The 140,639-nt window shown below is 39.9% G+C and overlaps 16 protein-coding genes and 2 pseudogenes across 23 annotated transcripts; 10 read left to right on the top strand and 8 right to left on the bottom strand.

Moving 5' to 3' along the window:
- The first annotated feature begins 2,240 nt into the window (after nucleotides 1–2,240).
- On the top strand, nucleotides 2,241–3,593 carry LOC140927650 (ephrin type-A receptor 4a-like). Its single transcript, XM_073377328.1, has one exon. The coding sequence runs from the start codon at nucleotides 2,241–2,243 to the stop codon at nucleotides 3,591–3,593; it is 1,353 nt and encodes a 450-aa protein (XP_073233429.1).
- A 1,062-nt stretch (nucleotides 3,594–4,655) lies between these two features.
- On the top strand, nucleotides 4,656–5,472 carry LOC140936863 (histone H3-like). The gene has a single exon (XM_073386372.1). It carries the CDS (start codon nucleotides 4,728–4,730, stop codon nucleotides 5,136–5,138), a length of 411 nt encoding a protein of 136 aa, XP_073242473.1. The 5' UTR covers nucleotides 4,656–4,727; the 3' UTR covers nucleotides 5,139–5,472.
- A 1,967-nt stretch (nucleotides 5,473–7,439) lies between these two features.
- LOC140936847 (protein chibby homolog 1-like) lies at nucleotides 7,440–10,883 on the top strand. 2 transcript variants are annotated; one of them, XM_073386362.1, is made up of 3 exons: nucleotides 7,440–7,642; nucleotides 9,605–9,720; nucleotides 10,325–10,883. In XM_073386362.1, the coding sequence occupies exons 1-3, from the start codon at nucleotides 7,456–7,458 to the stop codon at nucleotides 10,412–10,414; spliced, it is 393 nt and encodes a 130-aa protein (XP_073242463.1). In that variant the 5' UTR covers nucleotides 7,440–7,455; the 3' UTR covers nucleotides 10,415–10,883. The 2 variants fall into 2 exon arrangements, with proteins under 2 accessions (XP_073242463.1, XP_073242455.1); XM_073386354.1 differs by having other exon boundaries at nucleotides 9,599–9,720.
- Nucleotides 10,884–24,961: 14,078 nt separating this feature from the next.
- On the bottom strand, nucleotides 24,962–25,693 carry LOC140947835 (histone H1.0-B-like). The gene has a single exon (XM_073397041.1). It carries the CDS (start codon nucleotides 25,629–25,631, stop codon nucleotides 25,062–25,064), a length of 570 nt encoding a protein of 189 aa, XP_073253142.1. The 5' UTR covers nucleotides 25,632–25,693; the 3' UTR covers nucleotides 24,962–25,061.
- A 1,834-nt stretch (nucleotides 25,694–27,527) lies between these two features.
- On the bottom strand, nucleotides 27,528–28,082 carry LOC140947847 (histone H3). The gene has a single exon (XM_073397050.1). The coding sequence runs from the start codon at nucleotides 28,017–28,019 to the stop codon at nucleotides 27,609–27,611; it is 411 nt and encodes a 136-aa protein (XP_073253151.1). The 5' UTR covers nucleotides 28,020–28,082; the 3' UTR covers nucleotides 27,528–27,608.
- Nucleotides 28,083–28,522: 440 nt separating this feature from the next.
- LOC140927639 (histone H4) lies at nucleotides 28,523–28,834 on the top strand. Its single transcript, XM_073377318.1, has one exon. The coding sequence runs from the start codon at nucleotides 28,523–28,525 to the stop codon at nucleotides 28,832–28,834; it is 312 nt and encodes a 103-aa protein (XP_073233419.1).
- A 744-nt stretch (nucleotides 28,835–29,578) lies between these two features.
- Nucleotides 29,579–29,994, bottom strand: LOC140936841 (histone H2A-like). The gene has a single exon (XM_073386344.1). It carries the CDS (start codon nucleotides 29,978–29,980, stop codon nucleotides 29,600–29,602), a length of 381 nt encoding a protein of 126 aa, XP_073242445.1. The 5' UTR covers nucleotides 29,981–29,994; the 3' UTR covers nucleotides 29,579–29,599.
- A 282-nt stretch (nucleotides 29,995–30,276) lies between these two features.
- On the top strand, nucleotides 30,277–31,045 carry LOC140947816 (histone H2B, gonadal-like). Its single transcript, XM_073397020.1, has one exon. It carries the CDS (start codon nucleotides 30,282–30,284, stop codon nucleotides 30,651–30,653), a length of 372 nt encoding a protein of 123 aa, XP_073253121.1. The 5' UTR covers nucleotides 30,277–30,281; the 3' UTR covers nucleotides 30,654–31,045.
- A 6,033-nt stretch (nucleotides 31,046–37,078) lies between these two features.
- Nucleotides 37,079–38,803, top strand: LOC140936831 (uncharacterized; annotated as a pseudogene).
- Nucleotides 38,804–42,114: 3,311 nt separating this feature from the next.
- On the bottom strand, nucleotides 42,115–43,925 carry LOC140936821 (uncharacterized). Its single transcript, XM_073386323.1, has one exon. The coding sequence runs from the start codon at nucleotides 43,853–43,855 to the stop codon at nucleotides 42,380–42,382; it is 1,476 nt and encodes a 491-aa protein (XP_073242424.1). The 5' UTR covers nucleotides 43,856–43,925; the 3' UTR covers nucleotides 42,115–42,379.
- A 2,330-nt stretch (nucleotides 43,926–46,255) lies between these two features.
- LOC140927629 (uncharacterized) lies at nucleotides 46,256–47,901 on the bottom strand (annotated as a pseudogene).
- A 7,398-nt stretch (nucleotides 47,902–55,299) lies between these two features.
- On the bottom strand, nucleotides 55,300–56,006 carry LOC140947797 (histone H1.0-B-like). Its single transcript, XM_073396997.1, has one exon. The coding sequence runs from the start codon at nucleotides 55,980–55,982 to the stop codon at nucleotides 55,413–55,415; it is 570 nt and encodes a 189-aa protein (XP_073253098.1). The 5' UTR covers nucleotides 55,983–56,006; the 3' UTR covers nucleotides 55,300–55,412.
- Nucleotides 56,007–58,944: 2,938 nt separating this feature from the next.
- LOC140936810 (histone H3) lies at nucleotides 58,945–59,356 on the bottom strand. Its single transcript, XM_073386314.1, has one exon. It carries the CDS (start codon nucleotides 59,353–59,355, stop codon nucleotides 58,945–58,947), a length of 411 nt encoding a protein of 136 aa, XP_073242415.1. The 5' UTR covers nucleotide 59,356.
- A 508-nt stretch (nucleotides 59,357–59,864) lies between these two features.
- LOC140927618 (histone H4) lies at nucleotides 59,865–60,176 on the top strand. The gene has a single exon (XM_073377299.1). It carries the CDS (start codon nucleotides 59,865–59,867, stop codon nucleotides 60,174–60,176), a length of 312 nt encoding a protein of 103 aa, XP_073233400.1.
- Nucleotides 60,177–60,927: 751 nt separating this feature from the next.
- On the bottom strand, nucleotides 60,928–61,343 carry LOC140947808 (histone H2A-like). The gene has a single exon (XM_073397008.1). It carries the CDS (start codon nucleotides 61,327–61,329, stop codon nucleotides 60,949–60,951), a length of 381 nt encoding a protein of 126 aa, XP_073253109.1. The 5' UTR covers nucleotides 61,330–61,343; the 3' UTR covers nucleotides 60,928–60,948.
- A 182-nt stretch (nucleotides 61,344–61,525) lies between these two features.
- On the top strand, nucleotides 61,526–62,013 carry LOC140947827 (histone H2B, gonadal-like). The gene has a single exon (XM_073397031.1). The coding sequence runs from the start codon at nucleotides 61,642–61,644 to the stop codon at nucleotides 62,011–62,013; it is 372 nt and encodes a 123-aa protein (XP_073253132.1). The 5' UTR covers nucleotides 61,526–61,641.
- A 3,461-nt stretch (nucleotides 62,014–65,474) lies between these two features.
- Nucleotides 65,475–69,859, top strand: LOC140936799 (translocon-associated protein subunit gamma-like). Its single transcript, XM_073386302.1, has 5 exons — nucleotides 65,475–65,638; nucleotides 65,742–65,868; nucleotides 67,620–67,712; nucleotides 69,023–69,154; nucleotides 69,702–69,859. The coding sequence occupies exons 1-5, from the start codon at nucleotides 65,512–65,514 to the stop codon at nucleotides 69,769–69,771; spliced, it is 549 nt and encodes a 182-aa protein (XP_073242403.1). The 5' UTR covers nucleotides 65,475–65,511; the 3' UTR covers nucleotides 69,772–69,859.
- Nucleotides 69,860–71,882: 2,023 nt separating this feature from the next.
- LOC140947753 (chromodomain-helicase-DNA-binding protein 4-like) lies at nucleotides 71,883–133,955 on the top strand. 7 transcript variants are annotated; one of them, XM_073396963.1, is made up of 47 exons: nucleotides 71,884–72,057; nucleotides 74,761–74,867; nucleotides 76,299–76,409; nucleotides 76,931–77,245; nucleotides 77,649–77,823; nucleotides 78,691–78,957; nucleotides 80,461–80,489; nucleotides 81,955–82,098; nucleotides 83,239–83,415; nucleotides 84,160–84,226; nucleotides 85,212–85,258; nucleotides 85,426–85,503; nucleotides 87,597–87,811; nucleotides 91,125–91,229; nucleotides 92,009–92,047; nucleotides 92,532–92,613; nucleotides 94,141–94,206; nucleotides 95,070–95,261; nucleotides 96,675–96,811; nucleotides 97,165–97,228; nucleotides 105,227–105,364; nucleotides 105,918–106,039; nucleotides 106,530–106,703; nucleotides 107,511–107,649; nucleotides 108,244–108,375; nucleotides 112,394–112,511; nucleotides 113,165–113,289; nucleotides 113,532–113,570; nucleotides 114,341–114,394; nucleotides 115,154–115,304; nucleotides 116,187–116,320; nucleotides 117,578–117,628; nucleotides 117,958–118,074; nucleotides 118,827–118,869; nucleotides 120,085–120,177; nucleotides 120,978–121,060; nucleotides 121,406–121,500; nucleotides 121,879–121,920; nucleotides 122,441–122,585; nucleotides 123,097–123,331; nucleotides 124,876–125,010; nucleotides 126,934–127,801; nucleotides 129,289–129,362; nucleotides 129,972–130,015; nucleotides 130,665–130,765; nucleotides 130,861–130,955; nucleotides 132,642–133,955. In XM_073396963.1, the coding sequence occupies exons 1-47, from the start codon at nucleotides 72,000–72,002 to the stop codon at nucleotides 133,595–133,597; spliced, it is 6,978 nt and encodes a 2,325-aa protein (XP_073253064.1). In that variant the 5' UTR covers nucleotides 71,884–71,999; the 3' UTR covers nucleotides 133,598–133,955. The 7 variants fall into 7 exon arrangements, with proteins under 7 accessions (XP_073253087.1, XP_073253064.1, XP_073253056.1 ...); XM_073396955.1 differs by having other exon boundaries at nucleotides 126,931–127,801; XM_073396945.1 differs by having other exon boundaries at nucleotides 74,758–74,867.
- The last annotated feature ends 6,684 nt before the right edge of the window (nucleotides 133,956–140,639 follow it).

The raw sequence follows: 140,639 nt of genomic DNA, 5'->3' as shown, positions 1-140,639 counted from the left end.
TAGTCTGCTGTCAGTCTGCTAAGAGGGTCTTTTCTCGCGCAGGCAGTTAAATTATTAGCCGCTTTACTACCTAGAGAAACTATCCATCTCGCATCCTAAAGAGTTTCCTTTTTTTTTTTTTTTTTTCAAAAAAACCCGTCATCGTTTACCTGGGAAGGGGGGTGGGGTACAAGGTTTTAGCCAGAAGGGTGTCCAGCCGTCCTATGGACGCCCATTTTTGGAAGAAACACAAGGAAAATTCACCTAATCTCTTATGCGTTTTGGAAAAACATGCCTTCTGGACGGCCAGTTTTCAATGTCTGGCTAAAAGCCTGGTGGGGTACTTGGGTCGACTGGCCTCACAGTATCCCCACTCCATTATAGCCTATTCTGTGGCCAATTATAGACCTCATATTAGTCCCTTTAGGTTACCAAAGGCTTGTTCGATTGACCGTATTTCGGAACAAGAATATTATAGGAATAAGGTCAAGAAATCCCTTGTTTTGGCATTCATTGCACTGGCAATATCTAGAAATCTGCTTCATATAAAATATTTCAATATATGTAGGGTTTGAATCAAGGTATTTGAAGAAGAAATTTGTAACAAAACTTTCGTGCATTTAGATTCTTCTCTCTGTGTAAATACGACAGAGCTTGGGTGCCCTGTGCGGTGTGCTCACGGGCTCTAGTTCTGACCTTGCTGGTCTAATAATGTAAGTTGCAATGTTACTGATCGCCTTTCACAGCTCTTAGAAAGGCCGCTTTGGGAGATTGAAACACTATTACAGGGTTCGCACAGGTCGTGGAAAAGCTGAAAAGTCATGGAATTTAAGCATTTCATTTTCCAGGCCTGGAATGTCATGAAATTTTATAGTCTGTCCTTGAAAGTCATAGCACATTGCCAGAAATTAGGGACAAGATGGCGGTTGCGCGTGCGCACCAAGGCCACAATGACTGCGAATTCGTATAAGAAAATGTATGGAGAAAAGGAAACTTTTTCAAATATATCAATTATGAGCTCACTGGTGTTCGGTGCACGACTCGAAACATGTTAAGTGCTGTGCAACCTTCGCATCTGGGTTAAAAATAGCTAAGTAGAAGTAGGTTTACTTACTTCCCGAAGTGGCCACTTTTAGATCTCGTTGTACGCTCCATTTCTCCATACATTGTCTTAAAATCTTGCCGAAGTCATGCGAAATACTCGTCGATTAGAGGATAAACCCTTCACTGAGGGTGGGTAGAAAACGAAGACCTAAGACCTAAGACCCAAAAACGAAGACCCCCTCAAAATCACTTATAAATATCTAGAAACGGGTATCTCGACCTTAGATGTGTAAGAAACAACAATATCTTCAATTATACAAAATTTCGACCAGGGTCTTCGTTTTCTACACAATCCCCCCGGTGTGTAGAAAACGAAGACCCCCCTCAAAATCACTCGGAAACGGCTGGAAACTGTTTTTAACGAGTTCTAGACACTAAAGGAGTATAAGAAACAACACGGCTCCTTACGATTTCCAATTACACAAAATTTCGACCAGGGTCTTCGTTTTCTACACAATCCCCCCGGTGTGTAGAAAACGAAGACCCCCCTCAAAATCACTCGGAAACGGAGGGAAACTGCTTTTAATTAACGACTTCTAGACACTAAAGGAGTATAAGAAACAACAAGATTTTCAGTTATACAAAATTTTGACCAGGATCTTTGACCGGGGTCTTCGATTTGTTTTCTACATAACCCCTATAGAGCGACATTTTTTTTTCTGTGATGCGACACTTCCGATTTATGTCACGTCACTTGGGTAATCCTTGAATAAACAAAGCAATTAATTGAATTTACGTAGTGCGAACAGGACCTTTTTAGAAGGAAAAATTTATCAGATCTTATTATGTGACAATGTTTTCTGTCCCGAACGCACGGGAGACAACGATTTGTTTGTCACAACATTTTATTTCGTTTTTGACCAGTCGCCTTATTAATTTCTTTCCAAACATTGCCCGCTTTAAATTAAGCCAAAAGGATGACGAATACAGTTTCTGTGCCCGTCAATCACTCTTACGTGCATCTCACGAGGAAACATAGCCTTTCTCAACTGAGTTCAAAAGGTCACATCTGCGGACAATAATTGGTGTATTTCGATCCATGTTGACTAGGTCGCCGCGGCTGTAAAAGATATCTTGTTTCTGTTACCGCATTGCCTGTAGACTCGGCGAGATTTCGCTGTTCCTTTTTATGTATTACATGGTATTATGTCCTGATTATGGCGTTTGCGTTGCCGTTACTAAAGCCCAAAGCCATCGATGTCTCTGACTTACCGCTGTTTGATTTTCAAAAGTTTTTTAACAAAGAGGAAATCGGGAAAGGCGGTTTTGGCGCTGTTTTTACAGCAGATTATTACCCACATGGTGGCGGGAATTCGCCGGAGAAAGTTGTCGTAAACAAGGCGCTTGGTGAGGACCTCGAAGACAAGAAAAATTTTGTGAAGGAAGCGAGGATTCTCCGAGATTTGCAGCATCCAAATATTGTCAACTTTAAGGGAATCTGCACGACACCAGTAGCCCTGATCCTGGAATATGCTTACTTCGACTTTATGCCCTTTGGAATGAACTCAAAGGTGAGCTCCCTATCTGGCTTTCTTGCCACACTCAACGATTATGATTGTGCAGGCTTTGACGACCCACGTATTTTTTTGGGTATATGCAAAGACATTGCAACTGGTCTGCAATACCTTCACCATAAAAATGTTGCACACCGGGATTTAAAGCCGGCAAATGTTTTAGTCAGCAACCAACATTATTGCCAACTGTCAAAGGAAGAAATCGGAAAAGTGTGGATCGAGTGCCCCATGGTATGTAAATTGGCAGACTTCGGTGAAAGTCGGTCGAGTGAGGTGCAGACAAAGTCGATTCTAAATTCTCAGACTCTCCGTGTAAACCGTGGCACCCCTGTATATCAGGCCCCGGAGTTTCTGGTTGGCAAGACACGTTTGTCAGTCGCCACTATTGAAGATATGAAAAGGGCAGATGTATGGGCACTGGGAATGAGCCTATTTGTTTTACTCAATCCTTCTGTGAAGTACCCATATCACAAGGAAATCGAGCGCGCCATGGATAAAGGGAAAACGTGTCTTCAACGTCTAGAGGCCATCTTGGCCGATAAAAAGCTTCCTATCGAGCCCCTCAAGTACCAGCACAAACACGCCACTGACTGGTATAATATACATCGAATTTACATGGAATGTATTCAGTTCAGTCCAGAAAACAGGCCAAAGATCGATCAAGTGGTCCAGATGATCAACCAAGTACCTTCTGAGTCCTCCATGGATATCCATTTAAAAGTTAGCCAAGCGTCATCATTGGAGGCTTTTGACTGTAATGTGGCCAAAGTTGCAGCAAATGATGTCAACTTTCCCAAATTACCCCACCCTGATAATGATGGCAGCAACGCTTGCGCTTTCCTTAGTGTTCAAATTGCAGATAAAATACACTGTCTGCACCAGGACCAAAAAGGAAGAAACAGTGGGGTGTGGCAATGCATTTGCGATGTAGCAGAACGGGTAATTACGGAATCCCCTCGTCTTATTAACCCACACAGGAAGGTGGAAGAATTCTAAGATGCACAATCAGCCTACAAGCTCATAAAGAACATTGGCGTTCCAATTGACGAGTACGAGTTTTCAGAAGAGTTTGTCACAGGAGATTATGTCTTTTCTTGGAAAGGAAGAGAGAACCTGATGCGCGCTCTTTCCTCTAAGCCGTCCGAGGGTAATTTCAGTGTTAGGCTGTACACCTGCCACACAGTTATTTTTACTATTGGCTTCATTAATGAATGCTTCTTCATTGTAGACACTCATCCGATTCCTGAAGTTATTGGTGGTAAAGGGAAGGGTATGCTGAAGGTATTTCCATATGAGACGGACAGGAAAGCAGTATGCGAGGGAATGTGTCAATGGATATGGCAACGTCTTGTTTTGAGTGGCGCAAAAAACGATTCCTTACAGTCACTTGCATTTATGACTAAACTTTCAAGGTATACTATTTGTAATGTATCTTCTACCCTGGTTGAAGAGGTTTTTTCTTGAAAAATTTGTTCTCCAATAAGGCCTAAGTTTAGGGAGGGGCAGGGCGTGATGTGTGAAAAAAAAAATACTTAAACTCTATTGACTATATTTCGTATAAGTACCAGTAGGAAAGGACGATGTTCATTAGGTCCACACTTCAAACGATTGCCCGTTTTACAAAGCACGGGTAGGCCTAAAGAAAAAAAAATCTTAAGTCCTTTTTCAGTCATTGCCCCCCTTAAGACCTTTCTATTTAGCCGTTCCTTTTACATTTTTCTTATGTTATTATGATGTGGTTTTATATATCATATAAACGCCAATGAAATACCAAGTGAGCTTTTGCGCGAAAACTTGATATCTTCACATGTGAAAAAGACATATCCTCACATGTGAACATATCACCGTTCGTATGGCTTCATAATTAACCGCACCTTTCAGACCATAAATCTATTTAAGTGAAATGGTTTGGTATTTAACTGGTGTTTATATAATAAATAGAACATTACATGGTCCCTTAAGTGGCATGCCGGATCGAAGTGCAAGCCCAGATCAATTACATTTTTAGAGGCAGTCTCGGTTATCCAATGAAATCGCATAGTTTGTAACCAATCAGGAAATAGTGCGGTAAGAATAAAATATTAGGGATTACTGTCGAAAAATTATTCGTTGACTTTTGAGTTAGCAGAAATGGCACGTACAAAGCAAACTGCCCGTAAATCAACTGGTGGAAAAGCTCCACGAAAACAGCTCGCCACAAAGGCAGCTCGTAAGAGCGCGCCTGCCACTGGAGGAGTTAAGAAACCTCATCGTTACAGGCCTGGTACAGTGGCTCTTCGTGAAATCCGTCGTTACCAGAAATCCACCGAGCTGCTAATCCGCAAGCTGCCCTTCCAGCGTCTTGTGCGAGAAATCGCTCAAGACTTCAAGACCGATCTGCGTTTCCAGAGCTCTGCTGTGATGGCTCTTCAAGAAGCAAGCGAGGCTTATCTCGTTGGTCTGTTTGAAGACACCAACTTGTGCGCCATCCACGCCAAGCGTGTCATCATCATGCCCAAGGACATTCAGTTGGCCCGCCGAATCCGAGGAGAGCGTGCATAAGTGCATTGCTTCCATTACAAAACAAACGGCTCTTTTAGGAGCCACCACATCACTAGAAGCAATAACCAACAGAAATATATTTTGTGTCCTTCCATATTTCAACGCTAACCTTTAGGCACAAAAGCTATCTCGCGAATCGAGCATTGCTTCCATTATAAAACAAACAACTCTTTTAGGAACCACTGGTCACATCACTACTGAAAAGCAATAACCAACAGCAGTATATTTTGTGTCCTTCCATATTTCAACGCTAGCCTTAAGGCACAAAAGCTCGCGAATCGAAAATCCTCGGTTCCTTTACTTATGACAAGCCAGATCAGTTTAACTGCAGAATACCGTGCCACTTCGAAGCTGTATCCTTGAACGAGCTGGATACGCAGTTATCCCTTTTATGCGCTTTTCTACCTTCAGTGGCTTTAAGAACGACAATAGTCATAATGTATGCTTTTTATGCTGTCTTACTTTATTTTATTTTTTTTTATCAAAGCGGATACGTAGTGTCTGAGTATCCGCGTATCCACCTATTTTTAGGGGTTACTTTAAAGTGGCAGGGTATTCTGGCGTTAAGCCTTGCTTTCAATCGTTGCCCTTTTCCGTGAAAAATTAAAGCACTCTGTTAGTTAAAAGTTTAAAGAAACTTCTAGGAGGATACTAGCAGTAAAATTTCTTACTGAGATTGATGAAAAGGGATTAAAGGTCATCACTTAAAATGCATTCTTTGCATCCTGCGCAGTGGGCGCTTGGATGTAGTGGGCGCAACAAAGAACCTGCGGGCGGGCGAGCGAGCGAGGGGAGAGGGAGCTTGTTGCTGTTGTGTGTTGTTGTTTTTTGAATTCTTTTACATGGGGTACCCTGGCTCCAGAGGTCCGTTCTCGAAAAACCTAATCTGAAATAAACCGTGCTTTCACCCGGTTTGGTAAGGCTCCCGAGACGGTTATTTTTTTCTCTGGGCCCTTCGCGCCTCCCCGGGCATTAGTATCGATAGAAAAATATATATATCCTCTGGAACCCAGGGTATACATGGGGCGACTGGTATACGAAAGGGTAGGAATTTCACTATTTGAAGGAAATAAAAAGGTAGGGAGATTTTAGTCTGTAAAGACTGTAAAAGGACTTAACCAGGTTGAATGGAAGTCGATCTGCTGCAAATGCAGTAGGTCACGTAATCTTCTGTTAGCTGGTAACTGCTGCTACTAAGACTTTTTATCGGCTGCGGGAGGGATTCATTCTTATCGTCTTTACAAATGGGATTTTTATACTTTTTATAATGTTTAATGTTTGCATAGTTAGTATTTGTGTTTTTTTCCGTAAGGGCACACTTAATTTGGAGCCTCGCTCTGTTGTGTGTCCCGCACCTTCGTCCTTCGTTTTTGTGTCTTGTTCAAATGTATTTTTTTTCCCTAGTCTTTTTTACTATTGTAATCATGGTGAAAGCGATTAAATAAATAAATAAATAAATAAATAAATAACTAAATAACTAAAGAATTTTATGGCTGTGAACGGGTGAAAAAATGCAAGAGATGGTAATTCCGAAACCCTAAATTTATCAAATTTCCACGGGGAACTGGCCCCTAAACCTCCAGTTTTGAGGGCCTCAGTCGGTGCTCTAGTTTTTCTTTTTTGTGCGTACACCTTCAAAATCTAACGCTGCTTCCCTACTAAAGGGTAAGGGGTTGGACCTCGGTGCGGAGCCTTCCGGTATAAAACTTTGTTAAGTACCCCTCTGGGATTTTGAAGGCAGTTTGATATCATGATATGAAAACAGGCAGCCAAAGGAGAACCTAAAAACGAAACTATTCCTCAGTTTTTGGAAGTTCAACTTGATTTGTTGGACTACTTCCTCACAAATTAGAGCTCCTGAGAATGAAAATGTCAATGACACTATTTAAAAAGAAAAAATTGGGGAATCCCTGCGATTTCTCCGGACAGACTACACTAAACCGTCACATATCGAAGATGGAGTACTGGATATAAAATCGTCACCCAGCCTTCTGGACCTCAAGGGGTGCCTCGCCCTCCAACACCCTGCTCAGATTCACGCGCAAGGCGCGCGAGAGTACGCAAGAGGACAAGGACGATTCAATTAATTTAAAGGTTCATGCTGTAAAAGCTATCATAAATTGTGATTGGTGCACAGTCAGACACGTTTTGAGGGCTATGGTGTTTCGTGAATGGAAGTTAACGGGTTTAGGGACTCAGAAAAAAGTGCTCCTTTCCCATGTTTTAAAAAGGAATAGAGGTGTCCTGAAAGGGCATGATAGCTAAGCATTCTGGGATATACAATAATACTGTGCGAACCTAACAACAGTTCACAACAATGCCATTTTTCAAAAGAAGCAACAAACCTCCTAAACGAAGACTTGATGCAGGCAATACAACTTTAAGCAAATCAAATTTAAGCTTAGCTGGTACTGGAGAGTTGGCAGAATCGGTCGATAATGCTCTGGTGAAACTAAAACTGGGCAGGCACGAGTTGCTATTTCAAGATGGCGAGTGGATTGCAGGTGAGACCAAGAGCTTATAACCTTTTAAACAGTTTGTATCAAAGGTAATTGAGTAATTTGTATTTTTAATGGGAGAAAGCTTTTAAGAAACTTTCAAGTACAATTTCCTTGAATTATTTAAGTGGTTATAATCACAACTGATTAGAAAGGACGTGGAGTTAAATGGATGAAGCAACGTGAGGTTTTTCAAATATTGTGCATTGTCAACAATAGTGTTATAGCTTGAACATGCTTCTTATGTAGTTAAACATTAATGCACTCATCGGCCATCAAGGGGGCATTTCCACAATGATGTTTACAAATCCTGCCACCCTAAGAAATGTACTTCTCCACATGACACAGGGGGCAGAAGGATTATTTGTGACATTGATTGCAGTTAAATGCTACAGTTGATAGTGCTTATCACCTTTGTTTACTGTAGAAGCTAATGTGCACTTGACCAATCAAACCATCATGCGATCCTCTTGCAACACGGGTTAAATATTATACAATTCTCTGGAAAACTGCCAAATGTAAATGACTGCAGACTAATAACAGCAAATAAGATATAATAAGGACACAAGATATGAAGGTAATTTAGGCTAATTTTCAATCTGCCACAAACCTGGTGCAGCTAATCAAATCAAACCGAACCAAAAATCAAACAAATCTGATTGGTTCAAGGTAAAGTGTTCGATTTGTAGGAACATTTGATTGTGTTTGGAGTTTGATTATGCTCAATCACGGAAGCCAGTGAAAGTCAAAAGTGTAGCCAGCCCATAGATCTGTAGGCCCGGGTCTACAAATTTTTGGTTTGACTACTCTACTGCTTGTTATAAATTATGCATTGTTGGGATGAGCTAAAAAGCTTAAGACCTCAAAGTGTTAGTAAGGTCAGTGTGTACTAGTCATGCGTGCATTTTTCAGGATATGTGTAAATGAAAATCCGCCAGGCCCACAACAAGTTGAAAAGCTGGCTATGCCCCTGAAGGTCAATCTAACGACTGGCGTGCGATTGGGTTTAATTACTGAACATTTGATTGACTATGGCGGGTATAAATCATCAGTAAAATGGTGCCTCTCTTCCCCTAGGATCCTACATTTAAGTGCAATAAGTGAATCAGTCGAATGTTCTGAACCAAAAATTTGCAGCAAGTGTCAACAAATCCTGTGCCATTCCCACATATTTTCCTGTGGTTGAGGTCCCAGGATGGCCGCTGATGCATAGTGTAGACCAGTAGAGAGATGTGTGTTATCTGCGTTATGGTTAGACCACACCAAGTATATGGTGTAGTTAATTTTTAATCTCAGGTAATTTTTATTTTTCTTTTGTTTCAACTTCATTAGCATACATTACCATACCCAAAACCAAACGAAAAACAAAAATTACCTGGGATAAAAAATTAACTACAACATATATATTTACAGTACAAGGACTTCTTTCAGTCCTCTTTCCTCTCAGTTATGATCCATCAAGTATTAGAGACCTTCAAGCTTCTAAAATAAGGCCGACTCGGAGAATAAGATTTTCTCAATACTACATAATGCACATGTGTGAACCAGCGTCATTTTGGTGGGAAAACATGTGAGCCATTATTATTTCACTAAGGGTCTTGGGAAAATGTTGTAGTTACAGAAACAAGTTATCAAATGCTAAAAGTCTTGTCATTTTGCGAGCAGGAGAGGGCTTAACCTCCTTCAAGAAAGATAACCATGTTAAACTGTTCGGGTGAAAAATAGGAAAATGATGCTTCCAGGGAGTGTCTATTATTTTAGAATACAGTACACCTTGATTCAAAGGTCTCTTATATCACAGTGCTAGGGCATTTGATTAAGCTGCTGGTGGCTCCAAGGTTATTTTATTCGTACATTTTCAAGAAAGAAACAAAACTGAAAGAAGTTCTACTCATGCTCCAAGTTTAATTAACAAATTGAGAACATTGTTTTTACAATACAGGTTGTTCTTCTTTTTTGCAGAAGTAGGGTCTCAAAATAATTCTAACAATGGTGCTGAATATACACGATTGCAAAAACAAAACCAGCAGCTCAGAGAGGAAAACAACTTTCTGAAATACAAAATTGAAGTTTTGTTAGACATGGTGAGTCAAAGTTCCATTATTATTATACAGTCAAACCTTCATGTATGGCAACCTCCTATAAGCATCGACCACCTACCACAAGGGACCTCTTATTTCAAATACGCGGTAACTACTGTTGTAACCTCTCGCAAATGACCACCTCTTGTAAGCAACAGCGGCCACCTTTAGTGATAGATAGTTTTAGAATTTCCGTTCTTTTGCAAGCTGCAACAAGTAGAAAGTGAATTAAAAATTTGTGGGAATAATGCTGAATGTTTGACTTCATAAGCTTTTAGCTAAAAATATGGTGTATAAAAAACTTATTTAAGTCTTACTCGCATGACATCAGAAAATGCTCAGCTACGTGTTCTGGGACGAACATAATTCATTTCATTTAGTGCCGTGAGGTGGGCGATTGAACATGAATAATTTACAATGCATAACTCTTGCTGTTTGTTGTTGTTGTTGTTGTTGTTGTTGTTGTTGTTGTTGTTGTTTGGGCTAAATTATTTCACTGGAAACATGATTAACTATTCTCTGCTGTCTCCAATACTTTTTACATGATGGCAAGACCTGTTATTTGTCAATGTGAGCCTTAACTGAATTTTTTCTCCCTCTTTTTTAGATGGCTGCTAGCACTGCAGACTGTAATGTCATGGAAAAAGAACTTGACACCTTGCAAAGTCAGAAACAGGGTCACAGAGTGGCAAGATAAAACCTGTTACTCTGATTCAGACATGTTAAAGTTTCAAATTATTTAAAAACAACTAATAATAATTATTTACTATTTAATAGCCCACTAGGAACAAATAGACCAAAAGTTACAATCATTATTAATTCCCAATAAGGATATTAGTTGTAGTTGTTTTATGACTAACAATGTAAAAAAAATGCATTTTGTATGAACTTCAAAATTATTGTAGTTTAATTACCGTAAAATTCCGAAAATAAGCCCCTCCATGTATAAGCCCCCCAAACCAGTAATGCAAAACACCCTTCATTAAATCGCCCCTCCAAAAATAAACCCCCCAGGGGCTTGTACTTGGAAAATTGCCTTCAAATAGAAAGTAAAACAAAGCAAAAATGGTAAATTTACTTCCAACTATCATAGTATAATGCTAGCCCAATCGATTTTGAAACGCAAATTTTCCCCCGTAGATAAGCCCCTCTGAATATAAGCCCCTCTAAAATAAGCCCCTCAAAAAGGGCCTTTGAAAAATATAAGCCCTGGGGCTTATCTTGGGAATTTTACGGTACTTTATATGAGTGTACAAAGTCAACATGTATATAATCAAAGAACCTTTTCAACAACTATTGTAAATTTTCTTGTGCAACAAAAAATTATAACAACAAGGGCCAGGTTGTTCAAAGCAGGGTTAAGATAACCCAGGGTTAGTGCAAAATTTGAATTCAGATATCAAAGCTTAAAAGCAAAATCAGTTTTATTCTTGGTGTCTATAGTTTAATGATTGGATGGCCTAAAAAGAATAGAGAAAACAATTCGGGAAATTGCTTTTGAACAAATAAAAAAAGAAACCCGGGTTAAAATTTAACCCTGGGTTAGCGCTAATCAGCCTTCAAACAAATGGGCCAAGTAGTTTAGGACTGAACAAGCATCGGTTGCATTTTGAGTTCATTAAAATGTGGACATGTATTCAAAGTGTTAAGTTCCCTGTTAGCTACCAGGCATCCACCCTTTAAACAACTGAGGCCAGTTGTTCACACTGTTGTTCTTTATCCAGTGTGCATGGCTATTCAGTGGTCATCATCTCCTCTTAGCTTCTTACAGAGTGCATTTTTTCTCAGGAAGTGTATCTAGGAGATGGTTGTTACTACAGTTTGCAGAAAATGTGAATAATACTCCTGCATGCTTGTGTGGTTAATGCTTAGGAGATAGCTGGTTACCGGAACATGACAAGTGTCGCAGACAGAAACAATGGTAATACACACAGGCTATTCTTTATGAAGTGGATATTAGAATTATAGAATGGCCTATACCCTGAGATCCCACTCGAAAGAGGTACCTTTTCAGTGGCAAATCTAGACCTTCAGATAAGGGGGAGGGGGGAGAGGCCTGGTCATCCAGACCCTGAGATAAGGGGAGGTGGGGGGGTGGCCGGTCTCAAAAAAATTTTATTTCGGTCCTTTGGGCCTCAGTTTCGTCTAAAAATAAGGGAGGCCCCTCCCCTGGATCCACTACTGCTTTTTTCAGGCTTCTGGTACAGAAAGGGTAAGGATTTCACAAGGTTAACTAAGTGTATAAAGATACATATAAAATGGTAAGGAAATTTCTCATTGCTGTCTGTGAACGGCTAACAGATGCATCTTATGACTGTGAAAAAGACAGGAAAACTTCCTGATTTAGTGTTTTCATTCATTTAATAGTCAAGAAAGGTTCAGTGTTGTTAACTTGGTGTGTGAAAGGGGTTTCATTTGTTAAAAGATACACGAAAGAGATACCTTTTCTGTGAAGAATATATAAAAAGGGTTCGGGGTGGAGTCTCCCCATACAAAAACTTTGTTGAGTGCCCCCACCCCCTGGGTGCCCGATTTGTCACAAGGAATCGAATCACTGGCAATCTCTGCAACGTAGGGCACAGGTAATAAAGCTGGGGCTACTTCACAAAGCTATAGTCAACACTTGGCAACTCATTCATTCCTTGTCATAGTTTATTTCTAAATCAGCTATTACAGATCACACAGGACTGACAAATATTTAAAAAACCACACACACATCATTTAATCCTGCTTCTTTTCACAGGTCTGTAAGGCAGACAGTCCTGAAAAAGGAAAAATAGTATAAATGAAAACCGAAGGCTTCGAAATGCTAAAACAGCCACATCTTAAATTTACACCGCTCTCTGTTTCCCAAGTGCAAAATTAATGGTGGCTGGGAATAATATAGGTAGATGTGTAATTTTAAACAGAAAGTGAAAAAGACTGTGCCAAATGACCGTATTCCTGAATATAGAGACTATTGGGAACGAGTTTGGTCTACTTGCCAGTAATTCCCATTAACAGCCCCGTTCAATAGATCATCTGTTTTTCCACTTATTTTGATGACTTTGAATTTGGTTTGGTTATCCATCTCGCATCCTAAAGAGTTTCCTTTTTTTTTTTTTTTTTCAAAAAAACCCGTCATCGTTTACCTGGGAATGGGGGTGGGGTACTTGGGTCGACTGGCCTCACGGTATCCCCACTCCATTATAGCCTATTCTGTGGCCAATTATAGACCTCGTCATAGTAGTCCCTTTAGGTTACCAAGGGCTTGTTCGATTGACCGTATTTCGGAACAAGAATATTATAAGAATAAGGTCAAGAAATCACTTGTTTTGGCATTCATTGCACTGGCAATATCTAGAAATCTGCTTCATATAAAATATTTCAATATATGTAGGGTTTGAATCAAGGTATTTGAAGAAGAAATTTGTAACAAAACTTTCGTGCATTTAGATTCTTCTCTCTGTGTAAATACGACAGACCTTGGTTGCCCTGTGCGGTGTGCTCACGGGCTCTAGTTCTGACTTTGCTGGTCTAATAATGTAAGTTGCAATGTTACTGATCGCCTTTCACAGCTCTTAGAAAGGCCGCTTTGGGAGATTGAAACACTATTACAGGGTTCGCACAGGTCGTGGAAAAGCTGGAAAGTCATGGAATTTAAGCATTTCATTTTCCAGGCCTGGAATGTCATGAAATTTTATAGTCTGTCCTTGAAAGTCATAGCAAATTAAAGTTTTGTTTGATAGATTAGTTACTGCCGATGACAAGGCAAAGACAATGTAAGATATAGAGAGAAGTGATTGAACAGCGCACACGGCACGTATTTTGAAGGACACCAGAGTTGGTGTCGTTGAACTGTTCAAAATTAAGGTCCAAAAATATCCGAAAACAAGGAAAGTCCTAAGAAGTTTTGAACGTGACACCTAAACCTAAGGTCTTGGAAAACTTAAAAAGGTCATGAAAAAAGTCATAGAAAGTCATGGAATTTAAAGAGCTCAAAAGGACACGACCCTTTGTAAAAAAAAGTGAAGTTAAATACATTTTGGTTTTTTTCCCCCTATGGTATCTCCAACGTTAATGCTGAAAAAACACCGTCAATTTTTTCGCCAAATTAGAAAAATCATAACGCATATTTACCTTTCACACTTTTCAGAACCTCCAGTTCATAAGTTTTCTTCAGTTTACGTACTGGTCACAGTCACAACCGAGAACACATTCATTGTCATCGCCATCGCAATTATCCAAGCAGTTTTGGTCGCATGGATCCCGAATCTCCAACTCGTGGGTTCTCTTCCTCATCTCACAGCCACAATTATGATTACATTCATTTTCATCGCCTTCACAATTATCCAAGCAGTTTTGGTCACATGGATCCCGAATCTCCAACTCCTTGTTCCTCTTCCTTTTGACACAGCCGCATTCTTGTTCGCATTCCTCGACATCGTGTGTGCAAGTTGATTTGCATTCTTGGTTGCAATCCGGATCCTGTATCTCCAGCTCGTCACTTTTACTTAGAGGAAAATCCTGCTTTAAAGGACGCCTCTCAATCATGTCTATAACGAAGAGATTGCAGAATAAATAAATAATTAAATGCAAACGGGACCATAGTAGTAATCAGAGTAATCAGTATGAAATTTATATATTCCGTCCGTTTCAGAGACACCGCAATTAAAACTATTCAACATGACAATAACTGAATTCAACACCAGTTTAGTAGGTTTATTCGTGTCAGCCATCAGAGATGACTCAGGGGCGTAGCTAGGGGGGTCGTGGGGTGCTTGTGACCCCCCCTTGGAAGGCCTTCTTTTGAGCAAACAACCTACAATATTCAGGTGGCGAAAACGCCATGACAATATCTTGGCCGTAAAAGCCATTGTTGAAAAGCTCACTTTTTTAAAATTTGTTTTTTTGTAAACTATTTTCATCAACGGCTCTTGTCTTTAGTTAATATGGGCCTTCATGCCGCGATAATACGACTAAGCCCGGTGATACACGAGGGAGAGCAGCGGGTGAGTAGCCTCTGTGACCCCCTCTTTGAAAAATCCTGGCTACGCCCCTGTGACTGAAGAACGAACCCAGCCGTGGAAATAACCCACAAACCACCTTTTTGTGGATTTCAAGGCTTTCACGATGGATCATTAGAAACAAATGGGTCAACTGCAAGTCCTTCAAAACAAAGCCGCTAAGGTTCTGCTTAATTTACCACCAAGAAGTTCTTAAACCGAGGCACTAGCTTTAAAGACCCTCTCAAACAGACATGCACTTCCATCGCTGTGTTATGATGCAAAAATATCTGTCACGGGAAATTGACTTTAAATTTGACATCAGGCGCAATAGTAACTTTCATTCTTATCAAACTCGCCGAAGTAATGATTTACGCCTTCCTCGTGTGCGCACACGAAGGCAAACTTTCAGTTTTCAAGCCTCCAAGGACTGGAACAATCAAGACAATGACATGTCAAATCGTTGTCCTTTTTTAAGGCAAAACCAAGCGCCAAAACTTAAAACTTTGTAAATAATGCCTAATCAAATTTTTAAACTATTTTAAATTAGTTTTATAATCAATTTTTTATATAGTTTCTTAGTTTTTAATTTTTTAAGTAGGTGATTTAGCACTTATTTTTTTCTGTCATTTACTTTTTGCAGGGCCCAACTGAAAACAGCTAAGGCGAGTGGGCTCCCTGGATAAAAATTATTGTTATTATTATTAATGTCATTACTATTATTATTATTATTATTATAAATAATTTGAAGCAAACGTAACCTGTGACAAAGCCCTCCATTTTATGGCGAGTAAGGCGAGCCGCAAGAGGAGGCCAAGCAATCGCCTTCTCGCGTCCCCTAAGCACGACTTTTCACGACTCTTCCTAGTGAAGAGCTCACTGCAGGCAAACGGGGAATAATGAGACTAAGAGGTAATCTTAAGTGCGTTGTCAGGCCATGTGAATTGCACTAAAGTTTTAAAAAAAATTTAATTAGAGGTTTTCAAAACTGTTAGTAGTCATTGACAATGAATGGGCCTTCTTCTAGGACAAAAGATTGACTGCAACTTGCACGACCTCTGTCAACTAACCTCTGAGAACAAAACGTGATGTCACGGACGCAATGAACGTTGCAAGAATGAAAAGGTAAGCAGCAGTCTTCATGGCGGGCACAACCGGAATTGGGACAATGGAAACAAACTGTAAAAAAAATACAAATAAATATAAAAAGGTTTAAATAAAAAAATGTACCTAAAGTTTCATTGAGGAGAATGGCAGTTTTTTACCCTCAAGGAACTTCTTATATACGTGAAACTAAGCGACCTCCATCCTCGGAGAACCATGAGCAGAAAGAGGGAAAGTCTAGGCCCCGTTCTTTTTTTTCCCGCCCATTAAGACTTTCCGTTGTTCCCACTATCTGCCCCGAAGATGGGTGACTTCTCATAAGGCAGATTCAATGAACACAGACTGAACAGACTGCCCGGGGCGTCCTGTTGACAAACCATACTTTAAATCTAAGCTACTAAAGTCTGAACATTTTCTTTTTCATCCTGAACAATCCAACACCAACATACAACTGTCATGTTAAGTTCACGGCGGATCTTCTTCCCATATTCCCGCTCCTGATTCACGAGAATCCCCTCCCGAGCGGGTCCTGTAATCGCCATCCCCAAATTTTGGCTAAATTGGTTATCCCGAATACCGTTTTCCTTCCTAATCCCGTATCCGTGCCCAAACTTTGGCGATTCCTGCTTCCCTGGCCCGGGTGGTACTCAAATCCCGTATCCCGTTGTTGTTTCCCTAATCCCGTACTTCATATTTTTCATCTAGCTTGCGTAGCAAGCGTTTCTGTGCGGTTCAGGATCAAAGAACGAGGAACAAGAGTCAAAGACCGCGCGAAAAATGGGGTCTTTTTTGCTCCGGAACCAAACGGAAACGCTTGCTACGCAGGCTAATTTTGATCCTGCAAATACTCTTCCAGACCCTGTTCACCTGATTCAATCCTAGAAGTCAGAGAGTTGCATGTGATGCCCGGACGCCGGCTTATTCGGGGAAATATTCAGGCTCGGATTACAACGTATAGGCTCTTGCGATCCCTTAATCGTACAATTAGTTCTTTAGCGACTAAATAAGTTATAAATGACCAAGTCGCAGCTTCGTGAGAAAAAAATGGGACTTTACGATCCGACGACGCGACCGCAACGAGAAAGTCGAAAACAACAATAGTTTTAGTCGGCAAAACAACAACTTTGCTCGTGCTTCACTTTTTTTTGTACTTTTCTTTGCTGTTTCTGCACGACTACGACGTTAGATTGCCTAATTTTACATTTTAGGGAGGACGTAAACAAGCGACGACGAAATTATATTCTCTTTTTAAGCTTGAAAATGGTTCTTAGAACAGTTTGTAGAAATTCAACTCCGAGAGGGTTCGCCTACATTTGACAAACTAAGTGCGTTGGAGTAATCGCGATAAATACCAAACGAACGCAAATTCATTTTTGAAGCGACGTTTTCGCTGCCGTCGCCTCGTCCGATCGTTAAGTCCCTACTGACTGACTCCTGATCATTTCATTCAAAGCTTCAAAGAACAAAGATAAACTCTGAAAAAGTTTTAAGCTGAATAACCGGGCGTCTTAATCTTGCTTAAGCTTTGGTTTTGTTAAATTTTTATTTGTTGCCTTCTTTTATTTGGCTGTTATTTAAACCTTCCTTCAATGTTTTGAATGGATATTTTTATGTTTTATTCAGTCTGGTGCCAGTTTCCACTGTCTGAATTTGGCCGCTTACTTTTACGACACTGCCCCTTTAACAGAATCCTTCATTAAGAGAAAATTAATTCAGGACTGAGTCTACAAAGCCTCCTAAAACAAAAACGCTAATCCTTAGTTGAAAACCGCATTAGGGGATAACAGTTATATATTCATTTCTGGTCGGGTTTTAGCCGAGGAGTTAAAACACATAACCCATAGTAACTAAAAGTCCTATCTCGTTTTTCTGCGAAATATGTATTCATTTCAACTCACCTTTCCTATTTTACTTAACCGGTAAGGAGAGAGATGACAATGTTGTATTTACACGTTTAATTTTACTGTGCCCATGAAGAAGTTGCAGAAAGGTATTAAATGTTTTCAAATTCTGATGGAACGGTGCGTATTTAACAACAAAGGGTAGTTTCCAAAAGAAATAAATGCACGATAATTTTGCAGGAAGATAAAAAAATTCCAGTTCGGAATTGGCAAGGAAGAACTGAGTTGGAGTAATATGTATTTGTATTTTTCTAAACAAAAAGCCAACTTTACCAAACGATTTTAGACGACTTAGATACATAAATAGCATGTGTTGTTTCTCATTTTACTACAACAGATGGGAATGGTGATTAGTTAAAGAATGTCTGAGGGAGAAACTTTGTCCTTGTTTGCACTGCATGAAAACTGGTCGGACCATTTTGAAACTCGTCGGTAGACACGCCCGTTTGCCATATGACATGGAGCGGATTACAATTTTAGACGGTCTTAAATACAGTGTGAAACACTCAATAAAAGCGACGCAAGCATGCATGAATATAAGAAGCTTATGCGATAGTTAGGACGCCGAGACATAAAAATAAGCATAAACACAAGAATATCAAAACCTTGCGTTCTTCTTATACTTTTGCTTTTGCTTATGTCGTCACGGCCTTCCTCTCTAATGCATTTCAGAATTTGCTTTATTCTTATGCTTGTGCTTGTAGTGCTTGTGTCGATAATGAAGTCTATCAACGAAGCTAGCCTTTCATTGTCCTTCAGTTAGAAGTTCCTAGCAGAACCGTTTATTAATGATGGCTCCTGGCTCCAAGTATAAATTGTAACTGGACGGTCTTTGCTGAATGCACTCATATCTGTATGTTCGGGATACCCAGCGTAACTGTGATCATCTGTTGGCGACACCTAAAAAGCATTCCTACGTTCCAGAGGATCGATTATTCCCAAAAAAAGGGGTGAATAGCTAAAATATATTTAGTGTAATTGTCTCTATGCGATCAGTTCCCCTCAGTTTTTCAGCGTAAGAACCTCGGGAAAGAGTTGAGAAAGTTAGAAGGCTTACCTTCAATGAAGATCTCACGAGGATATAAACGATGTCAAACCGCCAACCTTGAAATTAATTAAGAGGATCTGTTTTCAGAGCTAAATTATTAAACATGAGTTCCATCGCTATTCATTTTCGAACAATTGGAAGATAAAGGCTTTAAGACTTTAAGACGTGTAATTGTGGCGACAGGTTTTGCCCTTCCAAGCGCAAATCGGGGAAATCAAGCGTTTAGGGAACGCGAGCGACTTCGGCGTATGAACAACATAGGAGAAAACAAACTCTGCGACTCGCTTGGCCTAGCAAGACTGGAACTCGTCACTGTTCCACGGTACGAGGATCTGCTACAACTGGCAAACAGGACAGCACTCAAACTTGGACTTCAACAGCTTAATCTTCAGCTCGTGGACATAAATCGTACATGTAAATCATATAAGCTTATAAATCAATGTAAATCGAAAAATAGGGATAACAGTCAGGCTCTATTTATACTATAGCAAAATTCAACTTACTACAACATCACAGAACAAACTAGAAAGAAGGGACAAAGAAGGCTGAATAAAATCAGATGAAAACTGAAAACAAACCTTGACAAATTCAGCTTTAAACTAAACGACTCAAAATTAATTTTAATTGTCAGTCTAGAAAATGAATTTCGGAAATTTACATAGAAAGCTGTGTAAAAGAATTCGAGTTTCCTTCATTGTTCCTTAGCTTAGGATTCCTCAAAATATCGAAACTGAAAACTACAAACGGCTGGTATTTGTACAGGAGAAAGGTCCAGTTGTTCAGTGACTAAGCTGCAATTTCCGAGGAAACATATGATATGCGTACACTGTTCCCATAATTACATACAAGAGTAAACACTCCTGGTTATAACGTTTACATGCACAGACTTAAATCAGAAAAACTTATTCAAAACAGTTGACTCCTATTTTATAATATTGTAGTGCACGTGCCAGTTAATAAATTTAAAACCCAATGAAATCCACATTTCTCCTCCACCCCCAACATAATAATCAAGCTAATGCGTTCACTGCGAAGCTAAACGAATCTTACTGACCAGTTAAAATCTTAGTGTTCAAGCTCTCCGGCCTTGTATGATAAAAATGAACTAATAGTGAACGTTGATATTCCAATAGGAAGGCAAACTTAAGGGAAAAAAACGGTCCATGCGACAAGGAGTGAAAAACATTTCGCCAAACTTTACCTCCCTTTTACATGCTCTATAAGTGTATGTTTTGTGCCTTTATTTCTCCATAACTTAAGCTGCAAAACCACGGTCTGCAAAGAAACCGCTTTCAGGCAAGAGCTTCTTGAGTTTGTCGTTTAGTTTCGTCTGTGGCGCAGGCTATCAGCAAATCTGGTAGAGACGCCGTGGACCGCGCTCTAGCGCTCTGAACCACTGTCCCACCCCTCGCTGTTTTTTTCTGCTCACACCTCTTTCCGCCGTCCCCAGGATATGAGAGCCTTGAACAGGTTGAGCTTAACAAGAGTATATAAGACTGAAAGTATAAAGGGTCTTGAAAGAAAAAAAATAAAATCAATGAACACTGGTGGGGGAATTTTTTTTGCTTAGCTCACCTATATTAGGGAATATTAAACCCATGGTATTGTTACTAACTTGTATTGCGAACATTAAAAAATTCTTTGGCAGAGAAACTTGCTTGGCCCAAAGACAGCTGCTTCAACATCGGTTTTTGACATTTTTGGCGTAAATCTGAAGAAAACAGGATGGTAAACCTGTGCAGTAGGCATCCTCGTTCCCGCGCTGTGGGAGCGGGAAATCCTACGCACTCTCTGTCGGTGATCCTGGAACGCTAGTGTTCTACTTGACGTTTTATATTAACATCCTTTTTTGGCTTTTTTTGCAGTATGGCTTAGAAACGAAGAAAAGCGTCAACGACAAAGAACTTCCTGAATGTTTTCTCGCAAGCGGCAAATTCACTTTGCGGCCTTCGTGCTTGATAAATATTTTATGGCGTGAAGAGTCAACTGGTTCGACATTTGATTGACCATGAGAACTAACATTAGATCAAGATACCGAATAAGATTATTATTTTTGGAGTTGGTGAGCGCTTTTCTCATGTACACCTTTGCTTATTCTCAGTGGCATAAAAGACAGCTTTCTAGACACTTAAGTTTGTGTACGTTTATGGTAAGCCAAGGTTATGTGAGCTTACTTTTTCAACACTAGTAGATCAGTAGACCGAGGGCTCGAAAAAAAAAATCTTGGATTTCAGCTTGTTCATTGGGAAAGTAGCTCTCAAATTTTACTTGTCCGGGGTGAGTTCTTACTTGTCTAAGTAAATGGGTTGGATTGTCTGGACTCTTGCCCAGTGATACGCTATAAAAGTTACTTGCCCCGAAAGAAAATCCACTTGTCCTGGATCACCGAAAGGGACTTGTTCGAGCCCCGAGAATACATCAGTTAGCCTGTAAAAGGAAAAGACATGGATATATAAAGATAGGAGGATCTTAAAACAAAAACAACGAAAAATTGCACACATTTACTGCATTTGTCCAGGAAACCATTACACACCCACCCCAGAAAAAGTTGGAGCACGGAGAGGAGACCTAGTGAGTGAGGGGGTATATATTGTGACAGACAGAAAAAAGGGGGGGGGGCGGGCATTGAAAGAGTAGGTACAGTTTTTGTCTTGTATTTTAATCATCAGATAATTATACTGCACAAACAAAGCTAACAATTTGCAAGAGTGGTTAAGGTGTGAATCTCAACATTCCCAAGTATTATACAGAGAATTCTTAAATCATTTCTCTAAAGGCCTATTTTAAGATTGCAGTTTGATCTTCAGGGCCCAGTTACTGAAAGGCCGATTAGCGCTAATCCGGGATTAAAATTTTGTATTTGCCTCTCGTGCATTGCTTAGAGTAACATTTTGTATTATTATCACTGTATCTCAGAGTAAAGGGTCAACAGTATTTTGTAAGTTTGAGTTTCATGTTCTTAGACAAGAAAACCGTGCTTAAAATTTGGCTTAATCCTGGCTGAAACTTAACCATCATTCGAGGAACCAGGCCATGACTGGTTACTGAAAGCCAGTGGAAAAAAAAATCAGAGAATAAGTAAAAACCCAGGACCATTTTTGATAAGCCCTTTTTTTCAGAAAACAGAAATACCACCACCACCACCACCTACACCACTTAGTATATAATAGATTAAAGGAACTGTTTCACAGTTTTTTTGCATAATTGCTTTAAAACATTGGGATCAAGGTAATGACCAAAAATAATAATTATTTAATAGTAATTAACCTAAATAGCATTTCTACATTTCTTCGTTAATGTAGTGACCAAGATGGAAGTGCGGTGGATTCGGCATTAATCCAACTGCTGAAAAACTCGGCCAATTTTGCTTTTCCTTCAATATAATTACTTGATATCTTTTCAGCTTTGTTTTATCTCAGTGATGACTGTCTACCCTTGTATCAGAAATAATATTTTCTAACTTTCTATAATTGTCTTGCAGTTTTCTAAATATGAAGAGAATGATCGAACAGCACAGAGGGTACAAGTCATGAGAAAAAATATACTGACCACTAAACTTTACCTTTGCACAGGATATCATGGTAAGTGCCAGCCATTTATTAATGTATCTAACACATTGACTTAGTTAGCGTCCCAACAGTTCTTCACTCAGCCCGGAATCAAACTTCTCCCTTCATCTCATGATCATAACTTTTTCTTAATTATCACCTAATATTGCTATAGTTGTGTGAAATTTTGATTCCTCGCTATCAAATAACCACTTCCCAGATTCTGAAACAAACAAAAAAATGGACAGATTATTCTTTTCACATTTCATACCAGCCTAAATTGTCTGCCCTGCTGGCTCAGGAATGATCATTTTAGACTCACGGCTGTCATAGTGACAGGGGCCGGGGATTTTCCCGGCTATTATGAATGTTACCCCTGCCTTAGCTTTTGTAGGAAAATACTGAAGAAAAATACAACCAAACAAAATCCATAGATGTTTGATTCCCCACCTACTTGTATTATTAGCCTAGCAAATTGAAATTTTAATGACAGTTCTGTAGACTGCTATAAGATGATTTCAAGATCTCTTCAAAAAAGACTGATTTTAAGACATACAGGTCTGAGTTTAAAATTATCAGTCTTACCATGAGCCTGAAACTCTTTAAGTATACCCATCATAATCTATCTACTCCTTCTTCCTGTTTTATTCGGGGAAAAACTTTATAAGCACCCCTCCTGTGGAGGAATACTCCCAATGAAAATGACAGACCTGGTTTGTTCAACGTACCTTTGACCAGGGGGAGGAGGGAGGGGGAATTATTATTTTGTGGATTGGTACCCCAGGTGCAGAACTCAGGATTCCAAGTGACAGGTATGATAAAGGGCTTTTTAGGTTTCATATTTTCCATTCCAGTATACATTTGTGTGGCTTGATTTAAATGGGGGAGATTCATAGATAAAGTGCCAATTGTACTACTGCAGCATACCTCTTATCATAGTTATGCTAGTTTTAATAACCAAACTTGTTTTGTAGTTGTTTCTATATAATTATAATAGTTATTTTAACACATTACACACAAATGAAATGCCAGGTGAGCTTTTGCTCAATCATATGATGTCTTCAAAAGTGAAGATAATATGTTATTTTCATGTGAAAGACCACCTTAAATGCTATGGCTACATAATAAATTGTACCTTTCACAGCAAAAAATATTAATGTGAAATGGTGTGGTGTGTGATTGATGTTTCTATAAAAAATAGAACATTACACGACCACTTGGAGATACGAATTTTTCTCTTCTCGTATTGAAAAATATTTTTCAATGCTTGAAGAGAAATTTCATCTCACCGCGTGACCTTGTAATATTATCTATGTATTTCAAACCAAATGTTTTATAAAGCAAGTTATATCATACTTCTGAAGTGTCGCAACATGTATCCATTTAATCGAGGACTTAGCCATTGTGTTCATCACACACCTGGATTTATCATTAAAGGGAATCCCCTTTGCTGTTGTCAATTCACAGGCTGCAAAATTCATAGGGGAATTTTTTTGGTGGGGTAGGGGTTATATTTGGCTCCGGGATTTTGGAGGGTTTTGATTTTGCCTCCATTATTTAACCTTTACCTTTAATCTCGTTACCACATCTCACCCAGGTTTGCATTGAGAAGTTGGCCAAGGGAGATCTGGGACACTGGGTCAAGACTACCAGTTCTGGTACACTCCTGTCACTTGGAATCTGAGGGAATCCCACCAGGGAATTAGCCCAGCTTAGGGAGGTTCTTAATAAAAATTTCACTATGACCTTTTTTATCTTTACAAGGTATTTTACAAGGAGCCAGCTTTCATTAACTGTGTTCCACATCATGATATAGGGGCTGGAAACATTAACTTTGTCAAATTCCGTTTTTTAGGTACAGGAAAATCAACGATGCGAGGATATATTTTAATTTCAATGTCACAAGGAAAATGACTCCTTGATTTTCTCCTTTTTTTGCGTTGCACGCAAAAGCTCTGAACACAGGGATGTCTGGAAGGGTATTTTCGGGATCAGGGATTTGGCCAAAATACGGTGCGGGATTCGGGTAGACTCAAAAAATCTTAATGGGAAATGGGATCTGACTGTTACCTGGGAAGCGGTATTCACCGAAATTTGGGCTTAGGATGCGGGATATTTTTTGCTCCTCAGTCGGTAAATCGGGAAATCGTACGTTCTAACGGCAAATGCCAAACAACCAGGCGAGCTTTGAGTGGTACCTCCTCTCCTCTCCTATCCTTTGATGTGAAACTGATGTAAAACATCGTATATTGTCCCGCACCACACTCATGTCGTGATCACTACCAAGTGAAGTAAGTGTAGTAAGTGTAGTGGCCGTAGTAAGTGTACTAGCTGTGGTAAGTGAAGTAGTTGTAGCTTAGTAAGTGTGGTAGCTGTAGTAAGTACTCACCCATCGATATATCCTTTCTCCCGCTTCATTTCTGCCGCTTTCTCTCCCCCCTCCCCCGTTTCGTAATAAAAATATCAATTGAAACGGCTAATCTACGTCTTACGTTTTAATCTTTTGCAGCAATAAGTCTTTTTTAACTTATGTGTTTTGGAAACAAAAAACGGGATTCGGGAAAGCGATGAATAGGAGTGCGGGATGCGGTATTTTCGTGAAAAAGGAGCGGAAATGCGGGAACAGGATACCCCACCCCCCCTCCCCTCCCCAGACCCCGAACACAGTGACATGGAGAATGTAAAAATACTTGGTTATTGCTTTTGCTTATGTGGTGGCTCCTAAAAGAGCCGTTTGTTTGTAAAGAGGTGTCCCACTTTACTTCTTGGCGGTTTTTTTGGCGGCAGTTTTCTTGGCGGGCTTTTTTGCTGCAGGCTTCTTTGTCTTTTTTGCTGCAGCTTTCTGCGCGGCTGGTTTCTTTGCTGCAGTCTTCTTTGGTGATGATTTCTTACTGGGCTTTTTAACTGCTGTTTTCTTGGCTGGCTTCTTCTTAGCCGCTGGTTTCTTCGCCGCTGGCTTTTTAGCCGCTGGTTTCTTTGCTACCTTCTTGGCGGCGGGCTTCTTTGGCTTCTTCGCCGGTTTCTTCGGAGCCTTCTTTTCCTCCTTGGGCACCTTGAAGGAGCCAGAAGCGCCAACTCCTTTGGTGTGTACTAACTTTCCACCAGCAACTCCTCTCTTGAGAGCCGTCTTCAAGTGTGGGCCGACCTCGCCAACCTTGTAGTTGGCTTTGATGTACTTCTCGATGGCTTGGCGCGAAGATCCGCCTCGCTCTTTCAGAGCTACAATAGCAGCTTTGATCATCTCACTGTATGGGGGGTGATCAGCTGGCTTTTTAGGCTTAGATGACTTCTTCTTAGCCGGTGACTTCGCTTGTGCTGCTTCAGACATGATGGAGTTTGAACGATACCTTCGGATACGAAAGAACTGATGCCTCGGATGCTGTTAGCTGATGTAAATTACTTGTATGCGGACCACTGAGGAGACAGCAAACGAACATGGCGCCCGATTCTTCTGTGCTAGTTTTCTGTGGGTTTTGTCAAATAAAGTGTTGTAACACAAAAATTAGTCGCTTCTAAAATTAAAAAATTGCGAGTTAAGTCTTTGAAGAACTGATTTCCACAAATAAGTGCGAGGTAAGGCAAGTATTGGAAATAATAAACGACCTTTTATCCTTCCCCTTCAGTGAATTTTGAAACATTTTTATCTTTTACGTCGTATAACTGTTGCGCCTGCGACCTTTTTTCTCTGTTGAAACATTTGGGAGATAGGAGAACTGCTACACTTCAAGTCTCTTGCTGTAATCTTCACAGTATCTCTCATTTAACTGGGTTTTAACTCTCTTTCGTCTTCTTAACAAGGACAGAGTCGCTCGCATCCATTCGCAAGGGAGAGAAGTGGAGAGAAGGCCATTACGATCCCGGAGTACGATGAGCTGGTACTTATCAAAACCCAGTGAATTTCATTTTCGTCTGAACGTTTTAACTATTTGCCGATAAACAGGACCACGTTTGAGAGCATTTCAACAAGACCAAACTTCATAAATTGTTGAAAGTCAGCCTGAGTGTCTAAATGGTCGGCAGGCGGTCAAGATTTTCGAGATCTGATTAACTGTCAGTAATTTTTTTAGTTAGTCACTAGCAAAATCACCGACGGTTCGATGTGCATTTATCTAAAGTATATCAAAATTTTCTTCCACTGGTAGATGCAGCGATCTAGGTTGAAGGACCTTATGTTAGTAGACAGTGAATGTAGATGTTCGTATTACATGTATGTTGGAACCATTTTGTGTTTCAAAAAATGAGCGGCAGTCGGCTTTTAAAATATTGTTAAAACTGAAAGGTCAGTTTTTAGTCATGGAGATAAGGTTAACCTTCCTTCTGATTTACTTTTATGATTTGAACATTTTTTATTTATTGAACCATGTTATGATCATATTAGGGACTTTAAGATTCAACGACGCGATGGCAACAAAACGTCAAAAAAACAATTGGTTTAAAAAAGAAAACAACAACTTTGCATGTGCATTACGCTTTTTTGTACATTTCTTTCCTGTTTTTGCGCGACTACGACGTGAAAATGCCTAATTTTGCTTTTTATGGAGGACGTAAACAAGCTACGGCGAAATTTTATTTCTCTTTCTGAGCTTGAATATGATCCCTTGAAATTCAGCTTCGGGACGGTTCGCCTAGATTTGACAAAGTAAGTGGGCAGGAACAATCGCTATCAAGACCGAAAGAACGCAAATTCACTTTTTGAACGACCTTCTCGTTGCCGTCGCGTAGTTGAATCTTAAAGTCCCTATTTTCTGAGGAGTTGGCGGCGGTACACGGTAGAGATTTTTAAATCGCTCTTTTAAAGCGCTCTTTTTTTTTTTAAAGAAAGAGCCTGTGGTTTCTGTTTTCGTTATGGATAAGTTTTTCCTGAGAATATTCTGACAACTTTGTAGTTTTTTTTACAGATTTGATTCACTAACAAATTTTATGCGCATAAAACTAAATAAATCGCGCGTTCAATAGGGAGAATTCATGTGCATGGGAACAAAAATAGGTAAAGTAGCTTTTTCGCATCATGTGTTACCAAGTTAAGCCGATAAAATATTTGTATCATTTTCGTTGATCTCTGCCTTCTAAGTTCCTTACTTAATAATTCTTGTTACAAAAATATCTTACTCCTTCTTGGAGCTGCGAAAACGGTTTGGCTCGTTATGAGAGAGAAAATTTTAGACCTTCGACGCGCCAGAGCTTTTGTATCTAAAGGAGTGGAAACATGGAAGGACACAAAAGACATTTCTGTTGGTTATTGCTTTTATTGATGTGGTGGCTCCTAAAGGAGCCGTTTGTGTTGTAAGTATTGGAAGCAATGCACTTATGCACGCTCTCCGCGGATTCTGCGGGCCAACTGTATGTCCTTGGGCATGATGGTGACACGCTTGGCGTGGATGGCGCACAAGTTGGTGTCTTCAAACAGACCAACGAGATAAGCCTCGCTTGCTTCTTGAAGAGCCATCACAGCAGAGCTCTGGAAACGCAGATCGGTCTTGAAGTCTTGAGCGATTTCTCGCACAAGACGCTGAAAGGGCAGCTTGCGGATTAGCAGCTCAGTGGACTTCTGGTAACGACGGATTTCACGAAGAGCCACTGTACCAGGCCTGTAACGATGAGGTTTCTTGACTCCTCCAGTGGCAGGCGCGCTCTTACGAGCTGCCTTTGTGGCGAGCTGTTTTCGTGGAGCTTTTCCACCAGTTGATTTACGGGCAGTTTGCTTTGTACGTGCCATTCCTGCTAACTCAAAAGTCAACGAATAATTTTTCGACAGTAATCCATAATATTTTATTCTTAGCGCGCTATTTCCTGATTGGTTACAAACTATGCAATTTCATTGGATAACCGAGACTGCTACTAAAAATGAAATTGATCTCGGCTTGCACTTCGATCCAGCATGCCACTTAAGGTTTTTTCATTCGTGGGAAACAAATATTTGTTAGCTTTCGTTCTTAGTTGTTAGAAAATATCATCATAAAATCCGTTGAGGAGTTAAGTTGCACGTTTCTTAGTGATAATGCCAATTTTTTGCTCCTCTAACATGTTCGGTCTTGTTTGGTGAGGCAATATGATGGTAATGATTATCTTGACCTCATGGCTCTTTTGTTTCTATCCACCAATAGCGAACAACTAATTACACTTCTTTTAGCCTGTTTCCCGTGAGGTCATTGTTTGTGGTATAAAAAGAATAATTCTCAATTTTTGAGTCATTATTCTGTTTCACGAAAGATCATCAAGATGTCTGGTCGCGGTAAAGGAGGCAAAGGTCTAGGAAAAGGAGGCGCAAAGCGTCACCGAAAAATTCTTCGTGACAACATCCAAGGCATCACCAAGCCAGCTATCCGTCGTCTTGCTCGCCGTGGCGGTGTGAAGCGAATCTCTGGCCTCATCTACGAAGAGACTCGTGGTGTTCTCAAAGTTTTCTTGGAGAATGTGATCCGTGATGCTGTTACCTACACCGAGCACGCCAAACGCAAGACTGTGACAGCCATGGATGTGGTGTACGCTCTCAAACGTCAAGGACGTACTCTGTACGGATTTGGCGGTTAGATCTTTGCGTTACCCACCCAAACAAACGGCTCTTTTAGGAGCCACCAAATCTTTAAAAGTCATAGCCAATAAAGTGATATTACTCTCGTATTTTAAAATGTACAGCGCGCGTGGGGTTTCCGTTGAAAAAAGGACTGTCAGTAATACTATTTTCTATTTTTGTACGATGTTGTAGAGGTTCTAGCAAACATGCATTCTTGCCCCAAAGCAATCAACTGTATAACGGACGCTCGTTGAGGCATGAAGCAAACTGCGCGCCGGCGTCGTTATAAACTGAACAAATTTGCATTTGATGTAAACAGTTCGGAAAACCCACCACCATTAGATGCACATCATTTTCGAACTTTAATATTTATATTTATCTCACATATTTTAGTGATCTTATTCATAGTTCACCTAAAATGTCAAAATGTTGCCGTTTCGTGGGAATTTTATTTTCGCCTTCTGCCGGGGAGTAAAGTACCCGACACACCACGCACTAATCAACGCCTAAACTCGGCCGAGAAAATTTATTTGGTTAATTCTTCTGTAGAACGGAACACCCAGTTAAGCCATAAAAGCTTTCTCTTTTGAGCAATGGATTTTTAACCGTAAGTTATAAGGATTATCATGCAAGCTGAATCAGGGGTTACTTTCTGGCTTCACTGACTTATTCAAAGAAGAAAAAAATCTACAAATTGGTTATATTTGTCTCTTCATGGTCATGACTTTTATTATGTGGTGGCTCCTAAAGGAGCCGTTTGTTTTAACGCCGCGTAGGACTGTTTAGGCTTTTGGTTTCTTCTCGGTCTTCTTGGGCAGAAGAACAGCCTGGATGTTGGGCAGAACACCTCCTTGAGCGATGGTGACACCGGCAAGCAGTTTGTTCAACTCTTCGTCGTTGCGGACAGCAAGCTGAAGGTGACGGGGAATGATTCTAGTCTTCTTGTTGTCACGAGCAGCATTGCCCGCCAACTCGAGGATCTCGGCGCTCAAATACTCAAGCACTGCAGCCAAGTAGACTGGGGCACCGGCGCCAACACGCTCAGCATAGTTGCCTTTGCGAAGAAGACGGTGGATACGTCCAACAGGGAACTGAAGTCCTGCTCGGGATGATCGGCTTTTGGACTTGGTGCCCTTTGCCTTTCCTTTACCGCGACCAGACATGTTTTCAAAACAAACGTTTAATAGCTCGATAATGTGCGAGTGAATGAATTGAAGTTACAAACCTTAGAGTTTATACGCGCGGTAAAATTTGAATGGGATCGAATCGCACCAATCAGACTTAACAATTTTAAGTGTCTAACGAAATATGATGATGTATGCAGGAAGCATATTGACCTTGAAATAGAGCAACCAATTAAAACTTAACGATTTCGATCCGTATGTTAATTGATCCCCTAATGGTTTTCATATAAATAGAATCTGGGTCATCTCAGTGCATTCACTTCCATTCTGATCGACAGACATGGCACCCAAAGTTGCAGGAAAGAAAGGCGAGAAGAGAGCTGGAAAGGCAAAGGCCCCATCTGATGGAAAGAAGAAGAGGAGGGGAAAGAGAAAGGAAAGCTATGCCATCTACATCTACAAGGTGTTGAAGCAAGTTCACCCTGACACTGGCATCTCCAGCAAAGCCATGGGCATCATGAACTCGTTTGTGAACGACATCTTTGAGCGCATCGCCACCGAAGCTTCCCGCCTTGCCCACTACAACAAGAAATCAACCATCAGTTCTCGCGAGATCCAGACCGCCATCAGGCTGCTTTTGCCCGGTGAACTGGCAAAACACGCTGTCAGTGAAGGAACCAAAGCTGTGACCAAGTACACCAGCAGCAAGTAAACTCACTTTGTGAGTTTACCGCCAAAACAAAACGGCTCTTTTAGGAGCCACCAAATGTCATAAAATTCATGACCAAATTCAATAATATTATCCTAATTCCCGCCCCTAGTAGCCTGTTCACTGACTCTCTATTTTCTCTTAAAAGTCCGTCGAGCGCTCGTGATAAAAATAAAACCCCTTGTCCAAAAGCTGGCTCCTCTAAGCGACGAATAACCATAACGAACAGTTTTCAAACTCTACTCAAATCAATCACTTAGTGATTCTAAATCGGTGATAAGCAAATCTTTAAGAATTTCAGTAATTTTAAAATATCACAGCAAAGGATGACACAACTTTTAGAAATAATTCGAAAATGCTATATTTGTAATGGTATGGTAAGCTTATAAAATTTACTCGCCGCGTGACACTGTGTATACACCGAAGTCTTGTATAGCGTTTTCCTAGGGGTGAGGGGAGAGTTTGTTGTGTGTCAGTCACCTTTTCGGCTCTCACGCCTCGCGTTAAACTGCGTCTCACGTGAATCTGGGTGTCTGACTTAAGGTTTCATTCCCTAACTTTAAGATTTAAATCTTCTCAATCACATCTTATCCTTACCTATAAATTGCGCTGCTCCATTCCATGGCTTATCGTCCTTAGCTTTTGTTCAGGAAACACGGACTGGTGGTTGGGCCGAGGGGGATTTAGTCCCCCCTTTTTTCACACATTTTTTATATGAGATCGGATGATTAGTTGCTTTTTAAAGCATTTAACAAGAAAAATTAAACTAAAGCATGTAATTCAACGTTTCGATGTTTCTAACATCTTTACAGTCAAACCCCGCTGTGTTGACAACCGCAGTTACACCTAATTATTACGGACAGTTTGCTTTATCCCTGGGGTAAGAAGGCCCTTACATTTTCTCTAAATTCAAGCCGCTTAACACGGACTCCTCTTTAATACGGACACCCTCTAAAGGTTTGAATAAAATAGATAGCACTCGTGCGTGCTTAATTATTATCCAAATGTACCAATCACCAATATAGAGAAGCTTCGCGCGACTGAATCTGATTTCTCGTTCAACGCCCGGGGGCGGGGGGGGGGGGGGTACTCGTACTCCCTTATATAAGCTATATAGGTATGTGACACCCCATCGGGTAAAGTTTTTGGCCCGTTTTGGTCCGAAAACGGGTATGGTTTTTGGGGGAACTACGGGACGGTGTATGAACGTATTTATCGTTTCAATTCCAAAGAGAGTAAGAAAGAAAGAGAAATGTGTAAATTCGAAATGGATTTGAAGAATTTTTTTTGTTTGCGCCATAATCTAAGGAATGATAACATAATTTCTGCCTAAAGGTCAGGTCTGAAAACGGGTATGGATTTTAAAGTTCTGGTCTGAAAACGGGTGCGGAAAATTACATTTTTTGGTCTGAAATAGGGTCAGGATTTGGAGAACCGAGCGGGGTACTAGGGGTACTCCCCGGGGTTGGGTTCCTGTATAAACAGTATTTCGTAGATAGGGCAAAATTATTCTTGCGCTTTTTGAGGACCGAAAAATTGTCCGTGAGGGTTGGTTTCTCGACCCAATGTTGCTTTATGTGTCTCAGATCGACGAAATTGAGGGTGTTTGTCGCTGATGTAGTGAAACCGACATAGTCCATATTAATTGACCACATTTGAATTGCTCATTTACGGAGAACATAAGAAAACTGAACTACAGAGTCTTGGCTCAAAAATAGTTGTTTCTCTGCAATCTGAACAATATCAAACGTTAGTATAAATGGAAAGCTGAACAAAGAGTTTTCTGCCATCTGATTGGTTGAGCGGTTCGGCATATGATGCTATATTCACCGCCTAGCGCGGTGAATATAGGACCAAAACAAACGTTTTGCAAACGTTTCGGACGAGGAAATCAGAGAAATAAAGGTTAACGCGGTCCCGAAATCAACACAAAATGCTACGAAGTATGGTGTAAGACTGTTCAAAGGTAAGTCAACTTCTTCCGCTTGTCTTACTATTTTATTTGGAAACTTAACAAACTGTCAAAGATCGATAACAAAAGCTGAACTTGCTGTTTAATTTTTTTTTCTCAGAATGGTTTGCACAACAAGCTGAATTCACAACTGAGTTTGAGTCCATGGAAGTGACAGAAATGAACAACTGTCTCTCAAAGTTTTACTTATCAGCAAGAAAGCAAGACGGAAGTCATTACAAGAAGACAAGTCTGTTGTCTATCAGGGCAGCCCTAGATCGTTATCTATGCTACACAATTCAATTTAACGAGGCAAATAAAGCTTTAAATTCCTACCTTAAGCACCTTGCCAGTACAGGGAAAATTGCCGGTACGGTTTACAAAAATCCCTTAACAGCTAGACTACGAGTAGTCCCCATTTTTCCTCAGGGATAGTAGAGCGAGCGAAACGCGGGCGCGCGTGAAAATCACCCACGCGAGAAAAGGCGACACGCGGCGTGGAGAGAGAAATTTTTCTCTCTCCTCGCCGCGTGTCGCCTTTTCTCGCGTGGGGTGATTTTTACGCCCGCTCGCGTTTCGCTCACTCTACTATCCCTGAGGAAAAATGGGGACTACTCGTAGTCTACTTAACAGCAGAAGTTGTGCAAAAGCTGTTTGAGGTAAGAGAATTGGCGTGTGCGGAAACAAAAAATCCTCTCGCTTTGCTGCAAACTACATGGTTTTACGTTTCTCTCTATCTCGGTAAAAGAGGGAGAGAAAATCAAAGTTTAATGAAGAAATCTATGCTCCGTCTGACGGTGACAGCCACAGCTGAAGAATTTTTTGAGCGAAATAAAGCAGAACCAGGCGCAGTGCTCTCCACTAAAAATCACACGGGCGGCATTGATGACAGTGAACATCACGGAGATGGGAAAATATTCTCATGCCCCGGTTCCAAAAGATGCCCGGTTAAGACGATTAAAGCGTACCTTTCCCATCTGAATCCAGAGGTGGATGCGTTATTCCAGCGGCCCAAGGATGCAAGTGTAAGGTTCAGTCCAGAAGAGGATAGCATCTGGTTCGAGAGGAAGGTTTTAGCCCACAACACGCTGGAAAATATGCTAAAGAACATGACCCAGAGAGCCGGGATCCAGCCATATTTCACGAACCACTCTCTCAGGGCCACAACAGTCACCGTTCTTTCTTCAGTGAACGTGGAGACACGGCAAATTAAAGCAGTGACTGGCCATAAAAGCGAAGCAAGTATCGAAAGTTTTTGTTTTTGTTAGTTCAATAACCACACATCGCCCCATGTAAGGTAATCCGGAATCCGGAATCCAGGTAATTTTGGTCTGTGGAATCCGGAATCCACGGCTTTGGAATCCGGAATCCAGCTAATGGAATCCGGAATCCAAGCATTGTAATCCAGAATCCAGGTTGCTGGAATCCACTCTGTTGTAATGGTTCCAGGGCCTCTTCTTTTCCTTTAGCGACTGTTGCGTGAAAATCTCATGTCGCAAGGACGCGCAACAGGCATGTTCACGCGTGTTTCACTCGCAGGAACATCCCTTGTCATTTTGACATATCGGATATCAATTTGAAACAATGGCACATTATAATGACGTGACAGAATCCCAGGGAGTGATTCATATTACTGTATATTATCGCTCTTTATAAGACACCCTTTCGATTTTTTTCCCCGTTGCGCTTTTGGAGTCGGAGGTTTAGATTCATTTCCTGTTTGGGCGCAATTGGAACTAATTTTTGGATTTCAGGTAACGTCAAAAGAATAATAATATAAAGTATCCTTATTCTTGGCCGTAGTATCAGTAGTCGCGGTGGTTGCAGTTACTGGCTTCTTTCAGGCACATGTCATCAGTGTCACTCAAAGAATGACATGCTGCACGTGGTGTCGACGTGGTGTCTTTCATTCAGTCCAGATTCAATCAGTCGAAATCAGACATCTCGAGAGATCACTTTGAATTTTTTTCTCAATCGATCGTTATCAATCTTTGTCAGCATGGGGAAGCACAAGAAAAAGCATGAGTCGGAAAGGTACGTACGTCTATAAATTCGGTGTTTGTGACTTTGTGATGGAAATGTTTTGGCTGCGTGGTTTTGAATAGATCAGAATGTGTGAAACAGTAATCTAAAACTTCGAGCAGCTATATCTGTCTGTTTCTATCATGTTCAGAATTATGAGCTAACTATCTTGCAAATTTATGTACAGGAGTCCAAGAAAGAAAGAGAGAAAAGCGGAGAAAGAAAAGAAAAGTTCAAGGTCTGTGGAGTTGTCGTTGTTTGTTCTATTCGTGTTTTCTGCTCAAAAAGCGGTGGTTGTGCGAACACTTACTGAAGCGTTTCTGTGATCAAAATTATATTCGAAGGTGACAGCGTTTCCATACCATTTACAGACATGCTAATTAAATCAGGACAACACGGATTAATATTAATCCGTGGATTATAATAATAATAGATTATAATATGGTTATTATAATCCGGTAATAGATTATTATAATCCAGTAATAGATTATTATAATCCAGCAATAGATTATTATAATCCAGTAATAGATTAAGGCACGGCAAAAATTGGAAGGATTAGATTATTATTAGTAATAATCATCCCTGCAAAAAATTCAGTTGCAACTGTATTACCAGCAGAGCTGAGACAACTGCCGACTTCTGCTACTAAAAAATAATAACGTATAATAAGGAGTGCGGTTATTGACTGAATGTAATTAAGAGTTTTGTTCACAAACTACTAGCACAAGTAGCAAATTCGTCGTGGTTAGAATAGAATATTTTCTTTATTGAGAGACTTGTACAAATTGGAGCTATGTGGGATTATATTTATCAGATTAATATTAATCCTAATCGTTTAAGGTACGGCTCAAAGCTCAGTTATGGATTATAATAATCTATTACTGGATCTAATATTAGGATTAATATTAATCTGATTAATATTAATCCTACATAAGATTAATAGTAATCCTAATTGATCAAGGCACGGCTCAAACCTCAGTAATGGATTATAATAATCTATTACTGGATTATAATAATCTATTACTGGATTATAATAATCATTAGGATTAATATTAATCCGATTAATATTAATCCAAGTTGTCCTGTTAAATAGAGCATTTGATCAATGAAACGAACATACCAAAGTGAATCCAAAGTAAATTATCGAATTTACTTCACCGTAGAGCTCCGGAAATTGCTTGAAAAGGTCTTCTTCGCCCTTGTAGTTTGTGCATGAGAGAAGATAAAGTATGCACAAGACTGTTCCTCTTGGTTTGGGCCACTGACTGCGATCCCAAGCAAAAGATCTTTATGAATTCCATGCTAGCAGACAGGGCGAAGTACCCCTATCAAGTCCCTATTCCTGACTGCCCACACAACATCAAGTCAGTACGTTCTGCAGAGTTTAGGCATTGGATTGACATTGATGGATACCTAGTGAATGTAAGGCTGCTTTTGGTGCTACGTAAAGAATACGAAGACATCAAGAAATCAGTTTCATTGAAAGCAGTTCGGATGGATGTAGAAACAGCAGTGGAGATTCACCGGAAAGCGATTCAAGATTCCATTCTAGATGAAAGAGTGAGCACAACATTAGTTCCAGAACTGGAATTAAAGCACTGGAAAAAGAAAGGGGCCTCTCTTTTAAGCTACCCGGTAGGATTGGCGTTCTCCCCAAAGCATAGCAGGCTGTTTATTACCGATAGACGTCTCCATGCAGTCTTCATGGTTGACATGCACTGTCCAGCAAATGTCACATTAATCGCTGGTGGTGGTGAGCCCGGGCACACTAATGGATATGGCAACAAGGCCAGATTTAGAAACCCAGCTGGTATTGCGGTGAAAGAGAGCGGGAAGCTGTACGTTTGTGACCAAGGAAAGGGAAGAGTTAGAGTAGTCAATTTGCGAACGCTTTTCTGTCACGCTTCCCAGATTGTACAAGGGAGCGTCGAAGAAAGCCAAAGTGAGGAAGAAGATTGCGCCGGTAGACGTATCCGTAAAGTCCATGTACACGATCTTTCCCTTATTTCTGAAGGTAATGTACCGGATCTGGTGTCACCATTTGCCATATGTGCGTCTGCGAAGGGTAGCGTTGAACTGTTTGTGTCAGACGTTGGTCTTGGCAAGATTTTTTCAATTTCTGGTGTTGTAGACGATGAGGAAACTAACTGCGTCGGCCAGTTAAATGAATTGTTTTGTTTTGATCGATCTAGTTTATTAACTTCATTAGCCTTAACACGTGACGAGCAATACTTGTTAGCTGGAGACGGGAATGGTTCATGTATTCATCTTTGTCAAGTGAGAGGACGATTGAAACTGAGAACAATTTCGAATATTCCAGGCCTCATGGGTATTGCAGTGACAGATGGTGGAACCGTGTTCTTGTCCTCCAGCAAAGAACACGCACTGTTCAGTTTGAAGGAAGAAGAGATGCTTGGGGGTAAAGAAACCCTAACGAAAGTGTGTGGAGAAACTGCAGGCCATCGTGATGGTGTCCAAAGTCGATGGAACAAGCCTACTGCTTTATGCGTATATCGAAACACTGTTTTCGTATGCGATACCGGTAACGTAGCAATAAGAATGTTGACGTCAGCAAAGGGACTGATCCCCCAGCAAAGTAAGATGGCCCAATATGCAAACGTGTTCCGACTCGACAAGAAAGCCAAAGAAGAAGACCTACCACGTACATTTGAAGATCATGTGAAATCTGTCGAGGAGTTGGTTGCATTTCTCTCTAACCACGAACAGGAAGCCCTGGAGAGGACGGGCAAGCGAAATACCAACGGTCCCGACATGACCATACCTCGATGCACCCGACAGTCCTTCCTCATAGTGCTAGAATCGCTGACCAGCCTTACCAACACGCTAACGGAGATTGGGTATAGTCACCTTCTGGACAGGATCTGTTTCGAAAGTATGACAACTTTGGGCGTGGAATGCTATTTCAAAGGAATGCGAGCAGACCACGACATGCCTACAGTGGCTAACTACGCTTACAGAAGAGCGCGCTGCGTGGAAGACGATATGCTGCGCATTTACCAGAAGGATTTCTCATATTTCACTGGGCCCACTTCATATTATACGGAGAAAATTATCAAAGGTGAACCCCCAAACATCAAGACGCGACCAAACAAGCTGTCAGCAATCACTGAAGGAACAGGTAGCAAAGAAGAAGACACAAGGCGAGAAACTGTGATGCGAGAATTTGCTAAGGAGTATGGAAGAGGCGTAAGACAGGAAAATGTCCGCTCAAAAAGGAAAGAGCTAACTGGCACCCTTCCTTATGCCCTTAGTATGTATCCCACTACCATCACAGCCTCATTAGAGGAAAGCGAAGACGTAACAACAGCCTGCCAAGTTGTGGATGCTAATGTGGCATTGCGGAGTACGGCTGTACGGGTGCAAACCATTTACCAGAAAGACGACATATTGGCAGTAAGACACAACCGTAGAAGAGAGATCTCACCCTTCTGGCTAGCAGTTCTTCTGGAGGATGTACAAATAGAAGTGAATGGTGGAAATTTTGTGCAGAGTATCCCTAAAGTGGCTAAACCAAACAAGTGATTCACTAACATACACCTCCGGTGATGTCTGTAATGGGAATTCCCCCAAGTGCATTCTAACCCGAGTACTCGACTTTTCTTCCGATGGATCAGACATCATTTTAACAACAGAGGAGGATAACAGGCTCTGTCGAATTGCTAATGGGGACTACGGTGATGATGATGACAATGAGAATGAAACTGCACCACCAACTGCAGAGGATGAGGGAGAAGTATCCCTCCCGATAAGACTGCCGGGAGTTAGTTTATCAGGACGGAGAACGACACGGTTTATTCTAAGATAAACGTTTCCGTTGCCTGCGTAGCTTGTAGTATAGTAATTGGACTATCTTCACGCTATTTGTTGGTAAGCTGTAACTGAAGTTTTACATTTCTGTGTGGCAATTAAACAATTCGGAGACGAATTATGTTTGAACCTGAAAAGCACTAATTTTGGCAATGTGTACCTCTTTTGTTATTGTTGACGCCGTTGTTATTATGAAAATAAGAATAGCCCTTCCTCGTTAGTATTTCTTCAACGATGTGGACTCAGTGGACTTCAGAAACCGCTCCTATATTCATAATCCTCTCGGGTAAGGCCAAGAATTATATTTTATACTTATATTTTATATAAGACAATGTACACTTCGGGTAAAAAAAGAACAACCTTTTTTGGTGAAAACAAAGTACAAAGGAAACGTTGAAAACCAGAAAATAGAATTTTAAAATCTGGAATCCAGCCACTTATGGAATCCGGAATCCACGGATGTGGAATCCGGAATCCACAGGCATGGAATCCGGAATCCACAGCGTGGAATCCGGAATCCAAGACTCTCTTGGATTACCTTACATGGGGCGACACACAGCAGTTCAATAAGTACACAACAGATCAATAACCACACCAGTAGTTCAATGACCACCGATTAGTTCATTGAGCGTAAACTACATGTAGCTGCGGGAAAAATAGCCACAAATACGTGTTATTTTTAATAAGAATGTATAGCATTAAGTAAGTGGTAAATACTCATTTAGCTATGGTACGAGAACTAAATAAATAAATAGCTATGTTACACTGTTATTACGGGTAAGTTCTAGTGAGCTCACTAATATAGACAGGAACATAGACTGATGTTAATTTAAAAATTTTTAGTCTGCTCAGAAGGTCTGTCATTCTCATCAGGGGCACAGTGAACAGACCTGAAAAGAGAGTCAGGGCCGAAAAGGGAAAACACCGACTCGGTCCGGAGAAAACTTCAACTAGAAACCCGACAAAGCGCGCGTTGAAAAAGCAGAAAAAATAAACAGTTAACGGTAGATGAAGGGTCAACCAAAGCAGTCCCAAGCACTCAAGCTGAAGTAGTAGCTGTTCCAACAACAGCAACCAGCATTTCCACCATTCAAGACGAACAAAACGTCTTCATTGCCAACGGCGTAAACCCAAGTACAATTCTACGATCGGGCAGCTTTCATGGATGTTCTTTCACGTTCAATATTCAACAAGTAATTGTTAGCCCTTGCAGCTATTTCCTTTGACTTTGTTTTTGTAAAGAGCTGTTTTCCAGCAAATCGAGGAACAACTGAGCGGTCTTTATGACTGTTTTCCGCTTGTTTGAAACTTTGACACGAAATCAACGAAGTCCGTTTGAAATGTTTATCATGTGATCATTTGCTCGTTCGTGAGACCCCCCACATAGCGCATGTGCTTGAGGCTTATTGAGAATTAAACAGCAAATTTTAAAGTGTTGATCGGCGATTTCTCTGTTGTTCAGTTTCCAATTATACTTAAACAATTATTCGCCTCAGGCTCAGTTAATATTGTTGAATATCCCCGAGACGAAAGGCGAAGTTAATATTGTTGAATAATATTAACTTCGCCTTCGGCGAATAATTGTTAATTAATAATCTTGAAGTGAACATTCTGAACATGACGATGCCTTTTGGCGGAGCAACACCTATGATACCAAAAGATCTTACATTTCTTTCCTTGCAGTGGTTCATGTTGTAGTTAATTATTTATCTCAGGTGATTTTTCTTTTTCTTTTGTTTTTGGGTACGTTAATGTATGCTAATACAGTTGAAAAAAAAGAAAAAAAAAATTTACCTCAACATATACACGGGCATCGAATCCTCCAGGTCGATGCCATTTGTTGGCATAAGTGGTTCTTTATCGATTCCTATCGATTAATATTGCAAATCGATATTCATCTATGATTGATATCGGTTACTATTGATTATTATCGGGTATCGGTTTATCTGTTAACCACGTTAGGAAGTAAGAGACATCCCCACTCAGCACAAAGGAACCGAAACAGAAGATAGTACGAGCAATGCATTGTATCTGGCTCACGCATTTTTGAGAGACACAGAATACTTTAAGACGCAGAGATTGCACTTAAAAGATTTAAAATGTGTAACGGATGAATGCCAAATCATCTTTGAATCCTTCATGGGCCCGCTAATCCTATCAATACGGCAGAAACTGGACAAACAAAACCTCTGCCGCTTATTTTTCATGTGCTACAATGTTTTCGTACGTACTTTAATAACAACAACAACTTTATTGACTTTATCTTCGACATGAAGATTTCAGTACCAAAACAATAACAAATGAAAAAAAAAAGTAAAATAAAAGTTAAGTAAGAAAGAAAGGAACAATTGAATATTATCATAAAAGAAAAATTACTTGGCTATGTACGGCTTCTACTCTACTCGTATGGTAAGAAAGTTTCAGATTAGAGTTCGGATTTACAACAATTTAGAATATTTTCAATGTAAGAGGCACTGAGATTTATAATGTTTTCATCGCACATAGACATGATATATAAAAATAGTGCCTTGCAAGACATATTCGTAAAATTACCGTTTATCGAGTGTAGGCTCTCCAAGAAGATACCCCTTATATGAGAAAGTGATGGGTGGGTACATGTCAACAAATAATGGAATTCATCACAAATTTCGGATCTGTTACAAAGAACTCAACTCTGGGTATCTTCTTGTAGCGCCCAGATTTAATGGGTAGCAAGTGGCACGAAATTCGTACTTTGGTTACTGCCACTCTTGTCTTAACGTTCTTTATTAAATCAAGATATGATTCAAATCTGACCTCGTTTTTTACTTCACTACACAGACTTAATTTATTGCCAACTGAGGCCTGAGGTCGAGTCGAGTCAACTGAGTTGTTTTTTAATAATATATGTAAAATAAATCAAATGTTTTCCATTGATTAATTAAATGCACTTGAGAGTGTACAACTGAAATAGTGTTTAAAAAACAGACAAACAAACAAACTAACCGAAAACAAAGAAGCTGGTCTGAATTCTTGTCAGACTCTACATCTTTTCCTGCTAAGGTTGCATTTTCGTTTTGATTTTGTTCTGTTTTGTACTTGTTTAGAAGTACCGTGTTCCTACGTCGAGAAAACAGCGCTGAAAAAAATGATTGACTCGTCCCTTGTTGACAGTTTTATAAGTTTTCCTTGGTTTAAAAAGTGCCCAAGGCCTTTAAATCCTCGGGCCTTTGCAATAATTATTAGTTATTATTCTCACTGACCCTATTTTTAATACTTGCCTAAACTTCAGTCTTTTGTTATTTGTTATCTCCTTTCGCTATGATTCTTTCAAGTCTATTAGATCAAGTATACATCGTAATTTGAAAAGAAGGAAACTTTTTTATCGGAGGGGTTCAAACCTATTCTCACGGTTAATGATTTTTTTTTTATATCGTATAATTTCCACCTTTTCTTCCTTTCTGACCGTGATAAGTTATTTTCTGATAAACGTTCGGGTTAATATTTGAAGGTTAATAATTTCAATCATTAAATTACAAGAAGTGTTTCTGGTCTGATGTATGTAGTGTATGGGGTGGGGGGGGGGGGGGGGGCGGTAAGGGGATAGGGGGGTGCACGGACCCACGGATCCTACCCCTGGATCAGCCACTGCCTAATCGGTTACTGGGTGCTTTAGCCCACCCAGTAACCGGGCCGGAAGCCAGTGCAGCATGCCCACAGTTTGAAATGAATATCGTTTCAGAAATAAAGGCCCCAGTCACCTTACGTAAGCCTTTTCTTAAGTTTAAGTAGAACATATACAGCTCGGAGAAATTAGAATGTCAGTGTAAGTGTTTACCTAAACAATTTTGGTGTGGTCCCCCCGAAATATTGTTCTTGTTTTTGTCTGGTTTCAGTGATAATTAAGAGATATGGTTGTTTTAGTAAAAACAGTATTAATCGTATAAATTTACGGTTTCTCACAAAGTTCCACGATAACTGCTGACTCCAAATAAATCTTGTCTACTCCAACAGCTTCAACATCGTTAGCCAGCCATTGGCCGTGTCCTCCATTATTTCGAACCAGTGCACCATTTTCGTCTCTTCTGTAAATGTCGATGAAGGGGATACCCGCACGCCATTTTCGATGGTCTCTGCGGAATCCCATTCGCCAGTAGTTACGAGGGGCTTCATTAATAACGGCAAAAGGGGAAGAGGGCAGTTGATTCAACTCATATATTTCGTGACTTTGCTCCAATTCTGCATCTTCTATTGAGTCGGGATACACGGCCGCGGTCTGGTATCGTGACAGCACACTCATTAGCGTGCATTTCCATTGTTTCTCAATTAAAAAGTCGTACAACACTTTGTCTTCTCCTTTGAGCAGACGTTGTTGAAGCCCCTTTGAGATGTATTTGTGCTTTAAAAGAATTCCAATATGAGAAGGTGAACCACTGACCTTTTGGCGAATCTTTTGCAGCTCATCGTTTACGTTGGCAAGATTTTTGGCAATCACGGAGGGACTTTCTGTGCTTACTTCAAAATGTTCTTTTACAGGTACAGAATATCCCGGAATAAACTCGGTGCCACGTTGCTTGTGACAATCGTTTGGTAGAGTTATTTTGTAGGTAACGGTAACTCTGTGTCCTTCGAGAACAGGTTTAACCTCGTGAATGCAACTGCTGTAAAACGCAGCCCACTGAATCTTGCTTTTGTCCCCAGAATGATTCGAGAAGTCAAAGACGTGTTCTAAACCATCGTGGCTAACGCACAGTTCCCCTCCCTTGTGGGGCGAAGGAAGGCAAAGGACAAGCGTGCCTATCATCTCATCACCAGAAGGGCTGTCGGCGTGCGGCTTAAAAAAGCCCCCTTCGCTGTAAACGTTGACTTTGTAACGATCAAGTTTAACATATCTTCCCGGAGTCAGGGTGTCTTCAATGTGTTTTTCAATACATATTCCCTCTGGAACAACTTCAAGCCCTCTCGCCGACGAATCAATCTTGAATCTTTCGGTTTCAATTTCGTAAGCCAGACGAACTTCGGAATCAAGCACTGTTTTCATTTTCCTTAAGTCTCCGAACGGTGCAGGACTGCAATATTTTAATAGCTCTTCCACAGGAAGATTCGCCAGCTTGTATTCAAGCCAGTGCTCCTTGTCTTTTGTTGGCTTCACTTTTAAGGTAAATTTATCGATATCTGGGGGCTGTAAACTTCCTCCACAGCAGAACAAGGGCTTAGAGAAAACCTGCTCAAGACTGTCTAGAAGCGGGTAAAATTTTTTGACGTCTTCTTGTCCTTCCTCGAAACGGTATTCGCATTGGATGTGATGACTGTTAACGACATAGCCTACAGGAGGATTTCGTATCGATCTTGCTACTGCTTGTTTGTAATGAGAGGATGTTCGGTCGGTTGGTTTCTCCTGCCGCTTAGAAAAAGCCTCAGCCATTTTTCAGTTTAGGGGGTTGTGTCTGATTTTTTACTTGCTCTCTCAGTTGTACTTTTTTCTAGGAATACGAAGTGAAGGCCCAATACCTGATTGGCTTACAGGATCACGTGTCTCTGCCTTTAGGCACTTCCTTTTTTTCTCGGAAAATCATGGATGTAAATTATTTTGTTTTACAAACACTTATTTCGAGAAACAGGATGAACCTGCGTGCGTTTTTCAAAACAACCGAAAATGTTTTGGTTTCAAAAAAGCTATTTTAAGAGCTGAAAGTCCATTAGCAGAAATATGTTTTTTGGCAAACTCTTGATTGAGATGTCGAAGTTGGCCTTAAAAAAAACATTCCCAGGGATCTCGGATAAGAGAGAACACTTTCCGGGCCTGAAACGTCTATTCGCTACTTTAATTAGTAGCGAGTGAGGAAGATCCGACAATCTTCGCGTATATTTTAAAAAGTGAACGAGACAGGGCAGGACACGACCTCATGAACACGTGATGTACCGATGTAACTATTGAAGTAACTAACTCAAGAGGAATCGATCAGGATGTAATCGAGCTAATGCAAGAGAAGATAAAGGCTAAGCTCTATCCTTAGACTAGACTATGTTTACACTATTCATTACTGGATAGCTCTTCAACTAACACGAAATCTATACCGGACAGGGCTTCTGTTCACACAAAAGACGGTGATTTTAGCGTGATTTCTGTAACGAAGCTAAGCTGCGCCGCGCCGATGTTGATCGTGGATCGTCTCATATCAGATAGCTTTCTGCTACCTTTGGTCCCAGTGTGAACAAGAGCGTGGACTGGAACACACTGAGACGAAAGTGAATATTGAGAAATAGGGAACTTGAGCAAAGGCGTTTTAATTTGTGCTGCTTAATGTCTTTTCTTTACGGAACAATTACAAAAATACTAGTTGCTCTGTTTATTTGATCAGTTTTGTTGCCTTCTTTGGACTCTTTTAATATAAGGCAGAATGCCAATTGTTCGGTTTGTACAGTCCCAGACTTCTTCACTTGCTAAAACCAGACTATCTGAATAAAGTAGACTTGATTCTATAAAGCTATGCACTGTGTAAATGCTTTGTTTATGTATCTATTGAAAAAAAAAATGGGAATACAAACGTTATGCAACTCTTCTTTAAGCTGTTCAGTAAACAAACGAGATCTCTTATCTGATCAAGAAAAGTCAATATCACTTTCAAGCCTCGGTTTCAAGATCCAATTCCATGCCAATTACGTATCTCGCTTTGTTAACCAATACGAATGCGAGTTATATTATGCAATTCTACATGGAATGTCCTTGAAGTAGGTGTACCTAGTCGTTCTGCTTTGTTCTATTTTAGGCTTTGTGTTCGATTCGAGAAAACTGATTCTTTGGACATACCGTAAACTGCTGCTCCTTATACTGAAGCCCTGGGCTTATGTATCTTTGTAAGGGGTTGTTCGGGAATATCCACGTTCCGCAACACTCAAAATTCGAGGACTGTATAGTTATTCCCAATTTTATCTTTCGACTTACACGTTCTACAATCTAGTGATGTACACACTGTAATTTTCAGGGAGTTATAATAACTCCTCTAGTGGGGCTAATTTAACTCCTTACAGTGGAGTTATTTTTGGTGGAGTTATTTTAACTCCAAAAAGGAGTTTAAAGAACTCTTTTTCAGGAGTAAAAGTGACCCCAGATATTGAGGAGTTAAAATAACCCCAAAAAAGGAGTTATCCTGTACCTAAAATTTTTACTCCACTTTCAGAGTTAAATTAACTCCAAAAAGAGTAAAAACAACCCATGTAAGGAGTACAAGTAACCCCATTTCGGAGTAATTTTAACTCCAGACTGGGAGTAAAAAGAACTCTTTTTCAGGAGTAAAAATGACCCCAAATTCGGAGTTAAATTAGGAGTTAAAATAACCCCAAAAAAGGGGTTATCCTGTACCTAAAATTTTTACTCCATTTTTGGAGTTATAATAACTCCCTAAAAATTACGGTGCACTCAACAAAAGCATTTCACAATTTGACTATTCTTCTACCCTCACTTATCCTAAGTACAGCAAATACGGTTCTACGGTCGGTGAAACAACGCCTCTATTATGTTCCTTAAGCTATAGATCATTTATCTGTCAATAATAATCATGTCAATCATTGATATCCAGTTTAATCTATCCCGTGGAAACCTCTAGGGCTTCGTCTAAAATCACGCAATGGAGTGCTTGTTGCGTTACAAATGGATACTATTTCCAACCGGGGTTTTAGAAGCTTTTATCCGATGGGGCTTACAACCAGAATAGAAAAAGATCGAAATATGTTTCGCATTTCCTCGTTTTTAGTGAAGCGTCAAAACCTCTGAACAAATTGAATTCATTTCAATACATTTCAAGAGGAACTTTTTATCGGATGTTTTTTTTTGTCTACAGGAAGATGAGCCTATAACTGGGAGGTGCTTATAAGTGGAGGGGGAGAGAGCTTATAACTTAAAAGCGGCAGTTAACAGTAGTCCCCCAGGGTTCCAATATGACTTTTTAGCGGAGGTGCACTATTACTGCTGAATCCAAATAAATCTTATCCACACCAACATCTTCAACTTCGTTGCCAATCCAACTTCCTTGCCCTTCGATATTGCGCATCAGTTGCTCTGCACCATTCTCTGCTCTTCTGTAAATGTCGATAAAGGGGATACCGACACGCCACTGACGATATTCTTGGCGTGTACTCCGCGTCGTCCAACTCAGATTTCGAGGGTTACTTGGAGGCAAGGGATTGAACTCGTAGATTTCGTGACTTTCGTCGAGCTCTCCATCCTCAAACAGACCGTAAGGATAGATTGCTTTAGTCTGATATCTTGAAACCACGCTAATAAGCTGGCATTTCCACTGCTTCTCCATCAGGAAATCGTACAACACCTTATCTTCACCCTTGAGTAAAGGTGGTTGAAGCCCCTTTGAGATGTATTTGTGCTTTAAAAGAATTCCAATCCGAGCTGCTGAATTTCTTCCCTGTTGACGAATCTTTTCCAACTCGCTGTTAACGTTGGTAAGGGCCTTGGTAGTTATTGAAGGATTTTCTGCGCTTACTTCAAAATGTTCATCTAAAGAATCAGGATCATCTTTTGACCTCAAATGCTGGAAATGACGTTTTTTATGATACACAGAACTTGGTAAGGTGATGTTGTAGGTTATTGTGACTCTATGACCTTCGATAACTGGTTTGACTTCGTGAATGCAGTCACTGTAAAATGCCGCCCACTGAATCTTGTTTTTGTCCCCAGAATGATTCGAGAAGTCAAAGACGTGCTCTAAACCATCGTGGCTAACGAACAGTTCTCCTCCCTCGTGGGGCGAAGGAAGGCAAAGGACAAGCGTGCCTATCATCTCATTACCAGAAGGACTGTCGACGTGTGATTTGAAGAATCCTCCTCCATTGTAAACGTTCAGCTTGTATCGCTCGAGGTCCACACTTCTTCCGGGCGTGAATAAATCCTCGATACGTTTTGCAATCCATGTCCTTCCGGGAATATCGTTAACCATTCGCGATTGCGACTTGTATGTATGTTCCCTTTCAATTTTGAACCTGTTTGACTCAAGTTCGTAGGCTAGACGAACGTCAGGATCAAGCACTGTTTTCATTTTTCTCAGGTCTCCAAACGGAGCAGGGCTGCAATACTGCAACAGCTCATCCAGAGGGATATTGGCCAATTCGTACTCCTTCCAGTCATTCTCATTTGCTTCAGGAGTGGTTGGCGTCACCTTTAAAACGAATTTATCCATATTTGGTGGCTGTAAACTTCCTCCACAGCAGAACAAGGCCGGGCTCAGCGAAGGCCTGCTCAAGGCTGTCGAGAAGCGGATTATATTTTTCGATGTCTTCTTTAAAGCGATACGACCATTTGATGTGATGACTGTTGACAATATAGCCGACAGGAGTATTTCGTATCGAATTTTCGACTGCTTGGTTGTACTGAGAGGATGTTTTGTCGGTTGGTTTTGCCTTCCGCGTTGAAAAAGCTTCAGCCATTTTAGCGGAATCACAGTGTGTTTGTTTTTTCATGAACTTTACGCATTTCTAGGAATTTCATGATTATAGAGCCACATGATTGGCTAACAGAATCGCTCGTCTTTATCTTTATAAGTGCCCTCCCTTTTTCCCGGAAAATGTAATTACGTAGAAGAATGTCTTTTGTGTTTGGACTTCTATGACAGTGAAATCTTTATTAAACCAGAAAAGTTTATCAGTTTTTGATCAGCTATGTTTCCGATACTGTCACAAAATATAAATTTTGAAACATATCAGAATGATTTTATAACGGGAAATCTTTCAGTTACAAAACAGCGCATTTTTGTAAAATAAGTCAAACCAGATAAGTAATTAAAAACAATAACGATATTTCCAAGAAATGAAACATTTTTCTGAGAATCTTCACTATTGATGATAATCTGATTTGTTCGTAGTCCTCTCTTTATTTCCGTCTAATTTCTAAGAAGTATATTCAAAACAAAAAGGGAACGAAAATTTCGTGGTCGCTTGTTTACGTCCTCCATACAAGGACCCGGCAGGGGGTGGGGGGGGCTTTAGCTCCCCTCACTTTTTCGGATGGTAAAAATTTTTTTTTCACTTGGGTTACCGAGGTCTGTCACTTACCACACAAACAAGGTTTAGTAATCTGACAATACTGAACACCCACAAACAGAGAACAGACAAACTTTGTCTTGTAGCTGTTGCCAATGAGTTTGTAGCTCTTAATAACAATCGTAAAGGCAACTTTGGCATCTTCAGAAAACCCGACTTAAAAATGTCCGGGTGACACTTAACCGTTGCGTGTGTTGGGTTTTGGTTTAAAGTCTGTTCATTTAAATTTTGGTCTAACGTGGGGACCAGGTTATAACTTGTTGTTTTAAGTGTCGACGTAATAATTACAAATCTATATCACTATTGGCAGTTTTAGATGCATTTATAGCCATTTCAGAAGACTTAAATTTGAACTGATTTTTCCGGGGAGCATGCCCTCGGACCCCCTAGTTTGCTCACCCTTACGCATTCGTAATAGCCTCCCAACTTGAAAATCTGCTCCTCGGGCCCTGCCATAAAGCACGAAATTAGGCATTTTCACCCAGACTATTGCTGCACAACTTCGACCCTAGTCACTAAAGTGCACGATAATGCACGTCATACAGCAGCATTTTTTAATTAACTTTAATTCTAACAAAAATGTCTGAGTGGTACAAAAATGGCGTATAGAAATAATTTTTTTTACAACAAAAAGATTTTATTAACGACTCCACAACATTTCATGAACTGGACATAATCTGATACTAATATTTAAACTTTACATAAAATTAAGATCTACACTACACTTTATCCTGTAAATTAAATCAAGATTTATACACGACACCAGAAATAAATAACTAAATCAATAGATAACAATAAAGATCAGAGAGAAGGGAGGGGGGTGGGGTGGGGCAGGCTCTATTTAGAGAGCATTTACATTACGTTTAAATGTGATTTGATTTTTTTTCCCATTTTTGTTATGATATTCTTCCTTATTAATCCTTTGAGGTTATTCCGCATAAATGCTATTCTACCTTCCATATCGTGTATTGCTCCGATTTTTTTTAAAAAGACCCGCATTACTGGTTTACCACCATTAAAAACAGCGATAAACATAAAACTTTGCCACTAGAATAAGGTGATTTACCGTGCCGATAAAATCTTCTGCATTAAGATACCAAATCAAGAGAGGATAAATAAAGCATTGACAACCGACAAAGGTTCCAATTTGATATTACATTCCATAAGCCAGGAAAGGAGAGCTACCCAAAGGAATCTTGTTATTTCGCAGTTGTAAAAAAGATGCTCTCGTACGTTTTTGCAAAGGGTACATTGAGGCGAATCAATCCTTTTATTAATCTTAAATATAACTTTTCATTCGTGAAAACAATGTTTCTCAGAACGTTATATTGGAATTCTTTAATTTTTGTTTCTAGCGACACTTTAAATGAGAGCGAATATGTTTCGTTCCAATCAAATTGGACATCAGGAAATTGATCCCGGGAACTTTGAAAAAAGTTGTTCGCACCAAGATCCGTAATCCTGTGCGTATCTCTGGGAAAATCCTGGCTATGCACGTTTGTGCAAATAGGTGGTTATAGCTATGCACCTGATAAACAGATGATAAAGTGCTAACCAGACCCTTCTAGGTAGAAAGGAGACAAAAGCGCATGGGGAGCCAAGGGGAAAAGGAAACAAGCTTTCTACCAAGGACTTCTGGAATCTTCCACCCCTGCCATTTCTTTCTCTTATTTGGCTGTAAAAGGTTGCTTGGTTCCACAAGGGGAGTTCCCCACTGGTTCCACAGAATACTATTGCTTTAAAAGCAATTGAATGAAATGGCAACCATTGCAAATTACAAGAGATCATCTCGTGGTAATTACTATTCACATGGGGAAACGAGAAACTCCTGTTGGAAAAAGGGAACCTTAGAAAGTATGGGCTGTGGTTGAAGGCGAAGCAGTTTCTACGCGTTTCTGTTTTTATCTCAGTCTGTCTGGTTGATTAGTTTATCATTGGTTTATCTGTTTGCAAACAGGATAGGAGACCTGTGCATCAGGCAGCCTCGTTCCCGCGTTTTCGATCAAACATCTCATCAAAGCGCAGTTTGTGTTTTGGCTCAGAAAATGAGACAAAAACGAAGAATTTCCTCCTGAATACGTTTTTGCAAGAACCTTTCTGACACTGTTGCGGAGTCGGCTGATCCTGTATTTGGTTCAATGAGAAGGGTGTTGTTTATTCGTAGGTAAGTCTCTATAAGCTCACAATAAGCTTAAATAACTTAATTTTAAAAAACAAAGTTGTGTACTTTTTTTCCAGGAAGCTGTCTTCGTCTCGGTCCTTTTATTTGTTTTATCAAAGAAACGTGACTTTCTATCTATCTTCTCATTTCACTTGAGGAAGGCGTTCACCAATCCCAAAACGATATTTGGTAAAGTCCAGTTCTGGCCACTCTCTCATAGACAGGTTTAAACAACAAAAATTTGAACAAGAATCTGATCTATGGAACAGAATGTTGAAAGTGACATATGGATTGCTCCAAAACCCAAGGGTCAATCATGTGTAACATGCATGTACATATCATTAATTTCTTGGCAACTGTTGAAAGCTTTTATTGCACGATAGATGTTATAAATGTTTTAGAGACATAACCGTTTTATTTCTTTCTTGTAAAATACATGAGTTAGCCAGTTAAAGAAAAAGGCCGCTAAAAATGGGGACAGTGATGGGGGGGGGGGGGGGGGACTCCTCGGAGTTCTTCGTAGGGGGGATGGTCTGCCGTTTTTCCAGATCCAAAAAAAGTTATTTTTTACAATCATATTCAGACCTGGCCCTAGCTGTTAAAAAGGTGGATAGCGCTACCCATGGTATAAATCTCTTTATACCAAAAATAAATCTCTTCAAATCAGTAATTATTGGTTTCCCTAATAGTTATCCACTGGACAGAGATTTATCCAATGGATGGTGCTATCCAGCTTTCAAACAACTGGGGCCCGTTTTCTGATCCGGCCTATCCATTAAAAAGATTTCTCCATTTGAAATTCGCACCCTTTCGAGTGTCATATACCTACATGGCTCCCCAATGGGGAAAAGCCATTGATCTGCAACAGGGGCCTGTATGTAAACATAGAGCTGCAGAGCTTTTAAAAGATGCAAAATCACGCACATTTACTGCTCTTGTCACAGAAACCCCCTACCTATCCAGGATTCATTGGGGCTTTGTCTCTTTACTTTGTTAAAGGAGTTGATACAATAAAGCTACACAAATTCAACCTGTAATCAATTGCACATTCAACTTTGATCATGCCTTGATTTTCCTTTGAGAGAATTGCTAAATAACCCCTTTGTTTTTTGAGTTCTTTGTATGAGAAAAACTAATTGAGGATATCTCAAGTACATTTTGGCACAGTTTTGACCCAACAATTTGTAATTCATCATGGGGGCAAATTTTCGATGCTTAAGTTTTTCGCACGGGGGTGGGGAGGGGGGTACTCCTTAGAATTCTTGGTAGGGGTGTGCTGCCTGGTTTTCCAAATCCTGACCCTATTTGAGAGCAAAAATGTCATTTTCCACACCTCAGTTTTCAGACCTGACCTCTAAAATCCATACCTGTTTTCAGACCTGTCCTTTAGGCAGAAATTATGTCATAATTACTTACATTAGAGTGCAAATAAAAAAATTTCTTGAAATACATTTCAAATTTGCATATTTTAAATTCTTTTCTTATTCATTAGGAATTGAAACAATAAATACGTTCATACGTTCCTGTAGTTCCCTCGGAAACCATGCCTGTTTCCAGACCAAAATGGGCAAAGTGTATACCTGTTTTCAGACCAAAAAGGCCCGAAAATATCATACCCTTTGGGTGGCACATACCTATATAGCTTATATAAGGGAGTACCCCCTGGGTATTTTTGGTTAACATTTACCTTTTTCTTTCGGTTTTTTTCCTTGTGTGAATGTTTTTTTTCCACTTCCCCCCATAACTTTTCCAAAGTTCCTTCCCTTAACTCACCATGCTATTTATTTATTTATTAATTTTTTTATTTGTTCTTACATTGTCTTGCAGTTTTCAAAAATGTGAAGGATGGAGCCCCAAAGAAGGCTGTTGATTTGTAAGTCAATGAAAAGTCTGCTGGCACCTTTCATTTGTCTGGATTCCATGGTAAGCCAGCAAACTGTATTCTATTCTTCTTTACCTTGAGGGTCTCTACTCTGTTATTGCAATCAAAATTTTTCTTAGTTTCCCATAAAAAAATGGCAATTTTTATCACGTGATATTGCTGGCTCACTGTTCAGTTACTGAATCTTGGTTCTTTCAAACAACATTTCCCAAACTGCCAAATCCCATATGTTGCATTCATGTAATCCTGCATTTCACTTCTTTTTCCTTGTAAATTGCAAATCCCAGGGGAGGGAGGACTCCCAATAAAAGTGACAGGGATGCCTGTCAGAAAATTAAAATTGAACCCCTAAGGGAGACCAATGTGGGTGTGGTTTGAGCTTAGACTGACCCCTAAAGGAGACTGTACTAAAACAGATGTCACGGCAATTTTGTTCTTAATGTGAAGCTGCCCTAAATAAGTGATACCAGAATGGGCAAATATAGTGACTTTCTGTCCTAAACACACTATCAGTGAGACCAAAATCTACAATTTACACCCCTAAGCAAGAGGATGAGTATCCCCATCACTTTTACATGGGAGTTCCCCCAGGCCAGCTATCAAATAAGCCAGTTCCCAGATTCTGATAAAATTAATGAAGACCCTCTACCATAAGTTAAACTAGGTGAGAAGCAGGTTTTGCATTTGATATGCCTATTTTATACTAGTGTCGGTTGTTTGCACTAACTGGTGGTTAAAGGAATAATTTAGACTGCTCTCAGCAGATTTGCACACCTGTTTCATGTTATGAGAAGCAAACAAGTGTAAAGATTGATCAATTCAAAGTCATACAGGTCTGAGTTCATATTAGTCTCAAGTAGTCAAGTAGGTTTTTGTACATTATGCTTTTGTTTGCCCCCTAAAATTATTTAACTACATGCTCCAATCTTTGGCCAGGGAGGTACTCAAAGGAAGGAGTGCCTCTGATGTGCTTAAATCCTGACCCTGTTTAAGACAAGAGACTTTATTTCATGGCCCTAATTAATTTTGTTTTGCATTGAGTAACAAAGCAATTTTTTGAACTAACATCAAGAAATTAAATTTTGTTGGAAAATAGTAAATGTTGTACCACAAATGTTGACCGCTCACCGTCAATCTTCGCATTCTTTTAAATTATGCCTTCGTTTTTTTAAAGACATGCTTTTCAAGATGCTTACTAGTGAAATTGTGTACCGTGTTTAAGTCTTCAGGTCCTTAAAACCATGTACCCAGTTCAGAGGCACATACCCTGCGTAATGCAAAGAAAGTAGTGTCCTATAGTGTCAGATAGATTAGGGTAGCGTTTGAATTGTTTTAATTAAATTATGTTCCTTTTAAGTATTCATTTCTCTTGATTTTTCTTTCCCTGAAAACTAAAATGCTCAAATAATGCTTAATGCTTTTACATCACAAAAGTGCTCAAATATAATTTAAGCATAATGTACCAAAGCCAACAATTAGCAGGGACCGCGCAGAGGGAGGGGCTGGGGGGGCTTTAGCCCCCCCACTTTTTTGCAAGAATAAAAATAAATTAAACAAAAAATAATTTAACAAAAGTAACGGAGTGAAAAATAGCAAAAAATCGTTGATTCGAAAGTGACCAGAGTTACTGGCAAAGACAAACGCGCAGATAAATAGACAGAATGAAGCATTAGTCGTTACAATTGTAAAATATTTTTCCGCTTCTAACCTAGCAGAGGTAAACGTCTTTTAAATGGCTTCTTTTTCCTGCGGACCTCTCAGGAAAACGCGTTGTTTCGTAATTGGTCAATTTCGATCCAAAGTAATAACTGGGTTTAGTTTATAAGGCGATTCTCAAACAAATTGTTTATTAGTTTCAACCTTGATTTTTGGAAGATCATGAAGTTATTGTTTCTCTTGTTATTGTGCGTCCTGATTTTAGCTTGATCAGCGCGAAGTCCGTCTTTTGATGTCAGGAAAAAAAATCAGTAGTTTTATCGTTATTCGCATTCTCCGTCACTTTAGAGAAATTGAATAGAAATCCACAAGCATGCCCCCCCCCCCCGGCCCCCCCCCCCAAATTTTTCCTTCACTCATTCTTCTTTAGCCCCCCCACTTGAAAACTTGCTGCGCGGTCCCTGATTAGGGCTTATAATTATATAATGAGTTTAAAACTTATAGGTACATATAACATAAGAAATGCAAATCATGCATCCTAGCCTTCCCTTAGAAGACTGCTGTCTGAACTAGAGTTTTTCTGTTATTGTATCTTTTAGTTTATTTTGATTCAGTGAGAGTTGAGGGTTTGTTTTTCTAATTTTCAAAGGCCCTTCTTGATACCTCACACCATATTTTCTGGTGTTTTACATTACTGCTTAGGGTGTTCCTTAATGCTGTGAGTTTTCATCTTAACCAAAAAAATTTAATATGGACTAGTTTAAATCTGCTTTGTTACAGTTTCGAGGGGCTGCAAACATAATATCATCAAATTTAGAACTTTCACTTTATTATTTTGGCTGGAAAGGTTGATTTTACTTCTGAAGAGAAACCATCTCCGTAATTTCTGTTAATTTAGCTGAGACTGTAATGAAAGGCTGGCTATGTTTTAAGATTCTGTGTTTTTAATTTTATGGGGACAGGATGCCATTACTGGGTGTCTACGTACAAGTCCAAGAAATATATTCTAGGACAACCATTTAGGTGTTACTATAAGAGAAAGATTTGTTTACCACGTCGACTATAAACCCCGGGTTGAAGTGAACCGTTATTCGGTTACCTGTGGAACGCGATTTGTAGCTTTGCTCGCAAAAGCTCGGAACAAAATCACGGTAGCATAAAATTGTTGGTTATTGCTTTTGCTTATGTGGTGGCTCCTAAAAGAGCCGTTTGTTTGTAAAGAAGTGTCGCCCTTTACTTCTTAGCGGGTTTTTTGGCGGCAGTTTTCTTGGCGGGCTTTTTGGCTGCAGGCTTCTTTGTCTTCTTTCCTGTAGCTTTCTTGGCGGCTGGTTTCTTTGCTGCAGTCTTTTTCGGTGATGATTTCTTACTGGGCTTTTTAACTGCTGTTTTTTTGGCTGGCTTCTTCTTAGCCGCTGGTTTCTTCGCTGCTGGCTTTTTAGCCGCTGGTTTCTTTACAGCCTTCTTGGCGGCGGGCTTCTTTGGCTTCTTCGCCGGTTTCTTCGGAGCCTTCTTTTCCTCCTTGGGCACCTTGAAGGAGCCAGAAGCACCAACTCCTTTGGTGTGTACTAACTTTCCACCAGCAACTCCTCTCTTGAGAGCCGTCTTCAAGTGTGGGCCGACCTCGCCAACCTTGTAGTTGGCTTTGATGTACTTCTCGATGGCTTGGCGCGAAGATCCGCCTCGCTCTTTCAGAGCTACAATAGCAGCCTTTATCATCTCACTGTATGGTGGATGATCAGCTGGCTTTTTAGGCTTAGATGGCTTCTTCTTAGCCGGTGACTTTGCTTGTGCTACTTCAGACATGACGGAGTTTGAACGATACCTTCGGATACGAAAGAAAGAACTGATATTTCGAATGCGGCAAAGTGATGTAAATGAGTTGTATGCGGACCACTGAGGAGACAGCAAACGAACATGGCGCCCGATTCTTCTGTGCTAGTTTTCTGTGGGTTTTGTCAAATAAAGTGATGTAACACAAAACGTAGTCGCTTCTAAAATTAAAAACTTGAAAGTTCAGTATTTGAAGAACTCATTACCACAAATTTGTGAGAGGTAAGGCAAGTATAGGAAATGATATAGAACCTTTTATCCTTTCCCTTCCGCGAATCTTGAAACAATTTTATCTTTAAAGTCGTATACCTGTTGCGCTTGCAACTTTCTTTCCATGTGGAAACATTTAGAAGATAGCAAAACTTCAATACTTCAAGCCTCTGCCTGTAATTTTCGCGCTCTCTCTCATCTGACTTGGTTTAAAGTCTCTTTCGTCGACTTCACAAGGACAAGGTCGTTTACCGCCATTTGCAAGAGAGAGAAGTCGAGAGAAGGCTATTACGCTCGCGGTTACACATTGATTACGATGAGCTGGTACTTGCAGGGTCTTCTTAATTCTTATCAAAACCCATTGAATTTCTTTTTCGTCTGAACATTTTAACTGTTTGTTGATAAACAGGACGGAGTTTGTGAACATTTCAACAGCAGCAAACAAATTGTTGAAAGTCAGACCTAGTGTCTAAAAAGGGGGGAGCCGGTCAAGGTTTTCAAGATCCGATTTAACTGTCGGTAATTTTTACTAGTGAGTCACTAGATAAATGAGCGACAGTCCGATTTGCATTTGTCTAAGGTATTTGCTTTTACTTTATAGCGCGCAAGGTTAAGGATCTTATGTTAGTAGACAGTGAATATAGATGTCCGTATTACGTTGCAACCATTTGTGTTTTTGAAAATGAGCGGCAGCCGGCCGTTAAAATATTGTGAAAGACTGAAAGGTGTTTCTGGCTGTGGGGATAAGGTGAACCTTTCTTCTGATTTACTTTAGAAAAGTAGGAGTCTATTAAAAAAGTGGATTTGAACATTTTAATTGAACCATGTCATGTTATGACCATTGGTTAGATGTGCTACTTGCATAAAATTGCGCCAATTTTACAGTTCAGTGATCGCTCGCTAAAACAAGTATTAGATAAGATAAACATTTGAGCAAGGCCAAACTTACTTCTGTGCCACCCTTTTCCCGCAGATGAGGACGCCATCTCCTCGTTTTTTTTTGCTCACTTCTTAGCCTGCAAACGAGCTCTCCATTTGGGAGATACCGTGAAAAGTAGACGCGCGAGAGGCACGCGAGAGGAGACGTGAAGCGAAAGCGCGGGGCGGGGTAGCTAGCCTGCGAACAGCAGACGCATTTCCGATCGTCGCTTCTCTCCCTCCGAAAAATAGCTATTTTTCGGAGAGAGAGAAGCGACGACCGGAAATGCGTCTGCTGTTCGCAGGCTACGGGGTAGCCTGTGAACAGGACTTTGGTCGAGCGGGGTAGGGAAAGGAAAAAGCAGGCTACTCACATCTATTTGCGCCGTCCCCACGCCCGTGGGGGGGGGGGGGGGGGCTACTCCCATACATTACCTATACGGGTATGTGCCGCCCAACGGGGTCGTGATTTTGAAGCTCTCGCTTTTGAATTATCAAGAAGCATTTATTTGATGTATAAGTCGAACAAATAAAGAAATATCTTTTTAAAAAAACAGGGCTATTTCAATTTACAAACTTTCTAGAACAGGGTATAAATTTAATCCGCTATAAAAAATTGGCCCATTTCTAGAACGGGGTATCAATTTTAGGGGAAATTTTTTTAGAACGGGGTGCCAATTTGGAGTCCCGGGCGGCACATACCCACCCAAAAAATACCCAAGTGCCGCCCCCGGTCCCCACGATCTGAACGCCTGGAACAGGACAGGCTTTGAGGAAAGAAGAGGCCTAAGTGCCACCAGATTTCCCGCAAACTTTAAAAAAAGTTACCCTGCCAGCATAGGTTTCTCTTTTGCATGGCTTTTGGCGTTAACGAAGTCGTTCGTGTGGCTTGTCAGTCGCGTAGTTGGTATGTTTTATACGCCCCCCGGTCGAAAAAAAACAACTACGCGACAGACAAGCCACGCAAATGACTTCGCAAGAACGTAGGCTCGATTACCAGCCGCTGTTCGGGAAAATGAGCCCGCTCTCATCAAAGACCGGACCCGGGAGACGGCGGAAATCGAGCCTAGCAAGAACGATGATTTAGAGATTAAAAGATTAACCCCAAAAGATATTCCTGGAGCAGTTACATTAAATTAACGTGCGTTGAAAAGTGGACAGTTGAGAAACTACTAAACCTTCTACAAGGATCCTTCGCGAAATGTCAAGTCTTTCCTATTATCGGAACGATTATTGCAAAGCGCAGTAGCCTGCGTAGCAAGCATTTCCGCGGGAGTTCGTTGAGAAAGTTAGGATGGGATGAGAGCAGCCTGTTCCACGCGCTTATATTTTCGCGTGCCTTACACTTACGCATTATCCCTAATATCTAAAAGCGCAGCATGTGTGAGAATTATTTTTTGTCTTTATAGTTGTCGGGTGCGCTTCTGCTATTATTTATACAATTTTTAAATTGCGATTTGGCCCTTAGGCATTGCTTTCATCTGTTTCATGCTTACGTGGTAACGTAAATATAATAACTTGCATTTTTCCGCATTACGTTTTGTCTAGTTATGATAATTTAAAAAGTGCAAACTTTTGTCCTTTTCGGTTAAACTCTATTCTAATTTCCTCACTTAACATTCTTTGTACGCAGGATGTTTTACTCCTTCTTTTAACAGCAAAACGGTTGCAAGCAAATTTGGCTTATAGTATTTAATTTTTTAAAACTATAATTGAAGACCTTGCAAGAGAAGTGCTATTGGTTATTGCTTTAAATCACTTGGTGGCTCCTAAAAGAGCCGTTTGTTTTGTAATGGAAGCAATGCACTTATGCACGCTCTCCTCTGATTCGGCGGGCCAGCTGAATGTCCTTGGGCATGATGGTGACGCGCTTGGCGTGGATGGCGCACAAGTTGGTGTCTTCAAACAAACCAACAAGGTAAGCCTCGCTTGCTTCTTGAAGAGCCATCACAGCAGAGCTCTGGAAACGCAGATCGGTCTTGAAGTCTTGAGCGATCTCTCGCACAAGACGCTGGAAGGGCAGCTTGCGGATTAGCAGCTCTGTGGATTTCTGGTAACGACGGATTTCACGAAGAGCCACTGTACCAGGCCTGTAACGATGAGGTTTCTTGACTCCTCCAGTGGCAGGCGCGCTCTTACGAGCTGCCTTTGTGGCGAGCTGTTTTCGTGGAGCTTTTCCACCAGTTGATTTACGGGCAGTTTGCTTTGTACGTGCCATTCCTGCTTACTCAAAAGTCAAAGAATAATGTATGCCACTGTATTCCCTAACCGATGTTTTATACTTAGCGCGCTATTTCCTGATTGGTTATAAACTATGCAATTTCATTGGATAACCAAGACTGCTTGCAAAATATTGTAATGATCTGCGATTGCATTTCGATCCTGTATGCCACTTAAGGTTTTTTTTATTCGTGGGAAACAATAATTTATTAGCTTTCGTTCTTAGTTGTTAGAAAATATCATCACAAAATCCGTTGAGAAGTTAAGTCGCACGTTTGTTAGTGATAATGTCAATCTTTTGCTCCTCTAACATGTTCGGTCTTGTCTGGTGAGGTAACATGATGGTAATGATTATCTTGACCCCATGGCTCTTTTGTTTCTATCCACCAATGGCGAACAACTAATTACACTTCTTTTAGCCTGTTTCCCGTGAGGTCATTGTTTGTGGTATAAAAAGAATAAGTCTCAATTTGGAGTCATTATTCTGTTTCAAGAAAGATCATCAACATGTCTGGTCGCGGTAAAGGAGGCAAAGGTCTAGGAAAAGGAGGCGCCAAGCGTCACCGAAAGATTCTTCGTGACAACATCCAAGGCATCACCAAGCCTGCTATCCGTCGTCTTGCTCGCCGTGGCGGTGTGAAGCGAATCTCTGGCCTCATCTACGAAGAGACTCGTGGTGTTCTCAAAGTTTTCTTGGAGAATGTGATCCGTGATGCTGTCACCTACACTGAGCACGCTAAACGCAAGACTGTGACCGCCATGGATGTGGTGTACGCTCTCAAACGCCAAGGACGTACTCTGTACGGATTTGGCGGTTAGATCTTTGCGTTACCCACCCAAACAAACGGCTCTTTTAGGAGCCACCAAATCTTTAAAAGTCATAGCCAATAAAATGATTTTTCTCTCGTACACCGCGCGTGAGGTTTCTCGTTGAAGAAAAGAGAGTCAATAATACTATTAAGCGTAATGTAGACATGTAAGGAAATTTTACAAACTTATCGTTTTCCAATTTTGTATGATTGCGTTGTAGAGGTTCTGGCCTAAAGCAATCAACTGTATTACCATGATTACGAACGCTCGTTGAGAACAAAAGAAAAACAAACTGCGCACCGACGTCGTTATAAACTGAACAGATTTGCATTTGGTGTAACGAAAACCCACCGACACTAAGTGCACAAGTTCTAACTTTAATGTTTATGCTGTATTTATTTCACATATTTCACTGATTTATTCACAGTGTGCCCAATTTCTACCCCTCTCTTAAAATGTGGCCGTTTCGTGCGCGGTTTATTTGTCTTCTAGGTAAAGTACCCGAAACTCCACGCACTAATTAGCGCCAATACCCAGAAACATTTCATACTGATGCTTCTTTAGATCGTAAGATCCAGTTAAGTTATATAAGCTTTTTTTTCAGCAATGGAGTTTTAAGTATCGTGCAGGCCGAATCAGGGGTCACTTGCTGGCTAACTGTACTAATTCGAAGAGGTAAAGGTCTGCTTATTAGTTGATATAGCTGTCTCTTTATGGTCATGACTTTTCACATGTGGTGGCTCTTAAAAGAGCCGTTTGTTTTAACGCCGCGTAGGACTGTTTAGGCTTTTGGTTTCTTCTCGGTCTTCTTGGGCAGAAGAACAGCCTGGATGTTGGGCAGGACACCTCCTTGCGCGATGGTGACGCCGGCAAGCAGTTTGTTCAACTCTTCGTCGTTGCGAACAGCAAGCTGAAGGTGACGCGGAATGATTCTGGTCTTCTTGTTGTCACGAGCAGCATTGCCCGCCAACTCGAGGATCTCAGCGCTCAAATACTCGAGCACCGCAGCCAAGTAGACTGGGGCACCAGCGCCAACACGCTCAGCATAGTTGCCTTTGCGCAGAAGACGGTGGATACGTCCAACAGGGAACTGAAGCCCTGCTCGGGATGATCGGCTTTTGGACTTGGTGCCCTTTGCCTTTCCTTTACCGCGACCAGACATGTTTTGAAAATAATCGTTTAAAAGCTCGATAATGTTCGAGTGATTGATCTGAACTTACAAACCTAACAATTTATACGCGTGGCAAAATTTGAATGGGATCGAAACCCACCAATCAGACTTGAAAGTGTCTAATGAAATATGATGATGTATATGATGTATACAGGAAGCATCGGAAGCATATTGACCTTGAAATAAAGCAACCAATTAAAACTCAACGATTTCGATCCGTATGTTAATTGATCCCCTAATGGTTTTGATATAAATAGAATCTGGGTCAACTCATTGCATTCACTTCCATTCTGATCGACAGACATGGCACCCAAAGTTGCAGGAAAGAAAGGCGAGAAGAGAGCTGGAAAGGCAAAGGCCCCATCTGATGGAAAGAAGAAGAGGAGGGGAAAGAGAAAGGAAAGCTATGCCATCTACATCTACAAGGTGTTGAAGCAAGTTCACCCTGACACTGGTATCTCCAGCAAAGCCATGGGCATCATGAACTCGTTTGTGAACGACATCTTTGAGCGCATCGCCACCGAAGCTTCCCGCCTTGCCCACTACAACAAGAAATCAACCATCAGTTCTCGCGAGATCCAGACTGCCATCAGACTGCTTCTGCCTGGTGAACTGGCCAAACACGCTGTTAGTGAAGGAACCAAGGCTGTGACCAAATACACCAGCAGCAAGTAAACTCACTGTGTGGGTTTACCGCCAAAACAAAACGGCTCTTTTAGGAGCCACCAAATGGCATAAAAATCATAACCAAATTCAATGATATTTATTCCCCCATAGTCATACTGAAACTTTCCCCATTTTCAAACCTTTTCTTGTAGAGTTACGTTTTGTTCTATTTTCCCGCTAAAATTAACGTGTCATCGTTTCTTGCGCGCGTAAGGTATGTCGATGTGTTTCTGCTAGTTGTTTAGACTTGTCACGAAGTAAGTTCAGCCCGCCAAATAGACTATTCTTTGGGTCCCTGGGTTCTTTGCCATTTTACATTTATAAGCTGAAATGGACTAAATTTGATAGTAAGCTATCTATTTGGGCAGAAGCCGATGTTATGTTACACGGATTATCAACCTCGTCCCCAGGGCAAAGGGAAAAGCCCTGGGGACGAGGTTGACGGATTATTGGGGCATATCGTGTGAATGCTGTGGAAGGTCACGCGCATGCAAGGCATACGAAAGGAGATACGAGGTTGTTGTTGTTGAACAACGGCGTTCGGCCACTATAAATGTGTGAAGAACTTGGGTATGAGGAGTGTCCTCGCATAAATTATTTTGGGTTCGCAAATTTTAGTATTTTATTTCTTGTACAAAGTCTCTTACATTTTGAAAGGTCGCCTGCAACGCGACTCCGGCGCGTCTAGCACAAAGGTCACGCGTCACTAAAGGTATGTAAATTACCTGTCCTTTTGAAATATCGGGAAACCTCAAGTCGCTTTTCTCCTTGCTGTTTTGTTATTAGCCTGCGTGGCAGGCGTTCGTTTTAACGCCTATATTTTAAGTCTATAGTTTTGTCTTGGATAAAACAGCAGGATTTGGCTGCATAAAAAGTTTCAAATCTGACTTTACACCCATTTCGTAACGTGAGTTTGGGCCGCCTGTGTTCACACGAAATTCAACAGGGTGTGATTAGCGTTCGCGCGAGGCTTGCTTCACTCGCCCAAATAGGAGAGCTTGCTCGCAGGCTAGGGTGTGATGTGAGAGAGTGTTTGTGTTCCCGCCTAGCCGGTACACAGACGTCGTAGTACCCACTTGATTCAACGAGCTTTTTTCCCCCCTTCCCTCCCTCCCTACCTCCTTCGTTCCCTCCTTTTTTGCGCTTGGCTAGCAGGCTTATTCAATTTTTTCTGTACGGCTTGCCGCCTGCCGACGTATGAAGCAGTCTCTCCTCGCACAGGTGGCGCAAGCTCACAACAGGAACGCGGACGTGACGGTCTTACTTAAAAGTCTCTCTTTTAACAAAGGCCGTTTACATCCCATACAAGTGTTTGTAAATAACCGTTTACAACACACTGCTCGCAAGCGAGAGTCACGTCCGCGTTCCTGTAGTGAGCTTGGGAGGCCTGTGCTCCTTGCCGGAAGGAGAGGGAAGAGTCGGTTGCATTCGCTGGTTACCGACAATTACTACAAGAGTTACTTTAAACTCACCGCCTTACATCAAATGCAGAATCTCTTCAGTTTATGAGGACGCCGGCGCGCAACTTGTTTTTGATTGCTTTTGGGCAAAAACGCATTTGCTAGAACCTCGACAACGAAATCATACAAAAATGGAAAACGATTAGATTTAAAAATGAATGCAGGTGGCTTTATTTGCCTTACATCCTTTACATCAAATTTCTTAGGTTAAACTTTATGCAGGAGCCCATCAAATGATGGGGTCCTGACATAAGATAATAACATGGGCTCCTGATAATAAACATCAAGAAACATGTAAGGCCGGAAGATTTTAAGCAAGCTCCTTCGCACTTTTTGTAAAAATCTCCCATACTTGTACATGAGTGTGTAGTACGGTAAAAGGCGTCGAGGTAAGGATGCAATATGTAGAAGTTAATTCATCACATTACTTTAATGACAATCCAAGGTCTATCTAACCCTGAATTAACCAAGTACATTAAATGTAAATCATTCTGGATTTATACTTTTAATGATGTTTTCAACTTCAATGAAGGGCAAAAATCCTTGGAACGGTTATGAAAAACATTCCTTCCAACATCCCTAACTTATCAAATGTTCGGATGTAGCATAATATGCACTTCTCTAACCACTTGGATACCGCGACTAGCCCTCCCCTCCCCCCTCCAAACAATGTTGGGATGAAGAAACACTTTTAGGACGGGGTAAAGTGTACAGGGGTGCACAAACTACAACATTGCTTGGGGGAGAGGGGGAAAGGGGGAAAAATTAAGGCAGATCGTGTTAATTGTCCTAAGAATTTTGTCCTCTATTCTTGTTACAGTTGACTCCCGATAACTCTAACCCTCGCTAACTCGAACCTCGCGCTAACTCGAACCAAAGTCGATCTCCCCTGGATTTCCGTGTCTTCCTCTCGCGCGCTCGTTCTTTCTTGCTCCCACTACTTCTAAGCGCCTGCTACGCAGGCTATAATGTGTAGACTTGAGGCTGATCGTGTATTATAAGGATGTATTTTATCATTTGTTTTAGAAAAACATAGGTAGTTTATCATGGAAATACAGATACATGAAAAGTGCTATAAAATACATGTTAAGTTGATCAGAACAATTCTTTGGGATAAAACTGGCGTGCGAGAAATTATTTTTTTTTTAGTAGAAGTTAAAAAATAGTAAACGACAATTTTAAATGGGAAAACTTGTTCGCGTGGTACAAATTCACGTTTGCCGTTTCGCCGGCGTATACGGGCGTATTTATTAGCCCGCATAACAGGCGCTTTATGAGCCGCCGCAGCGAGGCGAACGCGGCATTTTGCGCGAAGCGCGAAACGCAAAATGCCGCGTTCGCCTCGCTTGGCTCATAAAGCGCCCGTTATGCAGGCTATGCATTTATAGGAATAAGCGCCCAACCTCGAGTTAGCACCCACCTCGAATAAGTGCCCATCCTAAAGGCAGAAAAAGTTAATAAGCGCCCACCCTCACCCCACCCCCAAAATTGAATAGGTACTAATAAAAGACTTCCCCGAAGTAGACGAAGTACGGAGCTTTCTTCAGAGTATTTAATTTTACCGGAAAACTTGCTTTGATACATCTTTGCGTTTTGATTTTACCATTTATTGTTTTGTTGCAAAATAAACTTACTACACTTGCTGGAAATGGAGAAAATTTAATAATCGCCCAGCTTCGAATAGGTGCCCCCCGCCTCCCCCCCCACCCCCCAAATAAGAGCCAACAAGAAAGGATTTTTTCCTCTCTTGGTGCCGAGGGAGACTAAAATAGGCCATTTTACAGTTATGGATGGAAGCGAGGCTGAGGGTGACCTTGTTTTGATAGAAACCTTCCTGTTTTATTATGTAAATCAAGTTATTCTTATGCTTACCAGTATTTTTCAAGAACAATTTCCATAACAAAGCAAAGAAGGTTTGTATCAAAACAAGGTCACCCTCACCCTCGCTTCCATCCATAACTGTAAAATGGCCTATATATTTAGTAGGTTTTTATTTAGTGCCCGGTCCCACGCGTCCACGTTCTTTTTCCGTGCCAACTCATTCAAGATGGCGGGCGGCAAGAAACTTACAAAGGAAGACGAAATTTTACTGCAAAATTTCAGCAGAACCGTCTCCACAAAATCTTCTGCTTTGTTCTATGCTAATGCTTTCTTCGTATCGGCCATCCCCTTGTGTAAGTATATCTTTTCTACGTTATATTTCAGCGTTGAAATAATCACATGTGTTTGATTCTTTGTTCGATCGACCCATGTTTTTTTGATGGTTTACTGTTTCAGGGCTGTTTTGGAGGATTCACCAGATGGATCCCTATTCCTCTGGCATCATGTTCGTTGTAATGACCTTGATCAGTACGTGGCTTGTAGCGTTTGCATACAAGAATGTGAAATTTCAACTCAAACACAAGTAAGTGGACTACCACTATAAACTTAATACGGTAGTTCAATACAAAGCAGAGTTGAAAGTATGACGTAACTATTTGGTAAACCACTTCTGGATAATTACGTTGCTGTTATTCACTGGACGGTTATTTTGTTTCATTAGTGACGTATTTGATGTCAGTAATATAGCTGATCAATACTTTTGTAAAGGTTTATTTCTGATATTTTTGCGAAATTAATTAATAAGGCCATCCCAATAAAATGTTTCGTTTCCCATCGCCCTCCCTCCCGTGAAAGTGGGTCAAAAAAAAAAAAAAATGAACACATGATTGCATATTAAATCTCACATTTAGTCAGCATATAATCAGATGGTAAAAGATGTATATTAACAGGACTATCAAATGTCTAAAAAGGATACAAAAACGAAGTATCGATGATAATTTAAGACAATTGGTGTTGATAAGACAAGATTGTGTGCTTTTAAATTAAAGTACTTGCTTCTTTACAAGTGATTCTGGAATTTTTTTTTTTACTTTTCAAAAAAAATGGGTCGGTCGGGCAATGGGAAACAAAGCATTAAATTGGGATGGCCTAAGGCCTGGTTCAGACGCCGAACTTTTTATGAGCTGAACCTGATTCGAATTTAGGCTGACCCAAACTATTTAGACCGCCTGATTTGATTCAGACGCCGATCTTAATTCCAGCTGAACTAATTTCAGTAGGAGAAAAATGCTCACTTTGGTCAAACTGCCTGCAAAATAGTTATTATAATGATGCATTAGGTTGGTAAAAAGTTTTTCATCTTAATCAAAGCCATATTTCCAAAGTTGTTCCACAGTCAAAATTCCCGGCCGGGCAAGGCGCAAAGAACGGCTGAGCCCTTAGAAATTGAAATAGGCATTCCGAATTGATTCAGGTGCTGATCTTTTCACGTACTTGATTTGATGTATTAGGTTCGGCCCATGAAAAGAATAGCATCTGAATTGGGCCTAAGTCTTTCAAGGTTGAATGTTTTTTTAACAAAAAAGAGAAAGGGTCTTTTCAATGCAAAGGTGTAATGTGTAACTTAGTTCCTGCTGTTCTATGTATGAAATAAAAAACAACTCACATCTCAGAGCATGTAACTTTCCATATATAGGTAAGAGTCTTACTTATATATAGCGAGTTACATGCTATAAGATGCAAGTTGTTTTTATTTCATACATTAGTTCTTTTCTTTCTTCATTTGCTTATTCCCAGTCGTCTCCAGGATTTTTGAAGCACAAGGAGAAAAAATTGATTAAAATTGATTAAAACCAATTACAGTGGAGCTTCGAGATAATGAAAAGTAAGGGAATGGCAAAATTTCTTCCCAATAACGAGGTTCCATTATACCAAGGTTCTTTTTCATATACAGTCAATCTTGTGTACAACAGTCACCCTTGGGAAACGGCAAGGTGACCGCCTTTGCAGAAAGTATAAGACAACTTAAAATTTTGGGAAGTTGGAGGAGGCTTGGGGCCTCCCTAGACATAAACTTGTTTAATTTTTGGGAACCCAGCTGAGTGTATGTCAGCTCACATTGAGTGATAATGAAAATAATATAGCCATGAGATCACCCACCATTTCTTTATTTTAGACCATATGTTGTTTCTTCAAATGGACTGTTGAGAAATAGAAAAACGTTTTTGTGAGTAGTGGGCACTTGGATGATGACTAGATAATGACTTTAGCCAGTTGCCAGAGCCTCTCATGCATACTTTATTCCACTGACTGTATGATACTATATTATTTCAGGATTGCACAGCGTCGTGATGCTTCAGTGACCAAAGAAGTTAGCATGGAGTTGGATTCTAACAAGAAACTGACCCGCCAAGAAAAGGATGAAAGGTTGGGATGATCATGATTTTTATTTTCTCGGTATTTATGATTACAATGAAGGAATAGCACACTTTGTTTAGAAGACAAACACAATACTTATTTACACGAAGATGTAATGGTCACTCCTGTGGACAACAACGTTACAGCATTTTCTTTTTTTGTAGTGGACGGAAAGACTTGTGCTCAACACCTTGTCTTTTGAATTTGCCTCATTACATAGGATGATAAAAGAAAATTCATATGTTCCACTCTCCCATTAACTAGGCACTGATGTTTATGTAGAACCACTTTTTTCACTTTGGCTGCAAAAGATAAAGGAATGTTTTAACATACTATTACAGCTGGGTCTTTATTTGTTGTCCATCTCGTTTATGGCATATTGACTCAGTCACACAGGAACTGGCCTCCAGCATCAAGTCTGCTTCTCTTTGCTGCCTTAATTTGAAGGGTAGTTATTATAGTAGCACAGTAGCGGATCCAGGGGAGGGCCCGCCCCCTCCCCCCCTTATTGTTGGACCAAACTGAGGCCCTTTGGGCCTAAAAAATTTCTTTTGAGACCACCCCCCTTATCTCAGGGTCTGGATGACCGGCCCCCTCCCCCCCCCTTATCTGAAGGTCTAGATCCACCATCTTAACAGAGCCAAAGTTGTAATTTTTCCCAACTCCACTTAAGATGCTGTCACTTACAACCTGGTTAAAACCGGTTGGGTGAAGTCTGAAACAGAAGAAGAAGAACTTGCACCTTCAACAATGCAGGGAAACTGAAATCAGTCACACCGCACTGCTCATATCCTTTGTTATCCTGATTACATAGCTGCACTTAACTATGTTTAACTATTTATTACGGTCTCCCAAACAGCACTGTAGTGACTTAAGTGGAGTTGAATTATCAGATTGGGAGTCTATTGAGTGTTTGCACAGAGAAGGATAGTCAGATTTGGTTTGAATGATAAGAAGGCTTGAAAAAATAGGGCTTGAGAAAGTAGCATTTTACTACCCTTTTCAAAAACACGCAAACTCTGAAGATCAAAAGCCACCTTCACAATATTGCATTTTTCACTGCTGTCAATCATAATTGACGAACCTTGAAACACAGAAATGTACAAAACGGATTGAAATTCACCAATCACAAATCACAAACCATGACCTTTCAAACACGTTAGAGTAAGCTCCAGTTTCCTGAGACATCCACTAACATGATTGATGGCAGTGAAAAACACTAACATTAGTTGGTTTTTGAACTTCATAATTGGCGTGTTTTTGAAAAGCACAGTAACAGTACTGACAGTGTTACTTATGAAAGCTTTTTTGTGTTGTAGGATCCTGTGGAAAAAGAACAAAGTTGCTGAAACAGAGGCCATCTCTTTCTCCATCTTTTATAACAACTCCCTCTACCTGTTTTTGATCCTGATAGCTTCATTTTATGTTCTACGAACATTCAATCCTGCTGCGTATCCTTGAGAGTTTATGTTTATCTTTCAAATTTTGAAATGTTGGTGATGTTGTAAATGGATCCTTATATTTATTTGCTTACAGAGTTGTGCATTCTGCAAAATTTTAGTTTCTGGTTATGAAGAAATTAATAATAGCCAATTTTCATGATGATGTCTTTTTACTACTACATGTAAGACCAGAATTTATTTTTTTTCTTTCATACATAAATTTGTTAATCCTAGTGAGGTTAAAATAGTAATAGCCCTAATTTGCAAAAGAAAGCAGAACCCTGAAGGACTTTGGTAGTACCAGGAAAAGGACATCATCATGCAAATGGACTAAATAAGTGGCGCCATCATTAAAGACCCTGTTTTATGATTTGCTCAATCGACTGGCTGAAATTTTAAATAACTTCTTGGCTTTTTTGTTGTCATTTTACCGTTTTTATTCTCATGTTTGTTATCATTTTCATCATCGTTTGTCATCATCATCTTCATCATCATCATTATTGTAATGTTTATTCATTCATTGAACATGCACGGCATTTCCTTAACATAGTTGTAGAAACTATCTCCTCTCCACTGCTCTCGCTGGTGGAGTGCTAGCTCTGTTATCCACAGGTTCATCAGCGTGAGATATGACACATCAGCAGTCTACAAAGGATCAAAATGGCTTTGCTGTTTTTTCATTTGTCCGTTTTAATAAATGAAAAAAACAAACTATTTTATTGCGTGTTTTAATCTTTGTTATCCCTCATAGTGGTCCCACCACAGAGTCCGTCTTGGAGAGCCTGGGACCAGGCTTCTTGATTGGGAGAATGGGGAAAAATCGGCAATTCTTAGCACCCTTCCCCTAAAATGGCGGGTTTGTTCACAGTCTAAGTTGATACAAGTGGAATCATGTCTGTTTAGTGTTCAACCAAAGAATACCGTATTCAAATTTGTTTCAAACAAACTTGTGCAGAGAAATCACTTAACAAAGATCAGAGCTGGAAATAACAGTCAGTTATTAAACAATGTCAGACCAAAATTTTCACCGTGTCCTACAAAACCTACCTACAGGTAGATGTAATGACCAAACAGTTTAATCATGCTGACGTGAACAAAGAGTTTGAATGCCAAGGACAATCATTTTGAAACTGAGAAGTTCTCCATTATAGTAGTAAAAATTAATTGGCTTTTCCAACTTAAACGCTTGCATGTGCTCTTTATGAAAAAAATATTATCTGGATACCTGAAATTCTCTGTCATCTTTATGAAGAAGTTAGTGTCAGCTGAGAGTGCCCACTTTTGGGAAAAATTTCCAGCATTATTACTTTTTCAAATATAATTTTAAAATATAAATGATAACGCCCAGGGCTAGATGTTTTGAAGAGAAAGATCTCTTATTATAGATCAATATGTAAAAAACCGACAGGCTAAGTATACTTTTTGCCGCCTTTCTTAACTGCAATCTATCCTACCAATCACGAGAGCCTTTGATAGCATACTCAGTATTGGGTAATTGGTTTAAACAAATGTGTTGTTGAAAATGAAATTGTACACTACATGGCTGTAATCTTTGTTGTCACTTGTAATCATTTCAAAAAAAATTTTACTTTCATAAAACGACACAGAGTTTCACAGAATCACAGAGTTTTGGTGCATGCTGGATAAAAAGTGAAATAAAATGCTGTTCTGTATTTGGGGCCAAACAAAAAGACAAAAAAGTAATGAATTTATTTCAAAAAATTAAGTTTGCAACGTTGTGGTCCTAGGAACTTTCACAATGGACACCAGTTACTTAGTTTGCCAGCAAACTAATTTCTAGTTTTGCTTTAAAAATAATGTAGATAAGTTATTTACAAAATTAAGAGGGGCACAGAAGAGAGACAAGAGGAAAACTGTGCTTTGTGGTGAGATAGAGTGTCTGGAGGGGGGTGGGGGTTTCTAAGGTAGAGAGTTACCTTCCAGAACTATTTTGAAGCACTAAATGTTTCCTGCTTGACAGAAAGAGAGCTTTTAAAGCACTTGAAATGATGCACTCCTCTTTTCCCCCTTACTACAAGATTTTTATGAAAGAAGATGCAAAATTGTGGATTGGTGGCATAAATTATGCATCTGTTGTTTACTGAAGTTAGGGGGGATTGCTAAAGGAGTGGTTTTTACTGAAAAGCAAGATTCTGCCAATCAAAGCTTCATTTAGCCAATCATAGAGAAGGAGCATATTATGGGCTATCTTTTGTTAGCAGCCCTATGCCAACTCCTTAAAAACCATAGTTGAGGAGAATAAACAATTTGATCAACCTCTCTCCTTACCTTACTGTTTTTTATTATTTGCTTACTGGTTTTAATGAGAATTATCTTTTTTATATTTCAAAGTGCATAACTTTTTACAAAAAAGTGCGGTGTTTTTTCACTTTTTTAAAGTTTTGTTGCCTGAGAGAATCATGTTTTTTGGACGTGGGTAACGTAAGTTCTCTTCAAAAGGGAAACCCTTTTGTCACGTGAAGTTATGTTAAGAGAAAACAAAAATATATCATTTTCTGTGATATGCTAGAAGAAGAATTCTTAGATTTCTCCTCTAATAACTATTAAAATTTAGTCAGAAATTATTTTTTTTTGTTAATTTTAGTGTTTTCTACAACCAAAAGCTAAAACCATTGCTATGAAGATGGCGCTAAAACTGTTCTCTCAAGTTATGAGTTGATAAGCTATCTGTTTTCTCCCTAGTTTCCCTCCCGATCCTGCCGGCGACAAAGACAGCTGCGCAAGTCGTACTCGCCATCTTCGGAAACCGAGAACTTCCATTTTTCGTTCAATGTTTAGTTCCCATTTACAACCGTGATAAAGTGAAATTTATCTTCAACAGCTATGAGTAAAAATGTCCTCCAGCAGTAGTAGAAAAAAGGAGCTAACATCGTCCGCCGACGGCTTAAACGGTAAGACCGCTAGACGGTGTCCATCATATTTGCATGTGATAAACTTACTGCTCAAGGGAATGGTTTGTGGTTAAAATTCTTTTGTTAAATTTTCAAGCGCAATTTAAAAGCATGGATTCATAAGCAGCATTTTACAGCCTTGATTTATCAGCAAGTGCTTTGAATTTAAGCAAGAAATGAATTTGTAGCGTGATGTTTGAGTTCAAAGAATTCGCGCGTTCATATGTGAGTTGAATTGCATGACACATGCTATATGTCAGTGTATGACGTGTATGGCCGCTTTTTTATACTCTCTCTTTGGGTAACTGTGATGTTATTTCACTCAGAGGATCCCTTTTTGCCTAACTGTTGTCGATAAACCTTTTTTGTTCATGTTGGTAGGGAATTTTTCGTCTTTACATGTTGAATTTAAAAGTTCCCGCTGCTCGCGCCGGTCTCGCCGCGCGATAAACCGTGCGGGATTTGGGAAAGAATCGAAAAATCGAGGAAGATTTCTTTATTCTTTTTTGCCCAAATAACCCATACACATATAGAAAGAAATCATGTCTTAATGTTTTGACTATAACTAATAAGCCCTGGTTGTTTTAATGGAATTTCTCCTCTGAAAAAGGGATCTGTATTGTAACTTTACAAGCTTTCATTTTATTATAAAAGTTCACTTCACTTTTACAATCCATCGTTAAAAAGATATCAGTTCATTTTAGCCTTAAAATCACAGTAGAATAATAGAAGCTAAGAAATATAGAAAAATATATATTTTGATTCTAGTGACAGAAAATCTTTTACAATGCTTTGTTCAAGGAGAAATGAAACCAAACATTTTTGACTAGTTAAATCATCTTCAGGGTGGTTTTACCAATTGTATATTGTGGTAGTGTTTACACTAGAGCCTAAATAAGCTAAGAAATATTTCAAGACAAGTAAATTTTAAATTCTTCAAGTAAAAGAAAGATTCACACACAACCTATCTTTTTTACTTCAGCTTAACTTAGGGCTATTTTCCCACTCAACATAATTTAAGATTATTTAATTAAGCTTGCTTGACATGCTGCACCTTTCTCAAAGCTCAAGAAACCGCAAGTTCGCAAAGTCGGTTTTAAGGATGGTTGTCAAGTCACTTGAAACTTTTCTTGAATTGTTTCAACTTTCCAACCGTTAATGAGATGCAAAGTAAAAGAACATGAGATTTTACTAAGGCTTTAGCACACCTAGCCTGAGAAAACAGCTGACATTTGGCAATGCTACTGCTGGTTTCCCTGCCAAATGACGTCTGAGAAGTGAGTGCAGAAATTCCATACTGATGACGCATCACCACCCAAATCTGGGTAGTGCTTCTGATTGGTTGTGCTGCGTGGGAAATTTGATTCAACCCCCGGGGGGGGGCACTTGGGTATTTTTTGGGTGGGTATGTGCCGCCCGGGACCCCAAATTGGCAACCCGTTCTAGAAAAAATTTCCCCTAAATTTGATACCCCGTTCTAGAAATAGGCCAATTTTTTATACCCCGTTCTAGAATTCGCCCTAAAACTAACACCCCGTTCTAGAAATGGGCCAATTTTTTATACTCCGTTCTAGGGTGCAACAAGAGTACAACGGTTTTTGTTAACGCACTGAACCGTATTTTTAAAAGCAATCTGTCCTTGAATGCTTTCAAATGGCTGCTTAAAAAAGGGGAGAGCTTTCGTGCGTTTGAAATATTATACCCCGTTCTTGAAAACGCCTCTGAAATGGATACCCCGTTCTAAACCAGGAGCTTCAAAATCACGACCGCTTTGGGCGGCACATACCCGTATAGGTAATGTATGGGAGTACCCCCCCCGGGATTCAACCAATCAGAAGCACTACCCAGATCTGGGTAGTGATACGTCATCAGTATGGAATTTCTGTGCTCGTTTCTCAGACGTCATTTGGCGTGGAAACCAGTGGTAGCGTTGCCAAATGTTGGCTGCTTTTTCAGGCTATCAGACACGTATCTTTGGTTAAGTAAAACTTAGCTGATAGCAGCTCTTAAGTTGTACTTAACAGCCTAATGTAAAGACTACCAGTATTCTTATTATTACCACACCCTCTTCTAAAATCACTTCCTAATACATTGTACTTGTCAAATTCTCCTTTGTTATTCCATACAGTCAAACCTTTGTTATTATGCAAACCTGTATGAGCCAGTCACCCCCTATTAGGTGGTCACTCACCAAAGTTCTGAAAATTATTTCTCTCTACTGTAAAACTAACCTGTATTAAGCAGTCACCTCCATTACAGGGTGTAGTTAAGCAGTTGTGGCCACCTTGTCTGGGGTCCCAAGAGGTTATTTTTCATTGTCTTCACCTCTATTGAATGTTCAATACACTAATAACACAGTGCATGGCATTTATTGGTCATTTACTAATATTATAAGGAGAAATTTGGCAGTTATGGCTATTGGGGCTTGAAGGGTTAACAAGGGGATCATTTAATTAAGCTGAGGACTGTAAGAAATAACTAGAAGGAACCTGATGAATGGAGGCTACAATAGCATAATAAAGATTAGTATTTCAGTAATTAAAGGTAACGATTTCCAGGACTTTGCTTGGCAAGATGTGATTGTGTAGTGAAGGGTGAGTATTTAATACAGACCTGTTCATTCAAAATTCTAATTCTTCACATAATTATAAGTTATTTTGGCATTCACAAAAATTGTTTTTGGTTTTAAATTTTTCCAAGTAGAAGCTGATATTGAGAAACCATCGGCTAAGAAACGGAGGACAGAGGACTCTGGTTCTGTGAAAAACACCCAGAATGGAAAGAAGCGGAAACGAGATGAAGAGAGTGACGTAAGTCCTTTTTATCATTTGCTCTCTGTTGATGCCTTGACAGGTTAAAATTTGGACAAGCAGCATGGCTTTGAAACAGCGATATGAGAGAAGTTAAATGAAATGATGAATATGTGAATTTCATATCTTCTAGCCTGGGTTGCAGGAGCTGAGGGGAGGGTGAGGGAGGGAAAAAGTGAGAGAGGACTGGGGTGAAAAGGAAAGGGATGCCTGCTGTAAGAACCGGCTTTTGTTCATTTATTGCGGCTGCTGGTGTCGGCAAATTTCTGATTGGCTTTGTGGCAACGAGTAACTTATTGACATATATTAATTGAGAAAGGGTCACCATGCAGGCATCAAAATGTGTTCTGTTGGCATAAGCTTATCAAGATCAAAATTACACTTATCAAGTAGTTACTTCTCATTGAAACTGGAAATAGAAAAAGCCGTAATAGCTTGGTCAGCAGGCAGAAATACCATGGAGGTTTTTTATACTGCATTTTTCCAAGCATCAAGCGATGATTCTTGTCAAGTGTGATCCATTTTGCAATACCGATTCTCGTAAGAGCACCGATGATAAATATTTAGAGAATTTTAGATGCTGGGCAAACGGCTTTTCAGTAAAATCATATACTGCCATAAATGAGGTTTTACACTCCATTTTTATACTCCATATGGTTTTTGGAGAGAGAGGTGATGCGTTGGTGAAAACTTTCCATTGATCGTTTTGACTGCTAGCTGGAATAGTTTTGTCTTGAGGCAAGACCGAAAGTTTTGTTTATCCACACGGAACAAATCAATGTTTAAAACTGTTCTGTTTTGATAAAATATTATTGTTTGAAAAAAGCATCGCTACAGACAGTTTCTGGTTTAAGTTTTGCCCATGCTGAAAATCACCTCTGCTAGTGATTGGTCATGTATTTACAGTTAGCATTATCAGATTACTCGGGGAATTGGTGGGCGTTCGCTCCCTCTCCCTTTTCCCGTTTGGGCTTTTCTCCCCATTTTGCCACGCAAATGGAACAAGCAGCTGTAATCGGATATGCCGGGAAAAAATTGAGTCAGATGTTTAGATCATGCAGATTTGTTTAAATTTTCACCATTTTCAGCAAGTTTAGTATGTTTATTTTGCAACAAAACCATAAATGGTAATAACAAAACGTGAAGATGTAACAAAGAAAGGTTTCTGTAAAATACTCTGAAGAAAACTCCGTCTTTGGGGAAGTTTCTTATTAGTACTTATTCAATTTCAATGAGTGGGAGGGGGATGGGGGTGGGCGCTTATTAACTTTTTCTGCCTTTGCGATGGGGGCTTATTCGAGGTGGGTGCTAATTTGAGGTTGGGTGCTTATTTGAATAAATATAGTACATAACCTTGCTAACATGCCCTCGTTGTTTCCCTCTGGGTGTGGAAAGGAAAAGTTTAATTCTCTTATCATTTTTACTTCTAAGGATGAGATTTCAGTCATAGAAGATGAGCAGGGTTCCAAAAGGCAAAATGTGGCTTCTGAAAAAGACTCTCCTGTTGGAGTCGCACAGGCTGATGATGAGAGCAACAAGGATGTAAGCAAACTGTTGTCGCTAGATGCATTTATTTGAGATATATGTACATGTAGTCACCCAGCTTTATGATGGCCAAGAACTGCCTAACAAATATCCAGATTTTTCAGGGACTATTTTTCTTGTTTGATTACTTTTCACTTGTGTTCTGTAGTTATTTCTCTGTCTTTCCAGTCTACTCTTATTTTGTTAAATCAAAATAAATTCTTAAGTGAAACTCAAGTTAGTAAAATCAGATCATTCTACGTTTCTGGGAAACTGCCCACCTCACACTCCTAAGCCAACATTTTGCCCTAAGTGAGAAGTAAGTGTTGATGTTGGCTTAGGGGAGGGGTAGGAGGGCAGTTTCCTAGAAACATACAATGATCGAAATCAAAATCCAATTTTTAACCCAGATGGGTGCTACCACCACCTGCATTCCTTTTATATATCAGTCTAAAAGCAATTATTTATGTTTAAAATGTTCATTCACCCCTTCAATAATGTTTATTTGTGTAATTGAATGACTACTGTGCTTTTTTAAGGATGAACCATCGAAGGCTGAGTCAGTAGCAGTGGAGCTTCGTTTGAAAAATATTGAGGTGAAGCTTTCTGAAGAGAATGAACAAGGACTTACTTACTTAAAGTTTACCAAACTTGTCCGTCACCTGATCGTGGAGGCCAACCCATCAGCAGCTCACACAAAAATCAATGCACTTCTAGGAGCACTGTGGAGTGACTACAAGAAAAAGAAAGGCACAGGTGCTGTTACACCTAATGTTCCAAGTCCAAAAAGCTCAGCTGGCAAAGCAAAGAAGCAAAAGAACCCACCCAAAGCTTCCAAGTCTACAAAATCACAGGTTGGTGTAGGTACATTGCACTTTGTATGCAGTAAAAAAGGATAGCTATGTAGATCGTCGCTATAACTTGTAAATATTGGGACAAAATCCTATGATTTTACCATTCAAATGAAAACCTTTTGGCAGAACATTTGCATAGTACTTCTTTGGCAACTATTAGTAGTCAAAAGGGTTACTGGGTAAGGATCTTGTGATGATCAGAAATTTAACCTCCACGTAGCAGCTAAAAATATGTCTGTTTCCCACTAGAAACTGAACAGCTGCTGGAAGTGAGTTGTATTTTTTTTTCAGGGCCCTCATTGATAGCAGCATTTTATGCTGAAGAGATAACCCTGGCTAAATAACATTTATTATTTATTTATTTATGTATTTATTTATTTGTGTGTCTTTGTTTTTACTCTAGAAAGAGGTTGTTGAGGTTGTCTCAGATGTTGATGAGTCTGAACCAGAGTCAGTTGTTGAGGCTATTGATAATGAAGATGATGAGGATGATGATGATGCTAGTGAGCCACAGCCTGATAATTCTAAATCCAGACCTAAAATTAAGCTGCTGTTTAAACCAAAGAAGGGTGCTAAAGGTCAGTTAAATAACATAAATCTTGTTTTTCAATTTTGTAACAATTTGTTTTGGTAATAGCATGATTTGTTGTACTAATATTTGGCATAAATACAAGTCGTGATATTTCGAAATTGTTATACGTAATTTCACGAGCTGTCAGGCGAGTGAAATTTGTAGACAATTTTGAAATATCACAAGTGGTATTTATGCCAAATATCACTACAAATCATGCTATTATTTGTTTATACTACTACCCAGAAAGGTTTTGTAATTTTCGCATGTAGGTATTTCAAATTAAGCTGAAATATCACTGCTCTAAGCCAATCAAATTGCAGAAATTTCTCATGTAGTAGTACAAACAGTGGAACCCACTATAATGAATCGTTTAACGTAATTTGGAGAGGTTTAGAATCACATTTATGGCAAATGGCAAACAGCAATAATTCAGCCACGTGACCAAGTTGTCCTGCTACTTTTTGTTTACATTTTCTTATCTAAAACACACAAATAAGTAAGCCTCATGTCATGTTTATCTGTGAGACTAGCTGTTTAATTCCTTATTTGAGAAGTAGTAAACTTTAATGTGGCATTTTCTGTTTGCCAAAATGTAATTCTAAATCTGTACAATGGAGAAGCCTTGTCCACTCATTAAATTGTAACTCTGGCAGTAGTGTCCATCATTCATCATGAAGATGTGTGTTAAGTAAAGGTGTAGTACAAGTGATTTCATATTACTATTCAACTTGGAGAAATATTATTTTTATCTCATTAAGAAAATAATATTATTATAAACTACATGTATATAACAACAGTAACTCTTTTTTATTTGGTGAAACAAATGATTAGTTTTTAAAATCTGCTCTAATTTGTTTCTGTTTTTCCCAAGGGGACAGAAAGTCTAAAATTGTCGATGATGACAGTGATCGGGGAAGTGAGGCTAGCTCAGGAAGTAGATCAAAGAAGAGTAATGGTAGAGCTAGCACCAAAAGTAAGGGAAGCAAAAAGAAAGCTGTTGAAATAGCTGATGAAGATAGTGATGCAAGCCAGGCCAGTGGAAAAAGCACCAAGAAGAAGCCAGCCAAAAATGCTGGGAAGACAAAGAAGGAAAGGACTGTTGTCAAAAAGAAGAAAAAAGAAAGAAAGAAAAGTACAGGTGAGAGATGTGTGTCTTTGTTGCAATTTTGATTTGCGGTTTTTGATCCTAGTAGATTCCCTTTTCCAGTAAAAAAATGTTTGTGTTCAGCCAATAAGGCCAATCCTGATAAGTACAAATGTACATGTATAGAGCGGTTTTCATTTGAGTGTCGAAAAGTAATTGGTTTTGCACTTTCTACACGATGTGATTGGCTTAAAAGATTCGCGCCACCTTTTCATCCAATCAGAAGTAAAACCAAAGCCAATTGTGACGCGCTCGCATGCATTTTCCCGCGCTTTGCGTCAGCCACGTGTAATTACTTCGAGTTTTGATTGGTTCAATGTATTGTCTGTGTCCTATGTGATTGGCCAGAGTAATTACTTTGGTTTTGGTTTTACGACACTCAAACGAAAACCACTCTATACAAAAGAATTTTAATGATACCAAAATTGAATTTAACTACTTTTTTCAATAATGTTAAAATGTTGTGAAATGAAGAATATGAAAAACTTAAAATTAGCGAGCTTTCGAAGAAGTTTAAAAGTCAAGTGCATAATTAAACCACTTGATGTCTGTTGATGTCCTGTGACATCAACAGACAGCATCACCATAGACAACTTTTGCACCTTGCCTCTGTAGAATCTGTCAAATGGTACCTGAATAAGCACAATTTACTCAATCGGGATTTTAAAAAATGCTAAATACTATATAGAGAGGAGAAGTTGTTACGTCACGTTGCCACGGTAGCAGAATTTTTGGATGACAACAAACAGAAAACGTCACTTATAAAGTGTTCGCACAGCTTCAAACTTCATCAATCTTATTCAATTTCATATTTTAATTCGGCAAATGCTGGTGAAATTTCTTGGGTTGAATCCGAAAGGACAGTATCTAAAGACAACTTTTGTGTTGTGTTCACCTTTCCCAAAAAGCGAGCCTGTGAAATTAGGAAGTTTCATGTCGCAGGGGTGCAACGATGACAAAGAAATGTACAAAATAACGTGATGCATTTTCAAATTTGTTGTTTTGTCAATAAAAACCTTTTACTCTTTTGCACTTATCCTTCTGTCGCCATTGTCGTTGGTTTTGTTTTCACTCAGAAATAGTGCTACCATGGTGACGTGACGTCGTGCTTCTCCTCCTGTTAAGTTGACTATAAAATTCCAACAAGGCCGTGCTCTAAGAGAAGTTGAAGGGACCCCAGTGCTTTGAAATTGTGAGGTCCAGGGTGTCAAGCGTATGTTTTTTGGAAAAAAAAACCATGATTCCCTATTTACCCAGGAGGAAAAGTTGGGCGTTAGGCAGGGGCCACTGGGTAATTCCAGAGCACTTACTTTTCTTATAACTCATGATCCTCCAGGACTTGTGGCTCCAAGTTTCTACTAGTCCAAAAGCATTTTGTACTAGTGCAGCTGTGGACTATTGTTAAGGCTGAGAACTGTTTAGGTGGTTTTTTTTAATAATAATTATTCATTTATCAGTGCGATGAATCTAACATGTTGATTTTACATTGGTTTGTAGGAAATGATGAAGATAATGTTATGGGTGTGGTAAGTCATGATCACTTGGCAAACTATTTAGTATACTTCAATCTTTATTAGGAAGCTTAAGCAATCACGATGTCGACAGTAGTGAACATTTCACTAAAAAATGATTTTTTTTCTTTTAAACTCTATTGCCTTTATTTATTTAGCCTCTCTCTATTTGTCAAATGTGTATTTATCTTCAAAAAGAAAAAGAAACAATTGTTGTCATGTGTTTGCATCCCCCATTAAATGTCTCATTAGGAAGTTTTGCATTGTTACTGTGGAGTGGACATCAAGGAAATAACCAAAAAGCATGATGCATGCACAGAGTAGCCTGTGTACTGACGTCCCCCTTCCCTTAGAAAAAATCGGAAGAAGAGACATCTGTGAATTGCTGATAATAATTGTGTTCCTGTTTCCCCGGAATGTTGGGGACAGCCTGTGATTGGTTGTAATGTTAATGCCACGATGCAAATAATTTCCAGTGTTCTGATTGGTGAATGAATCTCAGAATAGATTCCCCGGGGAAAACCTCAGCCTTTGTGGACCTTTGTGCTTGTATTTGGGCTGCCTGGAATAGGTACATGTAAAATTAAGACCAGTGGTGTTTTCTGCACTGGTTGCGGGCGCCTCTGTCTCTGCCGGATGGTATTGTAAAATTTACAATACCATCCGGCAGAGACAGACGCGTTGACGAGTTGGATTCGGTACATCCTCCTCTTTTTTTTAATAAACGAGAAGGATGTACAGAATTCAACTCTTAATCAGAGATCTTATATCTGGATTTTAGTGTGGACATTGCGTGTTCAGTTAGCCTGTGTAAAGACGCCAGGGCTATATTTTGGCCTACATGTGCCAGTCATGACTCACAGAATTAGGCAAAAGTAAGGCTATTTAGTTTCTTGCTGAAGAGAAGTGAACAATCCTTTACGTGAAACCTACTTGAAATCGTCGAATGGATCAACTCCTGCATAAAACGCTTGATTGGAAATGTAAACAGTGCTTCGGAGATAAAACTTCTGTCAAACCAAAAACCACAGGAAATCGATGCACAGCAACAGACCAACTTTATATGCCAAAAAAAACAAAAAAAAACAAAAATTAAAAAGCATGAAATACTTGTTATAAATGACATAGATATTCTAGTTAGAACGTAGCTTCACTATAAAGGTTGAGAACATCCAAGAGAATAACTGTGTACGTGCTCTTAAAGAGTCCCGAGTCGTGTTGGTCTGTCAACGCCTTTTCAACTGTCTGATGAAACAAAAACAAAAATTTTTTTTTTATGCTAATAAAATGCTAATATGCTCTTTTTGTGAGGGAGGGGGGTTGTCTGTACACAGGCTAGCACAGAGCTGTTGTTTTATCTTTTTTTACCACCGCCATGGTCGTCATGGCTGCTTAAGCTTCCTATTATCCCATTCAAATAAAAGTGTTTTGTGTTTCATGATGGAAATTTTCTACTGACTGTATGTGTTATTGATGGTAGGATGAGCATCAGGACTACTGTGAAGAATGTGAAGAGGGAGGGGACTTGTTACTGTGCGACACCTGCACACTGTCTTTTCACTTGCGTTGTCTGGATCCCCCACTTGATGAACCTCCTCAGGGAAGATGGAGTTGTCCTGTCTGTGTAAGTTTTTCTTCACTTTGAAGAGGAATCCAGTGTCTGTGATAGAGCCAAGGAATTTTTATTAAGAAGGTTCTTTGTTGTAAAAGTGTTGAGTTGTTCAACTTGAGTTGTATGAACGAGGCTTCTGTTCAGTTGGAAGCAATGTGTAGAGTGAACTATTTTTTAAGCAATCTAGTAAACTGAGAAACAGCCCTTGGTAAATTCCACTTACATAGGAGTAAGGTCTGCTGAGGGGATCAGTGCCCCTGTACTTTGGTTTTACCAACTAGGGATGATGCCTCCAAACGTATCTGTGAAAATGGCATGCCACTAAAACCTCCCCCCCTCCCCCCACACACCCCAGACAGAGATATATATACTAAAATACAGTAGAAACCCAGTAACTAGTACTCTGAAGGGAAACTAAAAACAGTTCAAGTTAGCAAGGGTTTGAGCTAATAGGGTCAATTGCAAAATTCAGTTTTCCACATTAAAAATATTATTGATAATTACTGATTTTTCAGCAGGTCGGTGTATAGTGCATTACAAATTTAACTATTTTTGTCAGAAATTGTAACATGATTAGGCATCATTTCATGGTTATGTAGTGTTGACCAGTGCTAGTTTTAGTGTTTTTACCAATTATACTAAAACTATACTAGGTAATGGGATGGTGTCCGAGTGGAGTTATAAGAGCCACAATTTAAGTTATTGAGGTAAATTTCAGTGAATTTTTGATCAAGGGAGATAAAACTTAGTTTGAGGTAGCAGGGAATTTGAGTTATCCGAGTTCGAGTTCACCGAGTAAAGATGCCTGAAAAGTTGGGTGAAATCAGAGGGAAATTGGACTTAGTTCGGGTTATCCAAGTTCGAGTTATTGGGGTTCTACTGTATTTATTATATGTATGAATGTGCCAAAGAATTATGTACATATAGGTAGGAAAGAGCAAAAACAAAACCTGAAATATGTAGGATGTTGTTAATGTAGGTTTTAGACATCATGAAACTTGGTTTTCTCGATTTTTGCACATTTTTTTGTCTGGTATCCAGTCCTTTTTAGTCTGTTCTATCAGCTTTTTATTCAGTTGAATGGAGAGTCAAAGCGGTAGCATCAGCACTTAACCGTGCCTGTATGGTATGTTATCTTGTTCCATTATCCAGGAAGATGAAATGACAAGTGACTCCAGTGAAGACATGCATAGTGATTACTGCAGAGTGTGTAAAGATGGCGGCCAGTTATTATGTTGTGATAGTTGTCCATCTGCCTATCATTTGCACTGCCTCATTCCACCAATGAAAAAGATTCCTGGAGGAGACTGGAGATGTCCACGATGCAAGGTAGTTATTTTGATTAAAGGTATTATGCACATAGTAGTTGGTACATTTTCCCTTGTTCAGTTTATTTTTCTTTGTTTTGAAAAAAGTAAAATTGCCCCACAAATTGCATAACTTGGCTCTATTCTTGGGTATGAAGCTGCATGCTAGTGTAGATTTTGAGTGACAACTCTGTGTGGTCTTTATAAGCTGTGTGCTTCTGTGCATGTTTTATTTAACTCTTTCACTCCTAAACCATGTTATCGCAAGATTGTCTCATGCTTTTTTGTTTATTTTTTTTCCACTCTTACATTTTAATGTGTGAAAGAAATCCCATATTGTTACCATTGACATTAAACGTCCTCTTTGGTGAGGGTTGTCCAATTCACATTAATTACTAGAATCTACCAGAAACACAAGTAGATTTCAACCGTCTCCCTTATTTCTACTCATAGAAGATGTAAAAACATTTTAATCGTGACTTGTGTGGTGTATTTACCTCAAGTCATGGCTTAATGGATGAGGTATGAATACATGTGTAGGGTTCTTCTCTCAGGTCATGGCTTAAAGAACAAGATATTTCACATCAAGTAGACTTTCAGTGATTCAAGGAATTGGGCAAAACTATTGCACAGTACTGCTTATTTAAGGGGACTTATCAATAATAAATTTTTATGAGGGGGTGGGATATTTTTTGCTACCTTTTAAAAGGGTTAATCTTGTTATTTATAGTACGTTTTTTATTACACTTCCATTGTTTGCTCTCAGAGTGAACCATTGAAAGGCAAAGTTGAGAGAATTCTTCACTGGAGATATGTCAACCTACCAATTGAAGGTAAGTATTCCATTTTTGACATTGTCTTTGTAAAGAGTTGCTAGTAGCTTGTTTCTACCATATTTCTTGTCTTCTGAAAATTTTATGTGCAACAAATGCAGACTGCAGACTTAACAGAACTGGCAGATTCAGGTCTTGTTATAGTTACATGAAATGTGGGACAGTTTCTTGAGCGTTTCACAATGTTGTTAACTTGTCAATCTGCAGTCTGCAATTGTTTCACACTGCACAGTAATGCACTTGGTGCTGTTTCGCTGCTTTATAATAGGACCTCACTTTTTGCTACGAGTATGAATACTAGCTACAACTTTTATCAAATATATACATCTCTATATACGTCAGTAATCAGCTCTATCTACAGGCTAGCAGAATGAAGGAACCAGATTTCTAGATACATTGCTGGCTTCAAAGTTTGAAATTTTTACTAAAGCTTAAAGCCTTGATGTTTAGTAATACTTCTGCTTAAATCCATTCTCAAAGACCCAGGGGTAGCTGTTCAAAGAAAATACTCAAGCATGGTACCATTACAGGCAATTTTTATGAACACTATTCAGCTCTTAGCTGGCATTCACTCTTACCACACCAATACTAGAAACGTCATGAGAGGTACATGTACAATCAGCTCTCACTAGCACTGTTACAACAAGCATTAAGTGTCTGTAGAAGACAGATGTCTGCCTTTAATATACATAGTGAAAGAAAAGAGCTGAAGAATGGCAGGGAGTAACTGAGGGCATCTGTTTTAGAGAGGTGTTCATCTTGTAAGAGGTTTTGGGTAAGAGAGTGGACAAAAGTGAATCCAAATTTTTCTGCAACTGGTTTTGCAAGACTGAGGGTGCAGATCCTTTTGTACCTTACAACAGTTTCAGTTATAAAGTATTCTGCCTTAATTTTTTCTGAGTCCTTGGGTTTCCAAGTATGAGTGATATGTAAGGTACATGTGGGTAAATCTCATACTGATACATTTATGGCATTGTTTTTGCAGATGCTATGCTCAAGTCTGGTGATACTGAAGAGCTGACTGAACCAGAGGTATGCCGCCTTGTGGCAGTTACTTTGTTAACTTCGGTTCAGTTAATCTGTTAAATTTTAGGATCAAGTTTTAAATAAGAAGATCAACAAGCCATGCTGTTTATTCAGTCTTGAGAGTCTGTATGGACTCCCTGTGCATGTAGCTAACTGAAGAATTTATTTTGCAGACTTATGAAACTAGAGAATTTTTTGTCAAGTGGTTGGATATGTCATACTGGCATTGCTCATGGATCACAGAACTCCAGGTTGGTCTCTGCATTTACTGTATGTTCTGTTGAATGAGAGGATGTGCAGTTTTACAGGGGCGGATGTAGGAGGAGGGTGCAGGGGGTTCCCTCCTCCACCCAAGATGAACTGTGTGTTTCTAATTAGCACTGTGAAGTCCGCTTCACAGTTATACAAAATCCGCTGTATCCATGGTCCGCACAGGCCTTGAAAAGTCCTTGAAAAAGCATCATGTCCTTGAAAGTCCTGAAAAATTTAAAAATAGTGGGATATCCTTGAAAGGTCCTTGAATTTTCCACAGAAGTCGTTGAATATTATTGAAAGCTCCTTGAATAAAAGTGACCTTCATTAAAGGAAAAAAAAGTGTTTTGTGCAAAGGAATGATTAAAGCACAGCATTACACAAATTTTCTTGGTGGATATGCAAGTGTTTTCTTATGTTTTCGGTGTTCCAAGCATAGTTCATTTTCCATTATTTGAAGTAGCCTACGAACTGTATTGCAATGAGCCAACACCCCTCCACCTATGCATTGTAAAGGTCTTTAATCATGTTATTGGGGAAAAGAAGTCCTTGAAAAAATGATTTTAGTCCTTGAAAAGTCCTTGATTTTTTCCCAATAATAATTCTGTGTGACCCATGCATGTATATCCTTTTATATGTATTTGCAGCAGTTCACATTATGTTACTGCCCAGTCAGAGCCTTCTTCTTAATTCATATTCGCTTTTAAAATTATTTTGTTTACGTCACCAAACAGTTACGCCACTCCATAGTAGTGCACCCATCCTGGATCTGCCCCAGTGTAAAAACTATAATTAAGAGTTGGGAAGGGAGTCGTGAAGGGGAGAGTTGAAAAAACTGACCCCCACTCCGCGGACTACCCACTGACCCCACTCCGCGGACTACTCTACGGACTACTCCGCGGACTACTCTACGGACTAGTCCGCGGACTACCATGCGGACTACCCTAACTAATCAACCAAATTTACTTTCACGGAGAAAAGAGTTAGAAGAAGCGTACCTGCCTACAAGATCACACTTGATAAACAGCCGCCATCTTCATTTTCGCCATTTTACTCGACCCAGCCCTTCTTCTTCATTGCTACGTCCATTGCAGCTTCTGTTCTTGGATCGTCACGCAACGCTTCTCTCCAAACCTCGCGTGACGATCCAAATAACGACTGCGTGCCCTACGTAGGAGAATACGTCTCCAAGGGCCTTGTGGGCCAGGTGAATCCAAAAATATGGTGACTTCCAAGCACGGCTATAAGTAAGTTCTTAAAAACATTTTTAAGCTGAATATAACAAAAACTGTTACCAGCGCCAATAGTGGTCATCGATTGGCTGAACGGCGTGCTCTGACTTGTGGCCGATGAAGACTGGGGCGAGGCTAAAGGAGAGCTGGGTCGAGTAAAATGGCGAAAATGAAGATGGCGGCTGTTTATCAAGTGTGATCTTGTAGGCAGGTATGCTTCTTCTAACTCTTTTCTCCCTGAAAGTAAATTTGGTTGATTAGTTAGGGTAGTCCGCATGGTAGTCCGCGGACTAGTCCGTAGAGTAGTCCGCGGAGTAGTCCGTAGAGTAGTCCGCGGAGTGGGGTCAGTGGGTAGTCCGCGGAGTGGGGGTCAGTTTTTTCAACTCTCCCGTCGTGAAGACAAGGATCAGTAAATTACCAGGCAATGAGCAGTCTCACACATGCATGGGCTTTGTACATGTATGTTATAAGGGGCACAAGTAGTCCCATTTTGCCCAGATTGAATACAGGCCACAGTTGATCAAGTGGTGGATAGCAGCATTCACTGGATAAATCTCTATCCAGTGGATTAATGTAATTGGTTTCCCTAATACTTCTCCACTGGATTTTGAGATATTCAGTGGATAAGATCATCTTTCAATAGCCAGCATTGTATCTCAAGTAAGTTTAATTGGTTATACAATACACTGCATTCAATTAACTCATTCAGCTGGGTTTTTTGAACAAAATATCAGGTAATTTGTAAATTACACACTTAATCACGTACACAATAATCACTTTTCAGCAGTGGTGAAAGTGGAGACAGAGGTCAAATTAACATGTAAACATCAATAGTTTTTATGTCTTGCATTATTTTTTAGTTGGAGATTTACCATCCCAGCATGTACCGAGCATATTTTCGTAAGAATGACATGGAGGAACCTCCGCCCATTGACGATGGTGATGAAGATAAGGAGACACCAGCACATGTGATACAGAACAGCAAGGCAGAGGATGAAAGTAACCTTGAGGCCAGATTTTACCGATATGGAGTACGGCCAGACTGGTTACAGATTCATCGCATCCTGAGGCATCGGTAAGTATCACAGGCACGCTGTGCAGGGTTCCTCAGAGTGCACAGTGAGGGGGGGAAATTCTGGAAACCTGTAACCCTGATGGGGTTTTATTAAATGTATCTGAGGCAATTCTATTCCTTGAACAATAGCTCTTGTTTCTTCAAGTCACTGAGTCCTGATTTGCTGTAATTTTTAGAACTGTTTAACCCTTAAAGTTCCTAGACTGCAAAACAGTCCGTATTGTTGCGTATTCAAGTACGCAACGCGCGAGCAGTCAAACAAAAGGTCTGGAACGAGGCTGAAAACAGAGAGCGAGGCCTGGGGAGAGACGCTAAAAATACAGACTGTCCGTTTTGCATACGTTATTTTTGTTCGAATTACCCGCTTCTCTCAGCCACGGGCAATTCCTATTGGCTAAATTTCGATGCAAGCTGTCAACAAGCTGTCAAGTAATGTTTTCAACAAGTCATTCGCGATATTATGTACGGCATGTGATGAATAGATTCCTAAAGCTTTCGCTTTAAAATGAAGGATGTTGATTGCCTGTATTTGCTCGCTCAAGAACTGGGATTTGTTTTAAAATCGGAGCAGAGGGAAGCTTTGGAGTTGCTGCTCAGGGAAAAGGATGTTTTCTGTGCCCTACCAACAGCCTTATTTATCAGGGTCTATCAGATGTTTGTTCATGCAAAGAGTTCAAGTTCCGTGCAACGACCGACAGTTATTGTTACCTCGCCTGTGTAAAAAAACACATGACTTTGAGCTCATGCCAAAATAATTGTTTTCTTTGTCGGGTAGATAATGCTTTGGAGGAAAACGTTTTGACTGAACAAATGTGGATTTTGGATGCTAAAATTAAATATATTTCATACTGAGAGGTCGTGACACGCATATTAATTTTCTCTGGTTGGCATGATTTGTGCTCTGATGCAAGAGCATTTTCTTTTTCTGCCTCTTTAAGAAATATAAAGTTCTTCATTGCCACTGATTAACGGTTTTAGGTTGTTTAATTTCTCCAAAGTGCCTTCTGGATTTGCATAATTCTAAGCGATTTTCTTTTTGTCCATGAATGTGACTTTTTCCTGCAAGGTTTTGTCACACTGGGCGCAGCTCGTTACAGTTTTCAGCAGGATATTTAAATTCTCACGGATAGTGAATTACAGAGCCAAATTACGAAGAAGTGGATTGGAATGAGGCGATTTACTTATTCTTTTCAATCGCAATCATTGTCAGTTGGCGTGTTCAGTTTTTCTCTAATTTGGGAAAGCATCGAAATGCAGTTTCTAACCTTTGTTCCGCACGGAGAGCAAAACTCTTGTGGAGAAAGATTCTCTTTCCTCGAGGACAACGAAAAGGTCGTTTTTTAGTAGGATGGCCAACTTTGGTAACTTTTCTCCTTTTCTGGTAGGCGCAACAAACATATTTTCTGAGCTTATCCATCCACTCATAAAATTGCCGAACTGTGTTTTGAAATTCTACAATTTATCCGAAGCGCTCGGCTCTTTCAGCTTACTCCCCCTTCGATTAACAGGCACAGGCTTTGTTGGCGTACTCCCACTGCCACTTCCACTCATTTTTGATCCTCCACTTTATATACTACATTTCAAAGAGAAACAAAGCTAAAAACTGCTTTAGAATTACTAGATACAGCGTCAAGGTTCGAAGCTAAGTGCAGACAATAACACGCGCTATTCTCCCTCGAAATCAATTACCGAGTGTATCAAATTCACAAAGAGGGTGGAGTTGTAAACAAATTTTTGTCAGCTAGACGACATTTTTGAACCCCCTGGTTGGAACGAACTCACTGTACGGAAAACGGACACTCGGTTTTTTCTCCTCACACGCCCTACGAGCGTGTGAGGCTCGCGCGCTTCACGCGTGTAAGACTCTTACAGCACGCTTTACCGATTTCTTTACTGATTTTGAGAAAAAAACCGACTGTTTTGCAGTCTATAAAGTTCCAAGAGTAACCAACATGAAGTTTCTCCTTACAATGTCAATACATTATCAAAAGAAAAGGTTAGGAGATTTGATAAAATGATCACCTCAGGGAAAATGGAGGGGGACATGGGGGTTTACAGTATTGTGGTATTTAGCTCTAATACAAGTCAATACAACTGCAGCACTAACCACAGTAAGCTAAACAGGTTAATAAGAGTTTCTTAACATTTTTAAGACTTTAGACTTAATGGTAAATGATTACACAATCTATGACGAAATTGGAAGGGCATCCAATGACCGGGCTTTTCGATCGTTGTACTGATCAAGGTCCTGTGACGTTTTCTCGCAATGTCTGAGGTTGGTTTCTGGTGCATAAATGCTTGAGATAAACAAAAACATGATATGGATACAACTTTAAGTAAACATGACCGATCATAAATGTAGCCTGTGTACAGCTGCCCCTCCCCTCAAAAAGATCGGAATGCGTTATCGGTATTTCGTCGATTTTTGACACGGTATTTTGGTATTTGCCAATTTTTCTCACATTATTGTGGTATTGGGTACCCCCCAATGTCCCCCTCAAAATGCTTTGATCTTTTGTCAAATTCTCTCAACTAATTCTTGAAGGAAATCTATGTAGACCAGTTTGGAGAATTTGCAGGTGGATATTGGGGCTTAAAGGGTTAATGCCCTTTCATTGACAGATTTTCTTGAAGTAAATACCATGCAAAGTAATCATAGTGAATGCATCTGCATGATCTGTTTGATAAGAACACTGAATGATATTCCAGAATATGGCAGATAGACTAATAATTTATTCCAAATTCCATGCAATGCCATTGTTATATATTTATTTAGATTGGCTACATTGTGATCTGTCTTGCATGAAGTGTTTTACTCTTTTACAGATTATCCTTGTGGCTTTGTTTGTGTGTACATTTAGATTTATTTCTCATTAAATTGTAAAAAATAAATAAATACAGCAGAGAAGAGATGACGACACTAAAACTAGTTTAAAGAAATTACTGGATTTGGTAGTAAGAACTGGCCATGAGCCAAACTTCTGCTAGTTAGAGCAAATTGGTGGTGAGATGCAAGCAAAACTATGCTATGATAACTCCATACGAATCCTTCTAAAATTAAGCTGCCTCTGAAATTTTACCATCCAGGTCAATAGAAGGATTTGTTTAGAGTCACTACCAATTTCTCCAACCAGATGGACAGTTTTCGTCTTGTTCTTTCTCATGTCCCATAGATCACATAAATTCAAATTTTTGTGAAGTTACACTTGTCTTCACCATTTTCTAATAGAGAAAGACAGTGTTTTTTGCTGCACAGTGGTGTCATTAATTTGACAGTGTGTATGTACCACATTCCTTTTTTTTATCTGCACAGGGTACCCAAGCAGTCAAAAGAAGAGTTCCTTATTAAATGGCGAGATGTTCCATACAATCAGAGCACCTGGGAAAGGCCAGATGATGCTGTTAATTCTCAAATAAGGTTGGCTAAAAGACCATTTTACATTATTGTAAGGCCTGCTTAGGAGTGGTTATGTTTTTATTTCAAATACTGTCATTTTTGTCTTTTGAGGAGTAGGCCAAGTCCCTGTGGATATTTAACCCATCTCTAGTCATTTTTTGCCTTTTCATGTAGTCTTATGTTGCTGTTTTAACCCTTTAGGTCCCAAGAGTGATAAACATCAATTTTCTCCAAACAAAACCAGTACATAATCAAGGGAAAAGGTTATGAGAACTGGTTAAAATGATCACCGAAGGGAAAATGCTTTGATCTTGTATCGAATTCTCCCGATTAATTCCTTATGAAAATGTATAGAGAACAGTCTGGAGAATTTGTATGTGGACATTGGGGCTTCAAGGGTTAAGGCCATGTTGCTTTTTTGGAATTTTACCCCAACAGGGTCTCAGCTCTGGGCTTAGTACCGTAGCCTTCGATTAAATGTGGGGCTGAGGTGGACCCTGCTTGGTTTGAAACCTCCTTTGACTTCTTATGCGTGCAAAATACTAGTTAGCATTAGAACAACGTTTACAAAAGAATGCAGAAGAGGTTGTATCAAAATAAGGTCAATTCAAGCCTTGTTTCCTTCTATAATTCTAAAATGGCCTATTTCCCACTAGTTATTTTTGTTCTGTCAGCACAGGTGAAGTCTGTGACAGTCTGCCTTCTCTAAGAAGCTGTAGCACATTGGTTTGATAAATTTATTGTACTCTAAAGTTAATTCATGCTTTTGAATGTACATGTATTGTTTTTTTTTCCTGAAGTGACTTCAAGGACCACATAGCAAAGTACAGGGAACTGAGGTGAGGGAGTAGTTCTCTTTATCAAAACCACACTTTGTTGAAATAAGTTGTTCATGAATTGCTTCTAATGACAGAATAGACCTCCTATGTTTTTCTAAGAACATCCACACTTCCTGGTATACTTCTCTCGTCTATGATTTGGACCATTAGGAACTAGAAACTTACTGGAGGCAAATATATTTGACTAAACCACCCTTCAAAGATAACTGACTCCACAAGACTGTTGAAATTTGAGGTGTCAGTATTTTAATAAAATGCCCCAACAGGGTGAGGGTGTATTGTTTTTTTTGTTTTGCTTCTATTTTCGCCCTACTCAAAACATAAATGAGAAAGGGAGAAAAGGGCAAAAGAGACTGACTCCACCCTGACTGGCTTTTACTGACACTCTTATATTTCAGGGAAAAAACATTAAGTTGAATTATTTATTTAAATAATTTAATAATTAATAATAATTATTTATTTAAATCTGTGTAATGTATTGTAGAGATGCTTATGAAAAGAAGATAAGCAGTAAAAAGAAGCCCAGCAAACCAAAGAAAATGAAGAAGCCAGTGCCAATTGGGGATGTAAGTATTGCCAGCAGTTGGCAGTATATTTTCATTATTCTCATACAGGGCCATGCAGGTTCAACCCACTGTCATGTAGCTTTCTTGCACATCATGGTACATTAACAAAAAATAATTTTATATAGAAGTCCCACCTTCTCGGAGGACAAACCAATCAGGTCCAATGTGTTATAAAAATCAAAGAAACAAACAAAATCTAAACTGTCACAAGCATATTGGATGATGGTGGGTCTTAAAAATGAATTATTGTAACAATCATTTCTACTATTGCCAAAGAGAATCTGAATGATTATTAATTCAATGAAAAACTCGATAGTGAACTTAAAATCATTTCTGTTAAAAAAAAGCTCAACAGAACTTTCATATTGCTATAATAAATTATTGAACTCAGCTGTATTAGAAAAAACAATGTCTTAAACACTAAACATAAACTTCTAAACATCTATTTGATGGGATTTTGATCATGTTATTGCAAATCTGAAACCATCTAAAGTACAGCAATGGTATAGTGATTTTGGTTATTTATTTATATGTCTCCTCGCACAATAGAAAACTTCAAATTAGCCTGAGTCATTCCTGTCCAGCAAAACATGTTTAGAAGTATCCAGGCAATCTTGTCTTAATAGCCTTCATTTTTGTATTGACATTTTGGCTCGTTCATTTGAAAATTGTTGCTTGGGGTGTAGAGGTGGTCATTTTATCAGCCACAGTCATCCCAATGTCTCTTTTGTTAAAAAAACTCTTTAGAAAGGTATTCCTATTGTCAATATCCAGACAATCTGAATCAGATCAAACTTTGTAATTCACTTAATGGCAATAGCTTAACAATAGGGTTACAGGGTTGATACAGTCGAGGTTTTTTTTGACACAGATCGCCTCTGTTTTCTGAATTTTTCCTAGAATGTGAGAGAGGCTTTTGAAACAAAACATACCCTAGATCAGTTTTAAACTCTCTGAGAAAAAATAATATCTACTTAATTCTGCATGCCATTTCCCTTTATCTTTGTGGAAGATCTTTGATCTTTTGGGCTGGGGGTTAACTCAGCCTCCAAGGTTTGAACTCCTCACCTCAGTGTTTGTCTTCAGTTCAGTTTCAGTTTCAGCTGTTGAATGTCCATCGTTCGACATAGGCCCTCCCCAATGACCTCCACTGGTCCATGTTTTGGGCGACACATTGCCGGCATTTTATGAAACAATTCAAGTTGTCCGTCCAACTTGTCCTTGTTCTTCCTCGGTTCCTTGTGTGTCCCCAGCGCATTCAGTTTCAGCTGTTGAATGTCCATCGTTCGACATAGGCCCTCCCCACTGACCTCCACTGGTCCATGTTCTGGGTGACACATTGCCGGCATTTTATGAAACAATTCAAGTTGTCCCTCGAACTTTTCCTTGGTCTTCCTCGTTTCCTTGTGTGTCCCCAGCGCATCCAGAATGTAATGTTGGTTTATAATATTGTGTATAATGTACTGTACTACATTGTTGTAACTATAATCTTTGAACCTAATAAAAAGTTTATATTGACATGTGTAGGATGAAGATCCTATTTCAGATTCAGAATCTCCAAAGGTTGATAATGCAGATAAACCTGTCAATGATGTAAGAAGCTTAAGTACATTTATTGTAACATAAAAATTTTTACTTGTGTTGGTAATTGGCCTCAAAATCTGGTTATATTAAACAATCTGTAAAGCAAAATTTACTCTTGTTCACTAACTTCACAAATAATAATTATGTCAAAATTTTTAACTTTCATTTTCCTTTTAGAATAATTTTTTATAACTCAAAATGAATGAAGTTAACCTTCCATTGCTAAATGTAACTTCAGACATTTAAACAAACATAATTAAAGTAACCGTTGCTGTACCCATTTTTTTGAAAAAATTGTTAAGTGACAAAAAACCCCTTCATTAATCTTTACATTAAAAGGAATACATTTAACAAGTAAAATTAATGCTAATTAATGTTCACAGCCTACCTAATAGTCGGTTAATATTTTTTGAATAGGCCAGCAGATATGTAGAAATGTAATACAACAAAGTTAAGCCAATCAGAATTTGGTCCGCAGATTCCTCCCTCCCTCATACTTTGGGTACTGATACATAAAAATAATGCCTTGCAACTTTCTTGTGACCTTAAATGCTGGGATAAGTCCACAGATACTTGTATCCAAGTCTCTGGTGCATGCCTGAATTGCATAAACTACTCTTGGTTTAAACTTGTTTTGACTGTATATGTTACAAAATACCTTTAGGTTGCACCACTGACTCAATAGCCCATGTTCGATAAATTAAAATTCTAACATGACTCCTGGGTTTTCTGGAAGTTTTTCTATATTTGGTTTGGTGCTCAAGTCTCTTCAGGAAATTGCGAGATATTGGAATCGTAATATAAATCATTTATTAAACTGTTTTGTCAGAGCAAAGGTACTGTTCACAAACGGTTTTGGTTTGTCCTTACAGCCACGTGACAAATATGAGGAGCAACCAGACTTTATAACAGCAGGTGGCGGTAAGCTACATGAGTATCAGATGGAAGGATTGAACTGGTTACGCTTCTCTTGGGCCCAGGGTACCAACACAATCTTGGCTGATGAAATGGGACTTGGAAAGACAATTCAAACCATTGCCTTCTTGTATTCACTATGGAAGGAGGTATGACAGTTATTTAGCTTCAAGGTCTATCATTCATTGATAATTATAGTGAATAATCGATTAGGTGCCACGGTGCTTATTTAATTTTCCAAGAGTGGCGCTTATTTCAACAACGGGGAAAACACTGAGGGGAGTACAGAGAGAACTCTAAGTTGTGCAAGAAAAAGGACAAATATGTACACCTCGAACTGTTATATAAACCCGGTTTCAAGAGTTTCCCTACATTAAAATGAGAGAAGCTCACGAGTTTGTCGTGGTCTTATTTTTATACAAGTTCGTAAGGAGTTTTGGGTGGGCTTATAAACAGGTGGGGCTTATATCCGGATGGGCTTATAAACGGACGAAAAAAAACATTTCGAAATGAGCAACAGCACTGTAGCCTGCGTGCAGATGATAACTAAACTCTGATTAGTACCGTCTGCGAAGCAGCGCAGAGATCCTTGTTCTGAACCCCCAACGGACTCAACGAATTACCGGAAGTGCGTTTCGAATTTCCCTTCAACCTGATTGGCGATCACGACAAACAAAACAAAGGCCTTTTTTAACTGGCCAATCGTGGCGCGTACTCAAATCTGGGTACACAGCTGGAAGTCCAGAACAAGGATTGCGGCGCTGTTTCGCAGACGGAGTTGACCAGAGTTTAATTTCGTCTGCGCGCAGGCTACAGCACTGTTGATTGACGTATGATCTAAATTTATTACTCTTACAATTAAAACCTTAAAAAGGCAGCAATAAATCGAATTCAGTTAAATTACAAAACAAAATCAAAACTGTAACTGGGGCTTATATCCGGATGGGCTTATAATCGTATGAATTTTTTGTTTGCATGTAGGTGGGCCTATAACCGAGGGGGGGGGGGGGGGTCTTATAAGCGGATGGGCTTATAAGCGGCAGTTTACGATATCTCTTTATATCAAGTGTCATAACAAAGGTTGGGCATTTATTTGTAAATACTTAAATTAGCGCCGCAGCACTTATTGAATTATTTTCGGTAAAGGTGTGGTGCTTATTTGAGAGCAGCGCTTATTTGAATAGCAGAAAGAAAACAAGCGCTTAAGTCAATCCTCCATTTTTGGCAATTTTAATGCATAGACATAAAGATGTAAACAAATTGGGCTTAACGCAGGGTCCCATGTAGTATCCCTTGATTGCATTTTATTGGTGGCTTTCTAGTGTCTGTTTCTAAAAGGGAAGAAATCAAGGTGTTTTTCTGACTCATCTGCCTCTCCATCTCTTGGTTTTTTTGTGCCCTTGTTTGAGCCAGGAGATTGTATGACCTCTTTAATGTGTGTATTTTTTCGGATTATTTATGATAAGTACCCGTTTATTTACATGTAACTGGAAGTTGTTGTTAGTTAGCTTCAAACATTGTTTACATACAGCTGTATTCATACTGTTAACTGCTGTTTTTAGGGCCATTCACCAGGTCCATTTTTAGTCAGTGCCCCACTGTCTACAATCATTAACTGGGAAAGAGAATTTGAATTTTGGGCTCCTGACATGTATGTGGTTACTTACGCTGGTGATAAAGCTGCCAGGGCAACCATCAGGTAAAATAATTGGTAGTGATGTATTGCCTTTATGCAGTCTACATGATTAGTTGATAGACAGTGCAAGACTGTGCTCTAGCAATGCCCAGTGGCCCCTGGTGCCTAAATAAGTTTTGCTGTTGGGTGACAAGAACATCTTAGTTTTTCATACAAGTCGTATGCTGGGCACCCTGGATTTTATACGTTTAAAGTTCTGGGCTCTCTTATTTCTCTTAAAGCACAGTCTTGGAGTGCCATTGATCAATCGTTTGATCAATTAATTGATGGCTCGGTCAGAATTTTATAAGCTACTAACAAAGGCTTTTGCCACACTGTCCTTAATAACTAACCTTTTTTAAAAACTTTTTCCTCAGGAATCATGACTTTACATTTGATGAAGATGCTGTAAAACAAGGGCTGAAACCTCATAAATTAAAGGTTTGCTTTTAATATGACCAGGATGTCTCTGATGTGTTAGATATGATGATGGCCAATCTGTTATTTCTTACATTATAATTTATCATTAGGATGGATTACTCCAGGAATTGGCCAGTGAAGGCTCTTACTGTAGCTAAAGGCTATAATCAAGAATATTAATTTTGATTAGGTTATCACCTTGCAAGCCTGCTGGTTGTATAGTGAATTTAGTATTAAAAAAGTATGCATTGCATGTACATTGCAAGTCAACCACTTCATTACACAAGTGCTTTTGTTGTAAAAGCTGAGAGAAGTATGAGGAGGATTCAAATTGAGATTTTCCTCATTGCTTCACCATTAGCTATGCATCATGGTTCCTCTTCCAAAAAGCATCTAACCCACAAGATTTCCCTACTAGTTGGTTTGCAAATTGAATTAGCCTTTTTATGCAACTTAAGTTACATTCAAAAATACCTCAAACCATTGTATGATTTAAGACAACTCTCTCTTACACAATTTAACAATTAATGAATGAGGCTGAGTATCTTACGAAGAATTATGGAGATCGAGGAGGGTGTTAATGGTCGAGGCCGTATAACCCCCTCTGAGATCTCCATAATTCCTCATATGATACGAAAGCTGAATTCAATAATTGTTTTATTATTCATTCAAAAAAAAAACATGGCTAAAACATGCTGACCTCCATCGATCGATCGATGTTAAGTTCATCTTCGATAGTGCATGTTTGGGTTTGTCCAGCTCCGCAAATATTCTCTAGTTGTCTTCTTGCTGTTCTTGCCATGGTTTTAGCTATTTTTTCACCTAGTTCTTACTCTTGAAATGAGTGAAATGACCGCCATTTTTGTTTCCACAACCAAAACAACTCAACCTCATCCCCAGGTCTTCTCGGTTAATGGTGCCTTAACCTGCACGAACCCTGAATTTTTGACGTCATTTCCTCGTTAAACACAAAATTTTTCCAAATTTGGTCATCAGTAACTGGTTATGGTGAATTAAACGTGTGCTTTTAGCCAATGAGAATCGGGGAAATATTTTGAATGAATAATAAAGACTATTATTTTATTGTTGTCAATTTACACCCTAGCCTTCAATTGATTCCAGCAAACATAACTTCGTAATGGGTCGCTCCAAGGTAGAGGTCTTGGTTTTGACTCTTACGCGACGCACGAAACCATCTCTATCTGGGAACACTTCTGTGATTCGACCAATCGGCCACACGTTCCTGGGCGTCGATTCATCAACGATAACCGTGTCTCCTACAGTGAAGTTTCTTCTCGGTCGAAACCATTTCTGGCGCTCCTGCAACGAAGGAAGATATTCTCGTTTCCCGCGACCCCAGAACACATTTGCCAAATACTGCACTTGACGCCATCTTCTCCTGGAATAAGTGTCGTTCTTTTCAAACAGCCCTGGTGGTAGAGATTCGTTTTGGCGAAGTAGTAGGAGGTGATTCGGCGTCAGAGGCTCCAAATCGTTAGGATCGTCGGAGACCTTGGTCAGCGGCCTTCCATTAATGATACTCTCAGCTTCACACAATAAGGTTTGAAGACACTCGTCGTCAAGGACTTGCTCCTTGGTCAAGGCTCCAAGAATCTTGCGAGTGGATCTGATAAGTCTTTCCCAGACTCCACCGTGGTGGGAAGCCGCTGGAGGATTGAAGACCCATTTGATACCTTTCTGTAGAAGGGTGTCGTGAATCTTGGCCTGATTCCAACTTGAGATCATAACGCGAAGTTCCTTTTCAGCTCCCGTGAAATTCGTACCATTGTCTGAACGAATCTCTTTAACCTGACCTCTGCGGGCAATAAATCTTCTAAGAGCTAAGATAAAGGAATCCGTGTCCAATGTGTGGGAAATCTCCAGATGGACTGCTCTCAAAGCCAAACATGTGAAAATAGCTCCATATCTCTTTACCAAGCTTCTCTTCTGGCGGACAAGGAAAGGACCAAAGTAATCAATTCCAACACATGTAAAAGGGGGTTGATCTGGAGTGACCCTGGAACGAGGTAAGTCAGCCATTTTCTGTTCTCCAGCGGGGCCATGGCGACGTTTACACTGGAAACAGGACGACAGTACGTTTCTTGCCGTTGTGTTGGCTCGAATCAACCAAAATCGCTCGCGCAAGAGGGCTAGCACGTATTCTCTTCCAGAGTGACCACTTTTCTCGTGAAAGAACCTGATAAGCAGAACACCAAGTGGAGAATCCTTGGAGATAATTATCTGATGCCTCGATTCGTCAGGTAAAGGAGCTCTGCTAAGTCGTCCGCCAACGCGAAGTACACCACCAATTAGGAATGGGCTTAATTTTGCAAGGCAGCTTGACTTCTTTACACAGCCTCCTTTCTTGATGGTTTCAATTTCCTCAGGAAATGCATTCCTCTGGTCAAACATAATTAGTTCTCTTTCTGCAAAGTCTAAGTCTTGACAAGACATTGGCTCCAGGCTAAGGGGACCAACATTTCCGTGACCATTCGGGCCATGCTCTCTCTTTCTTAATCGAAATCTTCTCTGGCAGCGAAGACACATTGCAATAAACTTCAGTAAATTCATCCAGGAGCTAAAACGTTTCACGATACGAACAACGCTTGCGTAAACTTCACTGACGGATACAGCGAATGATTTTGGCTCTTTCTTGATCTCCGGATCATTCTCGGTCAGCTCTGCGCGTTCTTGGACATGGTCCGCCCACTCAGACTCGGTTGTTAAAAGGAAGACCGGCCCCTTTAACCAACGGCCATTTTGAACAAACACGTCTGCCGTAACGCCCCGCGAGGCTTCATCAGCGGGATTGGATTTGCTGTCGATGTATCTCCATTGGGACGGGCTGGATTCCTCTCTGATGAAGGCAACGCGGTTTGCAACATAGGTATGGAAACGCTTCGACTCATTCGCGATGTATCGTATGACGGTCATGCTATCTGTCCAAAAGGTCACTTTATCGATGGGTATCTGCAACTCCTTCGTCAAAATCTTGTTCAGCCGAACTGATACGGTTGCAGCCGTCAATTCCAATCTGGGGATGGTAGTTACCTTCAAGGGAGCCAGGCGGGACTTGCCAATGAGGAATGAACAGAATATCCGACCTTGCATGTCGACTAAGCGAAGATACGATACGGCGCCATAGGCCACCTGAGAGGCGTCGCAGAAATGATGGATCTGACAAGAAGTGATATCCGAGGATTCGACAGGTTTGACGCACCTTTCAATGGCAATTCGGGAAATCTTCGGTAGGTCGTCTACCCACGCTCGCCAGCGGTTCAAGTGAAGATCTGGGACTTCGTCGTCCCACCCCAAACCCCGTCTGCACAAATCCTGTAGGAGAAGCTTTGCAGGAAGAATGAAAGGAGCTGCCATACCCAGAGGATCATATAACGAACTGACCGCTGAAAGTATGCCACGCCTAGTACACGGCCTCTCTTTAATGAACACCTTAAAGCCAAAGTGGTCAGCCTCCACGAACCATGACACACCCAAGGCCCTCTCTACTGGAAGCACATCGCAGGTTAGGTCAAGCTCTTTAGTTCCTTTCGCTCTATCTTCGACAGGTATGGACTCTAATACCAGGCGATCGTTGCTGACCCATTTCGTCAAGTTAAAGCCTCCTTTATTCATCAGGTTGCGCAGATCACAAACGTGCTTAATTGCTTCATGACTGGAAGGTAGAGATTTCAAGCAGTCGTCGACATAGAAATTCTTCAGAACAGTTGAAATGACTTCAGGCGAAAACTCGTGCTGGTGATCTTCAGCATTTCGACGCATGGCAAAATTGACACAACTAGGCGACGAAACTGCACCGAAAAGATGCACGGTCATTCGGTACTCTTCCAAACCCTTAGCGACATTACCACCGGGCCACCATAGAAACCGCAGAAAGTCACGATCCTCCACAGGAACACGCACTTGGTGAAACATAGATTGTACATCTCCCATTACAGCCACTGGGTCTTGTCGGAAACGAAGCAGTATTCCAATCAGGTTGTTGGTCAAATCAGGACCCTGCAGCAATTCGCTATTCAAAGACATCCCTTGGAACTGAGCGGAACAATCAAAGACGACCCTTATCTTCTCAGGTTTCTTGCTGTGGTACACCCCATGGTGTGGAATATACCAGACCTTTCCGTCAGCTCTACACAGATCTTCAGAGGGAACCTTTTCAGCGAAACCTTCTTGGATTACGCTTTCAAGAGATGCAACGTAGTCTTCCTGAAATCTGGCATCCTTAAGAAATTTACGTCTCAGGGAGAGGGATCTGCGCTCGGCTTGGCATCTATTAGCAGGCAACGTCAAACTTGGATTACGAAAGGGCAAACGAACTTGGTAATGGCCATCCTCACACTGCATAACAGAGTCTTCCACAATGTTCATGAACTTCAGATCTTCACGAGACATTCCTTGGCCGTCATTTAAACACGCATCCGTAAAGTCAGCACACGCCACGCACATAGGATGGACGTCAATAGACTTGGTGAGGTAACAAGCAGAAGGGACATATCTTGGCTTTCTTCCTGTTGGGCCATTGATTACCCAACCGAACTCCACCTTACTAGCGTAGGGGCCTCCTCCGACAGCTGGGATAACTTCTTTCGGTTGTAAAGCTTCTGGGACATCTGACCCAATTAATAGATCAACTTGAGAGTTCAACTCAGTTAGGTAGACGAAGCCTCTAAGGTGTGGCCATCTATCTACATCTTCCTGTTTGGGGACTTCATCCTTAGACACAGGCATAGTCGGTCTGGAATAAACCTCTCTCAATGGGACAACAACATTTTCATCCAAGTCCGACACCACTAAACCGCTGGCCACGACGCTATCAACCTCCTCTGCCGTACCCATCGTAGTTAACTTCAACTTCAAATGCTTGCCTTTAACGCCAAGACGATCCAAAAGCATGTTAGAGCAGAAAGTGGAATTAGAACCCGTATCCAGGAGGGCGTAAGTCTCGATGCAAAAAGGACTTCCTTGTGCTCTGACCTTTACTGGTACGATTGGCAAAGCAGTCGCAGGACCCACTGTGGTCGTCAAATTGCAGACTCGCTCTACGCCACTTGACTCGTCACTTAATAAACTCTTCTGATTAACACCTTGCTGGGATCTGTTCTGATCTTCCTTCTCTCTGGCTCTAGCAGGTTGTTGACTCGCATTCTCAGATGTCGGCTGCTCGTGCTTATCTTCTGAAGAATCAGAGTGCATAGGCGAAGCATGTCTTCCGTTACAGTGTGAACACGGCTTCATCTTGTAGCATCCCCTTGATTGATGACCCCCTCTCAAACACGAGAAACACAGTCTTTGCTTCATCACAAAGTCGTAACGCTCACGGACGGGAATTTTAGCAAACGCTGGACAGTCTACGAGATTATGGATCTGGCGGCAAAACAAACAACTCCTTTTCGAGAGATCTTCAGACTTCTTCTCCTGAGACTTGTTTTGATCCATGGGACTCTTCTGAGATGAAGTGGAGAAGTTACTAACCTCTCTAGGACCAGGCCCAAAACCCTCGGGTTTTGATTTCGTCCCTCGTGTCTGGCTCTTCCTCTTATCCTTAGCCAAGAAGGGAAGTTTTCCGAAGATTGGATTACTTAGGGCACGTGACTTCTCCTCAACGAATGACGCAATGTCTTCGATACATACTTCTCTCTTGTCCGCATTGAGGATACGATCAGCATGGTCCCGCCAGCTACTCTGCAGTTTTGGTGGCAGTCTCTCGATAATCTTTCTCATATTGTCCGGACCTTCAATCTTGTTTAAGTATCCGATAGCCTTCAGTGTATTTGTGCAACTTGACAGAAGAATTGAGAAACCCTCCAGTGACTCGGCGTCCTCAGCTTTGATGTAGGGACCATTAGTTAGCTGGTCGACATAAGCCATCGCGATATTGTGCTTTTGGCCAAATCTAGCCTCCAACAGCTTCTTCGCCTTAGAGTAGCCTTCTCCTGGGTTTAGGTACATACAACTCCGCACGATCTCCCGCGCTCTTCCACTCGTATGCTGCTCAAGATAGTACAGTCTCCCACCGCTATCACTCTCGTTACTCTCGATTACAGTCTCAAAGGCACGCATAAAGGTGCAGTAGCTGAGTGGATTCCCGTCAAAGATAGGCACCTGTCTTCGGGGTAGCGTGTTTTTCTGCTGCTGATTCACAAACTCCTCCATGACACGATTCTGCTGTTCGAGGATGTGAAAGGCTTGGTCACTAAGGCCAGACTGCTCATCAGAGTCTGAACTGGACTGACTTGGAACCTTGTGTTTAGTCTTGTGTTCTTTAGGTCTGAAATTGGCACCATGGAAGACCGGAGATGATTCCTGCTTTAAATCTCCAGAAAAACCATCAGAAATGGCCGCCGCGCGCGGATCCAAGCGAGGAACGCGAGAGGTGAGCGAGTAAGACGCGACACGCGTGTTCCTTTCTGAATCAGCTTTCGCATACGCGTTTTCCCTGGCCACTGCTTTCTTAAATTCCGTTTCAAGTTTTAATTGATCCCTTTTAAACTTGAGATCAAGTTCTTCCTTTTTGAGCCGTAATTCAGATTCGTTAATGAGCTGACGCTGCTTTAGGGCGTTCACTTCGGCTTGAAGCTCTGCAATTCTCGCAGCTTCTTTTGCCCTTGCTACAGAAATGGAACTAGCTCGAGAAGATCGGCTGTACGCCGAACCGCATCCGGATCGTTTCCTATTCCTTAACAGGAACGATGTCTGTGAGACACTGTCATCGGGAGTAACATCAAGGTCATGAATCCGGATCTCCGTTACACGCAACCAGTCGTTAACCGTTTGACAGAAGAAATTCAAACTCGACTCAATATCAGTGAAGTAAACTACTGATTCCTGTCTTTGGCTCTCATCGATTAGGGCAGCATTATACTCCTCGTGTGCATCTGTAAATCTTTGAAAAAGGGAAGTAATCTCTGTCAGTTTCACCTTGACTGCCTCAAGATTGTTCTCATCCGTTAATAAGCTGTCAATTTCTTTACGCTTGGCCGTCAAGGCAGAGAGCACTCCGCCTCTTCTCTTTCTAAGTTCTCGGATTCTTTCCATTGTAACTGCTTCTTGATCCAGTGAAGAATTAGGCTTCCGCGAACGGGTACTTGAACGACGAACACTTTGACCATTTTTCCCGGCGGAACACGACAAATTGGCTTCCTGAACCACATGAGACATCGTCCAAAGTCCAACAACTCTCGTCTTTACGAATATAGTCGCAGCCTTTACGCGCTATAGTTTTTAACACACAAACTTTATTCTAGAACTTCTACAACTGGTGCAAGGAAACAAGTGAACCGATGTGAAGTATAACGAAGTATAGCGAAGTATACTGAAGTACAGCGAAGTATAGCGAAGTATACTGAAGTACAGCGGTACTGAAAAATAACAATTAAACAAATACAAAGTCAAGATAAAACAACCTACAAACTGAACGAAAGCAATAAGGCAATCTAGAAATGCGAATGAAACAAACGAGATACTTACAAGACGATAGCGAGATAAGGACGAAAAACTAGGACGAGCAAAACCCAAACATTAAACTGTAAACCGGACCAAGCGCAGCTAAACGAAGGACTGACGCGAAAAATTACAATAAAAGCTAAATATACGATATGCAGAAAAATCCTAACACGAAGGACAAAGCTACGCGAACAATGAAAAACTAATTAACCAAACAACAGCACCAAAGGCGCGAACACGAAAATAACTAAGAACGCGGCGAACATAAAAATACTATAAAGGTAACGGAAAACATTCCTGGCTGGCTTTGTTTGATACAAACCTCGTTTATTTTCTTAATATGTAGATTTTGCCGGAAAAATAGTAGTCAGTATAAGAACAAGATAATTTACGTAAGAAAGTGGGAAGGGTTAAAATCAAAACAAGGTCAACTCAAGCCTGGTTTCCACCTATAACTGTAAAATTGGCTATTGGACCAGTACTTCAGCCCAAGTCACACTAACTGTGTCCTATGCCTAGGAAGAGTAGATTGCTAATAATGAGTGTTCTGGTTTGCAGAAAGATCACCCTGTAAAGTTTCAAGCGCTGTTAACATCATATGAACTGGTGTCAATTGACATGACCACGCTGCAGTCTATTGATTGGGCTGTATTAGTGGTGGATGAGGCTCACAGGCTTAAGAATAAACAGTCCAAGGTTAGCCCAGAAATCTTAAACACAACTGCTGTAAATACACTAAGTAGGCAGAACTCAAACAGCTAAGGATTTCTTTTGGTTTTACCTCTCTATTTTTTTAAAGTAGCCAGGGGTCACCTTCATAGGAGCCAGGGAATTTCATGGTCCTTGGCTTTTGAGGACAGCCCTGTGCACCCCTTCTTGGTTCCAGGGTATTTTTAGCAGGATTTAAGGCATGTTTTTCTTTTCTTTTCTCTTCTCTATGAACGGTGTTGTCTATGTTACCTTCAAAGTTAGTTTCACTTATAGCCAAGTTAAGTAGGGGTAGATATTTTGCAAAACAATAATTCTAAATGATGAAAATACAGACAATGTCACTTGTACAGGAATGCAAGAGGACTTCTTAACATACTTAAATAGAACCACCTTAAAGAGCATCATTAACCGGCTCACAGCCAATTACTTCTGCATACTTTTTACAAATAGCCACACAGTAACATTTCTCCTACAGACCCAAGGTTAATATCTCTGTGAGAGACACTCCCGTCATTTAATATTTGATTGGTCTTTTTAGTTCTTCCAGATTCTCAGTGCCTATTCGATAGACTATACCCTGCTACTGACAGGAACACCTCTTCAAAACAACCTTGAAGAGCTGTGGAATTTGTTGAATTTCCTTGATCCTGCAGAGTTTAAGTATGCTATTGTTTTTCACGTTAGTGAAACCATAATTTATTCCGCTTTGTTTTTTTTTAAATGTTACCAATTAGTAAGAGGTCAAAGACACAAATATCGATCAACAACATGTATCCTGTAGGATGCACAGATCAATCAAGTGACCTGAAGATGTCTTTGAAGAATATCCTGTTTGTGAATTCACATCTGTTATCAAACTTGCCGGAATTCAAGTGAGCAATAGCATCTGCAATGAAATGAGTCCAAAAATAATGACTGAAAGAAAAACAAAGGCAGTTTCATGCTTAATCTCCAAAAAAATCTTTTGTTTTTGAACTGAGACTTATCATTTTCTCACCTCTGCAATTTGTAACAAAATTATTGCAGGAATGAAAATCATCTTTCTCAGACAAGTGCCAAGCCCTGCAAGCTAATCTTTTGTTACAATGAAGCCCTTTTGGGGGACAAAATCAATATATCTGATTATTCTTCTTATTTTTTTTTAATTCAGGAGCCAGAACAGTTTCCTAACAGAGTTTGAGGATGTTGCTAAGGAAGACCAGATTAAGAAGCTTCATGATATCCTAGGTCCTCACATGCTGCGGCGTCTCAAGGCAGATGTCTTGAAAGGAATCCCCTCCAAGAGTGAGCTTATTGTCAGAGTTGAATTGAGTCCTCAACAGAAGTATGTTTGCAGATGTTTTGGAATCTTCTCATAAAATAGCCATTAATCCATTTTGTTTATACAACAGAAGATAGCAGTTCATGAAAGTGTCTCAAGGAACTTTTTGGCTTATCTTTCAACATCTGGGTTTGGTTAAAAGGATGGTCCAAAAATCTTAAAGATCACAATACTCGGCCAGAGCTAGTCGTCACTTTTTTTCAGAGATGTCCTAACAAAAAGTGGTGGTGACCAACATTTTACTATTTGCCTATGTTAGTAGCATTGACACTTGTATTAATGACAACAGGGCCTTCTACAGTAAGTTTCAAGTGTCGTATAATTATCAAGAGACATGTTTCCAATTAACTGTGAAACCAAGTGACTATTCAGACAAGTAAACAAAATCACTGTGAAAGGACAAGATATGTGAAGTATCTTGCCAAGTTCCTAGGCGCCATTAATGCCATGCAGCTTGTTTGGGGTCACATGGTCTGAGTGATGCTTTAGTATTTTGTATTGCCTAGTTTTTAATAATGTATATATTGTATAATTACATTTTACTGTTTATTATTATTACCTAGCTTTTTACAAATTCATAATTCAGATTTTTGTTTTTTTTTTAATTTCCTTATTTTACTCTTATATCAGGCGAAGAGCCATACCATGGATGTACTGATATTAAACCATTATTATTGTTATTATTATTATGAAATTTAATGACACAGATAGCGTGAGTAGATACAATACAGGAAGAAGGCAAGTGAATGTCAGGCAGCACTCAAAGGTGTGGATTTAAAAATTGAATGTTTTTTGTGGTTTGTTTTACAGGAAATACTACAAATACATTTTAACAAGAAATTTTGAGGCTCTGAACACCAAAGGATCTCATCAAGTGTCTTTGTTAAATGTGATGATGGAGCTGAAGAAATGTTGCAACCATCCATACTTGTTCTCTTCTGCGGCCCTGGTAAATATGTCAGTTTGATATTTATGACTTGTTTAACATTATTATTTCAAACTTGATGCATGGTGCAAAAAAAATAGATTTGTTTACTCATTTTGAAAGTTCAAAGTTTGGAAATTTTTTTCTCATGATTGTTCATGATATACAAGTGACTACACTTTTATTAATTTGCCGTCTGTAGAGTGAACTCAAAATTCTTCATTTTGCACTTGATTAACCGGTGCATTTCCTTTTGGGAAATCACTCATAACAACCTGAACTATTAACAGATCTTATCCTTAAATACCATTTAGTGATGGGTTTCCCAGGATGGGATCCTGTCAAAGTAATAGAGTGCTTTTGAAAAACGTGTATAGAAAGCAGCAATTTTTTTTTCGTACTATCAATGGGCATCTGATCAAGTCTTCCCTTCGCTTGTCATTTATTGTTTATTGTATATAGGTAAAAGAAAAAATTAGAAGTTTTACGCCAGGTTGACCTGAAGGAATTATTTTTCACATCTTATATCTTTTTGCTTCCCAATTTGAGAAATGGACGACTAGAATCATTAATAAATTATTCTAAATCTCTCCATTATGTCATTTGCATGGCCCTTAGGAGGCTCCTAGAAGTGCTAATGGTAACTATGACACAGCAGCTCTTACTCGTGCTTCCGGAAAGCTGGTCCTGCTGGAGAAAATGTTGAAAAAATTACGAGAGGAAGGACACAGAGTTCTCATTTTTTCACAGGTAACGTTAACTACACTTTATAGATCCATCTGCTTATAGTTCGGAATTTGGAGCATATATACATGTCAACTAACTTGACATGTATATATGCTCCAAATATTACTAACAATTTATTAAAAGTCAAAAAAATTCTCAAACAGTTTGCATGGTTGTGAAACTAACTCATTGGTAAATGTACAGCTGAATATTCTTTCAATATGTTGTTCTGCCCTTCTCTTGGTATCACCCTGTTGGCCTTTGCAAAAACCTTAAATACCTTTAGTGAGTGAAAAACATTACAGTGCAATTCAAAGTCCTTGTCCACTCACCCCCTCCACAAGCAATGTCATAAATGATTTCATGCCTTCTCCATACTTCACGCTATCACTTTTTTTAAACTTAGCTATTGTAATAAGTATTATTAAAAACTGAATCATTGGATAATGCAATTCTAGAGCGTGGCCGTCGTGGTATATGAGCTAGAATCGCATAATTGAGTAAAATCTCGCGTTCTGATTGGTTAACGAAGCGAGGTATTTAGTGTGGAATTGCGAGTTGAAAACGAGGCTAAGCGATATTGTTTCGCATCTACGTAACAACTATCGTCAAATTCTAACACAACAACTGCAAAAAAGGTTTTCTACAATGTCATTTTAAAATGTTTTCAAAACCATTGTCACCTTTCAAAGAGTTAAAAACAAACAAAAGCGTTTTTTATAGTGAGCGGGAGGTTCTTCCATGTTTTGAACTGAACTACAAATTCTCGAAGAGGTATAAAAAACGTCTTTCGCTCGCGACAACGAGAAAACAAGAAAATCTTGTGAACACGGCCCAGAAAATGGCAAGCCAAAGTTCGACCAAACAAAACGGAGAAGCGACAACGGAGGAAGAAATAAATACCTTCAAAGACGACATGGCCCCTGAAAACACGAAAAAGAGTACGCCGCTTGCAATCGTCCTGAATCATGATACTTAGAAAAGTACAAAACAGAGCTGAACTTGAACAGCATTTCTAAAACATTTCAAGGTACTTACCATATATCAATCGCGACGTTAAACTTTCAGTGCTCTCGCTTGGACACTTCATTTCTTTCAGTTTTGCCGCCGAAGAGGTAAAAGGTGTAAATTATTTTCCTTCTCGAACAAATTACCAATTTGAAAAAAGATGTTATAGATAAGCGGCTTGTAAATTCAGTGAAATACCTCTATTCATCCTTACGATTAGTGTGAAGCTTGTTTACGTGTAAAAAAAGTTTGAAAACAAATGTAAAAACAAGCACAAGGTACAAAAAAAGTTGTCGAAGGTTCAAACGTGTACGACTGACCTTGCTTCCTATTCGCTAACGCAATGACAGTTCTGACAGTTGACTTTGAAATGGCTTTCGGGAGCGCGCGCTCAGGATAAAAACAACAAAAAAAATTATTGCCGTTTTCTTTTTTTTTTTCGGATTTTTATTCAGTTATGCGATTCTAGGAAAATCCATCACCTGACTCGTGAATTCCACGTTAAATTGCTCTTGAAAACCGATATCGCACTCATCGCATCGGTTTTCGCGTGCAATTTGACGTGGAATTCTCTCGTCAGGTAATGAATTTTCTTATACCGTGCTCTCCAAATATGGTAACTGTACGTATCTGTTCAAAATGTAAAAACAATCCGAAAATTGGTTACGCAAATGAGTTCTAGCCAATCAGAGGTTTGAACTATGGCTTTCACACGTAAAATTAAGAAATGGTAAACGTGCAGCGTGCAACCATGGAGTTATGGATGCACGCGGGGGGTTGCTAAGCACGAAAGAAGCGTAAGAGTCGCACGAGGCGATAGCCGAGTACGACTCTAGCTTCTTGAGTGCTTAGCAAACCTCCCAAGTGCATCCATAACTCCATGGTTGCACAGCTGCAACGTTTACCATTTCTTTTATAACATAATCAAAAGAGAAAAACATTATTTTCCATTTGCCTTCGGTTGAGTCATCGGTACGAGTCCAAGTATGCTGCCACCTGCCCGCGCGTAAACAAATCATGTTCTATGTTTTTCAAAAACTTGCCTTTGAGTTTTTCTTTCGCTGAATCAACCGTTCTCCGTCTAAAGGTAAATTGCAAAACGTTTTTCGTTGTTATTCTGAATGGCATCTGTCTACTTGCTCTTAATTAGGGTAAAAACTTTGAGGGAAAACTATAGCTGCAACTATAAACACCAACTAAAAAGACTCTAAAAAATAAGCTAAAACTAAATAAATGAAATAACTATCAAGCTTATTTATGTGACAATTTTTGAAATAAACGCAAAGTAGAAATAAGAAAATTTAAAGGTAATTCCTTTAGAATAACAGGTAACACTAATTTTAAAAAGAAATTAACTAGCTTTGTATCGAAATCTGTCTGGGGAAATCCAGCTATGAAAGTCAAAGTTAAAACTGAAATTCGCCGACACACAGCCGGCGCTGAAGCTGTTGTTTTTCGACCGTTCTCTGAACGACTGTTATGAATGAACACCGAGGAACAAAATAATACACACAGAAGTCATTTTTTGAGAAATTTATTTGAAAACCCAAATGTTTCTGTACTCAAATGAAATTCGCTTATTCCAGCGTAGTGTGCCCGTTTAAACTCAACTAAAATTTTTAATCGATACGATGAAAACTTCACAACAAAGCTGTCTCGAATTTGGGCGTGTTTCCTAAAATATTTGCTTGAATTTAGCGTCAGCTTGACCAAAAAGTCAATAACACAATGCTAATTGATAAATTTACATTTCAAACAGAATTTCTCTTCTACAAAAAACATACAAAATGTACCTTAAATCTTCGCTCGCTCGATTTTCCTTCAGCCGATTCTAGCCGCGAGGAAAGCAGTGATTAATTCATCCGGGGCAAATTTGTCGCTTGATCTTTTGTCTTTGTTCCTTCAAAACGACAGCTTAGTATTTTCTTCAACTTCTACTTTTCATCTGTGCATTTCATCTGTGTATTTTACCGTCAGGAGAGGAGATTTGTTGAATTTGCCTAAATTTTACCGCGCTAGCTTAGTTTCTTGGCGTGCACCCACGGGCAAATGGTAGTGGCTAACTGACCAATCAGAGCGCGCGGTTTGCTTTTGTTATGTTATAAAAATGTGATATGTCCAATCAGAATTGCGAACGATGTTTTTTCAAATGTGAGAAAAATGATACGTCCAATCAGAAGCCACAGAGGTGTGTGAGTTTCGCGCCAAAATTCCCGCCCTTTCTTACAACTTGCTGAGCACCGCTTCGCACACATTCAACGAGAAAAGTTTTACTCAAAGAGTTTTTTCTCGCTAAAAAAGTGAAAAACATTTCAGAAATGGAGTGGAATAGTTTCGTTTGTTTCACTGTCGATAAAGAAAACTGTGGAGAGCCGGCGAAACAACGGCGGAAGGGGAAAAACAGAACAAGACGTAAGCTTATGTTGTGCTTTTTGTCCGAGCTACTTTGTCTTCCATTTATAAGCTTAAGCTTATTTTGTCTATATTGAAACCGGCCATTTTACTTAAATTCACTCATTTTCAATTGTACATTCAGAACAAACAGTTAAGATTTCCTGTAGTTCTTGGATTACCTCATATCCTTACCGTCATTTATGTTTTTAGGAAACGTTTCTACTGAAAAGCTGATACTGCGTTTTCATTGTTTACATTTCGTGGTGTGTAGCGGCAAATTTAAGCATTTTGGAAAGGTTTAAAAATAAAAAGGCCACCAAAATGATGAATGTCTCAGTATGTATACAATAAACACAATACCACATGTAAAGTGCTTCGGACGGTATTTACCCACTCGTTGTCGATTTCTGATACAAAAACAACTCATGTGTAAATACCGTACACCAGCACTTTCCATGAAGTATTCTCTATTTCTTTACAAATAAAGTTGGGAAGAATTCTCGATATTTTCAATATTATTCTACGAGTGCTTGTTGGAAATGAGATAATTATAGCCTATGCGCACTCGTAGAATAATTGTCAATATTATAATATATTGTACATACTAATGCCCCTGCTTGTTTGCTATTGGCCAAACTAGATGACAAGAATGCTGGATATCTTAGAAGACTTCCTTGAGGGGCACGGTTACAAATATGAAAGAATTGATGGAACTGTCAATGGAGCTGCTAGGCAGGAATGTATTGATAGATTTAATGGTAAGTACATGTGATGCAGGAGGAAACAGCATTTCAGTAATTTTAATTGGGAAGTAGCTAGGGTGATCTTCAAAACTTGTTAACCTTACTAATCTTCAGCTATAGTTCATACTGCTACTGTTAAAACTGTATTTTCACTAAAGAAATATTTACTGCTGAAAATGTGCTTTTCTGCTGACTGTCCTGTGACCAAAACGCCAGAACTAGGGTATAAGATGGTGCGAATCAATGACAGGCTTTTACCTTATATTGTGTGAGTGTATTGTGTGTAGTGCTCCTATTTTTCTAAAACTAAGCTTCTAGAAGTGGGCAAATTTGTAACTTTTCGTGGTGGTTATCTGATAAATAATATTAAAAATTGAAATTATCCTCATTTCATTAAAATCCTGACCATGTATGAATCCCGGCCTTATATGAACCCTGTAAAAGGAACATGAATCCCCAGCTACGTTTTATAGGTTAGCAAAATGAAAACAAAACCTCTTAGCTGTTCAATTACTACCTACTACTACTTATTGAATACTCCTTGAAACTTGAAATCTTACTGACAGCCCTGCATTACAGTTATTTTACGTGTTTTATTAATGTTGTTTTTGATGCTAATCAGGGCACTATTTTTCTTGCCTTTTCTTTTCCTGTTTGTTTGTTTGAAGCTGCTGGTGCACAGACGTTTTGTTTCTTGCTTTCTACTCGTGCTGGAGGTCTGGGCATCAATTTAGCCACAGCTGACACTGTGTTTATATATGACTCAGACTGGAATCCTCACAATGACATCCAGGTATACAATGTACATAAATAGTGACATTAACATGAAACATTGTATTTTGGCCAATCCAATAGTTCAGAAAATTTGGTATGTTAGTAGACCTCTTTATACTTGGGTTTTCTGTTAACAGTTACAAAGCTGTGACCTGCTTTACCCTGGAGTATAAAAAGAAGTTACAAGATTTTTTATCCACCAACCTAATAAGATGTTGTACATGTGTGTTGCTTTTCTTCCCTTCTTGTCTTTTCTCACAGGCGTTCAGCAGAGCTCATAGAATTGGTCAAAACAATAAGGTATTTAATTAACAAAGTGGTGTTCTTCAGTGCCTTGTGTATTGTTTTATTGTATAAAGTCTTCATTTATCCTAGTCAGTTCAGTTGAATAAGGACCTGGGGCCTGTTTCTCGAAAGTCCCAATAGTTACAGAACCTAGATAGTTCGGGGCCCAGAAAGCTGTTGTTGTTTACATTCAAGATAGAGGTTTCAGTACTTTTGCAGATAACATAATAAAATTATCAGTTAAGAAAACAAAATGGACGAGTTTGGTGGCTAGGACTAGCGCGATTTTATTCTGTACATTTTTACTTGAATATTTGATTTCGAGCCTGGAAAGTTACTGGGACTTTCGAGAAATGGGCCCCAGTCCTCCAAGCAGGAGGTCAAGGGTTCAAACCCAGGCCAGACCATCAAACAATCTTTGATTTTAGACCTTAGCATATCTGTTAATATATAATGTACAGTAAAAAAACACGTCTGATGTTCTCTCGTCCGTAACTCATCATTCATTTCATGCATTCATTCATTCTTTCATCCATTCATTTCATTTCGTCCAATTCATTTGTATTGTTTTGTACAGTTTAGCCCTGTAGTCAGACTCTTCTTAATTCACCCTCCAGTGCACTTGAGAGAGGCGTCATTGTCTTCAGACTTCTTATGTCCCCCTCATGGAGCATCAGTTTAGACATTACTTTTCAATACGTGTAGAATATCAGATCAGAATATCAAATATAATATAGAATATCAGAATATCAAAATTACATTATGAGTCTCCGTCTTCTTGTTAGGTTATGATCTATCGCTTTGTTACAAGGGCTAGTGTAGAAGAGCGGATCACACAGGTACGTAGTGCTGTACATTATAACAAGTGTAAGGGGAAATATTTATTTTAAGCAACTAAACAAAGTATAGTCAGTTCCTGCTATTGCAAACACAGTCTAAACAATAATTGTTTGGATTCTTACTTCACATTAATGGAACACATTTATGGCTCCTTCCTTGGTGGTTTTAATTTGGAGGTGTGTTGGTACAGTCTTTCCCTGCTAGCAGAGGTGTCGTGAGAGACCTCTGCTAGCAGGGAAGTGCAGTCTCTGATGATGCTGATAATTGTGTCACAGCTTCTTATATTAACTATAAAAAAATATTGGCCAAAATGAATGTTAATAAGCATAATCGGCATGTTTTAGGTTTTTTTAAGGAGACGTTATGGCTGGAATAACCTAAAATGGAAAAAACATGAGAAATTCCTTCCAAATCAAGGAAAGGGTTGCAGTGAATGAACATTCAATCCAATATTGCTTTGTTCACCTGAGCCCAATTGCCTATATCAGAACCTTATCAAACTACAGTGCTCAGTGGAAAGAAAACATTGAAGAATAGTTGCATCCCAGTTCTGTAAATTTTGAGTTAAAATAATATGATTCAAAATATCTGGAAAATTGTAATAAGTATATGTTTTTTGTTTATTGAGAGACCTCAATCTCGACTAATTTACTTCAACAATCAGTGTGAAACAAACAAATCCTTTAAAAGCGCTATTTTTGTTGTAGATGTATAATATGACCCCTTAAGCTTTGATGACTTTGATCTTTGCTTGAAAGGTTGCCAAGAAGAAGATGATGCTGACTCATCTTGTGGTTAGACCCGGCTTGGGATCCAGCAAAACTGCTGTCATGTCTAAGAGTGAGCTCAATGATATTCTCAAATTTGGAACACAAGAACTCTTCAAGGATGACAATGCTAAAGATGGAGGTTAGTCTTCTACTGACACACCTTTCTTTAGTGAATCAAAACATTCCTGACGCTACCGTAAGCCAGGGACACCCAGTGACTGTTTTCTGTGAAATGTCTGTTCGGAGAAGCAACAATTGCCTAGAATTTTCTATAGCTTGAGGAAGGCTAAAACTTTCGAGATGACCATTCATGTACAATTTTTGAAGTTTATCTATTAAATTCCTTACGATTTTCTGAAGTTTAATTTTTCCCATTTTACTCCCCAGGTTAAGCTATTTTTTCATAGAGAAAGGAAACCTAAATTTTCGCAACCGGGAATGCGATGCAGATAGGAATCAGAAAACTTCCCACTTTCGTATAACTTTAAATTGCAGCTTACGTTTTCAGGAAAATAATTTTGAAGCCCTTGTAATTTTAAAAAAGACTCATTAGCGCCACTTAGAATACATTTCTAGAGATCTAAAAGTACTCTGAGCAGCCCTAGAAGTGTGTTCCATGCATGTACGAACGCTGTACACTATCAGTGGCATTTGCGTTTTTCTAATTCAAAACATATGTTGTAATTATGTTTCCCTTTTTTCTATCGTACTAAAAAACAAGTGCTGGTACGTGGAAGACATATGACTTTGCAGACGCTATTAATAACTCCTAAATGGTTTATAACTGGTGACAAGATATGTATCAGTTGGTGAAAGGAGCTGAAGTCTAGACTATGAGTAGTCTTTTTATTTCCCTGGGGTGTCAAAAGGAGTAAAACATGAGTGAGCCATCTTGCACGCCCTGCCATGTTTTTCTGCTGCTAAGAAAAAGAAAAAATTGGAAAAAACAGGAGATAGCGAGATCTTATTTCTTAAGGATGCTGTAATATACATTCTTAATCGATTTTCTCTTAATTGTCAGACTCGGGTGACTCAGGCCGCATAGATTATGATGAAAAAGCCATAATGTCATTGTTGGACCGTACCAGTAGCCATGATGATGCTCCTGATGAAGAGAAAGACATGTTGGCTAATGAATACCTCGCTTCTTTCAAGGTAAGCATGACTCAGGCCCTGTTTATATGGAGAAAAGTTGTACCGGGTGGATGGGTCACTTGCCTACCCTAGCAACCCTGGGCAAGCTTGGTTCTCATATGCTGGCGACGTATCTGCAACGTAGCTGCTGGTACTGCCTGGGCTACTTCTTGGACAAATGAGAACATGCGCTGCCTGCAACTAGAGCCATCACAAAGTTTTACCGCTGGCATGCCTGCGAAGATAAACTCGAGTCAGCTTCGCAGGCATGCCAGCGGGTAAAGACTGGGATGACCAATTTTGCTGGCTACTTCTGTTCTCATATCGGAACAGTATCCCAGGCAGTACCGGCGGCCATGTCGCAGGTGCATCAGCGGCATATGAGAACCGGGCTTGCAAAAAAAGTGGGCAGGGAATCAAACAGATAGGGATTTCTTTTAGTTTTATGTGCCGTCCTTTTTCCAATGGTTTATAGTTGAATAGCAGAGCCAGCTTTTTGGCTAAAGCATGTCAAAAGAGAAGGAACAGGATGACAGCATTTTGTTGCTGTGGCCTGTTGATGACTTCTCTCACTTTAGGTGGTTGTAATCTACATATATACAGACCACTTCTATGACATGCAATATTAAACATGAGTGAGCAGGGCCTGGAGCCTTAGCATTAGGCTACTGGAGTAGTATATCGCTCAGACATGATAATGTCTCCCTCCATGATAGTAGTGAATTATTCCCAGCACTGTAGTCAAGTCTTACTGATTTTGCATTTAGACATGCATACAGAATAGTGAACACGTTTTGCCTTTAGAATTACTGTTAGACTTTGTGGTAATATACGCTCAAAAATTTTCACAGTGATATAGATTATACTAATTGATCCTTTCTCCGGTAATAGTGACTAGAGAAATAAGTTCACCTCCTCCCCCCACACCCCTCCTCAAAAAATATTCATTTCTAAAGTTCTTAGAAATAAATAGCGCTGCGCGACCGTCTGCCAGAGAGGTTTCAATTGGGCGGTAACACCATAGGATTTCATTTCATAACCTAGCCACACCAAAGTTTGGAAACATTCAAGTGATAAAAAATACCAACTTGGATAGTGATACCGTATCATTCAGTTTGCGCTTATCAGTTTGTGGTTTGTGTGTGAACCTTTCTAAAAGCCATTGATTTACAAGTGTTTTTTATTAACGAATGTATAAGCTTATGCCATCCAAGTATTTTTAGTCATTACTTTCAGTATATCCTGTTAACACTTTGGTGTTTGTGGCTTTCTTTGCAGGTCGCAAGCTATGTAGTGAAGCAGAAAGATGATGATGTAGAAGTTCTCAAGGTAGCAAAAAAAATCGCCATCTTCTTTACGGATTAAATAGTTGATTAACGTCTTTCGCGATGATGTACATTCCGCAAAAAACAGTTCTTAACCTTTCACTTCCTCTGTGGTATTTTCCTGAGCAAATCCGAGCATGTTCCCACAAGCTGGACTTTTTCCATGTTATTATTTTTCCTTTATATTCATCTTAATTTACCTCTAAGTATCCATTTTGAGAGAAAATTCTTTTGTTGTTTGAACATGCTAGCGAGGCTTGGCGTCAATTATATGAGCATAAAATAATAAGTAACATGAAAAAGTTCTATTCTACTGCTATTCTTTATCAACAGCAAGATGCAGAGAAAGCAGACCCTGACTACTGGGAGAAACTTTTACGCCATCATTACGAGCAGTTCCAAGAAGACGAGGCGCGACATCTGGGAAAAGGAAAAAGAATCAGAAAACAGGTAACTGTAACTTTACTTAACTTGTAGAATCAAAATTTAACTTCTCATTTCCTCTAGGAGTGGTGGGGAGAAGTTTTTAAAGTGTCAGTTAAATTGATCTAGTGTGATCACGTCCTTAATTCTCGCTACCACTCTGTATTATAAAATATTTATATTATGAGAAATTTGATGCTGAACGCTTCTAGAGCCTAAAGGCTCTAAGCTGAAAGGACACAGGCCACATAAGTAACTCTTACATAATAGTCCAAGCATGAGCACTTACCGGCACAAATTAAACTTTTATTTTTGACCATTGAACAACTTGGTGTGATTTTTACTTCGGGGAGGTGTAGTCACTGGATTGCAGTGATCTTCTTTTTCGCTGATAGAAAGTTTTCTCGCCTGGAATGGCGCCCGGTTTCTAGTAAATATTGTCTGGTGATGGTGATGATGTTCAAAACGCAACATGACGTGTCACAATTAATATTTCCAACAAAAAAAAAAACTGCCTGTTCATCGATTCATATGATTGGTTCGATCCGCTGAAAAAGAGTGTAACCATCTTTACGATAACGTTTAAGCCATCCTGAAACAGAACTGAAAATGTTCGCTGTGATCGCTAAACGTTTACTAACCGATTGTTGCGATTACATGGAAACTAGTTGAAATTTGGGTATTTAGAAGGCTACGTACAAGTTCAAGGCGGTTATTGAAAGACAATTACGTGTAAGTATGGTCACTGAACTCTAAACTGTTTCTGTGTATATCCCCAGGTGAGCTATGTTGATGGAGGTGTGGAAGATCAGGAAGAATCAGGTAATTTGGCTTTTTTGCATCCATAAACTGTTTGGGGAAGGTTAATCGAGTGGTTACTACTGCACTATGCTCCTTAACCCCCGCTCAGTCTACGATTCATTTGAAATACATTCAAGTTCCTTAACGGTAAACTCGTCTTGAGGACACCTGGCTATAATGGACACTCTGATGATACGGGTAGGAGCGAAATCCCCGAGAAAAAAAAGTGAGAATTACCGACTTCTGAAATGAACTCTCGACCGCTACCACGAACTCTCGCTAGCGAGAACACTTACTCGCTCACTAACCCATTAAAGGCAGTTAGCTTGCGTTCAACAGGGAAGGGGAAGAAAATGTGGGCGCGAGACCCCGCGCGAGGAAGAGCTCCTTCCTCGCGTGCCCCGCACGCTTCCCTCGCGCCTAAAATACTTTCCTTTTCCTTTCCCTGCCACTCAGGCTAACTTTTGGTGTGCGCCTCGTTCAGCAAAACGAGATTTGTTCTTGAGACAATTCATTTCAAAATTTTAACGAGTGTACGGTATATTTCCAGAGTTTGAAAAGAATAGCTACTCTGGCAAACCACCAAGTTTGTGTTTTAACTGTAACTACTGAACTCGGTGTTCATTTTATTTTCCTCAGTTTCGAAATCATCATCACAAATTACCAGGGACAAAAGTAAAGGAACATGAGCTTTATAATATAGTGCGCGTGCTTGCCTGCCTCCATACCCCTCCCTAAGCAAACTTAACCCTTACTTCCCACTTAGGGCAAAATGTTGGCTTAGGGGAGGGGTAGGTGGGCAGTTTCCCAGAAACGTATAATGATCCATATAGGGTCAAAATCTTTATTTACGCTCGGGCGTGCGTAAATAAGATGACGTATACAGTTGTCTGTAAAATTCAAGAAGCTAGAGTTGCGCTTCTATCGTGCTCTCCAAACTTCCCACGTTCATTCGTAACTCGATATACGCACGCTAAGCGTGAACAAATTCTTAATTAAACCAAGTTGAAATTGATGCACAATATTTACGCCTACATTTTAAGGGCAAAAGTGGAACGATCTATTTACTGGAAAAAATAACCATTCAATATCACTTAGGCGAAATCAAGTTATTTTGGACATAACCACTGAAAAAAGGTGTCTTCTTCAAGTAGCTATTCTTTTTGTGCGGGACGAAGATATCAGTAAGTTGTTCCAGAGTGCATGGTATCTAATGTAGTCTGATTGTGTTTACAGCATGGACTAATAACTTGTCGGACTATGAAGATGACGGTTACAGTGACGTTGATGAAGAGGAATCAGATGAGGAGTTCAATCAAAAGGCAGAAGGTAACAGTTGCAGCCGGATGGTAAATTATCTGGCTACGGCAATATGCTTGCTAAACATATCGCTGGTGTAGTTGATGTGTAAAGACTCCATGACTTTGAGGTGTCTGGATAAGTCTAAGTTCGCGAAAGGTTTATGGTTATCAAGATCCGATACTCTGACCTCCTTTACCAGAGTTAGGCCCAGGCCAAACGTCAAGCGTTTCATGAGACGAACCAAACTTAGTGAGTTGAGCTCATGAAAAGTTCGACGTTTGTCTCAGTTAAGTTCGTATGAATGAGTTTGGATCTTCCAACACGTTGTATCCTTCTCAAGATCGTCTCCGGGACAAACGTCGATCTTTACATGCGACGATCTAAACTAGTAAATTAAAAATATGTATAAATAATGTATATTTAGCCTCGTTCGGGAGAAAATGTATTACTGATCAGATTCAGTTGATTGGTTCGACGCGTCCTACATGTAAGTGCGACTTCTGACCCAGCGAACGATCTTAATTGAATTTAGGTCGACCTATATTAGAGCTTTGTTCGTCTCATGAAAAGTTCGGCGTTTGGCCTAGGCCTTTATTTGCTTTGTTCTGTCTCAAGAATTGTGAGTAAGTTTGCCGCCATTTTAGCTGTACAAAATTTCTGAACGGAGTTACCGCAGTGAAAGGAATAACTAAACTGGGCGCCGTAGGAAGATTTATTGGAATATATGTACTTGAAAACGTTAAAATAAAAAAAAGATTTTATAAAGGTGCATCGATAGCTACCGATAAGGTTTGTAATAATTATTTTTTGTTTGCTTTTAATGGTAGGTCGTCAGCGGAGAGGTACTCGATCTGCTACTGACAGGGAGATCACTCCTCCTATGTTGGCTAAAGTGCATGGCAACTTGGAGGTATGTTACTTAACTTAACATATACGAAAATGTTACCCGACAAGATCTGTGGACCCTTAGAACAGAGTTGAGGTCATTCGGCACTGTTTGTGAAAGGAACTTATGTGTGTACTGAACTGGTCAGTGGGATTTGAGTAACGATTTTGAAAGGTAAATCAGTTTTACTCCAAATAAGCTTTACTTGGACAAAGTTGTGCATTTCGGTCTTTTTCTCGTAGTTTAGGCAGCTAATGGCCAAGCGTCAGGTTTGAGTGTTTTAGTTAAAATTTATACGCCCTTTCAAGACTGTTTAGGTTCCGTTGAAGTGAACTAATAGTTTAAAGAGTATTTTATTATGTTATCCAGGTTTTTGGTTTCAACTTACGACAGCGCAAATCGTTCCTGAATGCGGTGATGAGGTATGGTCTGCCTTCTCCTGAAGGGTCTCGTCGATCACAATGGTAAGATGGATGCCTTGTTGAAAAGAACGTCTTCTGTAAAAGTAGACCTTTTTCAGGTCATTTGTTTCAGCATACGTAGTAATAGTAACGAAGGGTTAGGAAGTGCGGGGGAGGTCAAAAGTCAAAGCATCCTTGCTCCAACGCTGTAAGCTTTGCGTTCTGTGCATTCAAATGGGGCATTTATTCTCAGGGGAAGTCCAAACGAATCCTGGCTACAAACGTGTGGGGCATGCGTAATAGCAACCTGGTGATAAGGACTGTGAGCTCCCTGGTAGTCCGCATTGGTGCTAACATTGAAATTTGTTTAATAGATTTGAGCTTGAAAACTTTGAGAGAATTCATTTCCCTCTGTCTTCTGTTACTCTTTTCCGTTTCTAGGTTCGCGCGAGACCTCCGGGGGAAATCCGAGAAAGCCTTCCAGTAAGTAATTGATATATTGGAATTTTACGTGTAAAACATTTTCCTCATCATGAATACAGCTAAGTTTTAGTTTGAACGTAAACAATGTTTGTGGAAATTTCCACATAATTCAACAAACTTATCATTTGAGCGAGGTTTCGGTCCATACCCTGTTGGTTTCCTAAGAAGCACTTTGCTGTATTGGAATTGATTAGCTGAAGTTGCGTCTAGGAAGGCTCTCGAAAGATTATCTTTTTCCTTGAGAAGTAACCATGATGATATCTGTCACCCACCTGCATCACTCTGTGCTTTTCCGCATTTCCTTTGTTTCCTCCGTGATGTTAAAACACGCTAAATGACTACTTGTTGCTAGAACATCTGCCTCCATCCTGGTTATGTGTTATCACATATCAAATACATTACTGTGAACAGAGTTGAAAATAGCGACACGTTGTGGAGTATTTTTGATGAGGTTGGAAAGGTTTGATGTTGTGAAAAAAAATTTCAACGTAACGAGATGTAAATTGTTTTTGACTTACAGAGCGTATGTAGCTATGTTTCTGCGCCACTTGTGTGAGCCTGGGACAGACAACAAGGAAATGTTTAATGATGGAGTACCTCGTGAAGGACTTCAAAGAACTCAAGTGCTGACCCGGATTGGTATCATGAGCCTCATAAGAAAGAAGGTGGGTGGGTTTACCATAAGAAATTTTGAAAACCAAGTCTAAATGTGGTAGTATTAACGCTTTCAACCCTAAGATCAAAATTTGAATTCTCATTTGTTCCCCTATTCATTTCCTACAGAAGTAGTGGGGTGAAGTTGATAAAGTATCAAGCAAATTCATCTTGTGTGATCATGTCCGTAATTCTCATGACCACTCTGTTTAAAAAAGCAGTGATATTACAAGGAGAAATTTGATGCTAATCACTCTTAGGGCTTAAAGGGTTAAGCTTCCGGAGTTAATTCTAAAGGTGGTGTGAAAGCCGGCAAGAAGTATTTTCTTTTGGCACTGTTCATTTTACTAAACAGGGTTCTTTTAACGTTATGAGGCGGTGAAACCAAAGACTAAACTCCGAGGTGGAGGGGGAGGGTTTGGGCGCGGGCACTTCCTAGGAATAGGTTAATGGGTATGTGTGAGGGGCCTAAAAGGACTAGCTTGTGACGATGATTTTTGTGGTTATTGGCCTTTTGTTCAGGTTGAAGAGTTTGCTCATATAAATGGATGGGAAGCTTGTCCTGATGAAGAACCTTCAACAGAAAAACCTTCAAGTAAAACCTCCTCACGTGTCTCCACACCAGTAACAGAGATTGTCGACAGCAAAAAGGTTGAACAGGAGCCAGTTAAAAAGGAAGAAAAAGAGGAAACACCTGAGAAGAAGGAAGACGAACAACAGAAATCTGAACCAATGGAAACTGACAAAGACGAAGGAGGTACGTTGGGAGTACTCCCTATAATGGCCTGATTTAGCAACGGAAAGGGAACGTCAGTTGAGGACGGCACGCGCAGATCGAACAACTGGCTTGACCAATGGCAGAGCGGCAAATTGGGCACCGGAAGTCGAGTTTAGTCCTTTCCGCGCGCTTTCCCGTCGTCAAACGACTTTCCAGTTCTGTTGCCTAATCAGCCTAATGGCCTATAAGAGCAGGCTCCGCCCGAAAGGGATACCTTTTTCAGGCTTCAGTTTTAAGAAAGGGTAGGGATTTTACTAGTTGAAGTATATGAAAGGTTAGGGAAATTTGTCATTTCGGTCTGTGAAAGAAGTTAAAAGGGCTAACAGACGAATCTTGGGCTGTGAAAGGACAAGAAAAATTCTTGGTTTCGTGATTTATTCGTATTAAAAAGACGGTTAATTTACAGTAGGTGAAAACGACGCAGTGTTCTTACTAGCTCTTTGAAAGGGGTACTGTTTGTCAATAGAAGGTATAAGAAAGGGTTAGCTTTTCTCTTAAAAATGGTATCTTAAAAAAGGGTAAGGGTGGGACCACAGGGCAGAGTACCCCCCCCCCCCCGGGACTATTTGATGCACTGTACCTGCATTCCAGTGAACAGTGGCACTAATGCGAGGCTTGGGATAACAAAACTAAGTGATTTGTCCATCCAAGCCTCAACGTCGTTTAATTGTGTGTGCTCACGAACGCGTAATAGGAGAAAGGTTTACAACTAATAACCCAGTGCCCCTTAACATGGAATAGCACCTCTGAGATGTGCGCAGTTGTTATCTCGCTAGTGATTCTTTTGTATTCCACAGAGTCAACTTGAGCTCTGTGCATGCAAACTACCTTTAAAGTAAATAGCCGTTTAACTGAAGGAAACATACCAAACAAGGGGTTTGCCGGCGTCTAAAGCTAGCTTTCTTGTTTCAAACGGAAAGTAAATCTTAGTTCCCAACCAACCAATTGTCATTTGCTCATGAATAGCAGTTGCTGTATAACACAATATATTGCGGTATTTACCGTAATGTGATCATTTTGTAAAACTTCTAACATGTTTTTAACTGAAAGGAAGTAATTGAGGTTCATTCGGTGTTTAGTGTGAATGTAACTTGTTCTTTTACAGCTGGCATCATTTCTGTCGAGTAAACGTATCGCCTCCATGTTTCTCAGTGACTTACCGTTAATTATTAACTGAAAAAGACCTAAGATTATTAGACACTGTATTAACATTAATAAAAGGATTTTTCTCTCTTCATTGAAGAAACGATTATCTTTCGCAAAATAGTATAGTGCAACAGCATTTTTGACGGAAATATTCTTTCCATGGGGTACCCAGCCAAGTAGGAAAAATACGGAAGTTCGGGGGGGGGGGGTATGTCAAGCACTCCAGGGGGAATGGGGGTTCTAAAGTAAAAAGGACACTATCAACGTCAATACACTACATCCACTGGTTGGCTAATAGGTTATGGAAATATTTTAATGAATGGGTTAATGGTATGAGAACGTGTAATGTTATAGAACCCCTTGTGTCTCGTTTACAGCTAAAGAGAAGGCTAATGAGGAAGATAATGATAGTGCTAAACAGGAAAAAGGTGAAGAAGCTAAACCTGCTGCAGACAGTGAAGAAAACAAGAAGGAAGTGACCGATAAACACAAAGAGGATGACAGCATCAAAGGTGAGTTAAGAGACGTTATTAGGGATTTTGGTCATGTTTTTGAGCGACGCACGTCAACCGGAAGTGGTCTTTTTTTTTTTCAATTTTGGGCAATGGTTTTGCCCAAATTTTTGGACAAATAGTGTCTATGACACTTAAAAATACAAATTTCGCAACGTCAAGTTGCTTTAAAATGACAAAGACCTCACTTCCGGTTGAGGTGCGTCGCTCAAAAACGCCTTTGTTTAAGCTCCCTATTGTCCCTTATAAGTACGTTCGAAGAATCTTCCTTACTGCTTCTCTCCTATCAGGCCGGATGCACGAAGCCATCAGTTAAGATATTTTAATAATAATAATAATAATAATAATAATAATAATAATAATAATAATAATAATAATAATGATAATGATAATGATAATAATAATAATGATAATAATAATAATATAATTCATTTATATAGCGCTATTAATACTAGTTATTCATAGCGCTTTACAGTTTTAAACCTTATACTAATTATGAAGCAGTTTTTACAATTTCATCCTACTATACTAAATTCTACAATTATATATAATTAAGAAATAATTACTGATTACATCTTACACACTACAAAAAATAGGAAACAAAAGAAAATACATCATAGTTTGCAAAATAATAAAGTAAATGCCCATCTAAAGATAGGCCATTTTAAAAAGCATTGTCTTCAGTGCTGATTTAAATGCTTGTATATTTGACGACATGCGCAACTGAAAAGGCAGTTCATTCCATAGCTTAGGAGTACATACAGAAAATGCTCTATCGCTATAGGTAACAGTTCTAGATTTAGGAACACTAAGCAGATGTTGAGACTGAGATCTAAGATTGTGGGTATATTTAAGGCTTATTAAGTAGCTCAGATATGTATTCCGGAGATAAATCATTAAGTGCTTTGTAAGTCATCAGTAGCACTTTAAACCTTATACGATAGGAAACAGGGAGCCAATGTAGTCTAACTAGAACGGGGGTTATATGATCATATTTACAAGTAAAAGTTATAATGCGAGCCGCAGTATTTAGTACTGACTGAAGTCTGTCTATTTGGTATTTTGGAAGTCCAATAAGTAAAGCATTACAATAGTCCAGCTTTGATGAAACAAATGCATGGACTAACGTCTCAGTAGAATTTTCATAGATATTCGTAGATATTTTCTGATCATCTTGCTAATATTTCTAAGATGGTAATGAGATGATTTGCATAATTTGCTTACATGTTCCCCGAAAGATAGAGTTTGATCGAACAAAACACCTAGATTCCGTACAGTATTGCTATGCTCTATACACTCACTACCAATCTGAACATTGCTGAGACAGGGTCTTGGACGGAATTTAGAGCTAAAAACAATGAGTTCTGTTTTATCGTCATTCAACTTTAACTTGTTTGAAATCATCCACCTGTCAATTTCCTCTACACAGTGTGTTAGCAGATTCATAGCTCTAAGCCCTTTGCAGCGGGTCATTCACGTGGTACAAAACCGCCATGCTGTAGATCAAGGCCAGATGCTCTGGGACAAGACAAAAATTGACAATGGCCCCAGTGCGTCCCTTTTGTACCACGTGACTGACCAGCTGCAAAGGACCCGTTGATCATTGTTGAGGATCTAGTGTTAATACAATTCTTAACTCATAAGGTCTTTCTAAATCCAGACCTAAGTGCTTAACTTTGTCTTCCAGATTAGTGACCCTAGTCATTCGGTGATTGTACCCATCCATGGACGACTTGTGGACGTAAAATTCTATTCCACAAATATGCTGCAAAACTAAGCAATCCTGAAAACGTCCCCCTTCCTCACGAAATTCTTACTTTGGCACAGGACCGCAAAGTTCGACTGTTGGCACCACTGGGAACCCCCATCCACAACATCAAGAAACCCCGTATTTTGTTTTAACTTTTTACTTACTGTTAGCAGATCCAAAGACTGATACAGACACCAAAATGGATGTTGATGTTCCTGTTGAAAAAGAGGATCCTGAGAGGGACAATGAACGCAAAGAAAATAACGACGATAAATCTGACGAAACAGAGCCAATGGATGTTCAAGAAACTGGAGAAAAGTCTTCTGAAAATGGCAAGGATGGCGAACAAAAGAAGCCAGTGTTTGAAGCGGAGGAGAAAGAAGACGATAATACTGTTGACACAGCTGATAAAAAAAATGATAATTCAGGAAAAGGTGAAGAAAAAGAGGAAAAGGACACGACTAAGGAAACAGAGAGTGGTGAGAGTGAAAGTGTAGAGCATGGTGACGTGGTTGATAAAAAGGAAAATGAAGAATCCTTAAAGGAAGTTGAGTCAGTTAAAAATTCTTTTAATGAGGCTTACGGTAAGAGGGATTCTGATCAAACAGATAAAGCACCAGAAGAGAAAAGCGGAGCGAGCGAGAAAAAAGAAGAAGAGTTAGAAACCGATAAAACTAATGATAAACTCTCACAGAAAATAGACTCTGATCAAAAGGAGGGCAAACCGGCTGGAGATGCTGTAGAATCAGATAAAAAGGCAACTGACAATACAGCAGAAAAGACCGAATCGCCTGCGAAAACAGAGCAGGCCCCTATTAAAACTGATCCAGCAGCAGTCCCTAAACAGGAGAAATCTACTGAGAAATCGGCTGGACTGAGTAAGCCTGCCAGTGCAGCTAATGAACAGCAGCGGTTCATGTTTAACATTGCCGATGGTGGATTTACTGAGCTACATACTCTGTGGGAAGTAGAGGAGAAAAGGAAATGCGATGACATCTGGTGGAGATGCCATGATTACTGGCTTCTGGCTGGAGTTGTGATGTATCCTGAACACAGTTATTGAAGTAGTTACTGTATTATTCCTCTTATTCATTCCCATCCCATTTTGTGGTCTAAGTTATGTATTGGGTATCCAGATTTAAAATGTTCGTCGAGTCTAACTACATGGCATTTGATCATAGACATCAAAGCGTTTGTCCGCTACTAGCCGTTCGAGGTGTTTTACTAGAGAGTTTAAGCTTCACGTATACAGCAAACGGCAAACGTCAGATTCAAGTTGAGGATTTCTCAAAATAGAAAATGAGTAGATAAAAATGGCTCAAGTTAATACTTATGGATGCAAAATTGCGTGAAACACTAATTTATGTGTTGAAATAATTAACAGTAAACGACAAGTAAAGGGGAAACTTGGTCACGTGGTACAAATTCGCGTTTGCCGTTTGGGGAATGGTGTAAACGCGATGCGTTTAACCTCTCTACTTATGGATGTCTGTGGTGGGGGGATAGAAGAGAACGTTCTCTCAGGCGCGTCTTAGAAATTTTCATTCTGCGGTATTTAAAGTATCCTTTACCCATTCCTTCCCCATGGCTCTGCAGTGTGTGAACGGTCAGGATGTTGAAAAAAATCAACTCTTTCCCTCGCCTAACCCTGGACCCGAAATAGCCTGGCCCCAGTTGTTCAAACGTTGGACAGCACTATCCACCGGATGAATCAATTTTTAGCGGAAAAGTACAAGGGGAGCCAAATGCGTCAGCCAGTGGATAGAGATTTATCCAGTGGATAGTGCTATCCATGTTTTGAACAACTTGCGTCTGATTGAAGGGTATGTGCTGTTTGGACTTATTTGTTTTGTAATTGGTTGTTTGTCTACCCTCGAAGCACTTAGGGGTTCTTAAGAACTCGTTAAAACGTGTCCGTGCGTTCCAAATCGAATTAGAACTTGGAAGTGTTGGTTTTTAAGGAGAGAAGAAAACCGGAGCACCCGGAGAAAAACCTCCCGGAACAAGGGAGAGAAGCAACAACGAACTCAACTCACATATGACGTTGACGCCAGGATTCAAACCTGGGCCACATTAGTGGCACTCGAGTGCTCTCACCACTGCGCGTGCGCCAGCCTTGTTCCTCAGCTAACAATAGCCTACGTTCGATATATCAACTCCAATGCTTTTTGGTTTGGTTTTCTTTGTGGTCAGGTCTCCTTTGGGAATTACCAGACAATAAAATCGTAACATTTTGCAGTTTTTTTTTCGGAAAGCCTCTTAGTCATATTAGAATTCTGATATATCGAACGTTGGCTTTTCAGTAGAAGGTGCAGTTTATAGAGTAGTGCGGAAAACAAAATGCTGCTGAAAAAAATCCAGCGGAGACAAAGTCATTTTATCTAAAACTGCAACCATCCGAACTGCGACTTAAAATTTTAATTCTTTTGTAATAGAGTATTGTATAAAATTTCTCGACTTTTGTGAGACTGCGAAAATTGGTGACAATAGGGGTATTTTGTTTCTCCTTGACATTATCTCTCTTTCAGTCACGGTTATGGCAGGTGGCAGGATATCGCTAATGATCGCAAGTTTGGGGTGGTCAATGATCCGTTCAAAAATGGTAAGTTGTTGGAGCAGCGTCTGTAATGAAATTAGCAGCCAAGAAACTCTCGTGTCTTTAATTTTAAGTGGTAAGGTGCAGGGATGTTATTAAGAGCCGGGGGCCGGGGACTTCCCACGGCTGTTATGAACATGGCCCCCGACTAGTCGCATAGGAAAATAGAAGAAAAATAGAACCAAAAGAAATCCCTAGCTGTTTGATTCCTTGCCTATTACTTATTGTATTTATCCGGCAACTTAAAATCTTAGTGACATCCCCGTAGGTGTACTGGCAATAGTTATTGCAGCAAGTCGACTGCGTGAGTGCCGAAGGCGCGAGCGAAGCAAGCGAACGAGAGCGGCGAAGTCGCGAGACGAGCAACGTAAGTTAAGAAACAAGTCGACTTCGTGATTGCCGAAGGCGCGAGGGGACGCGCGAGCGTCGTACGAGCGTCGTACGTTGAGAAAGTCTTAGGTAAGGAACAGTCAGTGAAGAGACGTCAGAATAAGTACGGCGCACGTCAACCAGTTTCAATTCAGACCACGCTAACATTACCACTCAAACAAGTACTTATCAACCCAGTCCAGACTTCTTTTGCATACCTTATACCTTGGTTTGTTTCTATTGCAGTCTCTCTGGAGTACAAGAACCGCTTTATTGCGCGACGCTTTAAGGTTTGTTCTGCTGATATTGTTCCCAATTTTGTGTTTAGACATCAAATAGGTTTTCATCTTAAATTTCTTTGGGTTTCAGGGATAAATGGCCAGTGACTGTGTGATATTAAACATCTGTACCTTATTAACAAAGATTGCTTTGGCAATTGGTCATAGGCAACTAAGTATTGATCACTCGGGCATACGGAACTCGCTGCAATGATTTACTTGAGGTACCGCCAAACAATAGCTTCCTAATGCCTAATGCCCAAAGCAACCTTTCTTGAGTCAGCGATATCCCAAATCCTCAGTCTTAAGTCTGAGTTTTAAACCATCAAATTTAGCCCGCTGTCAGTGGCATTGCCTCCTTGTTCCCCCCTGTACATCCTTTTTGTGCTAATTCAAGCACTGGTGTGGTCATAATTGAAACTAGAAATTCAGTTAAGGAATTAGAAACCTGAATTAAGCTCTTAGACTAGTTCGACAGAAGAAGACAGTGCGCACACTAAGTAATACCGTCACAGTTCACAGCAACTTTATTGACCTTATTGTAGCGCACTAGTGTGCTTTTCTTGTGTTGGCATAGTTCACACCTTGTGTTGGTTTGAGCATTTCGCAGTTGATTTCCGTGAATTGCACCCTTGTGAATTATGTGCTGTTTTGTTTTAAGTTGTTAGAACAAGCGCTTGTAATAGAAGAACAGCTGAGACGAGCCGATACCATGAAACTCAGGCAAGACGCCAACCACCCTGCTATGGCTTTAAATGCAAGGTAAAATATCAAACCAATCTGCAGGAACGGTGTTTTAGCACCTTTTTTGAGAACTGAGATACGATGTGCAGTCATTTTTTGTCTTTGTTCGGTAGATTTGCGGAACTGGAGTGCTTAGCAGAAAGTCACCAGCATTTGTCCAAGGAGTCGTTAGCAGGAAACAAACCTGCCAATGCTGTACTTCATAAAGGTAATCTTCCACTCACGTTTAGTAGCTTATCGCTTCAATAGCCTGTGAATAGGCTGTCTGTAAGGGGAGGGTGGAAAAAATGAGGACCATTAGAGGTACTTCTTGCTACGCACGTTAAAGCATTTGTACCCATTCACCACAATAGGTCATTTGCATGATGACGTCATTTTACTGCGACCAGAATCCTTCAGGACTTTGCTTTCTTGTGCAAATTAGGGCTTTTGTTATCGAAACCTCACTGGGATTACCAAATTAAAATATGAAAGGAAAAACGAAAAGGATTCTGGTCGTAGTAGTAAAATGACGTCATCGTGCAAATGGCCTATTAAAGTAGCGTCGTTCGGACTATAAGCCTGTGAATGTTGTCGCCTTTCATCGCTCCCTTCTTTTGGACGTTTTGTAGCAAAACTAAAAAAATGTTAGGCCTGGTTTTAAACCATTCTTGTGAAAATGAATTTTACCTGCCTTTCGCTCCAAGGCTCGAAATAATTCCCGGGGAGCCTTCAGACACGATGACCGGCCAAATTCATTTTAGCTCGGTCACTTATCGTTTCTGGCCGGTCAAATTTATGAGTTAAATAACTCTTAAAACAAGGGCCCATGAACCATAACTGGCGTTATATATTTCCAAAAAACAGCCATGGGTTCGGATATTTCGCAGGGTCGAGGGGCCGCGAAATTTGTTAGAAATCTTATCTAATACATGTCGATACAACATATTTGAAACTTATCTCGCCCATTGGGGCTGTTAATTGTCGTCAACTTCATCCCCACAACGAGCGAACAACGTTCCAAAACTACCAGGTTGGGAACAACTGGGCTGGGCACTAGTCATGATGTTTTAAAAAGCTTTGCCATTGGCTTATTTCTCGAGTGCTTTGTAGTTAAAACAGCAAGTGATTATCTCTGTTAAAAAACTTTAAACACGCTCGTCAAATCAGCGCAAAATCGATCGATTTCTAGCGAAATTTGTCCAGAAAATTCCCACGAAATCGGCCGTTTTTATCTATTGTTTTTCGGCGAAGTTAGTCCCGAAGTTAGTCCCGAAAATTTCCGCGAAATTCCCGCGATATCGGCCGATTTTTCTGCGAATGTCTCTAAAAATCCCGCGAAACTTGACTTTTTTCTCCGCGACCGACAAGACGCCCTGAAGTTGTTGTTTAACTCATAAAAGTGAAAATATTTTTAATTTTGTGACCGAAAGCGCGTGAACCCTAATGTCTGTTCTAGTTGTATTTCACCCAGGATTTCAGATCAAAGTTTCGTAATGCACAGCGACTCGCTACATACTGATAACAATTGAAACAACTGATTGTGACCGGTCAACATGACCGGCAATACGAAAAGTTGACTGGTCATTTCCCCAGTCAGTCCGGACATTGTCCATTGACCGGCCGTTATTTCGAGCCCTGCGCTCGTGGTAATAAAAACGTTATTTAACATAGTGACCCTGTTGTATGATTAAAAGACAAAAAATCACTATATCACCAGTCCTCACTTGTTCAAAAGCTGTATAGGGACCTATAGCGCTATGGACAGGTTAAGTCGCTAACCAGTAGATACGTATTGGGGAAACCGATTGTGATATCCGCTGGATAGTGATTTATCCAGTGGATAGGACTTGCCATCTTCTTAACCTCTAGAATATAACAGACGCACATTTATCGTTCTTGTTTATGTTTTCAGTACTTAATCAGCTGGAGGAGTTGCTATCAGACATGAAGTCGGACGTCAATCGTCTTCCTTCGACACTAGTACGAATGCCTCCCGTCACTGCTCGGCTTAACATGTCGGAGAGAGGAATCCTCAGTCGTCTAACGAAACGTGGTGAGGGACCACCACCCAATGTCACCATACCTGGAAACACCATCCAGTCCCCACCCGTTCCAGGAATGGGTTCAGTTGCTATCCAGCCAAAGGTCCAGCCCTTAGTGTTGGGCGGTGGCACTATCATGCCCCCTGTACAAATCAGAGCAGGACCCCTGCACTACACTACAAGCTCTGTGTACCGCGCTCCACCCGTGACAGGCAGCAATGCAACCATCACAGTCCAGCCGCCTCCACCAACTACTCTATTGCTTTCGGCCTCCACTGCTACATCAAGTCAGGCCAAGCCCGGGCTCGTGCAGAATATACCTAAACCAGGCTCTCCGATGATCAGTCATCACGTAAACGCACCCACCCCCACACAGTACGTCACTACTCTTCTTACCAAGCCCGCTGTGACTGCGGCATCCGCTGTACCACAAACAGCGTCGGCTCCTGCCAGCTCTGGAACCGTTCTTACTCCGGTCATCAATAGCGTTTACAGTTTGAGCACTGGCCAAACCGGAACCGAGTCTCCCCGCAGCAGTACACCCCCCGTTATCCAAGGCGGAATTGGTAAAATGCTGAGCAAGTCTGCCACAGCTCTGGTGGAAAATCAGATCACTTCCATAATACGTAGCAAGGCTTCAGCAATGGGTCTTATAAGGCCAGATACTTCATCTGGCCCCAGTTCCCCCTCGGAAACGCAAGCAGCTTCGCCAGGACAAGGTCAAAGTACGCCCCAGGCCCCTCAAGAGGAAACCAGCCAGTCGCATACTGTAAAAACTGGGGATACCACTAAGGACAAAGATCCTGATGTGATTTGTTTGGACTAATTTTAATGCTAAGAAAACCGAAACACTTGCTTGACTGGTTCTAGTTATAGTTCCTGTTAAAAACGTGCTGCATGACACGTGACTACCGTAGAACCGAACATTTTTAGGCACCTTTTAAGTGCGCTATAAAGGTCTATTGCTGCCCTGTCAACCAAGTCAAAATTATCCAAATAATTCATTTGTACATTTATAAAATATCTTATTGCTGTTGGTTTGAATATTCGATGTGAACTAAATCTTTTTCTTTTTTCGTCTGTGGGAGAGAGGGGCTGAGATGAAATTGTAAAGCTGATGTAACTTATGTGGAGTTCAGCTAATATATGAGCAACAAATAAACACCCACTTTTTAGAAAAGAAATATCTTTGCTCTTGAGTTCTCTCATTTGCCAAGAACAAGTGTATCCGTAATTTTTTGTTGCATCAGAAATTTCGTTCGAAAAAGCGGATTATTGTTTCTGTCTTAATTCATACACATTTAATTTTATTACTGTTTTTCGCGTTGTGAACGTCTTGATAAACCCTTAACAGAAAGATGTATTTTTTTTTTCATAGTATTGTGTTTCAAGGGAATTGGCGTCTGTCCCCATCCAGTCCTCTTTGAAAACGGTGCAATCACCGCTGATTTTTTGCAATCTGGCCGGAGTTAAACCACTATGGCAGCCAAAACGTCTTTTTTAAGAGCGAGTCTCTTGTAAGAACGGACAGTGATTTTAGATAAAAAAAATTAATCTCTCTTATATTCTAAGATTTTATTTTTCGGTAATTACAAAATGCATTTCGACGAACAACCAATGAACCGCAAAATTATAGAAAATGGCTATTTGGATTATCCAAGAAAAACGGCGTTCGGCCTAAACTTCTATAGAGGCTGTCACATGCAGCCCGCTTAATAAGTAAGTTAACATTTTGCTCATTTAACTCTAATCTAAATATTGCCACAAACAAATAAATGAAGGTGTTAAATTGTATCATATTTGTGACCCTCTTAACCGTCTGTTTTCTGACTCGACCCCAGTTGCCACTCAGTCTCCTATGGAGCGTTTTCACACGACGTCAAGGCGGCCATACAATGAAATGGTGGCCATGTTGGTGTTCCAAACAAATCCTGTAGGAGTTGAACTCTTTTCTTATGTAAACACTTTCTTTTGTTCCGTCGTTGTCGCTTGAAGGGAAGCAACCATCCCATGGTCCTCTTCGCACCGGATGCCGTAATGGTCTCCCGCAACCGTTCCTTCGCCTCTTGCAAATAATAAGAGACGACTGAGGACGAGTCAGGTCTGTTTGATGGACTCGTGTTAAGGCACCCCACGGCCACGCCCATTGAGCTAAAACACGCTCCGTTCTCCAAAAAGGCGCCCACCCCCGTCGGCAAATCTTGAAAATAAGTAGTCTATCCCTAATAAACGCTCTGCCCTCCTACTACCCCTCACTTTGCCGTATGTTAAGGATTTCACATCCTTTGTTAATTCAATCGTCTTAGTATCTTGTCAGGAAGTGTCGGTTGTGTGGGCGCGCGCTCGTAAGTTAAAACAAGGGAAACAACTTAAGTTAAATAGCGATGTTGCGCAGTTTACCAACCACGTTCAAACCTGTTAACAACCTGATTTGTTGCAAGACAGGTTTGATGTGGGTGGTTAAACGCGCAATATCGCTATTCAACTTATTGTACAGCAATGTTGCAAGACAAGTTGCACCTTTTTTGTTGCCCGTTTTTACCCACCTTTACTTATTTAATTGACGTGTGCATTTAGTTCGTTATTGAACGCATTACATTTGCTTTGGGTTGTTTCCTACTCATACACATTGTCGGTAATTGTGCTCAGTTAGTGGGTGGCTCCTCCTAAAATATTCTACAATGATTTGTATGCAGGATTTAATGGAGCCGAAACCAATTGTGGAATTGCACACATTTTGGCATTTTACTGAAGAACATTTACGACTTATAGATATTTCAAGTAACAAGAATTTGTCGTCTGTCCTCTTTGAATTTCTTTCCTTTCCTCTTAAGCTCCGATATCCACATTCAAATTCTCTGTACTGATCTCGATACGTTTTCTTAAAAAAATTAGTTGTGATAATTTGATACAAGATCAATGCATTTTCCATCTAGTGGTCATGGAGTTAATTCTCATGATCATTTCTTTCCATTCTGTTTCGATGTTTTTAGACGAAAAATGATGTTGATCACTTCTGGAAACTAAAGTGTGGAATCTTAAAGATTTTGAGAGATGTTCAGGAACACAAGAAGTTGAGTTGAACGCGGTTTATTTGCTTCTTTACAGCTCGTAGAACTCTACTAATTGAGTCTTCAGATGAGATCCTTAAGTGAATCAAGTTTAGCTTACAAAGCGGTTGTATTTATACTGAACAATAAAGTTAATTGGTTTCTAGCAAGACTACATAATATTCATATGCAGAAAGTAGGTGTTAAGGCAAGGCCGATTTACACGGCACGATTTTTGCTTACGACTATCGTGCGCGACCAGCATACGTCATGACTTCACGACAGATCGTGTTGTGTTAATGCACACGACATTTGCACGACACATGTGGATGTCATAAGTGAAAATTGTGCGCGTGTGGGTGGTCAAAAGTGATGACGTATACTAGTCGCGCACGATATTCGTAAGCAAAAATCGTACCGTCTCAATCGGCCTTTAGTAGGTGCTAGACCTGATAGAACACAAGAAACCAAAATTTAGTTGAATTCAGCTGCGCGTGGAAAAAATGGGCAAAATTGGAGATATCTCTATATCCAAATTCCTATACAAGAAACTAAAACAATGGTTTGAAAGAAACCTAATTTTCCTAAGATTCTGTCGAAAGAACGTCTAGTTTGAAATTAGGAAAGTAAGTAAAATTGAGCTGAAAATGGCCCAACTGAGAACAAAGAACTCAAAAGGTGTTGGGTCACGTGGCACTAAGCTACATTTAATGTGGTATGTAAGGCTGATTATTATTCCAGTTTGAAAGCAAAAGTGAGAACTAATTTCAGTTTTAAGCAAACGAACTCTGTTTCGGAAATTGCTTATTTTCCTTTCCACAGCTGAAAACACCTTCTAAGCAAAGTAATTATTTGTATCTAACGAGTTGTTTTTGTGTTTCCCAAATAAGCTTGAAGAGGTGTTTCTTGTTTGTATTTAAATAACTAAATTAATAAATAAATAATGTTTTGGAGGTAGCACATCCACAAAGTGGTTCTTCGTCTACCAGATTCCTGAAACTTAACTATCAAGGCAGCTTACAAGCCAAATTTGAGCAAATATTAGCCTGCGTAGCTGGCGGTATTGTGTAGTGGTCGAGTGAGATTTGGCGGCGGAGCCGTTGTAATATAGTCGAGTGAGATTTGACGGCAGAGCCGTCACGAGCGGCGAAGCCGCGAGAAATACCGCCTGCCAGAGAACCATGATTTTTCGAATGCCGCCCACTTTTGTCACGTTAGCTGATCCCAATTAAATCAGCCAATCAAAGAGAAACCTGCAATTTGAAACTTCCGATTATTTTCACGCGAGACAGTTTAGAAATAAGCGTTGACAGGCTAAACACGACTCCTAAGCTCGTGACAATGTGAAACGTGACCTTGTGAGTTTGCTTGAACAGAGGTTTTCTTTATTTTCTCGGCTCTCGCTCGAAGGTTTCTAGCACTAGACAGTGCATGTATCATTCTAAACTTTGACTGAGTAAATCTTTTTTTGCAACACTAGGCTTAACATTAAAAGGTCATGAAGCTGGTTTGTTACATGCATACTACGTAAGCATTTCCGGTGGTTTATTCTTCTGTAGGTGTTCCTGATAGGATATGATCTCAGATGCAGTTGTAAAGTGTTTTAATTTTCTTTGACCTTTGTTTCTGACGGCTAAATTAAGACAATTCCAGCGCTGTGAAGTTTAAAGACGCCATTTCGGCAATTTGGTCATCAATTATGCTTTTTCTAAAGTGGAAATCACAATCACTTTACATGTACGTCTTCTCCAGTTTGCCATCTGCTCCCTACATTGGGAAATAGACGCGAAGGCTCATCTAACATGATTGACATATGTATGGCCCTCGACCAATCCGTTTCCCCGCACACTGGTGTGCGGACCATTCAAAATACCGGGGTTTTCTGGCAGGCGGTATTTCAACCGCCTCGTCCCTACTCCTTTTTTTTGGAACACGGCTCCGCCGCCAAAACTTTAATCTCGCACCCACACAATACCGCCAGCTACGCAGGCTAAGCAAATATCAAACCAAACTGTCCAACTACTGTTTTTAGAATAACTTGAAACCCAAACACCAAATTAGAATAAAAGGTCGGTGCAAAACTCCGTGTCCAGGAATTGCGATCTTTTGGCTGCAATGCGCGCAGCGGGAAGTTGACAAAAGCATGCCATCTGTTTACTCACAATTAGAGGCACGTCTGTGATCTTGACAAAGAGTAATGGTATCATTTAAATACATTTCTTAACCGACCTGAAAAGTACGACTAAGGAGGTTATATATGTGGATATTCCAACACCAAGGATATATACACCTATTTCAATTAAGGTTGCTTCGGTGAAGAATGATACATGCATGATCCATGTTGCATAGCCCGCGGTGCATTATGGGAACAAGTTCAGTAAATTACATGCCCACGACGAGCCAACAAACCCAGACAGTAAACGCTACTGGCGCTCCTATGCTATGTCAGCAGAACGTTAAGATAAAGTGTTTCAAAACATTGAAGCCTAGGCCTTTAGCAGTTGCCGCATTTTAAGTCAGTGATTTAAATTTAGGTTCAGTAACTCCGTTGTAATATGCAAATGTTGCAAATTTTTAACGAGTTTGCTTGAGTCGTGCACGTGGGAATTTTGGATGAAGTTTTAAAAACCAAATTCAAGGCATTTGTTGAACTGTAAGAGGTAACTTAAGATTACGCGTTTATTTATTTTTGAGGCAGTTTTTTTTTCAACTGAACGAAGATAGTGAAGGAATAGTGTTCATTTGCTTTATTGAAATAATCAGCATTTTGGCCAAAAACTCGCGCAGCTTAAACAAGCGGTAGACGAAGCGGCTTCTAATTTCTTACTCTGAGGTTTAAAAATGAGATTCTTCAGCTCACTCACGCTTAAGAAATTGCGCAACAACTTGAGTTGAAAGCTCCCTTGAAAGTCTTCTCAAAAAGCTTTTTGAAATGACGCATGGACTCCATTATTCCGATGAACACTTCTCGCTACAAAAAGGTTTACCATAATGCATTGCAGGCTATGAAACATGGATCATCCATCATTGATCATGCTTCACTGGAGCAACCTTAATTGAAATAGGTGTATATGGTTAAAATATGATATGTGAGAGGAGAACCGACAAGAAAGTTTAATTGTTTGTTCGTTTGTTTTGCGGTAATTCATAGCTAATTGCGCAACAAAAGGTACGATGTTTTTAACCGCAGAATCTGGTTTCTAGGAATAACTTTCTTTCTCTCTTGTCAGTACTTTCCTCAATAATAAATACAGCGAGCGGAATATTATTTTAAACAAGCAAAGCCGAAATAAAAGATAAATACTGAATTAAATGTAAGTTGAGCTACGATGAAAAGGCGACAGCAAAAGGCCTCCGAACGTGTGTGCTTAATCGTTTTTGGACTTCACGTTGTCACGTAAATTGCTCATATTCAATCTATTGTTTTAAAATTGATAAGGTCGGTTTGCTTTGACTATCGCCTCGAAGTAGCCAATGGTTTTATGAGTAAATATGTTTGTATTTTTTTGTGGTTTTCATTTTTAAATTTTTGTAGTTTTTTTATTTTGTTTTTTAAACCCCTCAAATTTTAACTTGAGTAAATATGGCCAATAAATTAGCAGCTTAGTACTAATAATAATTGGGGTAAAGAATAAAACTCCTGATAAATAGTTGATGGAATTGACGATAGCCTCAAAGCAATCTAAAACATGACAAAAACACGAGCAAAGCGGCTTACATTGATTTGAATCTACATTAGGACCCCGGTTTAACTCGAAATTGGATGACTCGAACTAAGTCCCATTTCCCTAGGATTTGAGCCTACCTTTTAGTCACGTTTACTAGGATAACTCGAACAAAATTTCGTTTCCCTTGATCCGAATTTACTTCGATAACTCGAATTCTGGTTCATAAAACTCAACACGAATGCCGTCCTATTAGCTTTTCCTTGTCTTGTAAACTGAGGAACAACCCCTAAAACTAACACTACAGCGATTTGTTTTTTACTGCTTCTTAATAAGGGCAACGAACACATCATGTATCTGACAGTCGTTTCCCGGTATTATCATAAAAATGCAAAATCGTGTTAAAATTTCTGATGAGATAAGTTAAATGTGCCCTCTGCTATATACTAAAGGGCTGAAATATGAATAAACTATCACTATTACCATGGAAATTGAAGATACAATCGACCCCGATAACTCGAACCCCCGCTAACTCGAACTGTTTTTTAACCTCGGGAGATCAGGCCCGATTTTAGCAGGGCTCATACAATCTCTTCCACGTAGTCGCGCTAAAATTGGTTTCGCCTTGCCCGCCGGAATGTTATTTTCAAAGAGAAACGAAAACAGAGCCTGTCCTCAGGTTAACTGGTTTTAGTATATACTAAAACAGTGGATAGTGTTTTTCGCGCACTCTGATTGGCTACTCAATCAGTGAATATCCTGCACTATTCACTGATTCACCTCCAGTTCCTCCGAGCGAGCGACGCCAAACTCGCGTAAGTTGCGAGCAAAATGCCTTCCCGGTTTGCTGCCGTAAACAAACAAAGAAATTTCACAACTAATCAAGCAAACTGTTTCCGAAATACACGAAGAAGGTGACGAAGTTCGGATTGGAAGTTTTAACAGGTAAAGTTTGTGTTTTTGACACGAATTTATCGATAAAACCGGTGAAAAAGTTTTTTGTTTACAAATGCAAATTAAGTTCGTCTTGCTTACTTTATTTAGTTGAGTTGTTCATAAATAAGCTTAAAACTAAATTTAATAACCTTTTTTTTATAGAATGACTTTAAATACAAAAAAAATTCACAATTCCTTTTGAAGAAATTTCCCCGCA

The sequence above is a fragment of the Porites lutea genome, chromosome 1 (assembly GCF_958299795.1).
Source record: "Porites lutea chromosome 1, jaPorLute2.1, whole genome shotgun sequence".
Lineage (NCBI taxonomy): Eukaryota > Metazoa > Cnidaria > Anthozoa > Scleractinia > Poritidae > Porites > Porites lutea.
The sequence above is the reverse complement of the archived record's forward strand: the minus strand, read 5'-3'. Positions and strand labels throughout refer to the sequence as shown.

Coding starts and splice junctions, on each gene's coding strand:
- LOC140927650 (XM_073377328.1), top strand. CDS start 2,241: ATGGCGTTTGCGTTGCCGTTACTAAAGCCCAAAGCCATCGATGTCTCT.
- LOC140936863 (XM_073386372.1), top strand. CDS start 4,728: ATGGCACGTACAAAGCAAACTGCCCGTAAATCAACTGGTGGAAAAGCT.
- LOC140936847 (XM_073386354.1), top strand. CDS start 7,456: ATGCCATTTTTCAAAAGAAGCAACAAACCTCCTAAACGAAGACTTGAT. Junction 7,643..9,598: donor AGATGGCGAGTGGATTGCAG/GTGAGACCAAGA, acceptor TCTTTTTTGCAG/AAGTAGGGTCTCAAAATAAT. Junction 9,721..10,324: donor TTGAAGTTTTGTTAGACATG/GTGAGTCAAAGT, acceptor CCTCTTTTTTAG/ATGGCTGCTAGCACTGCAGA.
- LOC140947835 (XM_073397041.1), bottom strand. CDS start 25,631: ATGTCTGAAGCAGCACAAGCGAAGTCACCGGCTAAGAAGAAGTCATCT.
- LOC140947847 (XM_073397050.1), bottom strand. CDS start 28,019: ATGGCACGTACAAAGCAAACTGCCCGTAAATCAACTGGTGGAAAAGCT.
- LOC140927639 (XM_073377318.1), top strand. CDS start 28,523: ATGTCTGGTCGCGGTAAAGGAGGCAAAGGTCTAGGAAAAGGAGGCGCA.
- LOC140936841 (XM_073386344.1), bottom strand. CDS start 29,980: ATGTCTGGTCGCGGTAAAGGAAAGGCAAAGGGCACCAAGTCCAAAAGC.
- LOC140947816 (XM_073397020.1), top strand. CDS start 30,282: ATGGCACCCAAAGTTGCAGGAAAGAAAGGCGAGAAGAGAGCTGGAAAG.
- LOC140936821 (XM_073386323.1), bottom strand. CDS start 43,855: ATGGCTGAGGCTTTTTCTAAGCGGCAGGAGAAACCAACCGACCGAACA.
- LOC140947797 (XM_073396997.1), bottom strand. CDS start 55,982: ATGTCTGAAGTAGCACAAGCAAAGTCACCGGCTAAGAAGAAGCCATCT.
- LOC140936810 (XM_073386314.1), bottom strand. CDS start 59,355: ATGGCACGTACAAAGCAAACTGCCCGTAAATCAACTGGTGGAAAAGCT.
- LOC140927618 (XM_073377299.1), top strand. CDS start 59,865: ATGTCTGGTCGCGGTAAAGGAGGCAAAGGTCTAGGAAAAGGAGGCGCC.
- LOC140947808 (XM_073397008.1), bottom strand. CDS start 61,329: ATGTCTGGTCGCGGTAAAGGAAAGGCAAAGGGCACCAAGTCCAAAAGC.
- LOC140947827 (XM_073397031.1), top strand. CDS start 61,642: ATGGCACCCAAAGTTGCAGGAAAGAAAGGCGAGAAGAGAGCTGGAAAG.
- LOC140936799 (XM_073386302.1), top strand. CDS start 65,512: ATGGCGGGCGGCAAGAAACTTACAAAGGAAGACGAAATTTTACTGCAA. Junction 65,869..67,619: donor AAATTTCAACTCAAACACAA/GTAAGTGGACTA, acceptor ATATTATTTCAG/GATTGCACAGCGTCGTGATG. Junction 69,155..69,701: donor CGAACATTCAATCCTGCTGC/GTATCCTTGAGA, acceptor ACATAGTTGTAG/AAACTATCTCCTCTCCACTG.
- LOC140947753 (XM_073396937.1), top strand. CDS start 72,000: ATGTCCTCCAGCAGTAGTAGAAAAAAGGAGCTAACATCGTCCGCCGAC. Junction 82,099..83,238: donor GATGGAGTTGTCCTGTCTGT/GTAAGTTTTTCT, acceptor TCCATTATCCAG/GAAGATGAAATGACAAGTGA. Junction 120,178..120,977: donor GTTCAATCAAAAGGCAGAAG/GTAACAGTTGCA, acceptor TTTTAATGGTAG/GTCGTCAGCGGAGAGGTACT.